Source organism: Callithrix jacchus, chromosome 14, assembly GCF_049354715.1.
Source record: "Callithrix jacchus isolate 240 chromosome 14, calJac240_pri, whole genome shotgun sequence".
NCBI classification, from domain to species: domain Eukaryota; kingdom Metazoa; phylum Chordata; class Mammalia; order Primates; family Cebidae; genus Callithrix; species Callithrix jacchus.
This window is the reverse complement of record NC_133515.1, coordinates 74,205,041-74,349,219: the sequence shown is the minus strand read 5'-3', so window position 1 is coordinate 74,349,219 and position 144,179 is coordinate 74,205,041. Positions and strand designations below refer to the sequence as shown.

The following is a 144,179-nucleotide window of genomic DNA, read 5'->3' as shown; positions in this document are numbered from 1 at the left end:
CTTTATAAATTGTGTACATTTTTATGAATTATACAAATTCTCTTTTGCATGTGGTCATTCTAGTTGATGGCCTCCCTACCTCCAGCATCCTGTTTATTTTTGTGTTTATCACATTAAAAAAAACTAAAACTACATTTTTGGCACTGGTTACATTAAAATAAATCAGAATGGATTTATTCTTGCAGTTTGTACTTTGGCTTCTGTCAAGGTCTTATCTAACAGGATTTTTGAGGTGCATATACAGTGAATAGAGTTCTCACTTTATAGGACTCTATAGACTGTAATTCCTTAAGTCTTAAAGAAAATGAATGATAAACCCAACTTTCCCATCCCAATCTTTTCCAGAATTGAACCAACACATCTTTTCTAGGTATTAGTCAGCAGGTTCTTGTTGATAAAATAGTGTATACTTTATCTTTCTGATTTCAGTTTGTATTAGAAAAAGTGGGCCATTCTGCTGTTTCAGCCAGGCACTTGGGCTAGAGATGGTTGTGTCAGGGCCTGTGTTGCCGGTTTCAAAAACATGAAGCCTCCCGACAGCCAGTTAGTAAATCAGTGGGAAATGTGGGAGATTCTGGATTACTTACATCTGAAATATGTAAAGAAAATAGAGGCTAAGTAGTTCTGCCATACAGTTTATAGAGAACAGTCTGAAATCTCTTACAATAATTTTGTGCTATAAATCTACAATATTTACTTTTGTCTTTTTGAAAGATACCCTTTAAGAAGCAATGAGTTCAAAAAGGTAAGTGCATGTACAATAAAATATAAATAATACATTTGCATTTCTCAAGAAAATTGATGTTTGTAAATTGAATACATTCTTTGTCACATTTATCATTTTTCATGGGGGTTGTGGTGATGTCATTGTAAACATGAAACAATACAAAAAGCTGCCTGGGAAGCATTTGCATCCAGTTCAAAAGCTAATAATCATTTTCAGAACACTGTAGAAAATAGTAATAATTTAACACATGGGGCTGCAGAAGGTGTATTTTCACATCATTGCATACAACTTTTTATTTATATTAAACATTGCTGTTTATAAATTTTGTTAATTTTTAATTTCGAGTTTTCTTATGCATGTGTGAAAAGTGTTACAATGTTGACTCCGTTAGTAGAACTTGGCAAGTTAAATGATGTCAGTATTTTATCAGTGTCATCTGATTCCAAATAGAAAATTAATTAATTCCAATAATAATTTAATTTTTAATCTAATTTATAAAATCGTAGTAATGCTTTGGACGTTAATTTAGTAAAAGATGGAATATTTGACAGTTATTTTAGATTAGATTAATTTTTTAAAACAAAACTTCTAAATTGTGGTGCCATTTGTTTTGAAATTAATTGATGACATTTAAGTAAAGGATTCAATGACTAGCATGTGCCAAATTTTCATCTTTTGAAGCTTTAGTGAATTATACTCATTGAAAATAAAAAAAAAGAAAATCAGGAAGATATGGAAATAAATCCCTACAAAACACAAGGAGGAATTAAACAGTCCAACACAGAGAGCAAACCCTATGTAAGATTTAATGTTATAATTATGTAATTGTGCTTGGTTATACTTTGACTTGTGGGAAAACAAATCTTTAAATGGAGCTTATAAATGTAGATAGTATTTATGTAATCTGAGAAGGGCTTTCCTTTTGTGGTACCTACATTTGAGTAAGTATTCACATGAATTAAAAATAAATGAAAATGATTTGATGAGCTTTGACATTTATTTGTCGATAATAGTATTCTGAATGGAGGTTAAAAGGTAGCACTGTGAACATATTTAGACTAAAATATTTAAATATTTTAATTAAAGACTGAATTGAGGATATTCTTTTAGTACAATTTGGTCTGAGTATTGAGCACCTATAGTGAAAGGATTTACATTAAGAACTAACGTGCTCTTTAGAGAGGAGTAAACTGAAGATGCTGACAGTCTCAAATTTGTTACTATAAAACATGAAAGAAGGTAGTACTATTTTATGAAAAATTATAAATAAAACCATATTAAAATTTATTCTTCAGAAACTATCCTCATGTTGCAGTTGATATAGAGATATAAGCAAGAAATTCATTTAAGAAGGATTGTGATTAAGTGCTATTATTAATTATTCTGTTTATATATTTTAATCATTAAAAATAGTATTTTATTATATGTTGTTTTTTAGAAGGAACTATATCTTTGAAAACAGTTATTGACTACATCATTTTAGAAGGCTTTTGATATAATGAAACTAATTTCTTGTCAAAAAGGTGCCAACAATTGACAATTTTAGTTTTTGAATATATCCTTTTACTCTCAAATTGTCCTGGTTCGAAAGACAAAATTGTAAGCAGCCTTTGGAGCCTAGCTTCCTGGGCCTAATATCCTGCTCTGTCTTTTACCACCTTTGAGAACTTAAAGTCATTTAAACTATCCATGCCTCAGTTTCCTCCTGTAAAATGAAGACGGTAACAACCTATGCCTCCTAGGGTTGTGATGATTAAATAAACAACTAAGTGTTACTTCTTATCATCATCATTATCACTGTCTTAATTTTTGCCTAGGTATCCCAATTTGTAACTTATTTAGAATTCCTAAAAACAAGCAGTGAACTCAATGTGTATGGTAAAAAGAGAGAAAGTGAGGAAAAAAGCAAGCTAAATAAAGATGAATAAACTATCAATAGAAAATAGAAAAAAATCACTTGACACTTTTACAACAACTTAGTATTTTCAAAATACTGGTGCTTTCTATTTAATAAATATAAATGGAATTGCTAATTTTCTCTCCATATGTGCCAAATAAAAATGGTTTTATAACAAAAAATCTATAACTATGATAAAAGTCCAGTGCTATAAAAAATGCAAATATTCTAAGAACTGTTTCATAGCACCACTTATTAAAAAATTAAAAATAGCAACTCACACATGGTACCTGGCAGTCTTTGCCTACAGAAGGATTGCTTGAATAATGGAGACTTTGGATAATAGTTACTATTCCTGAAAAGAGGCATATGATTATGAAAGTTATATATCTTTTTTGTACATGTAAGAGCTCAACAAAATATTGTGGGTTACTGTGTGTAGTAAAGAGGAACATTTAGCAAAATATTGTGGGTTACTGTTTGTAGTAAAGAGGAACATTTAGCAAAATTATTCTTTGTGATGCCTCAATTCAAAGTGATCATTTATTTTTTGCTTAGAGTTTTGGTTTCTCTTTCTCCTTTACTAAATAAAATGATATTTGCAGAGAATATCTAATTGCTAACTGAAATATATTAAGCCATCTATGAAAGAAATTAAACCAGTTTTCAAACGAATATCTGTTCGAGTGTTCTTTTCAAAGGTGAATCCAAGATTCACACATGTCACCAACACAATATATTTGATAAGCACAAAATATTTATAAGCACAAAAGTGCCTCTGAGTATAGCACAAAATGTATTTCCAAAGGGCTGATTTTTTAAAGATCTTCTATAATTTGTATGATTACTTACTTAAAAGGGGAGTTCATTTAAACAAAGTTTGAAAACTAAGACAAAATGTTTTATTTTGATTTCTTTGTTATAGGTATCATAACTTTCTATTCAGGACAAACAACTTCTTAGAATGACATGTATGTCTCTTTGTGATCTGGGTCCTTGTCAAACTCTTTATCTTTTCTTTCTACAGTCTGTCAAGAGAGGTTATAGGTGGCGCTGACAATGAAGAAGAGGGTCTCTAACTGAAGTTCACAGCTATAATCTGTGTTTCAGCGGGCAGGGACCTGCAGAGTAGGGAATAATTAGCCTGAGCCAACTGTCCTCTGTTCTTTCAATCACCATCATGTTTCCCATTGGCAGAGTCCAACTGAAAACTAGAAGGCAAAGAGGCTGGTTGAGACAATCCTTGAAATAGTCCAAAGTTAGCTCTGAGGCACAGAGCAGAGGGGATTAAAAAAAAAAGCATAGAGATACGGAGTAGCACAAGGAAAATAATCCCTCAGACCACCATATACCCGAATAATTTCAACCATTCTGTTGTACTTCTTGTCCTCCAGGAATGGTCTTCAGAGATTTACCCCTGTATCTGACTACTCATCTTTCAAAATTGAATTCAGTGTTCCTTAAATTTGATGTCAAAGCCAGCAGTCAAATAAGAGAGTTCCAGGTCTTGATATATTTTTCTTATTGTTCACATCCAAAATGAAAGGTTTTCATTACAGCTCCTGAAAGACAAGCAGGTGCCAAACGAAAACCCTGGAATTCGTACTTTGGGGGCTACAAAATAAGATAAACTTGTGGAATATTGTCAGTGTTCTCAACACTAAAATAAGCAACCTTTATAGGTGGTTAAAGCCCTAAATTTAAAGGGAAATTTGCAGTTATTAAGGATGAGGGGGGATTGCTGTAAACTACGTTTAAACTCCTCGAATGTTTCTGATAAAAATGTTTTAACAATCTATAGAGAAAAAGACAAATTCTCAAACACATTCTCTAGAAAGCTTGAGTGTATACACAGTTATCGGCCTGGACTGTACTGTTATTTCTGTGGGTCTCCCCTCTGCTGACAGTCCTACTGATGATGCATGTGCACTGGGCATGCTGACACAATTACTCTGTTTTTTAAGGGGAGATCCCAGCATCCAAAAATAGTGTCTATATATGTAAATAGTAAAGTAATAGTTCTGGGAACATGATAGACAATTCAGCCTCCTAAGTTTCTTTATATCCATTATTTTATTTGCTAAGAATATTATGGAAACTATGCCAATACCCTTAGAAAGAAGCTCATTAACAATGAATGAGTGTAGTCAATAGAGATATTGTTATGTAAGCAAATAGAACAAATTTTGCTAGGTATAATACCAGGCTACATTGTTTATTATATAACATATGTCTCAATTAAATTTTCATGTGATATAGTGCATGCAGATTTTCTAGGATAAACAGTGATGTTTCAGAAACTAAAGCCTTAATATAGCATACTAGTAAACCCTGAGACAGCAAATCAATAGAATACTCAAGTCAAACAAGACAGTTTCAGACAAGGACAAAGGCTTAAATGTGAATGCATTTGCATGTATGCATTTAGCTTAAATCAATGTGTGTCTAATCTCCTTGTAATTATATCCTGATATTTAGAAATCATAAATTATTTAAAAACCCTTCTATTGACATTATAATGATCTAAATTGAATTCAGGTTGGCTGGCCTTTATTATATCCTTAGTGCTGTGATATTACATGTCAACATGATGACTACAATTTATTCAGCCTACAGTAGCAAGTATCAGCGATAAACCCCTGATTACCACATTTTGAGCTCCCTGTATCTATATTTTTTGTCTGGATTTCCAAAGGCATCCCTTCAGTTTTTTTTTTTTAATGAAGATATAATGTACATAACACTCATCTTTTTAGTGATTTTTAGCATGTAAATAATATTGTGCAACCATCACCACTTTATAATTCCAGAATATTTTCATCGTCCCCCCAGCAACTATTTAATGCTGACCGACATTCTGTGTATTGGCTTATTTTGGACATTTTATATACATGGGATCCTATATTAGGTAGCCTTTTGGGTCCAACCTTCTTAGTTAGCATGATTTTGTCAGAATTCATCCATGTTGTACCACAAATCAGCACTTTATTTTTACAGTTGAGTGATATTCCATTTTATGGATATATCACATTTTGTTTATCCACTTGTCAGTTGAACATTTGGTTTATTTCCACTTTTTGGCTATTATGAATAATGTAACAGTGAACACTTGTAAAGATAGTATGCTTTCAATTCCCTTGGATATATGTCTATAGTTGAATTGCTGGGTCATATGATAACTGTATGTTTGTAATAACTTCTGTGGAACTCCCACAGGGATTTCTAAAACACTGCATCATTTTTCATTCACATCAGCAAAGTATAAGGATTCCAACTTCTCCGTTCCTTGCCAATACTAACTATAATGTCTTTTTAATATATCTACCTATTCTTCATTCTTAAATTTAAAAATCCAATTAACCCATTAGAATATCCTTTTTCATAATAAGTACTGAAACTTCTAGATAACTGTCTGTGATTAAAGCTCTTCTCTCAACTGTTTTTATTAGTTTCAACAGCAAAAATAGTATATTTTATTTATATTTGAACTATTATATTAGTTTATTAAGACATTATTCTGACTTAAGGACAATATCTGACTTAATTTTGCATCATACATAAAAACACATCAATCTGAAAGAATTATCAAATACCAAAGCCCTAGTTATTAAGTCTCGATTTGTAATTGGGTGCTTATGTCATCTTGGGACAAATTATATAAATTGTTCTTTGCCTCATTTTCGATAGCTTTAAAATCAAGAAAATGCTAAACACTTGCCATGAAATAGTGGGAATTTCATGAGTATGTTAATCTTCCACTGATTCTATAAGTTAATACAACAATAAGCCACAAACTTGGTGGCTTAAACAATACAAATGTATTATATTATTATAGATGCGTATTTTGACAAGAATCTTCACTGAGTTAAAATGAAGGTATGAGCATACTGCATTCATTTGTACAGGTTATAAGTAAAACATAATTCTTTGCTCTTTTTTGATTTTCAAGACTTCTCACATTTCTTGGCTCATTATCACTGCCTGCCCATCCTTAATTTTCAAAGCCAGTAAGGATAGATAGAGGCCTTTTTAGACTTTCCTTTCTCTGGCTTTCTGACCACACAAGGAGATTCTATACTTGAAAGAATTTGTGGTTACAGTGAGCCCACACAAATAATATAGGATAATCTTTCCATCTCAAGGTCCTTAATCTTAATTATATCTGCAAAGTCCCCTTTGCATGTATATTATTCTGTTTTCATACTGCTGATGAAGATATACCCAAAACTGGGCAATTTATAAAAGCAAGAAGTTTAATTGGACTCACAGTTTCACATAGCTGGGGAAGCCTCACAATCATGGCAGAAGGCCAGGAGGACCAAGTCACATGGATGGCAGCAGGCAAAAAAAGAGCTTGTGCAGGGAAACCCCCATTTTTTAAAAACCATCACAAATAATATAACTGTTTTTATTAGTTTCAACAACAAAAATAGTATATTATATTTACATTTATATGTGAATTATTATATTAGTTTATTAAGACATTATTCTGAGACTCATTCACTATCATGAGAACAGTGAAGGAAAGACCCACCTTCATGATTCAATCACCTGCCATGACAGGTGAGAATTGCGGGAGTTACAATCCAAGATGAGATATGGGTGGGGACACAGCCAAACCGTATCACCATGTAAGGTAACATATTCATGGGGTCTGGGGATTGGGTTGTGAACATTTTAACGGGGCCATTTTTTGCCTATCGCAATGGGATTATATATGTCTCATGACAAATATAGATCCAACACCCAGTTAATCCTGGATACATAGTAGTATTTTTATTATTTAAAATAGGTACTGAATGATAAAATGACAAATAATTCTACTTCAAAAATGCCAAAGAGATGGATAACCAAATCTGAGAAGCTATACATAAACATATAATTATTATTCCTCCAAAATAATTTCTCTCATGGAATATTAGTTCAGTCAGGTAGCCTTCTATGCGCCAGATGAATTTTTTTGGTATGAAGCCATTAAAATATGTTCATTACCAGCCACAATTGTTTCACCTTTCCTCTGGATAGGCAGCCAAGACATCTCAGTGCCATTTGGAAAGATTTCATTTTTGTAAGCTAATCATCACAATTCATACTTAAAACTGAAGAAACATCAAACAGACATAAAGGAAAATATTATTGTTGCTGCTACTATTTTAAGAAGGAGATTGTTGGTTCTTTCCTCTGTGATGAATCACATTTTTCTTTTATTAATTCACATCAATATCTGTAATTTCTGGATCTCTAACATTTGATGCATACCTATAGCTTTCTCTTGAAATGGGTATGGTAGGCAGTAGTTTTTAGGGAACAGAGATATCACTTTCAAAGTTGTAAAGTTCTGTGTTAGAGTATGAAATCATCGTAGTTTCTCTCTTGCTTGTCTGCTGCACACACACAGGTGCAAACATTAAAACTTTCTTCAAAATAGGAGCAGTGGCAGGAATTTTACTCATCGACAACCTCTGAGATGAAAAAGGATTGAGTAGAATTAATCTAGTAAATGTTATTTGTCTTAAAAATAGCAATCACTGCCACTACCACCATAATAAACAGTTTTCTGCTAATAAAGTCTCATGCACCACAGGAAAATCAAATGCCATGTAGATAGTGGAAACTGGAGCCAAAGCAAATCACTTTATTAATGACACTAGAAATGTGAATTTCTACTTTAAGATGAGCTTTTCTCTTCTGTAGCTTTTGCCCAAGGGAATTAATCATGAAATTAGAACTGGCCATGCTGTATCAATTCTTGTTTCTTTGACCAAAAATATTCAAATACAGGTTTGTTGAATGGTAAGTGCTTCTTGATTTTTTTGGGGGCAATTCTGGCCCAGGTTGAGCTGGGACTTTCAACAAATGCCACCAAATTATCAGTGAAATAACTGTATTGTCAAAAATGGCTGCAAAGGATGTTTTCCCCACTTTCTGGGTATTTTCAAAATGTTTCTAAAAGCTTTGTCAGTATTTGCCAAATTCATAATCTGATCTGGTAGAAATGTAGCCAGAGGTATTTTAAGCAAATCCTAATTAAGGACTATTTATATGTCAGTGATCAAAACACAGGAAGATAAAGTTGGCATTTAATGACGATATGACACATTTATATACTACCTTTTCTTGAGAAGATCAAAACAGATAAGCATGAAGTGTAAGTATCTGTTTAACGCTGAGACTTGGAATTGGGCACACAAGACTTTGAACTTTCTAGATGAGGCCAAGGAGTTTTGTGTATTTATTTGCCTTGCACATGTGACAGCACAGGAACAGGCTTGTTTAATGTTAGTGGGGAAAAAGTGTATAACCAGGGGTGAATTGACACAGAGAAACAGAGAGCCTCAGTTCAGGTACTGTTTGCCTCTGAAATCACAGTTGCGACATGATGTTCCGTCCTTTGTAAACAATCTCCGAAATAAATTAAGGATTTTGTTCCCTCAAGAAAAGAAAGCTATAATCCATGCGCCTCATAAATTAGCAAGGAAGTTTCTGCCAAAGGCCGAGTTTCTGAAATGTTTTAGTCAAAAGATGTAAATCAATGAACAAAGGAGAAGAAATCATATAAAACTGTGAATACCGTATTTACTGTTGGAGTCAAGCTGAAGGGACGATAAGACCTTAGAAAGCTTAAAGAGAAGACGTGTGTTCCTCTCTCCACTACTTTTTCAGTTGGTTATTGACAACCTACTTTCAACATGGAAAGTAAGTAAAATCAGAGAGAAGGAAGCAAGGAAAAAAAAAAACTCCCAATACAAGAACAAAGTAGCATTAATATTTTCCTGGATTTAGTTGTCTATTTCTCTGAAAATTATTTTTGTTTGTAAATTTTTACAACAAATTTACAATTTTTGTTTTAATATTATTTCAAATTTATAGAATGTTTGCAAAAAGCATACACAAATTCCCTGATACTCAAGTCCAAATTTATCAACTGTTAAATATTGCTCCATTTACCATATCACTCTCACTTTCTTTCTCTTAAACACATGCATGTAAACACACACACACACGTAATATAGCTATTCATATATAATTATTTGTTATTACATATGTATGAGAACGTGGTATTTTTTTCTGGACCACGCGGGAGCTAATTAAATACATCATGTCTTTACTGCCAAATATCTATACAGATCAAGCACTTGAACATCTTTCCTTGAGGACTTGATTAGTCAGCCACTTGGAGAAAAAAAATTAAACAGTAAATAGGGTCATCTTAATATTAAAATTAAAATAGAGGGTGATTTACATTCAGAAGAATTATTTTTTCTAATATATATGAAAGTAAGAATGAGTATTCTTAAACGCTATAATTTCTAAAGCACTGAACACTACCTAAACTATATTTTCAGAAGCACATACTCTTCTGGAAGCTTCATCCACTGTTGGTGGACATGTGAAGTAGTACAACCACTATGGAGAAAAATTTGGAGACTCCTCAAAAAACAAAAACGTAGCTACCATATGATCCAGCAATCCCATTCTTAGGAATATACTCCAAAGCAAGAAAATCAGTGTATCAAAGAGACATCTGCACTCCCACGTTTACTGCAGCACTGTTCACAATTGCCAAGGTTTGGAGGCAACCTAAGTGTCCATCAACAGATGAATGAATAAAGAAAATGTGGTCCGTATACACAATGGAGTACTACTTAGACATAAAGAAGAATGAGATCCTGTCATTTGCAACAATATGGATGGAACTGGAGGTCATTATATTAAGTAAAATAAGCCAGGTGCAGAAAGACAAACATCACATGTTTTCACTCCTCTGTGGGAGCTAAAATTTAAAACAATTGAACTCATGGAGATAGAGAATAGAAGGATGATTACTGGAGAATAGGAAAGGCAGTCACAGGGTGGTGAGGTAGGGGGATTGATGGTTACAAAAAATACAATAAATGAGACATAGTATTTGCTAGCATAACAGAGTGGCTATAGGAAAATATAATTGTTCATTTAAAAATAACTAAAAGAGCACAATTGGATTGTTTGAAACACAAAGGATAAATGCTTGAGATGATGGACACTGACCCTGATGTGATTATTACCCATTGCATGACAGTATAAAAATACCTCATGTAACTCGGTTACATGAAATTACCCATGACATGAGTATACTTAGGAGTTACCTGCTATGTACTGACAAAAATAAAAAATAAGAAAAAGTAAAAAGAGTATACTCTTTTGATGAATAAATAAAACATTTCCAGCTTCCTCTTACTTTCTCTCTCTCTCTCTTTATATATAATCTCCTTATTTATTTTGTTAAGATAATGAATGAAGGTTTATTATACAAGTATAAATAATAAAATAGGGCATAAAATATTGAAGAAAGTACTCTACAGCATCACACCCTAGAAATAATATTTACATGATATGGTAACCTCATATAATATAGATGTATATGTTCACACTATATATGAATCTTCTCATTATATTTAACTTAAAATGTCAATAGTATTATAACATACATGTTACTCTCTAAAATGTTTTTGTTAACATTTTATATTTTTTATGTTAAAGTATATAGAACATCTTCATCTTCTTTAAAAATTATATTTCATTCTATTGTGTGAATGAACCATAGTTTCCTTAATTTTCTATTGATGATTATTGAGGTCATTTGCAAATTGCAGCTTTTTCTTTATTATCAAGAAACTTGCAATCACTATGCTGGTATATATGTCTTTTCTCTGATTATGCTTTCAAAGCAGAAACAGTAAATATAATTGGGAGGTTGTTATTATTGATTTAAGCTTGTGCTATACAAGTAAATAATAGGCAGTATATCAGATGACAGTAGAGACAGGGCAATGCACATTACTCTTTATTCAGATTCGTACTTATAAGGATGAGATCATAAGACTCATAAGACAATAGTCTAGTGGGAGGACTAGGAATTATCTCTGTGATCATCAGTCAAGAGAATAACGGTAATGATAGTGATGGTGACTTTTATTGAAAGCTTAGGATATGCCAGTCAGTGAGTTAAATCACCTTACATAGTTCCTATAAAATCTCTATTAGGTAAATGATATTATTATGCTCATTTTGCAAATGGAAAAATTAAAGTGAATTAACTCAACTCAAGTCACATAGTGGAATCCATTTTCAGAGCAAGAACTCAGTTTTATTATGTATAATCTCATAAGCATAACAATGTAAGTAGAAAGAGCATTGATTAGAAATCTCTGCTGCCCATATCCTTACCGAGGTTGACCTCTAATTACTGAAATTACTGTGGTCACTATATTATTTATTTATTTATGTATTTATTTGAGATGGAGTTTTGCTCTTGTTGCCCAGGCTGGAGTGTAATGGCGAGATCTTGGCTCACTGCAACCTCGGCCTCTCGGGTTCAAGGGATTCTCCTGCCTCAGCCTTCTGAGTAGCTGAGATTACAGGCGCCTGACACCACGCCTGGCTAATTTGTTTGTATTTTTAGTAGAGATGGGTTTGTCCATGTTAGTCAGGCTGGTCTCAAACCCCCGACCTCAGGTGATCTGCCCGCCTCAGCCTCCCAAAGTGCTACGATTATAGGATTGAGCCACCATGCCAGGCCTGGTCACTATAATAATGAATGGCATCATGTGAAATGAAAACAACTCCAGGCTCTATGTTAGGGCTCCTCAGCCTCTTTACCTCAGCAAACATCCAATTCAAGGGGCTATTTTACAATTTACATGAGTTTACATGTATTAAAATCCTTTGTAATACATTAAATGACAAAGTGAGAAAATAGTAAGAGATGATACATGCCATGTGAAACTATGAGTTCCACCAGCCGTGTGGAACTGTGAGTCAATTAAACCTCTTTCCTTTATAAATAACCCAGTCCCAGGTATATCTTTATTAGCAGCATGAGAATAAACTCATACAAGTCTCTTACTTATATCTGAATACATGAAGCCTGAAATATAGGTAGGCAGAAGAAAAACGTATTGGATATCTGAATCATTACTCAAACTTTCTTTTACATATGCTTTAAAAATATATAAATTGTTTTTTTTTAAAAATTTGTACATATTAAGTGTATATATATGTATACACTTCTCTCTCTCTCTATATATATATATATCTGTATACAGATATATATATATGTATAAAAATATACATATATATATATATGGTACATGAGATATTTTTATACAGGCATGAAATGTGAAATAAGCATATCATGGAGAATGGGACATCAATCCTCCTCAAGTATTTGCCCTTTGAGTTACAAATAATCAATTACATTCTCTAAGTTATTTAAAAATATACAGTTAAGTCATTTACCATTTAAGGAATTTTCCAATCAACCAATAATGACTGATGCCATTTTTTTTAAAAAAGAGAAATGCATACATTATAAAATTCCACAAAACCACTTATATATTCCAGTCAAAATATTTGATTCATTGTTGATTTCTTCTTCTCTCAACTCCCACAGTTGCAGGGTCCAGTATGGTTAGTGTTTTAACTCAGAAGTTTCTCTTAAATCTGTCCCTTCTTTTCTACCTTAAGAATTCTATACTGATGACAGAGGATGAAGAGTATTCTCCCCCTCTTGGGGGGACACAGATAAACTACATAATTTGAGGTAGGAATAAGGTAAAGGGTATGGTCTCAAATTAAGATATGTGATGGATGAAGCTGGTAGAAAAAGAAGAAACATCCCGAAGCAACTTCCCAAGTCCTTCTCAGGGCCTTCAGGTGAGGAAGGGGCAAAAAGTCTAAAAGTATTAGGCATGGACTTGCGTAAACTTTGTTATGTTCTAAATTCTCAGTACTTGTTATCTATCGCTGGTAGCATTTATACAGAATCTATGAAAATACATCCAGTTCAGGGGCCCTTAGAAAAATGTATTTTAGGATATGAAACTACCTCTCTTTGTCCACATGTATAGTTATATCTCTATATTTCTAACTCTTATCTATCATTTCTCTGATTGTTTGTTGGTTTGCTTTTTTATGCTGCTGTTATAATATTAATAGTAAATATATTGCTACTTTGAGCTGCAATAATATTTTTGGAGCTGGGAAATAGGGGGCAACATCAAAAGAACTGATAAAAGCAAACTGAGTAATCACCCTAATGCTTTGGCTTAATTCCCTAATCTAAATACAGAAAGCAAGTCCTTTAAAGGACGAGAAGTAAAAACATGAGAGGAACTTTCCATGGACTCTCTTTTTATCAGCCACAATTTATCTGTTGGCTATTTATATTTCTGCTCATTGCAGCATCAAGAAGCTGCAGTTTGGGGAAATGAATCCTTTAAAATGCACTTGGGAATCGCTCAAACTTGATTTTACACACAGAAACATCAGCAAATTTTTCATGTAAGAGCAAATTAATACTACTACCAAAATAACAAAAATAACACTTTCCAACAAATGACAAAATAAATTTCCCATTTTCACTAAAACAGAGTTTTAGCTGTAACTCTCAGTTATGTCTGAAAGAGAATATTGAGAATGACTTCTTGATTTTGATTTTTGTCTCTAGTCAGAGCTGTGAACTTTTCCTATCTGCATGGATCTTCTTTGAGTTGCTATGGCAATACCTACTGTTCCCTTCTGTGTGCTTGCTAAGTTCTCTGCAAGGAGCTTAGAAGCATGTGTTTGTCAGGAGAGTGTGCATATGAGTGGTGGAAAAGAAAGATAAAGAGAAGAAAAACAGAGGTGCTGGAGGAAGAAAATCTGTGTCTCAAATACTCTCAAAATAATTTTGTTGAAATTAGTTTTCAGGAAAAAAAATTAAAATGACACAAAACCAAAACATTTAATTTGTTTTGGTTAATTTGAATTTTCCTGGAAGAAATTTTAAACAATGTATCAATGCCAATGATTATTTTAAAAATATATTTAAAGGATATACAAAAGTAATATTTATATAACCCAATTTTCTGATGGAGTCTACAGATCCTATTTATCTTCTGTGCGTGTTACTTCAACAGAAATAAAATTATGCCTTTAGAGAAATCCTGCCTAAGCATCTGCTTACTCTTTTATCCCCTTCATTACCCACAAAGGGTGCTCGTTTGATTCTCTTTTGTTCTCTTCCCACTGCTTTTAGAAACTGGCTGCAGTTGTAGCAGGGGCACACCTAAGATGAGGAGAGGCTTGAACAATCCTACAGTTGCCGCTCTGGGATACACCAGGCCATCTGTCACAGGATGATGCCTCATTCTCCTAGAAGAGGCTTGATGAGACTGTAGCTAAGAGAGTGTGGTACAGGTATGGGACATTCTAATTGCATAAGAAAACGTGTGATTTATCATGAGGCAATAAAATTCATACATAAGAATCTTTAGATTGTTTCTTCAATTTAATATCTGCTAGGTATCTATTACAGCTCAAATGAGAATAGAATGGTTATAATTCTATGTCATTCCAGTCAGCTGTCTTGTATAGAGAAAAGGAAGAGAAATTGAAAGCAGAGGAACTGTGAACAGCTCTGCTCATAGACAGCATTAAGAATGCTCATAGAGAGCATTCTATAATTAAGCTCATAGAATGCTTAATTATAGACAGCATTCTTTTTTTTTTTTTTTTTTTTTTTTGAGAGGAAGTTTTGCTCTTGTTACCCAGGCTGGAGTACAATGGCGTGATCTCGGCTCACAGCAACCTCCGCCTCCTGGGTTCAGGCAATTCTCCTGCCTCAGCCTCCTGAGTAGCTGGGATTATAGGCATGTGCCACCATGACCAGCTAATTTTTTGTATTTTTAGTAGAGATGGGGTTTTACCATGTTGACCAGGATGGTCTCGATCTGTTGACCTCGTGATCCACCCGCCTCAGCCTCCCAAAGTGCTGGGATTACAGGCTTAAGCCACCGCGCCCGGCCTATAGACAGCATTCTATTTGTGCCTCCCAAAACAGGAGGCATCTCCAGTTTTGGACATACAATTGAAAGAGTAAAAAGAGAGAGAAATAAAGGAGGAGAATGAGCTCATTAACAGACCACTAAGAAACATGAGGGAATAATTTATTTCTTGATTTTGTATTGTGCAGAAATAAAGAAATATTACTAAAAAAAAGTTTGAGTCAATTCTACCATTTAGAGTTCTGAGAATTTCACCTTTATCTCAGGAAAAAAAAAACCCTCACTAGTTAATTTGGGACCTAATAAAGAGAAACATTTTCTAAAAAATAGGCTTATATATATACTTTTAACAGAAGAGTGGTCTTTCTCTCTCTAAAAAGGCCATTTTTATGATGGAAACCTAAGAAGGAAAAAGAGATAATGAGAATAATCTGAGAAAGATGAGCTGAATGCTTAAAATGACTTTTGTTGCAAATAACTTATTTGTACATCCTCTCCTATTTTTGTTATTTCTGAAACATAACAAAATCTTATTTTCTGAAATGTGAACACCAGATTTTGAAGCTATAAATGAGAGAAAATTGTTAAAAACTCGTTTTCTTTCCTGAACAAATATCTTTCAGTATATCATAAAATCATTAAACCTTTGAAAATAAGATAAGCCTAAAAAAAATAACCATTTGCTCCTGTATTGAATGCATAATATAAACAAGTATGTTTTACTTCTCCCATGTGTAAGAAATACTTTTTCCCCAAATTGTTCAATGGCATGACAAAACTCCATATGTGTATGAATATATAAAATAGAAGCATCTACTAAACTCAAATAACCATCAGTGATTTATGAGGAAGAACTTATTGCTTAGACGTTTTAGATATGAATTTGTCTTTCCATTATTTTATTATCCAAATTTTCTAACTAATCATTTGTTAGTTTTCTGTTTTTTACTTATTTAAAAATGTAATAGGTTGTTTATGGCAGCAAAACAACAATCCTGTAACAGAATCATTCACAACTGTAATACAAAGACACTGTAATGTATTTTTGAAATATGGTTGTAGAAAATGAAATGAACTGCAAAATAAACAGAAGACAATATGTGAAAAAGCAGACAGCCTTGGAAATCTTATACAAAAGGAATCATTTATCATGTGGGTAACACAGAGAGACTATGCTTTCATTGATACCATGACAACTATATAACTAGCATACTGATTGAAGTCTCCAGATCCTGTGACTTTCTGGTGGAAAAGTCCAGAAACTCTCAAGAAGGTAGGGGCAGTAGGTACAAGGTAAAAAAAAAATTGAGAGAAGAATGGCTGGTGTGGTACGTATTTCTACTAAAATTTATGTGGCCAGGTGCAGTGGCTCATGCCTGTATAATCCCAGCACTTTAGCAGGCAGAGGCAGGCAGATCACGAGGTCAAGAGATTGAGATCATTCTGTACAACATAGTGAAACCCCGTATCTACTAAAATACAAAAATTAGCTGGGCGTAGTGGCACGCACCTGTTGTCCTGGCTACTCAGGAGGCTGAGTCAGGAGAATTTCTTGAAGCCAGGAGGCGGAGGCTGCAGTGAGCCAAGATCATGCCACTGCACTCCAGCCTGGCGCCTGGCAAAAGAGCCAGAGTCTGTCTCAAAAAAAAAAAATAATAATTCATGTACAGTCCACTCTAAATTAGACCACTCCTTAAACATGTGGATTTTTTATGATGATATAAATTCTGCATGGTTGACGCCCCTTGAACAGTCATATAGAGGTGAGAGAGTGTGTGTGTATACACACATGCTCAGTCATAAGATAATTCACTATTACAGGATGGATATGTATCTTTCTCTCTCTTTCTCTCTCTCTCCACTTGTAATAGTAAATTATCTTATGACTGAGCATGTCATCTATCACCTGTCTACCTACCTGCCTGCCTACCTACCTATATATCTCAATGAAAAGAAACCAGTATTGAATTTCCTCTTTGTTTCTTCATTGGGCTTTGTTGTTTTCCAGGCAAGACAGACGGATGTCACCATGAAAATAATGAAAAAAATCCACTGGAACTATCTTTCAGGGATGGCTACTAATGTTTAAGGTCTAGGGCATGGCTTCACTATGAAAGACCTATTATTTTACAAGTACTTGATTGAATTTGTTTCCAAGGATAGTTTCCTTGTACTGTAGAATCATATTATGAATTTAGTTTAATCAGAGACATTTCTTTGACTTCTAGGCAGATGTGGTTTGTAATAAGAAACATGTTAACTATGAATTTTCATTTATCTAAATATTGTGTGATTTGATATTTGTCCCTTGTTCCTCAAAGACTCACAAATTTAGAGGTAAATGATGTTGAGAGATGTGTCACAACTTAGCGGAGTTTGCAGTGGGCACTTGCCAGAGATAAATATAGAGGGATTAGCATTCAAAATTTAGATGGCTGGCATAATGCAAGCTATGATGAATGCATGTGTTGATTTAATGATCACATCCTTGTTCTTATCAATTTTCCTATAATCCGGTGATTAAGTTAGGCACCATATTCTGATGACCATTGGTAGAGGTTTTCTTTGACTTTTACTTTGACTTTAAAAAAAAAGTTTTATTTGAACTTTTTCAACGTTAATAGTTTTTTCCTCCTATTGTTGCCACAGACATTATGAGATCTACTCAAGGGTAGAAATATCTATTTATTACTGAATGTGCTAATGACTATTATAAAGAGGAGTTAGAAAGGAAAAAACCTTCATCATTTGAGAGTGGCTAGAATTTGACCCAGCTGCCTTCAAAGAATAGAAGATTTTCCCTTAGGATAAAACTTTATTTTTATTTAGGAAAATGCTTTTTCAAGTATGAAGAAGCTGTGCCTTAGAGCACTGTGCAGAGAAAAAAAAAGAAGAAAAAGAATAATTAAGGAACGAAATATTTTATTCAGCAGAAGGAGGAAATCATGTGCACGTTTTGGCGGGCAGGACAAAGGATTGGAGGATTCAGGAACTAGAATGAGAAAAGTTTGGTAAAAGATCTACAATGGTAATATTCAGCCTGCTTGCATATTGAAATTAACAAAAGTAACTTCAAAAAAAGAATTCTTGGTTCTACTTCCCAAAGATTCTCATTTAGTATGAGTGGTCTTGCATAACAACATTTTTATAAATCATTTCCAGTGATTCCAATTCTCACCCAGGAGAGAAACACTAGAGAGGTGACCATGTTTGTCCCAGGATGGGTTTCATGGGGAAGACGGAGAGTAACAAATTCCCAAGAGTAGAAACAGGAGCTTGAAAATATTTAAACTATTTGCTGTTCTAGGTATTTTTTCCTTCCTCTATGTTAATGTCCCTACTTTGGTGAACTGTGTTACATGTATCCATCTTGTACTGATGGGATTTTGGGGAATGGGAATGAGGGTCCAGTCCTAGTGAGAAGAGGTGCCCAAAAGAGTAGCAATTGCCAACGATGAAACAAGAATCTGCAGAGGTCAGTTATTAGCAAAAAAAAAAAAAAAAAAAAAAAAAAAATCAGAAGAATGCTGGGTGCTTGATATGCCTCAGGAATCTTGTTGGGGTTCTGGGCTTCACACTAAATGTGGCTTGGGGTCTCAGGATTTATTATTTGGAAATAATTATCTCCAATGCCTGAGGACTTGGAGTTCATCTCTTGATAGTGTCAAGATTCATGGTATATGTGGACTTCAAAATTAGTTAGGAGGGTAGATCTCATCTCAAGTGTTCTATGTACCTGTATGTATACACACACATATGTACACCCCCAAAACAAAAAGAAAAATGAAAGAGCACAAGGAAACTTTGGGAAGTGTTGGATATGTCTATTTTCTTGATTGTGGTGATGATAGTATATGTGTTTGCTTATGCCCAAACTCATTACATTTGAAATTAAGTATGTGTGTTCTTTGTATATGAGTTATGCCTCCACTAAGCTGATAATATTAACAAAGTCAGTTTGTGTTTAATAAAAATTTTATGTACCTGTTCAATGAGATTAGTAACCACCTTGAATAATCCTTATTTGAAACTTCCACCCTTTTAATAGCCATGTGATCTTGAGCAGGCTAATTCTTCTCAGTTTTCATGTGTTACGTGGGGATAACTTGTGCATTTCAGGTTAGAAATGAAATTAAAATTTAGGTCAGCAGTTTTCTTCTTAGAAATTTATCTCAAGGAAATAAGCACTTAGGTATGCAAAGATATCTGCATAAGGAAGTTACTGATGCATTGTTTATTATAGCAAAAAATGAGAAATATTAATGTTTTAAATACTCAATAATAGAAGACATGTTAAGCAAATTGTAGTTCAATAGCATAATGAAATGCTCAGTATATATGAATAACTGTGCACATTTGTATCTACTGACAAAATATTCATGTTGCTTCCCATGTTGTTAAACGAAAAAAGATTATGAAATTGTTCAATCCCTTGTGTCTGTGTGTGTGTATGCATGTACACAGAAAACTATCTGAAAGAGATATACAGAAATTAAAATCTAATCATTTGTCAGTTTTATATCATTTTTCTTTTTTTAAGTTCTTAGGTTTGTTAAGGCAGCAGAACAACAACCCAGCAACAAACTATTCAGAAATAAATTAATAAATTAGCATATTTTATGAAATGTGATGGGGAAGATGTGAGTTTCTCTCGGTAATAAAATTTTGTTGAGTTGTTTTTCTTCCACATTTATTTTATATGGCCTGTTTTTAAAAACAATGAACATGACGTCTATTATTTCTATAATTAAAAGAAACATTGAAGTATTTATATCTAGAAATTACGTGTGTGTGTGTGTGTGTGTGTGTGTGTGTGTATAACAGCAACACCAGGCAAGACATCAGACCTCTCACTATATATTTTGTTATTATTATCAGACCTAACTACTGAATAGAAAAATAATTTACCCAGCTATTAACACATAGAAGTAATGATGTTATCACAGCACATAGATTTTAAGGGTGTGCCAGCAAACTTGTAGTTATAAAATTTAAATAAATGGGTATCATTTGAATAGTATGACTCTGTATTTCTTTTTGTCTAAAAAAAATATAAAATTTTGATTTTTATTGTACTGAAAATGGCATAGTTAAGAAATATTCCCAATCATCTTTACATTTTCTGATGTACACTAGATTTTCATGAGGAATCATAATAATACAATTTTCTGATGGCATTGTAAAGGGTTGGTGTCATGGTTACACTGCGCTGAGTCATGAGATAATTCACGGTTACAACTGCTGTACATAGTGTCAGGAGCACCTGTGTAGCCTTTCTATGTTTGAGCTCCATGTGTACTCACTGAAGAAACCAGCCTTCTAAAAGAAAACAGCCTCCTTGTGCTCATACCACAGTTGCCACAAACTTTGGAAAATGCATGAGAGGGGCAGTTACGAGGAATGGTAGCTTCTTAACTGTGTGATGGCTAAGGCTGAAGAGGGTTGAATCTCGAAGAAAGTGGCTGGCTGCACTTTAATCTGGAAAACTTTTTTTCAGATGACTGGGTTTGAACTCGAGGCTCTGCAATAACAGTCTACTTTTCTCAAAACTGCATCTCTGGGCAGGAGGCCCAGTGATGATTCATCTTGCATTTATCAAAACAGTAAGAAACCAGAAAAAGCATGTAACATGGAATCTGTGTCTGAGCTCACATGCTGTTTGGGGCTTCAGATAACAGGTAAATTCTTAGACTCTATGTGGGAACATTTCTTCTGAGGTGGCTAATGCACTAATTTTTCATTTTAGGTGTTCTTACTTTGAAATAACCAATTGGAAGCTAGCTAAGGTAATTCAGAGGATGTAAATTAAGGGTCTTTAAATTTTACTGCAATTATCATCTGGAAATCTTTTCATAAAAACATATTTGAATACTGCTGATTTTTATGGCCCAGTGAAGCCTCCTGGGGTGGGGCTCAGAGATAGTCATTTTAAATAAGATATTACACAGATTCTGATATAAACTCAGGTTTCAAAATCATTGCTTAATCTCTTAGATAAGTAAATTTAAAATTGGTAGAAGAAAAACAAGATGGAAGAGGATGGGTGAACTGAGAAAGAGAGGGTGTAAAAAGGAGAAAAGGAAAACATATCGCAAAAAATGAGAATAAGAGCAACATATATAAACTATAGACAGAAGGACATATTAGGCTCTGCAACAAGTAGCTGCCAACTGTGATTTGTACTGGTCTTGAAGAAAGGAACCAGGAGAACAATGTTTTCTAATCCACAGGGGCTGCAATTTTTCTTATATTCCTCATTTGTATACTAAAACGAAATTAATTATAATAAGACACTGTTACTGAATAAATGTCTCCTGCTTGGAAAATCGGTGCTTCCACTTTGCCCCTTCCTTCATGTTCTAGCAGGAGAACTGAACACTACTGTGGAACAATGTTCTATTATACTGACATCATCTTTTAATTATATCTCCATCAAACCCAACTTTCAAGGCATTTAATGAAGTATTTCCTAAAAATGTCTGCCTTTAATCGGAACATACACAATAGAAAAGCAGAAACAGTTTCAAATCCATATGATTCAAAATACCATGTTTGTGTTGCTGGACTCCCAAGGGTGACAGCAAAAGTCATCATTTAGACTTCTATTAAACACAATCTAATTACAGTACAAAAATGTTAGGGAATAGGGAGAAAAGCTTTGGGGCAGTTTTAAGATGTGTAAGATATGAAAAGGTTAAATTTTAAAATGAGATAAAAATATATGCTCATATACTTTTCTAAATAGGACTAGGCGACTTGCATATAAGAAATGAAGCCAAATTGTCTCTATTTGCAGATGACATGATAGTATATCTAGAAGACCCCATCATCTCAGCCTAAAATCTCCTGAAACTGATAAGCAACTTCAGCAAAGTCTCAGGATACAAAATCAATGTGCAAAAAATCACAAGCATTCCTATATACCAATAACAGACTTAAAGAGAGCCAAATCAAGAAAAAACTGCCATTCACAATTGCTACAAAGAGAATAAAATACCTAGGAATACAACTAACAAGGAATGTAAAGGACCTCTTCAAGGAGAACTACAAACCACTGCTCAACGAAATAAGGGAGGACACAAACAGATGGAGAAACATTCCATGTTCATGGTTAGGAAGAATCAATATCATGAAACGGCCATACTGCCCAAAGTAATTTACAGATTCAATGCTATCCCCATCATGCTACCAATGACCTTCTTTACAGAACTGGAAAAAACCACCTTAAACTTCATATGGAACCAAAAGAGAGCCCACATAGCCAAGTCAATTGCTAAATAAAAAGAACACAGTGGAGGCATCACACTACTGGACCTCAAACTATACTACAAGGCTACAGTAATCAAAACAGCATGGTACTGGTACCAAAACAGAGATATAGACCAATGGAACAGAACAGAGGCCTCGGAGGCAATGCAACATATCTACAACCATACAATTTTTGATAAACCTGACAAAAACAAGCAATGGGGAAAGGATTCCCTGTTTAATAAATGGTGTTGAGAAAACTGGCTAGCAATGTGCAGAAAGCATAAACTGGACCCCTTCCCAACACCTTACACTAAAATTAACTCCAGATGGATTAGATTAAAGACTTAAACATAAGGCCTAACATGATAAAAACCCTAGAAGAAAATCTAGGCAAGACCATTGAGGACATAGGAGTAGGCAAGGACTTCATGACCAAAACACCAAAAGCATTGGCAACAATAGCCAAAATAGACAAATGGGACCGAATCAAACTCCACAGCTTCTGCACAGCAAAAGAAACAGTCATTAGAGTGAATCGGCAACCAACAGAATGGGAAAAAATTTTTGCAGTTTACCCATCTGACAAAGGGCTGATATCCAGAATTTACAAAGAACTCAAACAGATTTACAAAAAACACCCAAGCCCATTCAAAAATGGGCAAAGGATATGAAGAGACACTTTACCAAAGAAGACATACATGAGGCCAACAAACATAAAAAAATGCGCATCATCACGCCAGTTAGAATGGTGGTCATTAAAAAATTTGGAGACAACAGATGCTGGAGAGGATATGGAGAAATAGGAACACTTTTACACTGCTGGTGGGAGTGTAAATTAGTTCAACCATTGTGGAAGACAGTGTGGCGATTCCTAAGGACCTAGAAATAGAAATTCCATTTGACCCAGCAATCCCATTACTGGGTATATATCCAAAGGACTATAAATCGTTCTACTATAAGGACACATGCACACGAATGTTTATTGCAGCACTGTTTACAATAGCAAAGAACTGGAACCAACCCAAATGCCCACTGATGATAGACTGGACAGGAAAAATGTGGCACATATACACCATGGAATATTATGCAGCAATCAAAAACGATGAGTTCGTGTCCTTTGTAGGGACATGGATTAACCTGGAGACCATCATTCTCAGCAAACTGACACAAGAACAGAAAATGAAATACCACATGTTCTCACTCATTGCGGGTGTTGAACAATGAGAACACATGGACACAGGGAGGGGAGCACTACACACTGGGGTCTGTTGGGGGAAATAGGGGAGGAACAGTGGGAAGTGGGGCATTGGGGAGAGATAGCATGGGGAGAAATGCCAGATATAGGTTAAGGGAAGGAAGGAAGCAAATCACACTGCCACGTGTGTACTTATGCAACTATCTTGCATGTTCTTCACATGTACCCCAAAACCTAAAATTCAATTTAAAAAAATGAAAAAAAATGGTTTAAAAAGTTTTAAAAAGATGTTTTACTTGGAAAATCAAACAAAACGTATTTCTTAACTGTATCACTTATAATCAGGCTTCAGTAAAGCATAGAGTTTGTTTTCCTTAAAAAAAAAATTAAATGAAATGGACCTATTTTAACTTTCAAATGTTCCTTTCTGCTATTGGAAGTTTTTATTTCCTTTTTATCAAAACTCTTCCTTGAGGTCTAGGGCTAGCATTGCAAACAATTCTATGCTTGTTTCCTTCTCAAAAGCAAGACCCCTTCTACCCTCTGGGTCTAATGGTCTCTAGGATAAGACAATAGTTAGACTTACCTCATCTATAAAATGGGCTAATAATTTTATCTACCATGAGAGGGCTGAGTGAGTTGACATGTGTAAGGCATTTGAAACAATGTCTAGCTCACTGTAAACATTGTACAAGTGTTTCATACAACTATTATTAAGGATGAGATTCTCCTAAAGCTTTGGAAGTTCCATAAACAACGTTTCCATTCACTTTCCCATATTTCTTCCTATAACATCGATTGCCTTGTAGTAACATATTTTAAGAGTCCTAACATCATATATAGTAAAAATGAACCAGTTGCCAGTCAGGGCAAGTTCCAGAGGTCAACAATCTCTTGTTCTTAACATCCCCTTGTTTATATATGCCAAAAAATTTCAAGTCGAAATCCTCTTACATTCTTCAGAAGAGAAGATTAAACGTAGCAACAGAAAGCAAAGAGAGGAGAAAATGGCTTGAGAGGGAAAAAAAGAACATATATCTTTCCTGTAAGAAGGGATACCCTCTGCTAAGGTGGAGACTTCATGGGGTCTCAGAAAGAAAAGAGGGGTCTTTTCCTTCACATCAGCAAAATTAACCATATCAACAATGCCAAGACAGTGACAGATATTAAAACCAAACCATTTTCCTCTTTCAGAGGTTGTAGAATTTCTCTGGATTCTCTTCCATTCGCCCCTGTGTTTTTGTCTTCTTTGCTGTCCTGTATACACTCCCCCAACAGTCTTATCTTGCTATCTATAGTACCCATCGACTTCTTTCTTACTAATCTGTTGAAATATCAAATAACACATTATTTGTGTTAAAGTTCGGTCAGAATATCCATGATTGTGTGTCCCAAATACAGATTAACTGTTTCTGCATAACACCCAGTTGTTTCCAAATAATGTGTGCCTACCTTCTTTTGTTTTTCTTCAAAAAATTAACACCCTACTGTGATTGATATTTTACCTACTTCTGCCATGCTTTCCCCCCATCTGACTTCTAAAATTTATGTTAATTTTATTTTTATCATTTTAAATGTCATGTTTCTTCTCAAAAGAACATCTTCTTTACTTAATGGCATCAATTAGGAAAACGGGATGTAAGTAATACATACGCATCACAGAGACAGATACAGAGTGGAAGGAGTGAACATATAATTTTAAAGGAGTGATGGCAACTGAACTGAAAGCTCCCTACATTTCCACGAAAAGAACAAGTGATTTTTTTCATCAAGAATCAAGACAGTACTACATGTATGACTTTTATTTCAGCATCTGTATTTTTAAAGTCACGATAATTATAAGACAGAAAAACTTCCAGATATTTATGAAACAAATCAAATGTACAAATTATCTTCAAAGTATCCAATGAAAGAGGGCTTGAAACTATGTGAAGAATTGCCCAAAGCACTAGTTCCATCTTTACCACGGCATTCATGCCAGGATCCATTTACAACATATTATGTGGGGGCAGCTTCTTGAATCCCCATTTTGCCCATTATTTACTATCACCTGACAATCAATAAGTTCAGTATTCATACCCTAGACCTATTTTCACATAATTTACTTCTCATATATATATATATTATTTAATACTTCCAAATAACCAGAATCCTTTTTCTTTTTTTGAAGTTAATCAGGATTAACAGCCCTTTTCTTCTGTTGGTCAAAATAACAGAAAACATAAACGAGGTGACAAAAAATATAAATGGCTCCTACTGGAGATAATAATGAACAAAAAATCTGGAACTAACATTCAATTTTGTGCAAAAACTCATGATTGCACACTGTCCACACAGCCTGTTAAAAGGGGATTGTGCAGATAATCATCATTTCCTGGTTTACACAAATTTAACCTTGATATTTAGGCTGTCCTATTTGTGACATTTATAAACCCATGTTCTCTGATTATATATTTAATGTGGGCTTATGTACCAAACTGTTGTTGAATCCCTTGTCTTGTGTATTGCCTAGGGTTTATGATATAAAAAACTATTTGGTTAATGTTTAAAACTACTTATTCATTTATTATCCATTTAAGCAACACATATTTGAAAGTCCATGTGGTGGCTGTTCCTTAGACAGTGGGTAATTAGGAAACAAAAGAGGCAGAATCCTTTCTCTGATCAATCTTACATTCCAGTGGGAAGGAGAGTCAGCCAACAAGTGAACAAATAAATAAGAGCAGTAAGAATGTTTCTCTCACTTGATATATTCTATCACACTTCCCTTTTATCGGAGAGTAAGAATTACATGGTTTATTGTGCTATTTATTTTATGTGTACTTTTATTTTATATTTATATTTAAATTTTATGATTCAAAATTATGTAATATCATAATTATATTAATATAAAGCCTTCAAGAGGAAGAATGACATAAAAAGAGAAAGGGTAGAATATCTAAAGGTCTGAGTTTAACTCTCATCTTCAGTTTTACTTGGGAGATCTCTGTGTGAAAACTCTGGCTTCTCATACTCATGAAATTAAGTAACATCCGCCCTTTTTATTTTATTGTTTTCAGAAACAAATAGGATCATGTATACGAAGGTTAACATAAGTAATTACTTTGATCTGAATGTTTGTTCAAACCTAATTCCCAAAGTGAAGGTATTTTGAGGTGAGGTTTCTCAGGTGATCAGGTCTTGAATGGGTTTAGTGCCCTTTTTACAGAGACACAGAGAGATCCCTTTCTTTTACCATGTGAGGACACAGTGAGAAACCACAGTCCATGAATCAGAAAGCAGGTCCTTACCAGACATGAACCTGTCAGTGCCATGATTTTGAATCTCTCAGCCTGCAGATATGTGGGAAATAAATTTGTTTTTTCATAAGCCACCTAGTTTCAGTATTTTGTTATAGCAACCCAAATAAACCAAGACAGTAATCTGTAAATGTTAGACATTAAGAAATCTTTGCATAATTAAATAAAAAACTTGAACTAGATTTATTTTCCCCCTTAAAACTATGGTGGATACATGCCTGGATATATAAGAGCAGATAAATTTTATATGTCCCATTAAAGTTTCACTAAATCATTCTGAAATAAAATCTTAAATAATAGGATTAGAATAAAGAATAAAGGTTATCTAATCTATCACCCAGCACCTAAAAGCTCACCCATAACTACCATGTAATATAAACCACAGTTTTAATACCTCTCGTGATGGAGAACTTAGAACTTACTGAAATAATTTATTATGACCATTCAAAACTATATTAAAAATACTTCCCTAATTTGGAGCTAGATGTCTCTTGGTAGCTTCTGCCAAATGGACCTAACCTAAAACACTGGATCTATGTGTCCAGGTTGCACACTGTAGAAGGCGACTGAATATGAGCCACTGTTCTGACTGCAAACGTCATGTGTATGTTTATTGTGACGATTCTTTTGGCCAATAAAAGTAAAATACATTAAGAAAGAAATGGCTTTTCCAAATTTTTGTGCAAGTATGACTTGACCTAATAGTAACCCTGCTTTGTAACTTGTCATCCAGATGAAAGCCCATTCCTCCTCCCTATCCTTATTTTTCAGATATTTTATTCTGATTAGGATTGTTCCCAGAGCCTATAAATTCTCTCTTTGAGAGAAAATAATATTTTCTATCTCTGATTCATGTAACCCACATTGTTCAATATAAAAATAAATAGGTGGGGTGCAGTGGCTCACTCCCATAATCTCAGCGCTTTGGGAGGCCAAGGCAGTAAGATACCCTGAGGTCAGGAGTTTGAGAACAGCCTGGCCAACATCTCTACTAAACATACAAAAATTAGCTGGGCATGGTGGAGTGTTTAGTGGGGTGAAACTTCATCTCTACTAAACATACAAAAATTAGCTGGGTGTGGTGGAGAGTGCCTATAATCCCAGCTAATTGGGAGGCAGAAGCAGAAGAATTGCTTGAACCTGGGAGACAGAGGTTGCAGTGAGCCGAGATTGTGCCATTGCATTCCAGCCTTGGCGACAGAGTGAGATATGTCTCAAAATAAATAATAAACATAATTTTAAAAATAAATGTAATAATTGTTAAAAGCGTTTAACAACTTATACACCATTTAATACTTTTTTCCCCATTTTTTTTTTTTTTTACTGTGGAACTGCATTGGCATTGTATCATGCCACAATATTTTGAAAAATCAGTTTATCAATAAACAACATTAAAATGTAACAATTTGATTACACAATTTCAGATATTGTTCCATTGACCCACAAAGGCACTTCTTATAACACTCCATGTCATTCCCTACAATTTCATATGAACGTCCATTGTCTGTTAAAAAATCCAAAATTTCACTTTCTGAAAAATACTCTTACTGGATGTGTAAATATCAGCAACATTTAATGTAATTTAGTTCAATCAAATCTTTGAGAAAACGATTAACTATTAAAATGCAACATTTATATATGTCTAATTCTAAACAGATGGTGAATGTGGCAGAATAATTAATTTTTTATCTAAAACTTATAGCATAAAGGGACAAGAGATGGAGCCAGAATAACTAAAAGGTATAGTCATTAACAAATATTTTATTGCTCTCTGCCCATCTATCTTTAACCAATCCAACTCTGTTTTTCTATTTCCTATTAATTTCTATATTTTTTTCTTAGAACCAGACTGTACTTCTCAACTATATATATGTTTGTGAAATAAAAAGTAATCCAATTGTTACTGCAAATTTTAAAGTAGTTCCAAAGCAGCTGCATTAAAAAAGCAAGTTCGCTTTCTTGCCAGGACAATTTCCCAGGGCTAATCACTGATATTTTTTCTTTATCTCTTAAGTCAATTTTGGGCTTATTCAAGAGCCATATTTGGATACATTGACTTAAAAAAATACAAATGAATTTTGTTAATTTACTCAACAAATACCAAGAGTCTACTCTTTCTAGGCAGAATTGGTTCCCACACTCGGAAATAAGTAGATAATGAAACAGAAGAAGCAAGTATCAGACAGTTATATACTGGCATAGGAAAAATGAAACAAGAAAATGTGGCAGTGATGAAAGTGATGGGATTTTATTAGATGGGCAGTCAAGGAAGTTCTCTTTGAGAGACTGCATTTCAGATGGTTACCTGGAAGACCCAAAAGACAGGAGACAGGCACAATGGAGTAGCTAATGCACATGAGCTGAGAGAGCTGTCAGTATCTCTAGGGCCTCCTAGGTGAGAATGGAGGAGACCGGATTTTATTTTTACGTGTGATGTGAAGTCATTGGAGGGTTTTAAGGAGAAGGATTACATGATCTTATCGTCATTTAAAAAATATCACTCTGGTCACAATGTGATTTTAGATTTCAGATAAAGGTAGAAATTAATTAGGAGGTTATGCTGACACTGAATGATAGAGGAGCGAGAGTGGAAGTAAGGAGATAAGTTAGAAGGAGATTATGAGTATCTGGAGTAGAATGGCAGTTGTCAAGATAGAATTGAGCAAAATTAGGGAAAGAGCACAGGAGTGTGTTGAGGTGAGGGAAGGAGTAGAATGCTTTAAGGATAAGTTCTAGAAAATTTTGACTTGGACAAATAAATCAATGCTTGGATTGGACAACTTTATTTGTGGGGGATGACAAAGATCGGAAGAGGGGCACATTTTGGAATGTTAGATTGAAGCTATCTCGGAGTAACAGAAGCAAATATGTTTAGTTGACAGTTGGTTATCAAAAAATAAACTGGAGTTGAGGGCTATTCAGTGAGTAAGGCTAGAGGCATAACTTTGAGAGTCCCGATCATGGATGGTATTTAATGCCAAGAAAGTGACCGAGTCATAGGATATAGTTTAACATTAATGCATATTTTGCTTTCTATCTTTTGCTCTGTGGTTCTTACTTCCTCTTCCCCTTCTCCTATTTGTTATATTTTTGGAAAGTTGAGTTACTGTTGTATAAGTAAACTGAGGCTGAAATAAGTCAGTATTCTTCAGTTACAGACAGTTATTGGTGAAGCCCAGTAAATTGAGCCCAGATTTGACTCTAAATACTATGCACTGTGTACCATTCAACCACATGAATTAAATTATTAGAGTTAATTGATATTTTATTATACATCTGACTATTATACAGACCAAACATTGGAACCCATTTATACAACAGGGTACACTAAGAATTTGGACTCTCATAGTTATTATATCTTACTACTTGTTTGCTTTCATGGAGAGTTATTTGAAGTCTAAAAAGTTGTAAAAGTGCTTAGATGTGTGTTGTATGAAATTATAGTAGGTGTTCAGTAAATACTCATTTTTCTTTTGTTACAATCACACCCAACATCACTGACCAAAAAAAAAACAATTGATAATTGACTCAGGATATCAATCAACATTCCTTAATTGTACTAACAGTGTAGCCACCTACCCAGTTCCCCATGAGGGGAAATTTAAAATCATCCCAATATTTAAAAATCTTTGGTTTACTTTCTCATATCTGTACAACACAATCCAAAATCACTAAGTTGTTTCCTGAGGCTAGGGAACATGTCTGAACTTTGAAAGTTGGTAAGGTGTACTGGTCACGATAGGGATTTGAGGTTATATGCATGTGGGGTTGAATTCCACATTTGGCATTTATTTGTTATTTGACTAAAAGTATATAATTTATTTCTCTGAGTTCTTTGTAAATTACCTTTGTAAGGAGAAAATTTAAGAAAAATATCATAAGATTGACAAAAAATGAATTGTATAAAAGGAGAGAACATACATATGCATAAGATAGGGTTTCAACCAGTTTCTATTTCTTTTTTATATATAGCTGTATTGCATCTTTTGCTGTCCAAACCAGTAGCTGTTTGTTTTCCATTTCTAACACCCAATAAGCTGATAAAGAATCCTAAAAGTCTGGAAAAACATGACACAAGAAGCATTTTACTCCATAAGATGTGTCCCAAACACTATGTGATGTGCAAAAAGATTCTCAAACCCTTGGTAAAAGTGCAATGGTAAAGAGACCTTCATAGGCATACATTCAAATACTAATACATTTTACACTCACACACACCCACCCATTAACTTCAGCAACAATTCAACCGAACTGTCCAATAAGATATTTCTGAAATAAGAATATAAGAAGAAGATAGCATTAGACATACTTTTTCTAGGAAAAATTAAATTGCTTGAAGTCTTTCAAAGGACAACTCTAAGAGCCCTTATCAAGGAAAGCTATTTTACTGCTTGAAGGATCTGTTATGAGTCCAGTAAGGGAGAAAAGAAGTGTTAACACATATGGGCTTGAAAGAAAACCTGGGCAATAAAGGACATTTCAGTTTTTAATTTAATATTTAAGTGAAAGCTATGTCATATTCATAACCCTGATATGATGGAAATCAATAATTTCTCAGCTAACAAAGAACTCTGCATTTTTGTTTTACCTTTATATGTAACTCAGATTAGACATGAACTGGGCACAAAGCAACGTTTAGTTTGCAGATGTCCTAATTCTCTTAACACAAATCCCTCATGGACATCGTAGGAACCACCTCCACTGGATTATCTATCCAGGCAGCTTACACCAATTCTCTACTTGCAAACTCCCGATCCACAGTATAGCAGAAGAAAGTTGCATTAAATGCAAAGAAAATCAGCACACCAAAAATGTTCCTCATTAAGCAAAAGTCCATTTCAATAGCTCAATGACTCATTTTAAACATCCCCCAATATCATGGATACGTCTCCTGCTGGCATCCTCCATTTGTTGGTCACATGACTTTGCTACCAAACCTTCTCTTGTGTTCATACCTCATCTGAAGCCTGGATGGTTGACTGGTATGCTCAGCTGCACCGGCCTCTGCTAATGCATTTGCAGCACTTCTGTCCCAGTGCTTTCTCGGAACAGATCTACATACTCTCTCAGCCATCCTGGATGCCCAGAACTTCCTCTGAGTGCCTTTGTGTTAGTCAATTTGCATTGCTATAAAGATACCTGAGACTGAAATCTAAGTGGAAGCTGAAAAACCTCATTAGTTCTTCAATTCTGTGCACCTGCTGGCTTAACACCTTGTGGAAGCCATCAAGGCTTACAGCTGTGCCCTCTAAAGCAGCGGAGGCCTGAGAAGTGCCTTCTGTGCTTTGATCCAGGTTGAAGTTGGAGTGGCTGGGATGTGGGGAGTAGCCTGCTGAAGTGGTGCAGGGCAATGACACCCTAAGTATAGCCTCCAAAATCTTTCTTTGCCCCCAAATCTCTGGGACTGAAATGAAAGCGAATGCTTGGAAGATCTCTGAAATGCCTTCAAGACCTTTTGTTATTGTCTTGAGTATTAGCACTTGGTTCCCTTTTAATCACGTGAATTCTTCTAGCAAGTGATTACTCTGCGGACTGCTTGAATTCCTCTCCTGAAAACACTGTTTCTTTTTCCACCACATAACCAGCTGTAATTTTTCCAAACTTTTCACTTTGCTTCCCTTTTGATTATAATTTCCAACTTTCAGTCATTTCTTTGCTCCCATATCTGATATAGGCTGTTAGAAACAGACATATCATATCTTGAATGCTTTTCTGCATATAAATTTCTTGCCCCAAATATTCTAAATCATTACTTCTAGGTTCTAACTTCCACAGATCCTTATGGCATGGAAATAATGCAATAAAGTTCTTTTCTGGGACATAAAATGGGTGACCTTTGCTCCAGTTCCCAATAAATTCCTCATTTCCATCTGAGACCTCATCACCCTGGACTTCACTGCCCATATTTCCATAACAATTTTGGTCACACCATTTAACAAGTCTTTAAGAAGTTTCAAACTTTCCTTCATCTTCCTTCTTCTCTGAGCCCTCCAAATTCTTCCAAACTCTGCTTGTAACCAGTTCCAAAGCTGCTTCTTCATTTTCAGGTAACTCTTGAGTGACACAACACTCCTCGAAGCTAATTTTCTGTGTTCATCCATTTGCACTGCTATAAAAATATCAGAGACTGAGTAATTTATAAATAAAAGACGTTTATTTTACTCACAGTTTTGAAGGCTGTGCAAGTAGCATGGTGTTAGAATCTGCTTCTGGAGAGGCCTCAGGAAACTTCCAGTCACAGCAGAATGCAAACGCGGATCTTGTGTATCACACGGTGGGAGCAACCAAGAGAAAGGGGAGGAGGAGCCAGCCTCTTTTAAACAACCAGCTCTCTCGTGAAATAACAGAGTGAGAACTCACTTATCACGAAGGTGATAAGTATGGTACTAGGCCGTTCAGGAGGAAATCTTCCCCCATGAACCAAACACCTCCCACCAGGCCCTACCTCCAACCCTGGGGATTACAATTCAACATAAGATTTAGAGTGAACAAACATCCAAACCATATCCACCTTATATATTAACAGGGAAATATTTAACATTTCTTATGTCATCTGGCCAGTAACGGAATTTAGAGTTAGTGAGAAGACCCATGGGCTTAAGCAATCCTCCTGCCTTGGCTTCTCAAAGTGCTGGGATTACAGATACAAGCCACGGTGCCTGGTCTACTCATAAGCTTCCATTCTTATGTTTAACTTCTGCTACTTTTGTGGTTACTCTTGTGGTTACTTTTGCGGTAATGTCAGATATCTAAAATTCTTAGCTTATTAATTTTCAGCCTTTTAGCTTTTCTAATATAATCTGTATTGTAATGTCTCCTAAGTTTTCCTCTCTGTACAGATTTAGATGTATATCATAAATTTTGAGATGTAATACTTGATTATTTAGTTTTGAGTTATTTTGTAATTTTTATTATGAGTTCTTTGGCCACTCAGTTATTTAAAGTGTTTTGTGAATTTTTGAATGTATAGTTTTCTTTTTTACATTTTACCTATTGATATGTAAGCTAAGTTCCTTGTAAAGAACATGACACAGAGAGACAAGGCAACGTGAGAACATGTTTGTATGATACTAGTGTTTATTGTGGTATGGTGCAGAATGTAACCAATGTTTGTTCATTTGCTTGTATATGTGAAAACAATGTATATTTTTCAACTATTTGGTTCAAGGTTTTACATGTATCTATTAGATTATATTTGTTAACTATGTAGTTTAAATATTTTATATTGTTTGTTTTTCAATTTGCCTTGTCTATAATGAAGAAAAGTAATAAACTCTCTGATCATGCTGTTGTGTTTTAAATTTTAGATTGCAATTTAATGTTTTATTGCTTAGTATTTTGAAATTATTTTTATTAGGTGGTACAAAATTGCAGTTTTTGCAATTAAAAGTAGTGGCAAAACCACAGTTACTTTTGTGCCAACTTAATAATAGTTTATAAAACACATATATCTTAGGGAAAATTCAGTCTAACAATTTATCCTTTTTTTGAAGAATATGCTACATTAATTTATTAGATTAATGATACTAGGGTTTTTTAATCATCTTATTTTTTTCCTTATTTTTCCTACTATTTGACTTCTTTCTCTTTCTTAACCTATCTTGTTTTGATTGGCTGTACTTTTTTCCCATTTAACTCAAATAATCTCCTCTACTACTTCAAAAATATAACACTTTATTTTTATTTTTTCATTGTTTAGGCTAGAAATTTTACATGTATATTTTATAAAGTATGATAGCCAAAGTAAGGATTGCTAGCAATCCCAAATTGGATAATTTATTTGCTGCCTATTAATTATTAAATGTTTTCAGCATGGCTGTAACCTGTCATTTGTCTTCTGAGGTTTGTTCCAATCTTTTAACAAAGCAGAATTGTTTTCTCATCTATTGATTTCAGGTGGATAAGATCCAGCTTGTTCTGAGAGTTAGTCCTAAGCATATTCCCCTTGGCCAAAGATATGATTGAAAGTACTAGTGCCTAAGTTGATACATTAAAAAAAAAAAAAAAACAAAAAGCCTCAGTGATCGGCACCACTAAACCCAGGGCAAAACAAAAAGGTGCTAGTAATGAAACTTCTTCCAAGTAAACATTTAATTAGGTTTTAGAATTTTCACCTTAAAGATAGATTTTCTTTCTAGAAAATGAAAATTATATGTACTTAATAAATAAATATATCCTCAAAACTAAAAATTCTCCATGGAGAGAAAAATAAACCAGAAAGGATTAGTAAGGTAAAGAGGTAAAGAAGGAATGCTTGAAAGAAAAACAATCCATAAGAAAAAAGACTCTAATAGTTGTTTATCACAAACCTGTGAAACTAGACAGCAAATTTGATTGCTATTTATGTCTGCTGGAAAAATAAACAATTTATTTTCACTTATAACCTTCTGAGATCAATTAATAGGCTTTCAAAATCCTCAGTCTTACTGGGGGCACATTGTACATAATTCTTCAGTCTTATTTTTCCTGCACAAATTATGGCCCCAATTAAGTAAATCAATATTCTTCCAACTTACCTTGAATCAGTTGACTTTGCATGCCTGGAATGTCCTTTTTGCTCTCCATTCAAATTATTTCTACCTCCAGGAGCATGCTCAAGTTCCACTATTTTTATACTAATATTTCTCTACTTTGAATTATTTTAACAACTTCAGTTTGAATGACAAGAGAGCACTTGATAATAGAGTATCTTCTAAAGATTGCTACTCAACAGCAGGAAGTGCTTTTAGCAGACATGATGAATGTCCAAATTTACCTCTATAGTCTTGGGGAGATTTTCCAAAAAACTTGGCCTCAGTTTATACATCTGTCAACTGGGTACTTAGAAAATGGTCCTTATTTTGTAAATCTCCTTTAAGTATTTCTTCTTTGTTAGTGTTTATCTCCTTTTTATTATTAAATTGTAAATCTTTGATATATCATATATCCTACTTTAAAGATTTTCTCTCATTTTAGAACAAAACAAAGTGCATAAATATGAACTAATTAACTCTGGCATTACTTTGGTTAGGATAAAATTGTTTAGTCAGTTTAACATATTTATTTTGCATGAACACACACACACACACACACACACACACACGACATTGGGAAATATATATCTACTGAAATGTCAAAATTATTTGTAATTGCCAGTTTGAACACTGTATTCTTGCTGAGCAATGTGGCTGGTACTGGGGACTCTTCTGTTTAAAGCTGGGAGTATAGTTAAATATATCGCCTTCCACCAGAGCATGAACCTCTAAATTCCATTTATTAGATGCTCTCTGGGTAGATGCTGAGTGCCCTAATCAGTTTGGGTTGCTTTTACAAATACCATGGACTGGATTACTTCAACATTTATTTCTCATAGTTCTGGAGACTGGGAAGTCTGAGTTCCAGGTGTTGGCAGGTTGCGTCTGGTGAACGCTCCCTTACTGGTTTGCAGATGGTCTTCTAGTTGTAATCTCACATGGGAAAGAGTGGATATCATCTGTCATATATTTCTTCTTATAAGGGCATCAATCTCATTCATGAGAGCTCCACCTTCATGAACTAATCATCTCCCAAAAACACTACCTCCTAATACCATCACCTTGTAGGTTAGGATTTCAGCATATGAATTTTTGGGGGAAACAAACATTTAGAACATAACAACGAGAGCAGCAATTTTATGTTGAATGCTCTATTAGGCAGTTCTTGCATTGCTACAAAGAAATACCTGAAACTGAGTAATTTATAAAGAAAAGAGGTTTAATTGCCATGGTTCTGCAGGCTGTTCAGAAAGCATTGTGCCAGCATCTGCTCTTCTTCTGGTGAGGCCTCAGGAAGCTACTACTCATGGTGGAAGGTGAAGTGGGAGCAGGCACTTTACATGCCAGAAGGGGAGCAAAAGAGAAGGGGAAGAAGCTACACACTTTTAAACAACTAGATCTCCTGAGAACTCACCCACTATCTTGAGAACAGCACCCAGCCCTGAGAGATCCACCCTCAAGACCCAAACACCTCCCACCATGCCCAACCTCCAACCCTGGGGGTCATACTGTAGCATGAGTTGGAGTGGGCTAAATTTTCAAACCATATCAAATGCAAATTTGATTGTTGTAAGTCTTGATAGTAAAATTGTGCTGCAACAGCCACTAGGGAGCACCTATCCTCACTGATACATTTAATATATAACATAATGACTTCAGAATTAATTGTGTAAGTTTAGGCAAGTTGTTTAATCTATTGTGCTTAAATAATTCCCTTTCTCATAGTGTTTTTATGCAAAAAAATGAGATAATATTCATTAATTTGCTCAGCACAGGGCTGAGCAAATAATAAGAACTCAAATTATACATATACTACACATACTTAAGTTCTAGCATATACAGTATTTATAAAAATTTGAACATCTTCAAATATACATTACTCAGCAACAAAGTCATTTAAGAACACATAAACATGGGGCCAAGATCAATGTTTAAATACGCTGCCACAGTTATTTCCAAAATCTTATAAATATGTGCTGCTTAAGTCAGAGTTACAAGACCATATAAGTCCTCTGGCTTATGATCATTCAAGGCAGAGGTGACACAAAATCACATGGCGTAATGTCTGGGGGACTGAGTAGCCACTATTCCCAAGGCAGGTTCATGTGCTTAATGTTTGGACCAGAATGCTGCCCAGTACAGCTGCCTAGAAAATGTTCATTAGGGGATCCTGGACTGTGTAATGGGAATGAGGTGGTCTCATTCTACTAGAAAATGAAACAGACTTCCTGTATCACTCCACCATTTAATTGAAATATAATATTATTGTCCATGTTCTCAAATATATAAAGATCATTTCTGCAATGAATTGTGTGCAATGAAAGACACTGCATTTTTTCAAATCCCTTATGTGTTCTTAAGTCACAAAAACAGATTTTATAAATGCCCACACAACAACACAGAAGATTGGAATTCTCAGAGCAACTCTACAGTTTGGTGCTGACTACATGTCTACTTACAGATTTTTTTTTTTTTTAAGATATGGTCCCATTTTGTGACTGAGGCTAGAGTGCAGTGGTACAACCTCAGCTGCCCAGGCTCAAGCAATTCTCTCACCTCAGCCTCCCAAGTAGCTGAGACTACAGGAGCGGGCCACCACACCTGGCTAATTTTTGTATTTTTTGTAGAGGCAGGGTTTCGCCAAGTCACCCAGGCTAGTCTCAAACTCATGAGCTCAGGCGATCTGCCTGCCTCAGACTCCCAAAGTGCTGGTATTACAGGTGTGAGCCACTGTGCCTGGTCTGCATGTGTACATGCAACATGAGTTCTGAAAAATAAATTCTGAAGGTAATTTAGAAATATATAATGAATGACCATATACTACAGGGTAAATAATTACTGCTTGTTGAAGGGGCATATTTCTTGAGATTTCAACATTGTTTTTGAAAAACTAATGAAAGACATCTATATCTTCTGACAAAGGTACTAGATTATTTTCTAAGTTTTGGACCTAAGGTCTTGAGAGTTGGGTAAGAATTTGAAGAAAAGGCCTGTGATGGTGTAATTTTTTCTAAGAATTGCAAGGAAAGGCTGTGTGTGGTGGCTCATGCTTGTAATCCAGCACTTTGGGGAGGCTGAGGCAGGCAGATCATGAGGTCAGGAGCTCGAGCCCAGCCTGGCCAACATGGTGAAACCTTGTCTCTACTAAAAATACAAAATTAGCCAGGCATGGTGGCACGTGCCTATAGTCCAAGCTACGTGGGAGGCTAAGGCTGGAGAATCGCTTGAACCTGGGAGGCAGAGGTTGCAGTGAGCAAAGATCATGACACGGCATTCCAGCCTGGTGACAGAGCAAGACTCCATCTCAAAAAACAAACAAACAAACAAACAAACAAACAAACAAACAAACAAACAACAGCAACAAAAAGAATACAAGGAAATTAGATATAATGATGCTATGTCATACGCTTAAGTTGAGATTTAAACAGGGGAGGTCATATTTGAGGTAAGGTGGTTTTGATGAATAAAGGAAAAATCAAACTGAACTGTAAAGATTAAAAATTCAAAAGTCCATTGGCCACTTGGAAATAGGGCCAGGGCTTTGGGAGTGACTACACAAATGAGAGCCATAACTGGGAAATCGTATTTTTTTTCTCCATTTCTGATACAGTCCACTTAGAATGATAGTGAAGATATAGAATAGAATAGCTGTTTTCTAATCAGTGGTTTATAAAACTACCTCTTCTGTCACTCTTCAGTATAGTTTGAAGAAGAAAAAATTACATTTAAAACCCATTTCTATTTTCATGTCCAAAAAGAAAATCTACAACTTCCCTCTTACCTTCCCAAACAGATCAGCTTGTATTTTTATTAACTTCTTTTACAGTTCTGTTTTCTAGTCACAATTCACATTTTCATATTGTTATATTCTAAGATTATTAGATGGAGTGAACTAAAGTGGGGCTTTGATCTTGCCCTAAGGGTTCCGAGAGTAATTCCATTTCATCCTTTTTCTTTGTTTAGAGCTCCTCAGCCCTGCTGCTTCAGCTCCAGCTGTTTCTTATCATATCCCTGAAGTCAATTTGTTGTCAATGTCTGCGATGTAGGAGTTATTCAAATGCTTATGAAAATTTCAATCTTGCTTGTTTTTCTCACCAATTATGATGTTCATAATTCTATCTAAAGACCAATTAAAATTTGTATAAACTCTGTGTTATAATTTCAGTAACTGTCTTTGAGATGGTTTTTAAATTTTGTTAGAATTTTGCATTTTGCTTTCAGGAGTCCTTGGTATGCTGTTTAATTTCTCTCTTATCCACATATTAGACTGTCATTAGTTGCAGAAAGAGCCATGATTTTACTTTTTAAAATTTTATGGGTACATAGTAAGTATATATGTTTATGGAGTACACGAGATGTTTTGATACAGGTTTGCAATATGAAATGAGCACATTAAGGAGAATGAGTTATTCATCCCCTTAAGCATTTATCCTTTGAATTACAAACAATTCAATTACATTCTTTAAGTTATTTTAAAATTGTAGAATTTATTGTATAATTAAATTATTATTGACTATGGCCACCCTATGGTGCTATTGAATAGTAAGTCTTACTCATTCTTTCTATTTTGTACCTGCTAAACATCCCCAGCTCGTCCCGAGTCCCCAAGTATTACACTCTTATGGCTCAATAGTTACGGACTTTTCTCCACATTCTATACCATATTTTAAGACTATCAGACGAATGTAGACTAAGAGATTTCCTTCATTAGTCACCTGAATCCTTCAAGATTTCTTTATCTCTCATCTGTTCTTTTTTACAGGTATAGCCATAATTCTCTTTTTAGTCATGGTTGAAATATGCTGAAACAGTGGCTTACCATATTACATTTAAGCTCTATCATCTCCAGATCACATTACAAAACATTGATAAAGCCTTAAAACCTCAACTGTCTCTGACATTTTTCCCCAAAGGCTACATTGTGACCGTAAAAGCTACCCCAATATTGAAAGAAAAGGTAATGAAACAAAATTCTCTTCCAAGATTCCTCCCTTTCACTTTCTCCCTTCCAGTTACCAAGAGTATTTGTGTTTAATATAAATCTTGAGGTTTCCATATTATATTAATGATAATCTAGCCTATGAGGATCTCAGAGGTTTGAGCAAGACAGGGAAGTCGACTTTCATATCAGTTACCTGAGGAAAATAAGAATACCAATGAAGAACTGTAAGCATGGAAACCTATGACTTTGAAGCCAAAGACTTGTGCATGGTAGAGAATAAATAAATACTCTGCCTAGTGGAAGTAGGGGTATGGTAGGAGGAAGCCATGTATTAAACAATAGACCAGAAATGAGAAAAATACATTGCAAAACATATATTTGAGATTTATGTTACCCTGTGTGTGTTTTGCTTTGGTTATCCTTTAGCTATTAGCAAATTTTTTAAATGAGTGCTTTATCTCAACACAGTTTTTGAATTTAAAGCATCATAATGTCTAAGCTTAGACTCATATGTTTAAATGAAAGAACAAGAGTTGAAGATCTGTGAAATGGACAGTAGGAGTCACTAACTGATCCGGAGATGGTGAATCTTCAGAGAGAAATTGCTGTTGTCTAATGTAGCCTTCTGCACATGGCAATTATGCTGCTTATTAGAAGTTCTGAGGCTCATTGTTACTAAAAACAAACAAATAAACAAAACTTTAATTTGTAGAAAGACCCAAGAAAAGAAAAAATGATCAAATTAGAGATAGTGAGTTGTAGCAGAATAAAATTGTAGCAGCCATATGAAGTTCAAGTCTAATATTAGAAGACCAAGAACCTATTACCTTCAACATGCACAAAGAAAATACTCCGTATATATCCAAAGGACTATAAATCGTTCTACTATAAGGACACATGTACACGAATGTTCATTGCAGCACTGTTTACAATAGCAAAGACCTGGAATCAACCAAAATGCCCATCGATGATAGACTGGATTGGGAAAATGTGGCACATATGCACTATGGAATATTATGCAGCAATCAGAAATGATGAGTTTGTGTCATTTGTAGGGACATGGATGAATCTGGAGAACATCGTTCTCAGCAAACTGACACAAGAACAGAAAATGAAACACCGCATATTCTCACTCATAGGCGGGTGATGAAAAATGAGAACACATGGACACAGGGAGGGGAGTACTAAACACTGGGGTCTACTGGGGGGAAAAGGGGAGGGCCAGCGGGAGGGGGAGGTGGGGACGGTTAGCCTGGGGAGAAATGCCAAATGTGGGTGAAGGGGAGAAAGGAAGCAAAACACACTGCCATGTGTGTACCTATGCAACTGTCTTGCATGTTCTGCACATGTACCCCCAAACCTAAAATGCAATAAAAAATAAAAAAAAAAAAAAGAAAATACTCCATCAATGTTTGCTGACTGCTTGTGAAAGACCTCTGTTGTCCCTTTGGCTGCTCCTTGCTCTTCTATTTGTCTCATAGAGTCTCTCTTCACACAGAACCCTCTCTGGATACCAGCTTCACCTGAATGAAACAAGTGGCATTCACAGGCAATCCTCCAGTATTAAAGGTCATATATCCGGTTTCTGGTTTTACCTCCAATAGTTATGTAGTTATAGGTGGCTCGAAAAAGGTACTGTTGTGTAGCCTTGCTGGCAAGTGTCTTTCCAACGAGGAATATGATGTCTAAGTTAAAGACATTTGTAAAACACTGCCCTTGTCAGGATATTTACAGACATCTAAAATGTCAGTATATAAAATGTAAAAACAAACCATTTTTTGGTGAACTACACAAACACACACATTATTTTCTTATCTTTCACATAGTTTCATCTCTTCTCGATAGCCCTGGAACTCCATTGAGCAATTATTTTAACATTAGATTAGATAGGAATAGTTTTTGATTTTGGCTCAATTTAAAGTAATCTGAAAACATACCCTAGAACACACTTAATCCAGTAGCTGAAATCATCATAGCACTGTTACTAAAATATAGGCCCTAGGCCAGGCGCAATGGCTCACACCTATAATCCTAACACTTTGGGAGGCCAAGGCGGGTGGCCTATATATATATATATATATATATATATATATATATATATATATAGGCTCTGATGCTAGTTCCTCCTCACCTCCATTCCACTGCTTCATCAGTTTTCTTGGGCAAGTTACTTAAACATTTGTGTTTTCCTTTCTTCCAATAGTTACAAAAATGCTGGGTACATGGTAAGTGCTAGTAAATATTTGTTGATATCATATAATAGCAGTTAAATTTCACATTTTTCCTCACATATGTAACTTTATCATGGCTATGTAATAAAACTGTATGCATAAATAATTGTCAAATAAAGCCTAAAATGACCTATTCTTAAGCCTTCTCTCATCCAAAGATGTAAATTAAATTTTAACCTATTGATGTGTTATTCCACGAGAAGGGGCTATCTAGGGCTGTTTGAAAAATATACAGGTTAGCTGTGGTTGTCCTCCAGATATCTCAGTTATGTGATACCTACATTTAGAATAGTTGAAAGTGAGGTCTGGCAAGATGTCATCTATCCAGAGATATATACACTAGAATCCAAACTCCTTAAGGTAAGGGTTTTTTGTCTCTTTTTTCACTGTCCTCCAATAATGCCTATAAAATTACTTGGTTTACAATGGTACATAAATATGTATTGCATAAAGGCTATGCAATATTATTACTAATGTGTACTGAAAAGATTGTCAGTGATTTTAAATGAGAGTCACAAATGAAAATCTTACAGCCAGATGCTCTGTTTCTGAAATTTGCTTCTTAAAGGAGCAACTCTCAATGTAGTACATTCCAGGCGGAAGTGCAGTCGGGTCTCTGTAGATTAGACGATTGTTTAGTAATGTTTTTCCCAAAAGACAATATTTGCAGATGGTGTAATTGTATTATAAACTATACAAGAACCTTTAGCAATACCTGGAATTTTTAGCAAGGTCATCAGGAAAGTCAGGAAAACACCCTTAAATTCTAAGAAACAGAATAATAAAAGCAAGGCAATATGATTATTTAAGACAGGAAAGTATAGTATCAAATTAAGGGGAGAAAGGTTTTTATATCAAAAGAAGAAAAAGCTATCTAAGTGGGGGCAGCCATCACAGTGACAGAATATTTCCGTTGCCCAACTTCTGTCCTTCAGCCTTTTTCCTCTTGAAATCTGGCTCTCTGTTGTAGAAATATAAAACCGTAGAAAATTAGAACCTTAAACATTTTCCACTGTGCTGTTTCAGGCAAATAGAGGTACAAATAATCCTGGACTATGAAGTTTCATTAATATTTGTCTTATAGATTTGTAAGTACTAATATTTTCTCAGAATGTTACTTTTAATTTTCCTTTTTTGTAGATAACCTAATTCAGTCAATACATTTACCTTAATAGAAATAAAAGAGGAAGGATTAAAAAATTTTTTGCGGAAGACCCAAAAACATAAAACAAAATTAATCATGATCACAAATAATGAGAGAAATGTCCCTAACAATTACGTTTCCTATTTATAGAATTGAGAAAAACAGTATTTAGTGTTAATAAGGGATACTGACACAGAGTTATTTATAAAATCGCTGTAGGAATGCAAATTGGTAAATACCTTCTGGAAATCAGTTTGATAACAAGTAAACATCTAAAACACTACACTTCTTTTTATCCAGAAAATTTATTTACCTTTATCCATATACTAAAGAAATAATCAGGAATTATGTCAAAGTTTCTTGCACAAAGATAATCATAATAACTTTATATTGCAAATATTTGAATGTAATCTACAAGATTAAAATTAAATGTTGTATTTGTTTATTAATATTTATTGCCAGATCATATTTAGAGTAATTCTAATTCAACCATTTAAGGCAAATGAATAATTAAGTTAAACATAGCTTGTACATATAAGAAATACTGTGTATCTTGAAATTATATAAAAATTTACATGTACTTATCTTGGAAAATGCTTTTCTTGTTAAATGAAGACACTAGGAATTATAGTTCACTGTATTACTATTTAATACAAATGTAGACAAGAAAATAATTGATGATAAATAAATTATAGAATGTTGAAAGCTGTTGCCTTTGAGTGAAGAGATTAGGAATGATCATTGAGAGCACATTCCGTAGAACAACAGCATAATACACTATGTAGATTTTTAACACAATTTTTACCATGACAGACCATATTTTGAGCTGTAGAATAAATCTAAGTACATTTCTAAATGATTTAAGTGGTAAAAATATAACACACAAAACATGTTAAATAATAAAATAGAATAAAATTAGGTATCTATATTAGAAATACATCTAAACATTTATAAATACTAGAAATAAATAATATATTTATCAACAATCAATAGACTAAAGAGAAAATAAGGAAAATTAGGAAGTATTTGGGACTGAATATAAAAACTTAACATTCAAAATTTGTAGTATTCAGGTAAAGCAGTAGCAAAAATGAAATGTATAGCACGTAAAGCCTCTAATGAAAATCAAGAAAAATTTCAATTACCTGATGATCCACCTAAAGAAACTAAAGAAGCCAAATTAAATATAAAGTAAAAGAAAAATAATATAATATAATAAAGATAAGAATGGAAATTAATGACCTATAAACTGCAAAACAGTTAAGAATATCTATAAAGCCAAATTATAATTTTTACAGAAGATCAGTAAACCTGATAAACCTCTAATCAGACTAATCAGGAGGAAATCTAGAGAGAAACACAAGCTATCAATATTAAAAATGAGAAGGGACATAATTACAGATTCTACAGATATTCAATGAAAGGCCTAAATAAATGGAGACAGCATGTTCATGGATCAGAAAATTTAATTTTTGAAGCTGTGAAGCCTTCTCAAATGACTTCTAGATTTAATGCAATCCTAATCAAATCAAATTATTTTTTAATATGAATCAATATGCTGATTCTAACATTGATATGAAAATAAAAAGGATCTGTAATCCCAGCACTTTGGGATGCCGAGGCAGGTGGATCACGAGGTCAAGAGATCGAGACCATCCTGGTCAACATGGTGAAACCCCATCTCTACTAAAAATACAAAAAATTAGCTGGGCATGGTGGCGCGTGCCTGTAATCGCAGCTACTCAGGAGGCTGAGGCAGCAGAATTGCCTGAACCCAGGAAGCGGAGGTTGCAGTGAGCCGAGATCGCGCCATTGCACTCCAGCCTGGGTAACAAGAGCGAAACTTCGTCTCAAAAAAAAAAAAAAAAAAAAAAAAATACAAAGGATATAGGATAGATAAAACAATTAGATAAAGAAAAGTTTTAAAGATTTACCCTATGTATTTAAATCCTTATAATAATCAAGATGGACAAATAGATCAATTGAGGTGAAGAGAGAATCCAGAATCATAAAACATTAGTTGAGTTTTACAAAACTGCAAAGTCAATTGGTGAAGAAAGTACAATCTGACTGGAAAAAGTGAACACTTATACATATTTTGTAGTATATATAAAAATTAACTAAAATAAATCACAAATCTACCCATAAAATCTAAAATTATAAAACATATTGAATAATATATAGGAAAAATATTTGTGACCTTGAGTTGCAAAGATTTCTTAAGACACTAAAAGTATGATCCATGAAAGAAAAAAGTGATACATTAGACTTCATCAAAATTAAGAATTTCTGCTCTTCAGGAAATGAACAGACAAGCCACAGGCCAGAAGAATACAATTGTAAATTATATCTCTAATAGAGAATTTATATGAAGAATATGTATACTTTTAGATCTCAAACCACAAGAAAAGAAGCAATTTAATTTAAGAAATATGTGAGAGATTTGAATGGCTACTTCACCAAAGTAATTATAAAGCCAATGAAAGGTGCATACCATGATTAATCAGTTGCAAAATGCAAACTAAAACCACAATGAGTTACCACTACATACCAATTTGAATGTCTAAAAAAGATTGACAACAGCAAATGTGCTAATGATGTGGAATAAATGGAACCCTCTTTCATTTCTTAAGGGAGTATAAAATGGTACAACCATTTTGGAACAAATTTGACAGAATTCTATATAGTTAAACATATCCTCATTTTATTACTTGGTAGTTACTCAAAAGAAACTGAAGTATATGTCCATGAAAAATTTATCACTTGAATGTTTACAGTAACTTTAATTGTAACAGGCAAATATTCAAAACCACAAAAATATTCAACAACAAATGAATGAATAGCAAATTGTGGAATGAACATACATTCATTCCACATTAATTAATTCATACATTAATGCAATATTCAGTTCACACATTATTATAATATTCAGTAGTAAAAGAAAATGGCCATTTATATGTACGACCCTATATATAGATGAATCTTGGAATAATTATACTGACTAAACAAAGCCGGGCAAAAGAGAATACATAGTATGTTATTTCATTTGTATCAAATACTAGAAAATGCAACTTAATTTAAACTGATTCAACACAGATTACTTATTGCCTGTGGATGGAGAGTACATGGAGAGAAGGAATAAAGGGATTACAAATGGGCACGAAGAAACTTTCTTGTGTGATGGACATATTTATTATCTTGATTTGTTGTTACATTTTTATAGGTGCTTACATATGTCGACCTTATGAAATTGACACTTTAAATATAAGCAGTGTGTTGTAATTGCATTATACCTCAATACATCCATTTTTTAAGAAGCCATATTATGCTTAGAAAAGAATAGAGTGGGTTTGTTCCATCTAGACTTTTTATAATGTTACTCTAAATAAGATAGTGTGATATTTCTGTAAAGATAGACAAATACAGCAGTGGAATAAAATAGAGAGCCCAGAAAAAGACCTGAGCATATGTGGTGTGTTCATTTAGAAAAAGAGTGCTACTCCAAAGCTGGGTAAGGGAAGTATTTTTCAATAAATCATGCTGGGACATTTTATAGCCATAAAAGTAAAAAATAAAATTTGGCTCCTACATCATGTCATTCAAAAAATCTTTTATATAGATAATAAATCAAAATATAAAAGACAAAACAATAAAATATCTGGAGGGCAATACAGGAGAATATGTTTATGACCTAAATAGGTAAAATATTTATCAAACAAAACAAAAACACTAATCAATAAGTTAAGACGAATGAATTAGACTATAAGACTGTTCATCAAGAGACTCAAAAGTTCATCAAAAGGATAATAAAAAGTTGGTCAAACTCGTCAGTAACCAGGAAATAAAACCACAATGAGATACTACCACACACCCACTAGAGTGACTGAAATGTAACAGTCTGACACACAATGGGAACTCTCATATACTGCTGGGTAGGAATGCACATTGGTACCATTACTTTGGAAAAACATTTGACATTATCCAATAGAGTTGATTTTATTAGGTACATACTCTATAATTTACCAATTCAATTTCAAAGTATATATACTCAAGTTGTTGTGTGCCCAAATCAGCCGATACTGGCTTCGAGAACCAGCTGCTAAATTTTCAGATACTTTTTGACCCTACTCTTGGACTAGTAGTAGCTTGAAACTGGTCACAGTGATAGTATTTATCTTAGAATTTTGTAGAATACCATAAATGAAGGCTCTTTCTCAGCCCCTGGAGAACCAGTATTTAATATGTGTACATTAACGTGATGCTCACAGTAATATTATTTGCAATATCCTCAACCTGGAAACAACTCATGTGTTCCTCTAAGGCAGAACTGATAAACTGTAGTACATGTATAGACAAGAATATTTCATGGCCATAAAAATGATGCACTATAACTACATATAGTCATAATAATGATTATAGTAAAAGCAAGCTAGTTATATCAGGTCTTAATATGTGCCAGGCTACTTCTTGCCCTCTCTCTCTCTCTCCCTCCTCTCCTCCTCATTTCTCTATTCATTATATATACATATATTTGTGTGTGTTTATCTTTAGAAAAAAATGATGTAAGACTGTATACTAAAATGTTATTTTTGTGTGATGGCATTATGTCTTATGACTCCCTTTTTAATACCTTATTTCTTTTATACTGATAAAATATTGCTTTATAATCAGAAAAAACAAAACGATAGCCTTTGTTTTAAAAATCAAACATGGAGTTGTAGAGCATCATATTTATTGACAATAAATATTCCAGTATATGCATATAACACAATTTATATATCAGTTCTGCCTTAGGTGAACACATGAGTTGTTGCTAGGTTGAGGCTATTGCAAATAATATTACTATAAGCATAGCTTTAATGTATTTTGGTACATATATTAAATACTGGGTCTCCAGGGGCTAGAGAAGAGCTTTTATTTACATATGTATGGTCCTAATAATGGAGGTATAATTTTTTAATTGCTCAGATGATATTGATGATGCTGATGGAGTCAGTTGGACTAGGTTTGAAATCTGATGTATGTCATACAAGACGTGTGATTCTGTACAAGTAATTAACTACTGAGGTTTGTTTCCTCCAACTGTAAAACTGGAATAACGATACCACCTATGCCACAGGGTATGATGATATACATGCCTCAAATAGTGATCAGCACAGAATATGAATACACTATGTTTTATCTAGTAGGTTAATGTCTTTTCCTTCCTGCTCTTTTAAACAGTTTTTAGTCTACTAGAAGCTCCTCTAACATCTTTTTGGGGTGCTTTAATAAAGATGGAACACTTATGTAATGAATAAGATACTGTTGTCATTTAGCTAACAAGCACAAGTAATGAAACTCTTTATTAGTATTTGAGGGCCACCAAAAGTAGGGGGTTTAATTATAGTTTTCTGTATTTGAGTTAGAGAATTTTTCACAATTTTATGTATGTGTTTAATTTATTTACCTGCTTTAAGTTTTTGAATTGAGGGAGTGTTGTATTCACTGACAGTAATCTAGAATCTAAGAGAAAGAACTAAGGCAAGTTTTCTTTTCTTTTCTTTTTTGTTTTTGAGACAGAATCTTACTCCGTCACCAGGAGTCAGGCTGCAGTGCAATGGCACGACCTCGGCTCACTGCAACCTCCGCCTCCTGGGTTCAAGCAATTCTCCTGCCTCAGCCTCCCGAGTAGCTGGGACAACAGGTGCGCACCACCACGCCCAGCCAATTTTTTTGTATTTTTAGTAAAGACGGGTTTCACCATGTTGGCCAGGATAGTCTCTGTCTCTTGACCTCGTGATCCGATCCGCCCGCCTCGGCCTTCCGAAGTGCTGGGATTACAGGCCTGAGCCACCGCGCCGGACCTAAGGCAGGTTTTCTATTAGCTCAGCCATATTGGGTGATTCTCTCCTTTTTCTCTATTTTCTACAGCTTTCTATTCTGAACAGATACAGCCTGTTGAGTGAGTTTACTATGAAGGAAAAGTTACTCATCACCATGTGTCCGATTTAGGTTCTGTAAGGGTAATTTTGGACTCATTAAATGCCACATCCGCGTATTAACTGAGAGAGCGCCTTTAACTTTATTTAGTCAAGGAGTTGCTAACTAACCCTCCTTGATCTTTGTCATAGAGATCTCCCACAAGGGTGTATAAATATTATTTTGAAGGTTTCATATTTCTTTTTATATTATGTATAATACTCTACTCATCATATTAAAAATGAAAAAAATGTATTCTAACACTGTGTGTGTTTACCAATGTCTATCATAAAAATGAGAATTTTGAAATCATGTCATAGAAGCAGATTTTGTAAGATTTCTCTTCACGTGCCGGAAATATGGTTTGGTTTTTTCTTTTATTTTGATTTGTTTTCTGATCATTTTATTTTTGTTTTTATTTGTCCATAGAAGCATTTGGACTTCCGTGACTATATTTTAAAGAGCACACAATTTTAGAGAATATGATAATAATACTTTTTAAACAGCAAGTGTTAGGATATGAAGAAATTGAAGCTGTCATATACTTCTGATGTAATGTAAAATTGTTCAGCTGTTTTGGAAAACTGTTTGGTGATGCCTCAAAAGTTAAACAAAATTGCCATATGAACTTGCAATTCCATTCCTGGCCATACAAGCCAAAGATTTGAAAATACTCAAAAAGCACATGTGTGCATATATTCATAGTAACACCATTCACAGCCAAGATACAGAATCAACCTGTGTCTCTCAACAGATTAATATATGAAAAAAATGTAGTATATATACACAGTGGTATACTATCCAGACACTGAAAGGAATAAAAGCCTGAGACAACATGGGTAACCTTGGAAGACATGTTCAGTGAAATAAGCAGGGCTCATAGAGGCAAAACCTATCTTGTACTTAACAGTCTAGATATTTTTCAACATTTCATTTTAATATATTATTTCAAAGCTATTTAAGCATTATTGTTTCTATTTCATTAACCATTGTGCTTACATTATTATTTGAAGAGTCACCAGAGTATAATTTGATTGTCTCTTTCTTTTATTGTTTACCTTGTTTTAATGCAGATAATTAGTAAAGTTTAATAGTTATAAGGCGACCTTCAGTTTCTGAACTCTCTATTCAAATCCCAGCTCTGTATATTATAAACAGAGTGACTTTGTTAAATTACTTCACCTCCTTGTGCCTCAGTTACTCATAAGTCAAATAAGAGCTGTACTATAAGAGCCCTAAGAGCTGTATAAGGCTGTTGTGATAATTTTATACATGTCGTATAAGTGCAATTAGTACAAAGAACATAGACATGAAGGTAAAAAGAATAATACAATAAATGGGTTTTCAACAGGCCGAAACAGTGTATTATTAATTTTGGCATTCCATAGGTTAACATCATCTCTCTGTAACTCAATTATAACTATAACACACATTCTGTTTTTTCAAATTTTCATTTTAGTTTTGCTGCATATTATGTACCCTTATTGTTTAGTTTGCGTATTTTTGAAAGGTGTATAATAAAAAAATGCTCTAAGCAATTCTGCCTTGTTTTGGGGATCCAGTGACATGTTGTTGATATTTATCAATATTGATGTTTGTAGCACACTATTCCCACGTTTATAATCATTTTGCGTTTTTGTAATTTGGGGGTCTAGTAATTCCATAAACATTTTATACAAGTCTCCAGGCACACATGCTCAAGAGTTCTGTAGGTTATTTACTTAGAAATAGATTCTGAGTCTTGTATTTACACAATTAAAGTTCACAACATAATGCTAAATTCTTTTTCAGGATATTGTATGTCTATTCTCTCCTCAGCTATATGAAAGTCCTAGCAGCTCCGTATTCAAGCTACTATGTGGTGTTATGAGACTTTCCTTTCTTTTTTAAAAAATGATGGGCTAAAATGTCATTTTATTAAGGTTGAAATTTGTATTTCTCAGATCACCAATAGTCAGAACTTTTTTATTTCATTTTGCATTGCTCCTGAGTCTTCTGTGTAATATTCTGTACATGAAATCAGGATGTTTATATTCAGTCTTCTCTGTTCTTCTAGATTATATGATATGTTCTAATTTAATGGTATACTATCCCAAATTTCTAAAATACAAAGCAAACAAAATTTTACAAATTTTGCAAAAATATGCAAAATTTGAATACGTTGCGTTTTTTTTTTAAATTACTGAAAGACTTTTGGCTTTTAAAATTTTTTATATTTATAATTTCAAGCAGAACATATAAGCTTCAAATTACAGTGCTGAGGTATGACTGGGTTATAGGAAGTACATTATTTACAGAAAAGCTTCTTGAGTTGCTCATACCTTAATCAACTCTGAATTTCCACAGGGACTGACATATAGTAGTAGCTCAATGTAAATATTTTAAAATATATCAATTCATTCTCTTAAGGTAAAGCATGAAGAGCCGTGAAAGAATAAACAAAATGAAGTTAAAGTTAAACATTTATACATAATATCCATCAGCAGGGCAGTATTTTTCAAGTTGTGTAAACACTGAGTTTAGGGGAAAGAGCTAATATTACAAAGTACGTGATACCCTGATGAAATATCCTTGCTCAGGAATATGGATAGATTATGTAACCGTGAATAAAACACACAGCTTTTTTTCTGGCTCCCCATCATGTGCATTGTAGAATATTTCCTAAGTTGGAAGTAGACACGAACTTGACTTTAAATAGCCCTTTCTATTTTCCAGTATTTTTAAGGAACTTCCCTGAGCAGTGACTTCATGTCACTGCTTAGAATGACTAGGCAAGTAATGGGAATAGACATTTTTACTTACTTGGACAGTAAAATTATTTTATTGAAGGAATAATGTGAGGACATCACGTCGAGATTCGTATCTACAGGGCAGCCAATTCACATATCCTCAATTTTTCTTCTATGCAGCATGAATCAATGCAAAATAGTATTTGGTTATATTAAAGCTCATCCTTAAAACTCTCATATGTAAGCAGTATATTACCTATAATCTATTATTTGATGGGATAAAGTTGCTTCTGCATCACTTGGTGTGACGATAACCCAGAAAAGAAATCCCATTAATATGCCTTAGAAATTGTAGTCATAAATTACATTTTAAACATGTATTGAAACAATTTTTCCCAGTGCATTTTATTTCTAGTTTGACAATGACAATTGCATTTGGAGATTTAGCAGAAAACACTGCTTGAATTACCACTTTATACCACTGGAATTCTTTAAGATATTTGATGAATGCATTTTTATGTTCTTATTTCAGTGTCCACCAATGTACTATGGAAATAATATTAGACATTTCATAACTTTATTGAGATGTTTGGAGAATACACATGTTAATATTCTTTATTTTTTCTTTCCAACTTTTATTTTAGGCTCAGGAGGCACACATGCAGGTTTGTTACATGGGAAAATTGCATGGGGATTTAGTATACAGATGATTTTGTCACCCAGGCAATCAGCATGAATATTCTTCAAGCATCTGGGAGCTAGGTAGATGAGATGGTGTGCAATTCAAATTCATATACTAAGAATAAGACAGACAATCCTGGTAAAAGCTACGACAAACTGCAGGGGCTTTTAAACTTGCTCTCACTTCTCAGAAAATTTAACACTGGTGACAAAGAATTTCTGGGCAATTGATAAAGGGAAAACTAATCTTAATGTTTTTCTTTATGAAGGTAATAGTCAATAATAAAAAACAGGCATTAACCAAACTTTTCCACTGTGATCTAACTGCCAGAAAATAGCTTAAGCGAGGTTTTGCTTTGCTAGTTCTTTTAGAAGATGTGAATTTGCTTATAGGTCTGTGAGAAACTTTTTGAATATAAGGTCTTGCAGGAAGCTCAAAATTATTTAGTGCTGACTGTAATTGGAACTTGGAGGTGGTAACTGACAGCATGTTGACTCGTTTTGCCAAAAATAAAGCTTTTAGGTTTTCTGAGAACACATTTTAAATTACTGGTTTTTGCTTGAAGATTATCTAGCCTGCCAAAGAATCCCCTTGGTTTTTAAAAACTGAAAAATATAAGTGTGAGTTGTTGAATTTTCTTAAAAAGATTTCCAATAATCTGGAAGCTAGAAAAATTAGAAGAATAACAGTTCAAAGTAATTTAAAAAGTTGTGATAATGCTAAGATGTTAATTCTTTAGGAACATTCTGGCAAGTTCCTTTGCAAACAAATATTGCAGAGTCATCAGAATATTCAGATTTGTGCAAATATAAAAATGATGCCAACTTCTTAGTTTGGCATATTACATCCAACATTCCTTCCAATATGTCTCAGGAAACCTATCAATGTCTTACGTGAACTATGTCTTGGTTATGGTTTCCATTGCATACTCATATAGGGAAAATTAGCATTATCCTTCAGCCTATACAGCAATAAAGTTTTTGTATTTTTTTATTCTATTTTATTTGTTTTTTTTTTTTGAGACAAGGTCTCACTTTGTCACCCAGGCTGTAGTGCAGCTGCATATTTTATTTTTATTAGCAAGACCAATTATGACCCTGAAACTGATAGGAAAGTGAATCAATCATCTGTCATCAGTACTTTGATGACAAGTTAGTATATTTCCATCTTGAATTCATTTATTCAATCCATTTTAATTTTTCCTGTTAATTTTTTGGTTGGTAAGAAGTCACAGAGATCTCTTAAGCTTGAAACAAATATTCTGTATAAAGTCAAGTCCAGAACTGGAAGTTTATCACTAGAGAGCCATGATGCATTTCTGTACTTTACGTTTTTACTATAATATGAAATTTATTTTATTTCACTTTTCCACATTGGCTCTCTGTACTTTGCCAGTGCTATACGTAACTTATACGTATAAGCCCACTATCAACAATAAGTAGAAAAGTTTGACATTGTATTTTTTTAAATTTTCAAAATGTATTTTGTATAGCTATCACTAAATTTTGCATGGGCTATTTACAAAATAATTTAATATTACAATGTGTTTGTGTGTAACTATCATTCTTCTTTATCATCTGTCTGAGATACAAATAGTGAGAAAAGCTATTTCGAATAAATTAGTAGTATAATCCTAAAGATAAAGGAAATACATTGTATATGTTACTGGCCTTCAGCATTTAAATCATGCATTGATAATTTTTACTTTTAATATTAAGATAAAAATGCCATATATATGCTCAAAGAAAAACATTGTTCCTTGATGTAAATTCTTTCCTAAATTGAAGTTTGGGAATTATTGTTCCAGTGATTAAAGATTCAGACCAAACTTTGCAAAATGTGTACCTGGATTTTTCACTTCTAATTGGAATGATTTGGCATCATATTAACATTGCTACATTTGAAATTTGAGAAATCACAATGACTTAGTACTTCATTTACTCCTTCTGCTGCATGAGTATAAACTATGAATCCCTAACTAAATTGGAAAGAGAATAAACTGAAAAAACAAAATTTCATGAATGTATAAACAGCTGACCTTCTAAACAGAGGGTTAAGCATCCACAAATTCAACGAACAGTACAAAGGTAGAATATTCAGAATAAATAAATTATAAATAATACAACAATAAAAACTAACAAATTTTTAAAATACAGCGTAACAACTACTTACATAGCATTTACATTGTACTAGGTATTGTAAGTAATCTAGACATGATTTAAAGTATACAGGAAGATGTGTGTAGATTACATGCAAATACTAGAATATTTTATATAAAGAACTTGAGCATTTGCAGATATTGGTAACTGCAAGTGTCCTGGAACCAATCCCCCAAAGATAGGAGAGATGGAAGACTGTAGTCCTTTTCAGAGGAGTAGCGTGAAGTAAAATAAAACTGATATTAGTATCACTCATTCCTGCTTCCCTAACGTCCCTTTCCTTTACTAAGGAAATGTAGCTTAGTGCAATTAGTTCAGATTCAAGATTAGAGTCTTTACACACAGATGAATGATTCTAGCTGAGAATATTATTAATGCAACTTATTTATAATCTCTTTGGTTCTAACATTCTCCTAAACCTAGTTATTTGTTTTTAAGGGAATTAATTAAAATGTTTTCAATAGCACTAAAAAAAAAAAAAAAAAAAAAAAAAGGAAGGTACTAATGCAAAACAGTCAGATACCTCTTTAAAGATTCAAATAGTCATTCAATATCATGGTAATCTGAGTCTTGTTTTTATTCCTAGTGTAATTGTGTGATTTGTAGCCAAACATCATTTTTTATTAGATGTAAATCAAGAAAGAAATCACCGGAATGTATCATATTAGACTTACCTTTCTAGAAGCATTGTATAATGAATATATATATATTCTGCAATGAAATATATATATATATATGTGTAAAAATTCTATGCAAGTAGGTTTTATATACATTTGTACTGGTGAGGAGGTTAACCACACTTGTTAGCTGTTTTCTGCTTTGTCCCCTCGAGATAGCAAAAAAGGTATAAACCCTCAGCTTCTGATTATGTTTAGTTTTATACTTCTTAATTTTTGTAAAAAAAATTGAATTATATGACTATAAAAAGTACTTAAATATGAAACTAAAGTCCTGCCAGGTGTGGTGGCCCAGCTTGTAATCCCAGCACTTTCGGAGGCTGAGGCAGGAGGATCCCTTGAGGTCAGGAGTTTGAGACCATCTTGGCCGACATGGTGAAACCTCATCTCTACAAGAAAATACAAAACTTATCTGGATGTGGTCATGTAGGCCTTTAGTCCCAGATACTTGGGAGGCCAAGGCAGAAGAATTGTTTGAACACAGGTGGCAGAGGCTGCAGTGAGCTGGGATTGCACCATGACACTCCCACCTGGGCAACACAGCAAGACTGTCTCAGAATAAAAACAAAAACCTAAAGTCTTCTTTGGCTGGGCACAGAATCCTGTCTTCTCTCAAAAGAAAAGCATTGTTTGTTTGATTTTTTTTTCTTACTCTCCCATTCTTTTTTGTGGAATGAATGTTATCTTTCTGTATCTATATTTGCAGTATCTACTTTTTCCTGAAAAACATCTTTTTTTCAGATCTTTCTATATAGGAACATATAAACTGATTTCATTCTCTTTAAGTAATAAGTAGTACCTGATAGTGCAATTTTAGTGTAACACATTTAAGAATTGCTGTGTCTTAGGCAATTTTATTTCCAGTATAAATAACATTGCAACAGCTGTTCTTGTACATGGGTTATAGATAAGCATTTGCTTTGTTTTGTTACCTTGTATACTACCATATCTCTAACTTTACCTTCATCATGTACGTTGGCCCATCATTATGAGAGGATTATTTTTCCACAGCGTCACCAACACTTGATATTATTCAATTTTTACACTAACAAGAACCAAATGCATGAAAAATAGTAAGAATAACTCTAATTTTATTTCCCAATTACTAATTAAATGGCTTATTTTCCACATTTATGGCCATGAATCCTCACTGTTCTGTGAATTGCATTCCTTTCTGTTTTAACATTTCTCTTTGTATCTGACGTTCTGCAGCTTCATTACTATGTATCCAGCAAAAATTTACTTTTGTTTATTTATTTTTCTTTCTCTGTTGCCCAGTCTGAAGTGCAGTGAAGCGAGCTCAACTCACCATAGCTTCAACAACTCGAGGGCTTAAGCAATCCTCCCACTTCAGCCTCCTGAGTAGCTGGGGCTACAGGTGTGTAACACCACACTTAGCTATGTTCTTTTCTTTTTGTAGAAACAGGGTCTCACTATGTTGCCATGGCTGGTCTCCTGGGCTCAAGCAGTTCTCCTGCCTTAACCTCTCAAAGTGCGGGGATTACAGGCCTAAGGCATGGCCCCCATCCTTGGTATTTCAGATGTATTTTTAAAATCTGAACACCATTTCTTACTTTAGTCCTGAGTGTTGCTAGTTATTTTGTCTTCAAACATTTCTTCAACACATGCCTACTTTTCAATTTTTTTCCAAAATTCTATTAAAATTATAGCTTCAGTCTCTTTCAAGTTTTTTTCTTTGTTTTTCTGCAGAGTTTTAGGCAACTTCTTCAGAACTGTCTTCTAATTACTAATTCTCTCTTCAATTGAGCTTAATCTGTTCATTGAATTTAGAAGTATGTTTAAAATATATTTTGAGTTCACAATTTCTAATTGGCTTTTATTCATTTCTAATTGGTCCGACTTTATGTTTTTTTGTGTTTATACCATAACTTCACCTGCTTTTGGGTGAACATTCTTTCATTCATCTCTGATAGCACTTAAGAGATTGATTTAGAAACCTTATTTTCAGATCGTTCCATTCATATACTTTAATCTGGACTAAAATTGTGACTGACTGTGACATATTTTATGAGGATCTATTTTATTTGTATACTTCTTTTAATTTGTAGATTATGATACACAAACTAGGTGCATAGAAACTTGCATAAAAATGTACACTTTAAAGAATATTTATAAAGCAAATACCCATAAAACCACCACTAAAAAAAAATAGAACTTTAATCTCTTTTCCTTTAAATCAGAATGGAAAAGAAATTTCTTCAAAACATTTATAATTATAAAAAATGCTTTTATATCAATTTGGAATCTTTTCAAAGTCTGATGTAAAGTTTTACAAATTTTTCACATGTACTTCAGAAAAATGTATAATGTTATAAAGTTATGTGCATGTCTTTAAATTGAACCTTATCTTATTACTATGAGTCTCTTACCCCACCTTTGCCTCCCTGTTTCTTGCATGCCTTGTTCTGGTTCTTCCTCTCAGGTTCTTGCTGATTTTAATTTCAGTTTGTCAGTGCATTAGAATATACGGATGGACCTAAATAAAGGTTTAGATAAAATTACCTGTTCAACAGATCATAACCATGGATTGAAGAACAAGAGTATGTTAAGAAGAATATGAGGTCATTTATAATGTACTTGCTGGATGTTCTTCACAGATAATATCATAAGGAAATTATGTGGAATAATCACTGTTCCTTGAGTCTGATGATGGCTTAGAATTCAATCAGCTTCATTTGTTCACACCTCCAAAATCCATAGCTTGCTGGGGTAGAGTGGCTGCTGAGTGTATATAGACCTGAGGTGGAGCAGGGCATTTGTGTTGTGTTTAGCTAAGCCACAACTCCACAACCCCATAAAACTCTTATTTTACATTGTTGCACTATCCTACCAGTGATTAATATAAAAACTCCTCCAAGACCTTGAATTGTTTTTAAGGATTAATTTTCCTGACTCCTTTCTCACTATCTTAGAGATCTGTGTATTTATTTACTTTTCTAGAGATTCAATTTGAAGACTGGTCTGTATGCAGTTCCATTCCTCGAGGGTACAAAGAGGGGAATTAGATGTCTTGGCTATAGCTGTGACCCAATTGTGGTTGCTGGGCTTGATTTTTGCTTTTCCTTCTGAGAGTGCTTATAAAACCTTGCATTTGTGTTCAGTAGACCTTTGTGTTGTACTTGTATGGATAATCCTTTCAGACTTCTTGTAATTCTTTCCAATTCTGGATGGAATGCATGAAACTCTCCAGACAGAGATAACCATCTTCAGATGTTCAACTTTCCCACTTCTACCCAGCAGTTATTTCTAGGTTTTTCCCAGTTGAATGAGTGAAGTGATAGATAAACTAATGGGTTTTGGCCATGACATTGTTCTTCTGTGGTAGAGAAGAACCATTCCCTTGGCTATGCTAATAGTTCTCCACCCATCTCACAATCTGTTAGAAGTTGTGGTCATTTTTCCCCCTTTCTTTTTACTAGTTTTTTTTTCTTTTTTCAGAAGGCTCTACAAGTTCTGATTTTTTTTTTTTTCTTAATTGAGGAAGATAGTTAGCTCTAGGCAATTAGGATTGATAGGTATTTTCCCTCTTGCTTGCTTCTCACTCTGGAAAAAGCAAACGGTAAGCCATTTGACTTTGGTAAGTTGCTATGTTGATCCAAGACTGCTTCTGCACTAAATGAATTATCTGCATATTTTCTCTGAGCTTTTTTTTATATCTTGCCATTAAGCTGGTCTCCAAACTGGACACATGTTAGAGAAAATTGAAACATATGTGCATGTATCTTCACCTCCACTATGCATTTATTTTTTTCTTTCTGAGGAGATATAGGGAAAGATTAGTAAACTCTGGAATTCTGTGTTAGTGTTTTTTCCTAATAATCATGTTTCAAAGATTATAGTATGAATATATCTTATTCCTTGACCCCTGCTGTTTCATAATAATTATAGTTTTACTTTCTAAAGATATTTAGAAGTACAGACTATGATTTAGCTTTACTTGGTTATGTGGATGCATCGATGTGTTGAGTACACTCTAAAAAAATTTCCATTTGTGGCATTCAGTATAAATATCTCATAATATCCACTCTTCCAAATTGCAAAATGCATATGGTAGACAGACTTCTGAAAATGACCTTCAGTAACACTTGCTGCTGTTTAATTCCCTTCTCTGTAATCTGAGGGGACATCTCTCTCATGGTTACACTTCATGGCAAAAGGGAATGTGCAGATGGTACTATGGCTACTAATCAATTGACTCAGATTTTGTAAAATACGTAGGTTATCAGATCCAGGTCTAACTAGGTGAACTCTTTAAAAGCAGGAAATTTTCCATAGTTAATGGCAGAAGAGAAAGTCAGAGAGATTCAAGTCATAAAAAAGACTTGAGGGGCCATTACTGGTTGTAAAATGGAGGGGACACATGAGAAGGAATGTACGTGGCATCAAGGAATGAAGAATGGCTCCCAGCCCCCAGCTAGCAAAGATAAAGGGTTGTAAGACCAACAGTCAACAGAAACTGGATTCTCTCAAGACTGTGAATGAGCTTACAAATGAATTTGCTTAGAAATGAATAAGTTTAGAAAGGAGCCTCCAGATAAGAGCCCAGTGTGGTCACGGCTTTGATTTTGGCCTTGAAAAACCCTAAGTAGGGAGTCCAGCTGAGCTAACCCAGAATTCTGACCTGCAGAATTGTGAACTAATAAATGGATTTCCCCTTAAATTGCTTAATTTTTGGTAATTTGTCATGCAAAAATGAAAACTGAATACAGGGTACCTTCAAGACAGTCTTCTGGGAAACCTGAAAGGCACACATCTACACCTATGGAACTATTTTCATAGTAGAAAGATTCTAGCTATGTGCCAGATTTAGAAATCAGCTCCCTCTTCCGAGGTGACCCCAGTCATGTCTACTAATTGAGCCCTTTACTGATTCTGTGCTCCTACCTGTCTCTGACTGTCTTCTGCCATAATCTAACAACCTTAATTCCCATTAACCCTCTGATCAGATTTGTAGCTCACTAGGAACTGGCCCACATCTTTCTCCTTCCTTTTCTGGCCCTATCCATCATTCTCTCTGGATTTTTTTTTCTCTATACCATGGCTCTGATGAATAAAGAGAACTCCTAAGTTTATCCTGTTATATTTCCATAAGTTTCACTTATTTTAGAAATAGTCTCCTACAATATATACAAAATATCCATAGATATTTAAAGAAAACTGAAATGAAGTCCAGCACATATTACTTCTCTAAACAAGGTAGAACTTTAAGTTTAAAATAAAATGTCTCTAGTCATAAATACATAGTCAATTTTATTCAATGAGAAAATATTTAAAATTTTCAAATTTCCAAATTGGTATTTAGAATCCTCTATGAAAAACATATTATCATTTCCTAATAATATATTATTTCCCACATACCAAAATTGCTTTCTAGCATCCGCTAAAGGTCTTTTTCAAAAGCCTAAGCAAACTCTCCTAAGCGAGGGAACATTAGAGAACTTGTGTGCCTGCAACTACAGAAGACACTTGTAATCTATATGAAATAATTTATATATTAACCTTATTTATCCAGCACACCACCAGGCACCAAGGAGATTACCTGGGTAGTTGTGTCACAGTGAATTAAAATATTTAGTATAACTTAAATGTGTATGCTTTATTTTCCCCTTAGATTAAAAACTCAGGAGAACCAAGGTCAGTTGATTCATATTTGTTTGGACAAAAGCTCAGGGGATGTTTTATGAATATGTGTGTGCGCACGCATGCACGTGCATGTGTGTATTCGCTTACTTTTGTAGATCTTTAATTATTTGCTTATAAGTTATTCACCATAAATTGTGAAGCTGTAAAGGGCAGAAAACACATTTCTGTAATTCTTTTAATATAGTGTCATTGTTATAGGATCCTAAATTTAGACTTATGTACCTGATATGCAGTTAACACCCAATGCTGGCACACAGATGCTTGGAGAAAGAAAAGTTTCTTCAATTTTGCCAAAATGAGAAGGTAAGATCTCTCAAATCCCGTAAAACAAAAAGAAGTGGGGAATTTTTATGTGGCTAGAGAGTAAAGGAGAGGGAGTTTCAGAGAACTAAAAAGAAAAGTCTCTCAGATAACATCTTCAGCAACCAGACTTTCGGTGTCAGCAGCTGGTCACCATGTCCATTCCTTCTGCAAATCTTTTTCATGACTCTGAAGTCATCTCCTCCTCCTTAGCAAAGAAACAATACATCAGCGGTTTATATTGTGGGAACAAGGGATGTCAGCTTCTGTGCATGCAAGCAAGAAAAGTCTCATCAGAATTTTCATTATTTCAGCCACTAAAAATGTTGGAGTGCTGAAATCTCAAGGGGGCTGGTTACATTATGATGATGTAAGAGCACAGTAAGTAATGTTATGGTCATTGTTTTCATTACAGTTTTGTTGTTATAGTTTTAGAGGTGGGTCAAAAAACCCTCAATAAGTAATGAGTGGCCATTCTTAGTCTTTGGATAGCAGTCAACCTTTTACATAGACAGTAGTCTGTCTAATTAAAGTCACTGGAGATTTTCATCATTTCTAAATAAATGTGTAGGAACATTTCTAATATCTACTTGTGTCTCTTTTAGCCATATCTGATGACTATAAAATAGTTTCCTCCATTCAGGCCTAAATTATTTCTTTTTTAATAATAAGTGCATAAAGGTAAATAGGATATGGTTGTTGTCCTTGAGGAGTGCATAGTCCAGCAGACTAGACAAACAATTTAGTGTAATATTAAACAAAACGGAGCATTCATCATGGTGGTCTTTAGTCAGCACACTGTGGCTAAAATTTGAGCCACATGTGTTCTGGATAAAAGAGCTAATTTCCTACATGGTTATACATTATTCCACTGATTTTAAATTTCTTTATTGATATTGTTCCATCTAAGAACCTTTCTTTGATAAACTAGGACTTTGTATCCATTTTTAATGTGCATCAAAATTTATTTAGCAAAAATATTATATTTCTTAGGAAGACAATGACACGTAATGATAAACTCCTAACATATCACCAGTTATTCTGAAGGTGGAAGCATTTTTCAAATTAAAGGATTAAATCAAAAGACTATATCAGAGCAAAGCTCATATAAAATGACAGAGCTAATTTATGTTTGTCATAAATGTTTAGTCATGTTACTTTGATCTACCATATTGCATTACTATGTAAGTAGGATTCTTGGTGAAGTTTCATGCAACTACTCCCGATCAGGTTGATATCAAGGAAATAAATCAAATGCCTGTTTTTCTCTCTCTCTCCCCTTCTCTAACACAACCCACTTCTTTAAACATTTCTTCTTACACAACAGTTTCTACCTTCATGACCATCCTATTTGGATGACAAAAATTCTCTAATTCTGGGAAAAACTCTGCCTGCCCTGACCCCTTTATAAATTATAAGCACTTTTCCCCCTCTTTTAACATAATTATAAGTTAAGCTCTTTTCTCTTTCTCCACTACGAATCTGGGAGATTTCCAGGACTTGAGAAGTAAGTTTGCTGGGGGTGAAAAGATGTGGCTTTAAATCACAAGTCAGTCGCTATCACTGTGAGATGCAGCAGCAGGACTGCTTAAGCATCTAGATTTTGAAGTCAGTCTCATTGGGTTTCAATTCCAGTTCTGCAGTCTCACCAGTTAAATGACCTTGGGCAAGTATTATTTTCAAGCACATCATGCGCTCCATCAGTAAAATGGTATAATAAGAGTTTATACCCTCAGAGTTTTTATGAGGATTAAATAAATGAATACATGCAAATTATTTAGAATGTCTAGCAAAGAGTAAAAATGCTACATATATTTCCTAGTATCAGTAGGCTATTATTTGATCTTTAGTGAGTCACATAATTTTTGTATCTCTAAAATGGAATACAGTATTCTATCTACATTGAAAGGTAGCATTCTAATACATTTTAGTTGCCTATAAAGTCAAAATCCTGACTGATGGCATAAATGTTGTGTAAACTGTAGACTACTGGTATGTTAGCAGTGCTTCTTACACAATAAACTGAATCATTTAATATCTTTTACCAGCACATTTATCATGCTACAGAGAAATCTTTTATAAGAGTTTATTTAAAGTGAAGAGGTATATGCTAATTAGTTTTTGGACTGACTGATGTTTAAGTACTTTCATTAAAATTACATAACCTCTTCACTGTAAATGGCTCTTTAAAAGGTGTGCAATGACCTCTAGTTTGCTAAATACAATAGCATATTTCTTGTCATTGTCTAACTTAAACTGTTTCCAATACTTGACATTTCTTTCTTCTTGACTTTTTTTTTTTTTTTGCTTGGCGAAATTAGCCTCTTTTTGATATGCTTATCTGTGGGATTATAAACTGATTACAAGACAGCTAATTTTATTACTGAACCCCTCTGTCACTGAAAATGCTCTTTTCTTAATTGAAATTAGTACCACGTCTTTTCAATGAAATGGAAGAGTCAAAAAAAACACTCTCTTAAATAAATTATTTGAAATCAACTTGTCTCACAAAATACTTGTTAAGGATATTGGATTTACCACATACCTAGTTCACTTTTCCCCAGGTTGCTAGGGAAATGTGGTAAATCCAATGTTCTTTAAACATTTCTTCTTTCACAACAGTTTCTACCTTCATGATCATTCTTTTTGGATGACAAATTCAAGTTCTGCATTTCAGATGTTTCAAAAGCGCTCATATGTAAGTATAGAGATGATTATCCAGAATTGACAGATGATATGGTCAAACCTGTACAAGACTCTGGAATAATAACTTTACATTTTTGCTAAATAAAATATAGAAGTATTTTCTTTGAAGTAGGAACAAATAAACTGCAAGTATCCCTCAGGAGACCAAAACCCATCTCCCTACATGGTATTGAGTGCTGATATAACTCCTCCTCTGACCTAATCGTATAAAATAACAAGAGGACAAGAAGCCCACAGTTCTGAGGTCCTCTGATACGGGTGATTGTTCTTTACACCAAAGGAGCAGCAGCACTGGAAATCAAAATTTCGTGTGCATTTCCACAAAGAACTAGGAAGCAACAGAGTACTACATTGGCAGTTGCTTTTGTTGTCTCTTTTATGTACTTTGTATTGTTTATTTGCTAATTCAGTTGTAATTGAGTACAGAGTCAACATAACCTGATGTGGCAGACTGACATAATGCAGCTTAGTAAAATAAACTGAAAACATATTTTCTAAAACTACTAGGATAACATGTCATAAACTGTGTTAACTTTTTCCATTGCATGAAAGTTTCTCACTTTTTTTTATTATTATACTTTCAGTTCTGGGGTACATGTGCAGAATGCACAGGTTTGTTATATAGGTATACACATGCCATAGTGGTTTGCTGCATCCATCCCCGATCATCTATATTAGGTATTTCTCCTAATGTTAGCCCTCCCCAATCCCCCCAATCCCTGCTATCCTTCCCCTAGCCCCTCCACCCCTTGACAGGCTCTGGTGTGTGATATTCCCCTCTCTGTGCCCCTGTGTTCTCATTGTCAACACCCACTTATGAGTGAGAACATGCAGTGTTTGGTTTTCTGTTTTTGTGTCAGTTTCCTGAGAATGATGGTTTCCAGCATCATCCATGTCCCTGCAAAGGATATGAACTCATCCATTTTTATGGCTGCAGTGTATTCCATGGGGGATATGTGCCACATTTTCTTTATCCAGCCTATCATTGATGGGCATTTGGGTTGGTTCCATGTCTTTGTTATTGTACACAGTGCTGCAATAAACATACATGTACATGTGTGTGTTTTTATAATTGGAATGTTTTATAATCCTTCAGGTATATATATCCTTCAATGGGATTGCTGGGTCAAATGCTATTTCTAGTTCTAGATCCTTGAGGAATCACCACACTGTCTTCCACAACAGTTGAACTAATTTACACTCCACAACAGTGTCAAAGTGTTCCTATTTCTCCACATCCTCTCCAGCACCTGTTGTTTCCTGATGTTTTAATGATTGCCAATCTAACTGGTGTGAGATGGTATCTCAATGTGGTTTTGGTTTGCATTTCTCTAATGACCAGTAATGATGAGCTTTTTCCCCACGTTTGTTGGCTGCATAAATGTCTTCTTTTGAGAAGTCTATTGATATGCTTCCCCCACTTTTTTATGGGATTGTTTTTCTCTTGTAAATTTGTTTAAGTTCTTTCTAGATTCTGGTTATTAGGCCTTTGTCAGATAGGTAGGCTGCAAAAATATTTTCCCATTCTATTGGTTGCTGGTTCTATTGATAATTTCTTTTGCTGTCCAGAAGCTCTTAAGCTTAATTAGATCCAATTTGCCTATCTTGGCTTTTGTTGCCATTGCTTTCCGTGTTTTGGTCATGAAGTCTTTACTGAGGCCTCTGTCTTAAATGGTAGTGCCTAGGTTTTCTTCTAGAGATTTTATGGTGTTAGGTCTTACGTTTAAATCTTTAATCCATCTGGAGTCAATTTTTGTATAAAGTGTAAGGAAGGAATCCAGTTTCAGCTTTCTGCATATAACTAGCCAGTCTTCCAGCACCATTTATTGAATAGGGAATCCTTTCCCCATTGCTTGTCTTTGTCACGTTTGTCAAAGATCAGTTGGTTGTAGATCTGTGGTGTTACTTCTGAGGCCTCTGTTCTGTTCCATTGGTCTATATTTTGGTCCCTGTTTTGGTACCAGTACTATGCTGTTTTGATTACTGTAGCTTTATAGTATAGTTTGAAGTCAGGTAGTGTGATGCCTTCAGCTTTTTTTTGTTTTGTTTTTGTTTTTGTTTTTTTGCTTAGGATTTTCTTGGCTATGCAGGTTGTCTTTTGGTTCCATATGAAGTTTAAGGTGGCTTTTTCCAATTATGTGAAGAAAGTGAATGGTAGCTTGGTGAGAATAGCATTGAATGTATAAATTACTCTGGGCAGTATGGACATTTTCACGATATTAATTCTTCCTAACCATGAGCATGGAATGTTTTTTTATCTGTTTGTGTCCTCTTGTATTTTTCTGGAGCAGTAGTTTGTAGTTCTAAAATGATTCTATTGTAAGAGAAGAGTATATATCTTCCTCATCATCATTAACTGGGGCATTTCTTAAATTGAAATTCTATTTTTCTGTAATATGATTTCAAACCCTTGACTCCCCAATGCCATCTCAAATTGAACAAAGCAGAATGAACAGAAAATTTGAGTGCCTAATGTTGAGCTTTATGGTGAAGCTTAGTGAATAACTTTACCATATATAGAAAGACTACAGACTAACACTTTCAAATTTGCCTCAATCAGTCATGTTTATAAACCATTAGGGTATAATGCAAATTCAAGAAGCAGTGTGGAAGGCTCTATGGGCAATAACTTCATTTGTCATGTATTATATAGTTGGTCCACAAATACAGAGCTCTGTGCCAACATCTGTTTTTTCTTTTCACAAATGTTATAAACAATTGGCAATACAGCAATAGCACTCTTTATTTTTACACTATCATAGTTGCTGAAAATAAGAGAAAGTCTGATTTGTCAATGTCAACAGAAGATGGAAAGAGGATAGCTGTTTTAAGCATCTATTGTGAGGATTTTAAGAGAGAGAGATGGAGCTCATAGAAGGAAATCGTGAGAAGTCATATTTCAGCTCAGTGTAGAATGTACCTTTTGTGAAATCAGGAGCTTGCTCTAGCTGGGCATGGTTTAAGCATGAGCTTGTTCATCATCTCCATGGTTTATAAAGATATTTCTGTAGTGTGTTTGTGATAGCCTAACAGACTCCATCTTAGATGTAAGCCTGACAAACTCCTTCTTAGCCTCTCCCTCCCCGCCATTTCTCCTGTGGGTGCACAGATGGGTCACGCTGTACCCAGTACCTTGTAACCATTGTAACCACAGCCTGCTTGGCAAGACCCCTGGCTATTGTGAATACCCCCCACACTTGATAACCAACAATCCTGGGAACCTCCTGCCTCCTGGTTACCACCTTCCTTACCTAACTTGCTTGTTCCGCTTCTGTAAAATTCCATTTCAGCTAGGCTCCCCCTCCCCTCTCTGCTAGAATAGGTATAAAAGAAATTATACCCCCTTCATCGGGGCCAAGAGAATTTTGAGTGTTAGCCATCTCTCGGTCGCTGGCAATAAAGGACTGCTGATTCAATCTCAGAGTGTGACGCTTTCCTTACAACTCTCTCGGTTACAACATGTTAAGGATTGGAATATAAAATCTTCCAAAAAACTTTCAACTCTAGCATTTGACGAATTTATGCCTGTAATTTAATTTAACGGATAATTTAAATTGAGAACCAGTGTTGTATATCTGGCATCTTTAAATACTCAACTTCTAAACGAACCAGATATGGGAAAGGAGCTAAAAGAGTCTAATTTATCCCAAAAATGTCAAATATTCTTTTATTAATTCTAGTGTTTGACACTACATTGTTAATATTTGATGGATCAATGAGATAGAAAATTAACAGGGACATCTATGATTAGAATACAGACCTGGAACAAGTAAACTCAGTGAATATTTATATAATTCTTCACCCCAGGTCCACAGAACATACATTTTTCTCAGTAAACATTACACCTATTTTGAAACTGACCACATAATTGGAAGTAAATCCCTCTTCAACATTTGCATAGCATTTCACAGACTTAAATGAAATATTGATTGTTTGTTATTTTCTTCCGTTATTTCTTCCTGTCTCTGCTATTAAGCACAATTATCGGCATAAAAGAGGTTTTAATACCTATTTTTAGATTGCATTCCAGCCTGGGCAATAGAGCAAGACTCCTGTTCTCTCTCCCCCTTTCTCCTTCTCAAAAATGAGCCATCAAACCACAAAAAGAAAAAAAATTCTAGTGTTTGTGTACATTGGTTTGTAGTCATACTAGTAAGTCATAGGTTTTCTGTTCTAAAATCTGTGTGTGTGGATATGTACATGTTTTAAGAAAATAATTGTGCTTTTTTTCTTTTCTGTGGGTTATTACAGTTATTTTATTTTCTTTACTCATTTACTTTTGCTAGAATATCTAAAGCAATATTTAATAATGCATATAAGCAGACATTATGCTCTTTTAATTCTGAATTTTAAATGCAAGCATTGCAGTGTTTATCATTTAAACATAGTATGTACTATATTTTAGTAAGTAGTTTTATGGTTTTAATTGTTTAAGCATTACTGACAGATTTAGGCAAATTCTTTCTACCAAATATTTGTATTATCATATTTTCCCTTTTATTTTAAATGATGTATTGAATAAATTGTATGAATCAAGTTTTTTTTCCAAGATAGTGTCTTGCTCTGTTACCCACGCTGGAGTGCAGTGACATGATCATGGCTCACTGCAGGCTTGACCTCCTGGTATTAAGCAATCCTCCCACCTCAGCCTCCCAAGTAGCTGGGACCACAGGTGCACGCTGCTTCACTCAACTAATTTTTAAAGCATTTTGCTGTAGAAATGGGTCTCACTATGTTACCCAGACTGGTCTCAAACTCCTGAGCTTAAGCTTTCCTCCTACCTTGGTTTCTCAAAGTGCTGGGCATGAGCCACCACACCCACCAAATCAATTTCTTGTTTTACTCACTCACCTTTCTGGAATTAAGTCTCCCTAACCATACTGTAGTGATCTATGGATACTTAGCAGAATTTTATTTACATTTAAAAAAATAATCTGTGCTTCTATATTTGATTGTAGGAGTCCTTGCCAGCATATAATCCCTGTCAGAACTGTAGGCTGTGCCAGCTCACACTCATAATCCCATCACTTTGGTAGGCTGAGGCGGGCAAATTGTGAGGTCAGGAGTTTGAGACGAGCCTGACCAATATGGTGAAAACTGGTTTCTACTAAAAATACAAAACTTAGCTGGGCATGGTGGTGGGTGTCTGTATTCCCAGCTACTCAGAAGGCTGAGGCAGGAGAATTGCTGGAACCTCGGAGGCAGAGGTTGCAGAGAGCTGAGATTGTGCCACTCCACTGCAGCCTGGGTGACAGAGCAAGACTGTGTCTCAGAAAAAAAGAAAAAAAACTGTAGGCTGAGTTTGTATCTTTGATGTGTTTAAGGAATAAAATCCTGCCTTGTTCCTTGTTCTGTGCTCTTAAAAGTCACTCTGGTTTTCTGCTAAAATTTCGTTCCAAATCCAACATTCTTTTAAATCTACTATAATACAAACTCTCCCTTTTTCTTGAGTTTTGCACCCTCCCACGTCTTTTGACAAATCACTTTATCTTCCTATGGCTGACTGATCACTAGGTTTCTCTTAGGTAGATCTACTTTATTTCAGTCAGGCCAAACCTGCCATAAGGCCCAACTATGTGGCCAGCATCTATACCACGATGACACTTTCTGGAAGAAACTTATATTCCTTTTTTTTTTGTAAATGCTTATTTCTTTTTCATTCTTAGCTATCAATCTCCTCAATTTACTGTGGTATTTAAGCAAGATGAAATTAACTGGAAATTTTTATTTTACTCTCCAAAAGGTCTCTCTCTGAGCTATTTTTTTTTCCAGGCAGATGTTAATCTTACTATCTCTGTATGCTATCAGTCCATGATTTTGACAAATGAAGTGAAAAAAAAAAACCCACGAGCAAAACAGACTTTCTTATTATAATATCAGATCTCATTATGAGGCCAAAAAAATACAGGAAAACTGAATTAAAAAAATTGTCTTTAGATTTTAAACATGGACCTATTACCTTGAAGATAAGTGATTTTGATGGAAATCTATTTTTCCCTACATCTATTTAAAAAAAAAATCCTATGGATTCTGTAATTACTTTTTGAAGAAAGAAGGTAGTTTCAGATGTTACTTTTTGAAATGAATTCTGCTCCTTATATTTTGTATGTAATATTTTAATTTGAAAAATTCTTCAAAATGTGAAAACTTTGGCCCATTTCATGCATATTTTCTGACTCAGAAAATCTGCCCTGTAACAATAATAAGCTGCATTGATAAAAGGACTTACAGCAGGTTTAAAAAACACTGACATATGGTTAAGCTAACCTGGTTTTATTTGAGCTGAGGTCTCCTAAGGTAATACAATACATGTCTGGTCATGATTCAAAGAGAATTAAGGTTTATTTCTAATTTTGGTTCAGGTCATGATGCAGAAGATAAGTAGAGGAAGGTAGACAGATGAGCCATGCACTGGGAGAACATAATAAAATCTTTTAAACCTCTGATTCTGGTGGCATAATTTTATATCTTTCTACTTATCTTATTTGCTGTGATTTTCAAAAGTATCTGCTGTTGGGTTGAAGTTATTCAGCCCCTTCCCACTTCTCCAATTATCAGTAGCAATTGCCTTTACAAATACAATTTGCACCATTCAGTAACCTATATAACCAGTTAAATACAGGATGACATATTTATATGAGATATGCCCTAATAATATGATTACATCTATGCCTTAAGATTATAGATTATTTTTATTTTCTTATTTGCAAATTTTCATATTTACAAATTTAAACAAATTATCATGTATCATTTTTGTTATCAGAAAGGTATGGTGTTTCAAAACACTTTTTTTTTGAAACAGAGTCTCACTCTGTTGCAAGGCTGGAGTACAATGGTTCAAACTTGGCTCACTGCAACCTCCGCCTCCCAGGTTCAAGTGGTTCTCCTACCTCAGTTTCCCGAGTAGCTGGTACTACAGGCACGTGCCACAATGTGTGGCTAATATTTTTGTATTTTTTTTTTTTAGTACAGATGGGGTTTCATTGTATTAACCAGGATGGTCTCCATCTCCTGACCTCATGATTCACCTGCCTCAGCCTCCCAAAGTGCTGGGATTACAGGTGTGAGCCACCACACCTGGTCTTAAAACACATGCTTTAAGAAAGATAGAACTTAATTTGTTTCCAAATACTCATATTTTCAAATGGTATCCAAGGAAATATATGAGAAAATAATATGCAATTAATAAATCAAAAGCAGTTTATTTGGCTTATAAATTATTATGGAACCAGCTTCAATAAAGTAATCAGGTATAGATTTATACAAATTATTTTTTTCTTACCTGTGCAACAATAATCTAATATTTTATAGATAAATTTGAATAAATGTGTTTCAAGAGCAAATGACTGTCACAGAATAATCATAAAACAGAATGTTTATAGCGGAACCAATCTTATCTGCATTTGTTGAAAGAAATATTATTGACTGGAAAACAACATTCCAATACATTTTTATAGCATTTGCTATTTGTACGTAAACTGTGTTTGCCAGGTCATCATCTCAAATGTTCTCCCAGCACTGCCTTTTAATCCTATCACATTTCCCAGGCACCTCACAAGCCCAAACTCCAGGATTATAATCCAATAAGAAGAGAAGATACTATATATTCCCTTCCCATCTCTCCTTAAAATGCTAACACTTCCTTCCTCTCTTCATTCTTGTATGAGAACTCATTTCATTGAGCAGACAGAGGCATGAGAAGATAATTTCCTATTCTTCCCACTACCAAAGGGTCTGCACTGTTATTCTCTATTTTCCTCCTCCAATAATTGACATAACTTTCCTTGCTTCTTTCTACTTACCTCTTTTTCTACTGAATCCCACCAATTTTTGGATACATAAACATTTTTCCTGTAATTATCTACATCGTTTACATAGAATCATCATTTTTCCCTCTTTGCAGGACTCCAGCAGAGAACAAAGGCCTGCTCACCTAATGCACATTGGGGAGCATCTGAAGATCACTTAACTCCCTGAGTCGATGCAGGATTTTATAGAAAATTGATAAGAGAGGGAAATATGTGCTTGAACTCACATAGCACTTTTCATCTTAAACTGCTGACTTGCTACTGGGATAGTTGATGTTTTTTAGTTTTTCATTCCGCTTACTTGGGATTGTTGGCACATTGACATCCAGATAAATGTCAGAACAGTTTTTATCAAAAGCTGTTTTGATATGCCCATGGTTTGTGGATTAGACAAGGTCCAAGGAAGAGTTAGCCACAAAAGGAGGAAAGGGAAAAAAAACAAATAAAATATGAGGCAAGGGTTACAGCAAGGGAAATTGGGAATCTCTATCATTTCTATTTTAATCTTCTTATAATCTTCATTCCAGGAATTCATTTTCACACTCTTTGTTGTTTTTCGTGTCTCATCTCCCATTTTCTCTTACATTAATCAAGAATTATTCCTCCACACTTCAGTGAAAACCCTCTTGCCAATGTCTTCAATGACAGTCATCTTGTCAAATCTGATATTAAACACCCAGTTCTTATCTTACCCCAAATTTCAACATCATTTGGTGGTATACAATCTCTGCCTTTTTAAGAAATTAAAATTTATCTGGCAGATGATTTTAGTTGAAATTATATACATAGTACACCAAAATAAATTTTTGAGTTACCAATGACCTCATCATTGCTAAATCCAATGGTAAATTCTTAGTCCCTGTCTCATGAAATATACTTACATTTGATAACCTGACCCAGTGGAAACAGTCTTCATCTGTCTTCTGCAAGATCTCACTTGCAGATGATTTTTCCAACCATCCACTGGACTAACGTGCTATTTGATCTCATCTCTTTTAGCACCTCCTCTTTTCTTTTTAACTTTTATATATTGTGGATCCTCTAGACTCAAATTTTCTCCTTCTTCCTTTGTCTGCTTTCCCTCACTTGCTAGACAAACTTACCTGGTACTGTGGTTTTAAATCAAAATCTATGTACTGATCACTCACATCTATACCCCTAGGCCCAAATTCAATTTGAGATCCAGACTCAATACTTCCTCTTCCTTTACTCAATATTTTCACTTCTTCAGAAGGTAGGGGCTCTGACTGTCTGCTTCATAGCTCTGTTCTCAACATCTGAAATGGTGCCTGATACATGGTATGCATTCCATAAATTTTGTTTAATAAATGATAGAATGAATCTTCTGTTAATTCTCCAGCAATCTATTATTCATTCATAATGATTTAATTGTGGAGTATTCTCTTACCTCTAGGATAGTAATTTTCAACTGTTTCCTTCTAAGAAGGCTTCTACATTCTTCTGCAAACATGGGTCAAAATGAATTGATCTTTCCTTTGCTATTCTGCAACGTCCACATTAGAATTACTAGATTGTAAAACTCTGTACTAATCACTGCTGTGTGTATGTGTGTGTGTGTCCTTTTAGAATGTGAATTATTTGAGAACTGGAGCCATGTTTCTTATTCCTTTTTGTTCCTGTCATCTTATGTGATGCTTGAAATATTGCAGATGCAGTAACATCATTGTTAACTCGATAAATACCGTTTTCTTCATTTGCATCATCAAAACTTAAATCTGTTTTAAAACTTCTTAAAGTTGCTTTTTTCCTGATTTATCAATATACTGATTTAGTTATCTCTCCAGATTCCACAGCCAATTATTTTTATTTATTTTATAAGATGTTTACTCTATTCTACTATTGGACAGAAGAGCCCTATTACAGCCATTTATATCACTTACTAAAAGAAGAACAATTTCTTTGTCTTTAGTTTAATCTTAATTTAAAGGCCTCTAATAGAGAAATAATCACAACAATCAAAATACAATATAAAACAAGTTGGAGAATTTTAGATATTTTTGTAAATACAAATTAACTTATTTTAAAGTTTCATGCCATATTATCTTATAGCAAGTGTTATCTCTCTCTGGAAATAGAAAAAAGATACATATAAAATAATATATAGCTTGAGTGGGAGATGGCTTAAATATTAGGACCAATAAGACATAACATACTATATAAAAATGTATTTAAAATGTATAAATCTATGGGAAAATGCTCTTAACCAAAACTAAAGAAAAAAATAAATGTGTAAAATTATTTTCCATATCACTTCAGTTTTATATGTTTACACATAAATACCTATATAAGTATATTCACACATGCTTATGATAGAAGAGTGAGAGAAAAATTGGAAAAAAAACTATATCAAAATAAGATAGATTCTCTCTGAGAGGTAATTTTTATTTTTTATTTTTTTGGTCTTTTTGTATTTTTAGATTTTGTCTAGTAATCGTGTACATTTTTACATAAAAATATGTTTCCAAAAGCAATTGTAACATGATCTAGAGTAGGCAAGTGTGGCCTAATTAAACTATGAAGCTTCTGCGTAGCAAAAGAAGCTATCAGAGTAAAGAGACAATCTACAGAATGAAAGAAATTATTTGCAAACTATGCATCTGATAAAGGACTAATACCTATAATCTATAAGGACTTAAACAACAAACAAACCTGTTAAAAATGGACAAAGAACATGAACAGACACTTCCCAAATGATGACACACGTGGCGAACAAGCACATAAAAATGCTCTCCATCATTAGAGAAATGCAAATCAGAACTACAATGGGATACCATCACAAGGGCTATTATGTAAAAGGCAGAAAATAACAGATGTGGGAGATTATGGAGAAAATAGAATGCTTATACAAGGCTGGCAGGAATGTATGTTAGTTTAGCCACTGTGGGAAGTGGTTTGGAGTTTTCTCAAAGCACTTAAAACAGACCATCATTCAATCCAGCAATCCCATTAGTGGGTATATACCAAAAAGAATACAAATTGTCCTACCAAAAAACACATGCATGTGTATGTTTATCATAGCACTATTCACAATAGTGAAGGCATGAAATCAGTCAAGATGCCTATCAGCAGTGGACTGGATAAAGAAAATATGGTACATACACAGTATTTAATACTATGCAGCCATAAGAAAGAATGAAATCATGTCCTTTACAGAAACATGGATGGAGCTGGAGGTCATTATCCTAACCAAATTAACATTATAACAGAAAACCAAATACCGTATGTTGTCACTTCCAAATGGGAGCTAAACATCATGTACATGTGTACACAAAGAGAGGGACAATAGATACGAGGACTCACTTAAGGGTGCAGGTTGGGAGGAGGGTGCTATGCTCTCTACCTGAGTGTCAGAATCATTTGTACACCAAATCTCAGCAACATACAATTTACCCCCCAGAAACTTGCACATATACCTCCAAACCTAAAATAAAAAGCTGAAAAGAATATATATAAATCTAAAACAAAAGGAGCACTCGAGAGTTTGCAAACTAAAACCAAATGTTAAAATTAGTTGTTTTAGGTAGACTGCAGTAGGCTCATGCCTGTAATTCCAACACTTTGAGAGGCAGAGGCTGAAGGATCACTTGAGCTCAAAATTGGAGACTGAGACCAGCCTGGGCAACACAGCAAGACCCTGTCTCTACAAAAATTAAGATTAAAAAATAGCCATGCATAATTGTGCATGCCTGTATTCCCAGCTACTCGGGAGGTTGAGGTGGAAAGATTGCTTGAGCCTGGGAAGTTGAGGCTGCAGTGATTCGTGACTGTGCCACTGCACTCCATCCTGGGCAACAGAGTGAGACTGTGTCTCAAAAAACAATTGTTGCTCTAATTTAATATTAAATTTTGCATTTTCATTCATGAATTGTTTGACTCCTCACAAAAGCAGTATAACGAACAGAATATAGTAATTGAAGGAATATTGAATTGAAAATCCACTAAATCAGAGAATCCTGATTTGGATCCTTACTTTTTCTTTCTTTCTTTTTTATTGTATTTGGGCTCTGGGGTACATGTGCACGTCCTGCATTCTGCAGGATTTTTGCATAGATACATACATGCCATGGTGGCTGCTTGCTGTCTCCATACCCCACAACCCACTGTCCCCCCCCTCACCTCCCCCCGACCTAGCCCTGTGAGTGTTGTTCCCCTCTCTGTGCCCAAGTGTTCTCAATTATGTAACATGTAGAAGGGGCTTCATCTTTCTGGTTATTAGTTTCTTCATCTCAAAACTGAAAGGGATGTAGCAGATGGCCTAAAAATCTTGTTCTCATGAACATAAAAGTTCATTACGTAAAGGCTAATATGAGAACTATTGTACCATGCCGTTTGACGTCCATGAAGAGGAGACTAATTTCATTATATCTGAATGCTGTTCGAAATAATCATCTCAAAGTCTCTGAAATTTAGAAAATATCTAATTCTGCAAGCTGTAGTGTTATAAACATGGCAGAGCTCAACATCAGTCTTCTGTCTTTTGTAGGGGATTTCTCATTTCACAGCTCATCGTGAGAACCAGTTCTTATTGGTATATTTTTCCTATATCTATATATGCTTCAATTATTGTTCTGAACCTTTTTAGGTACAAGCTATAATTTAAATATGTGTGGGAGGACATAAAATTTTGGAAACTGTAAATGTAATTTCAGATGCTACTCTTAAAAGAAGAAATAAAAGAATATAAAAACGCTTCTATAAGATGGGCTTCTTTGGAGAAGTCATACATTTGCCAAATTGTATATTAATAAATTAAGACAGGATTCAATTGATGAGTGCACGTTTTAAGAGGCAGCTGGAGGAATTGTAAGGATGCCTAAGGAAGATTTATGCTCCTTGTCAGCTGACACCCTTGGGCAAATACAGTGTGTGGGAGAGATGTACAGTAATGAATGTGTGTGTAAGGCCAACTCTGTAAAAAGCCATTTTATTATGGGCTAAATCCAGCTATTTTTACTAAAATTGCTACTTTGACTCTTTCTTCTGAGATTGCCTGCCTGATTTGCTCCCTCTCTGGGGACTGATCTTCTGTGAGAAGCAGGGAGGGTGAGCTCCTTGAGAAAGTGAAGAAACAGAAAACAACAGAAGATAGATTCAGTGCCTGAAGTAAGAGGATGCTCAGCACTTCTGGTAGAGCAGTGAAGGAGGTTGTTGCCAACCACTGCCTCCAGAAACGCATCAGCCAAACCCAGGGTGCAGCTTTAATAATAGCCTTAATAATAATAGTATTTATAAAATATGTCTCTGTAAATAACATAAAGCATTTCCCACTCACAATCTTACCGTGCCTGGGTAGGCCCAGCTACTCTACCCCATTGCTGTACAGTGCAGAGAACAGAGAAGCAGGAAACAGGTGGAGCTTTAAAACCTATTCATGACAAACTTACTTCCTTTTAGCTTGCCATTTTTCTTCCCTTCATGTTCAAAAATAAACTAAAAACTCCACAGTTTTTTTCTCAAATTTGGTACTAATTTTACAACTTTGAAAGTAAGTTTTAGTAGTTTCTCAGCCATTTTCTCCTTTGCCATGTAACTAATTTTCCTGGGTATAATTATCCACCTGCCTTTTAAATGAACTTAGATTACAACTGTGCTCTATGGGCCCTTATTTTTAAAAATCACTCAGATTTTTAACTTCAGTTTTTAACTCTGAAGATTCTCATATATACTTTATCCATCCACTACTTTTCAAGCATGAGATTGAGAATCAAAGAAATCAATCTTTAAAAATTTCTTAATTATAAGCAGTACCAATAATACAGGTATAAACCTGACCTCTGAGTTTTTTTTCAGTATGCACACAAACTTAAAAAATTATCATATACAATTGGTTTATATCCATCCTCTAATACTTACTAACATGCTGTAATATTTCTTTGAAATTCAGCGTAAATCTGCTTATTTTCTCTGACTGAAGTGTTCTTTTCCTTGCTTCTCTGCTCCCCTTGGCAGTGTGGAATTCAAAACTACCCAAGATAGGAAATCAGTTCAGTGACTCCCAGTTTTTCCAAAGATGCAGCAAGGCAATGAAGAATGTTGACTAATAGATGATGAGTACAAGACGATTAACATTTTAAAAATATGTAGCATGTGGATACATTTTAACGCAGGAGATTCTATCAATGGGTGATTTGGAAAAGAAATCATAACAAGTGTGGAATCCTTCCTAACAGTTCAATTTGTTTTGACCTTTCATTTCTTCACAAGGAGATGAAATTTTGGAGAACAAATGTACTAAATAAGAATAAAGATTTGCCGACTCATAAATAGCTCATACCTGTTACCTATTTCAAGTCATGTTTAATATTACTACCTACAAATATGCTGTAAGCTGACATAAAATGCAAATATTATGTCTAAATAAAGGAAACACCACTTTGGAACTTGAAAAGTTGTTGAAGACCTCATCGAATGACCTAATGTTGTGGAAATTTAAATGTGTTGCACAGAAAGTTACTCTTGTGGTAGAAATTTCAGCCTTACCACATGCCAAGTGCCTCTACGCCATCAATGTTCTGTCGTTCATGTGACCACAGGAATGTTGATGTGAAAATATATCGTTAAATAATGTATGATGAACTCTGCCATTCTGAGGAATTTTATAACACACTCTATTTGTTTCTGAACTTTTTCCTGGATGCTTTACAGAACTCATTGCTAGGGCCAAAGTTGTCTTTCTAATTAGACAGAACTTGACCCATGTTAAAAATCATCTAAATATGTGCATGCTTTTAAAAACTCTAATACCCATTTTCTTGAATCAATCTGGATGGAAAAGAAAAGTGAACAAAATTGTTCCAATATGTTATAAACACTCTCAACTTCATGTGGAAATTCTTATTTAAAAACCCGGTAGCCATATTGTTAGCTGAAAATAAAGAGGAAGCAGATGTATCACAATTACTTCATCTTGGTTATTACATTAGAAAATATAAATAACATTTTTTAAACTTAATATTCAAATTATGATTCTTTAATTGAGATTAGAAAAATGTATTTTCAGAGTTTAGAAAGAAGTGATTGCATTTTTGAAAATAATATAATATGCAACATTCAAGGTGATTCTCTAAACAAAAGTGCAATACTTTCTCAACCTTCATCACATTCATACCTCTTTGTCAATAACAACAGGGTGATTCACAGCAGGCCTTAAAAGAGTAACTCTATTACCACTTCTTTTTTATCTGTCTTTTTTCTCTTTTCTGGGATTTCTGACACACAGAAAGACAGAATTTCCATTAATAATATTTTCTCTACATTTCTCTCAGTCTCTTTCTCTGTATACATATGTGTGTGTGTGCATATGCATATATAATGCAGTTACTATATGCAGAGATATTTATAATTGTTTACATTATACTATATCTTACATATATTACATACATTTTTCTTTTTAGTTTTTATTGTACTTTAGGTTCTGGGGTACATGTGCAGATCACACAGGATTGTTGCATAGGTACATATATGGCAAGGTGGTTTGCTGCCTTCATCCTACCATCACCTATATCTGGTATTTATCCTCTCGTTATCCATCCCCACCCTCCCCACCCCCTGCTGTCCCTCCCCTAGTCCCCCCACAACTGACCACAGTGTCTGATGCTCCCCCACTGTGTCCACATGTTCTAATTGTTCAACACCTGCCTATGAGTGATAATATGCCATGTTTGGTTTTCTGTTCTTGTGTCAGTTTGTTGAGAATGATGGTTTCCAGCTTCATCCATGTCCCTATGAAGGACACGAATTCATCATTTTTTATGGCTGAGTAGTATGCCATGGTATATATGTGTCACATTTTCTTTATCCAGTCCGTCATTGATGGGCATTTGGGTTGGTTCCAGTTCTTTGCTATTACAAAGAGTGCCATGATGAGCATACGTGTTCATGTGTCTTTGTAATAGAACAATTTATAATTCTTTGGGTATATACCCAGTAATGGGATTGCTGGGTCAAATGGTATTTCTATTTCTAGGTCCTTGAGGAATTGCCACACTGTCTTTCACAATGGTTGAACTAAGTTGCACTATCACCAACAGCGTAAAAGTGTTCCTGTTTCTCCACATCCTCTCCAGGATCTGTCTCCAGATTCTAACTGGTGTGAGATGGTATCTCAGTGTGGTTTTGATTTGCATTTCTCTAATGACCAGTGATAATGAGCATTTTTTCATGTTTGTTGGCCTTATCGATATCTTCTTTTGTAAAGTGTCTGTTCATATTCTTCATCCACTTTTGAATGGGTTTGTTTTTTTCTTGTAAATCTGTTTTAGTTCTCTGTAGATTCTGTGTATTAGCCCTTTGTCAGATGGGTAGATTGCAAAAATTTTTCCCCACTCTGTTGATTGCCGATTCACTCTAATGATTGTTTCTTTTGCTGAACAGAAGCTCTGGAGTTTAGTTAGATCCCATTTGTCTATTTTGGTTTTTGTAGACATTGCTTTTGGTGTTTTAGCCATGAAGTCCTTGCCCATGACTATGTCCTGAATGGTTTTTCCTAGGTTTTCTTCTAGGGTTTTTATGGTGTTAGGTGTTATGTTTAAGTCCTTAATCCATCTGGAGTTAATTTTAGTGTAAGGTGTCAGGAAGGGGTCCAGTTTCTGTTTTCTGCACATTGCTAGCCAGTTTCCCAACACCATTTATTAAACAAGGAATCCTTTCCCCATTGCTTGTTTTTGTTGGGTTTGTCAAAGATCAAATGATTGTAGATGTGGGGTGTTGCTTCTGAGGCCTCTGTTCTGTTCCATTGGTTCATATCTCTGTTTCGGTACCAGTACCATGCTGTTTTGATTACTGTGGCCTTGTAGTATAGTGTGAAGTCCAGCAGCATGATGCCTCCAGCTTTGTTCTTTTTGCTTAGGATTGTTTTGGCTATGTGGGCTCTCTTTTGGTTCCATATGAAGTTTGAAGTTTTTTTTTTCCAGTTCTGTGAAGAAGGTCTTTGGTAGCTTGATGGGGATGTGTTGAATCTATAAATTACTTTGGGCAGTATGGCCATTTTCACTATGTTGATTCTTCCCAACCATGAGCATGGAATGTTTTTCCATCTGTTTGTGTCCTCTCATTTCATTGAGCAGTGGTTTGTAGTTCTCCTTGAACAGGTCCTTTACAACCTTTGTGAATTGTATTCCTAGGTATTTTATTCTCTTTGTTGTAATTGTGAATGGGAATTTGCTCTTGATTTGGCTGTTTGTCTGCAATTGGTGTATAGAAATGCTTGTGATTTCTGCACATTGATTTTGTATACTGAGACTTTGCTGAAGTTGCTTATCAGTTTCAGGAGATTATGGGCTGAGACGATGGGGTCTTCTAAACATACAAACATGCCACCTGCAAACAGAGGCAATTTGGCTTCCTCTTTTTCTAATTGAATACGCTTCATTTCTTTTTCTTGCCTGATTCCTCTGGCTAGAACTTCCAATACTATATCGAATAGGAGCAGTGAGAGAGGGAGTCCTTGTCTTGCATCAGATTTCAAAGGGAATGCTTCCAGTTTTTGCCCATTCAGTATGATATTGGCTGTGGGTTTGTTGTAAATAGCTTTTATTATTTTGTGATATGTACCATCGATGCTTAGTTTATTGAGGGTTTTTAGCATAAAGGGCTGTTGAATTTTGTTGACGGCCTTCTCTGCATGTATTGACATAATCATGTGGTTTTTGTCTTTGGTTCTGTTGATGGATTACATTTACAGACTTGCATATGTTGAACCGGCCTTGCATCCTTGGATGAAGCCTACTTGATAATAGTGAATAAGATTTTTGATTTGCTGTTGCATTCTGTGTGCCAGTCTTTTATTGAAGATTTTTGCGTTGATGGTCATTGCCAATATTGGCCTGAAGTTTTCTTTTTTAGTCATGTCTATGCCCAACTTTGGTATCAGGATGATGTTGGTATCATAAAATAAGTTGGGGAGAATTCCCTTTTCTTGTATTATTTGGACTAGTTTCAGAAGGAATGGTACCAGCTCCTTTTTGTACATCTGGTAGAATTTGGCTGTAAACCTGTCTGGACCTGGGCTTTTTTTAGTTGGTAGGCTATTAATTGCTGCCTCAACTTCAGCCCTTGTTATTGGTCTATTTAGGGATTCTACGTTTTCCTGGTTTAGTCTTAAGAAAGTGTAAGTGTCCAGGAATTTATCCATTTCCTCCAGATTTACTGGTTTGTGTGCATAGAGTTGTTTGTAGTGATCTCTGATGGTAGTTTGTATTTCTGTGGGATCGGTGGTGATGTCCCCTTTATTGTTTTTTATTGCATCTATTTGATTCTTCTCTCTTTTCTTTTTTATTAGTCTGGCTAGTGGTTTATTTTGTTGATATTTTCAAAACACCAGCTCCTGGCTGGATATATTGATTTTTAGAAGGGTTTTTTTGTGTCTCTATCTCCTTCAGTTCTGCTCTGATCTTAGTTATTTCTTGTCTTCTGCCAGCTTTTAAGTCTTTTTGATCTTGCTCCTCTAACTCTTTCAATTTTGATGATAGGGTGTTGATGTTAGACTGTTCCTTGCTCCTCATGTGGGCATTTATTGCTATGAATTTCCCTCTAAACACTGCTTTAAATGTATCCCAGAGATTCCAGTATGTTGTGTCTTCGTTCTCCTTGGTTTTGAAGAACATCTTTATTTAAGCCTTCATTTCACTGTTTAACCAGTCTACATTCAGGAACCAGTTGTTCATTTTCCATGAAGTTGTGCGGTTTTGAGTTAGTTTCTTAATCCTGAGTTCTAATTTGATTGCACTGTGGTCTGAGAGACTGTTTGTTATGATTTCTGTTCTTTTGCATTTGCTGAGGAGTGATTTACTTGCACTTATGTGGTCAATTTTAGATTAAGTGCGATGTGGTGCTGAGAATAATGTATGTTCTGTGGATTTGGGGTTAAGAGTTCTGTAAATGTCTATCAGGTTTGCTTGGTCCAGATCTGCTTTCAAGTCCTGGATTTCCTTCTTGATTTTGTCTCATTGATCTGTCTAATATTGACAGTGGAGTGTGAAAGTCTCCCACTTATTGTGCAGGAGTCTAAGTCTCTGTAGGTGGTTAAGGACTTGCTATATGTAACTAGGTACTCCTATATTGAGTGCATGCATATTTAGAATAGTTAGCTCTTCTTGTTGTATTGATCCTTTTACCATTATGTAACACCCTTCTTTGTCTCTTTTGATTTTTGTTGGTTTAAAGTCCGTTTTATCTGAGACTAGGATTGCCACCCCTGCTTTTCTTTTGCTCTCCATTTGCTTGGTAAATCTTCTTCCATCCCTTTATTTTGAGTTTTTGTGTGTCTTTGCACATGAGATGGGTCTCCTGAATACAATACACCAATGGTTCTTGGCTTTTTATCCAATTTGCCAGTCTGTGTCTTTTGATTGGGGCATTTAGTCTGTTTACATTTAATGTAAACATTTAATGTAAGGCTGGGAGGCCTTCTCCCTCTCCAGCTTGCCGTAGGCCTTGCAGTGGTGCCGCGCCTCCTGCTCCAGCGCCTGCTCGGCCGTGGTCTCCTGATCCTTCACCAGCTCCTCCAGCTCGTGCACCTTGTGCACCAGCTGCATGTTCTCCTGCTTCAGCTTGCTCTTCATATCCCCGTTTGTCAGGCTGTCATTCTCCAGCTCTGTCACTTTTTTTTCCAGGAAGCTCACCTTCTCTGTGACGTCATTGTTGCAGAACAATGTTTTTCTTACAGCAAATGAGTCATCTTTTTAGAATTAAGTTGCTATGGCAGTTTTAAAAGAGTTTGACTGATTCTATTCACACATACAATTCTCATGGTTTAATAATTGTTGGTTTTCCGATTAAGCATGTAAAATTTTAAAGTTGAATGATATATCTTATAAAGAAGGAAGCTTTTAACTAAGACTAAACTGTTATAAAACTCAGTGGCATAATCTATGCTGTTTGTTTATTAAATATGTTTTGCTAGGCTGTGTTTCATTCCTGGACTGAAATCACCCTCAAATATTTATTTATGAAAATAATCCTAGGGAATACTTTAGGAGAAATCCAAGCAAACACTAGAAGTAGATCAGCAAATCATTGATATATGTAATCATTTTATTTCATAATATGACTGGAGAACATTGACTGTTCCTTCAGTTGATTACTAAATTTTTTGAACTTTGACTTTCTCAACTGTGAAAGTAAATTTGCTAGTACCAATAAATACTAAGAAATAAGAAATATAAAGATGTTTATCTCTCTCAATAATACTCTTAATAAACATTTATTGAATACTGTATTGAGATGAAAAATATCAATTTAATCTTGCTTTAAAAAATTTTTCCCATAGTACTTTAGTAATAATATAAAAAGAAGAAGGTATAAAATTTTTTGTACTAGATGGCAACCAATTTCTTGACATTTGAATTTCTGCCCTCTTGCCAAGTTCCTCACTTCGGACTGAATTTTAACAACTGTAGAAGTTGAGTAAAAATATTACAGAAAATAATGGAAGAGCTAAGCTGATTAATTGTGAATTAAACTGCATAATTGTGCACTGAATAATATATTCAGTTATCATATTTCAAATATACATTTTATAATAAATTTGAATTTTATGCATAATATCCACTTTGAGTAGAATATTCTCACCTAGAAATTTTCTAACTTCTGATTAAAGATGGCAGGTTGAACACAAATATTTATTCTCTCAAGAACCCCTTCCCAAACATCAGGGGAAGAATTGTTGCAAAGTGAATAAATAATCAAAGAAAAAGAGAATGTGAAAGGATACAAGAGTCACAAAATTTTAGAGCCCAGAAGTTCAAGGCTGCAGTGAGCTATGATTGTGCCACTGCACTCCAGCCTAGGTAACAGAGCTAAACATCCACTCAAAAAAAAAAAAAGAAAAGAAAAAGAAAGAAATAAAAGAAAAAAAGTAGGTGGCCAAATGTTCTTGAGTCAATAGACTTGAGAAATACAATCTCTTATGCAGCAGAGGAGAAAGCTAAGAAGCAATCTATTACATATCATTATATGACACACAAAAAAGTTGATAGCACTTGTCACTTTGGAAATGACAATACAACTGGTACTAAAAAAGGAGAATTGATCAAGTGATTTTTGAAGAATATATTACAACAAAGCTAAGAATAAATGTCTAGATTATCTTTGACACTTGGTATGAAGCTCATAGCACCAGAAACCCCAAGTTTAGCTTCTGGAGAATATGAAGAGAACTGCTCCTGGGAACAACATACAGCTAAGGGTAGAGACACACGCTGAACACCGCGGAATCAACTGAACATCTACACACTGAAAATGAGGCCCCTCTTACCCCTTCCCCAGCTGTTATGGTTGAATCGTTTTCCGCAAAAATTAATACACTGAAGCCCTACATGTCAGTACCCCAGAATGTGATTGTGTTTGAAGGTAGGGCTATCAATGAGGTAATTAGGTTAAAAATGAAGCCATCAGTGTGGACCTTAATTCAGCCCAACTTGAGTCCTTATAAGAAGTGGATATTAGGACACAAAGAACACCAGGGATGTATGTGCATGGAGGAAAGACAAGGCGAGAATACAAAAAAAAAAAAAAGAAAAAAAAGAAAGTGGCTATACAGAAGTCAAGGAATGCAGCTTCAGAAAAGCCAAATCTGCCACACCATGATCTTGGACTTCTACCCTCCAGATCTGTGAAAACATATTTCTTTTCTTTAAGCCACCTTGCATGTGATATTTTGTTATGGGAGTCCCAGCAAGCTAATATACCAGTGAACTTCAATAACGCTGACAACTTCTGGGTGAAATGATTAGAAGAAACTTAGATGGGGACAATGTTTATTGCTATAACCACTTAATTACAATTTTTAAAAATCATGGAGGAAGTTATTCAATTGCCATAACTTGAGTCACATATTGCAGTACTTTTAGAAATGGCAGATATGTAGCAAATATATTACATTCAATAGAGATGGAAAGTGTAATTTTAATTAAAGTTTCCTTATTAATACATCAGTAATGATATTACTATTTTCTAAACTTTTTAGAAATACACAAAAAATATTTTGCAAAATTTGTATATTGTAGCCATGTAAGCATTGTATTACTTTATTTGGGTGTGTCTTTTAGAAATAGAGATTTAAAATATACTAGAACTTTAAGAACTTCATGTATCTGATGATCTGTCAGATATCACAGTATGTAACTGGCAAACATTATTAAGAGAGGTATTTATAGTACACATTTTAAGTCAGAGCACCATAACTCATCTAAACAAAAATAGAACTAATAGATTATCAAGTCTAAATGTTTCAATTTAAAGAAGAAAGCTGAGATCAAAGAGGCATGCAGGCAATAAGTGACAGAACAAGTAGAATTCAGGCCTTTGGAATATAAATTAAGAACACTGATCTAATCATAAGGAAAAAGTACTCAGTATGTTGTAAAAACATCATCTTTTGGCTTTTCTCCATATTGAGTCTAATGTAGATTTCTCATGATATATTTTTAAGGATTTATGGCTTTGTCACATATTGTTAAAAATGTTAAAAATAAGAACACATGAAAAGGTCAATTTTGAATAGTAATTCTCTGCACCTTTGTGTGTACATTTTTCACCTTCTTATGGTATTTGTTGTTCTTCCAGAAACTTATATATGTACATACTCTGATATAGTTTGGATAATGTCCTCTCTAAATCTCATGTTGAGATGTCATCTTCATGTTGGAGGTGGGTGGTGATGAGAGGTGTTTGTGTCATGGTGGTGGATCCTTCCGGGCTTGGTGCCATACTCACTATAGTGAGTGAGTTCTCATTAAATCTGAAGATCTGGCGGGTTACAAGTGTGTGACACCTTTCTACCTGCTCCCTGCATTGTTCCTGTTTTCCTTCTGCTCTTGCTTTGCAATCCGCCATGATTAAAAACTTCCTGAGGCTTCTGAAGCAGATGCCAGCACTATGCTTCCTATAGCACTATGCTTCCTATACAGCCTACAGAACCATGATCCAATTAATCTTCTTTTTAATAAGTTACCTAGTCTTACATATTTCTTGATAGCAACAAAAGAATGGCGTAATACATGCCCCATGGGACAAAGTTTGCATATTGCTCCATCCTTTCCTTTTTTTTAACTGAGTGCCATCCTCACTAAAAATAGGGTAATCTGTGTGTATGTTATTATATATGCTATAGTATATATTTATTCAGAATAAATGTCTTATGTTATTCATGGGATTCTCTCAGTACTTTTAGCACAGTAGTCTTCACAAATTATTTATTTGATAAATTACACAAAATAGAGAGTAGACTGATGAGTTACTTGCAGTCGCCTTATTAACCAGATTAACGAAAGTGGAATTCAAGGCAACTGAGCGGAGTAGTCGTAACTGTTAATCAAGGTAGTAGGATTCAAAATACCTTCACAGGGCCAGGAGAATGTCAATTTTCATTGTCTGACAGGAGTGAATGCATGAGCAATGCCTCTCCAGCAGGACCATGGAGAGCTCTATGGTTTGCAGTCCATTTGCTCCAGGCTGCAAGCAGTTGGGTTGACTTCACCCTTCTGGAGTTTGACTCTGGAGGCTTAAAGGTATTCCAGCAAAATAACCAGGTAACTGGGACTCTTGAAAAAGATAACCCTGGACTCTTTTTTTAAGCTTCAGGGGATGCTCCAAAAGTCATTTATGTTTGAAGAATTTATGTGTAAAATCTGTTAAAGGCAATCAGGATACAAGTAAAACAATTTAAACCTTAAGATTCTCTCTCTCTCTCTCTCTCTCTCCCTCTCTCCCTCCCTCCCCCCCGTGTGTGTGTGTGTATGTGTGTGTTACCTAAACAGAACAATAAAAAGCACATACACCAAACAGCAACTTATACATATAAAGATAAAAAACTGAGTAGTATCACATCCATTAAAAAATTAAATCATGTCTTTTGCAGCAACATGGATGCAGCTGAAGGCCATTATCCTAAATGAGTTAATGCAGCAACAGAAACACAAATACCACAAACTCTCGCTTAGGAGTAGGAGCTAAACTTTGGGAACTCAGGGAAATGATGGTGGCAACAATAGAAACTGGGACTACTAGAGAGGGGAGACAGGAAGAGGCAAAAGGGTTGACAAACTATCAGATACTATGCTCAGTACTTGGGTGACAGAATCATTTGTATCCCAAACCTCGGCATCACCCAATATACCCAGGTAACAAATCTCCACATCTACCCCCTCAACCTAAAGTAAAATAGAAAAAAATGAGTAGTATCAAATATATTTTAGCCCTTATTTCTTGAAATTTTTAGCATGTCCCTTTTTTAACTTAAAAGAAATGATTTGATTTAAATTATTTTAATTGTTGGAAAAAATTTGTAGTATGAAACCTTTGCATGTGGGCCAGATCCTTGACCCTCCACCCCTACTTTATATGTAGCTATGCCTTCCCTTTATTCTTTCAGAAGCAGATAATTTGAATTAGAAAAAGCCCTGTACAACCTTTTAAAAATATATCATCTCCACTTGTACCATAAATAACTCTTGCTTCTCCCTTTCCATTATGGGAGATTTATCATGCCAGAAAACATAAGGAACTTGAAGGATGTGGATATCAATCTTTATTACACACATGACCTTTCTTCTGGGGTGCTCAATAAATGACTTGTGCTGACTTTAAACTCACAGAATATTTTCTGAGGATCTGCTCTAATAATCTTTGGAAAAACACAGCAATCTTTCAGAAGGGGGTGACAATCATATTTATTGAATGCTTATTGTGTGCCTGACACTGTGCAAGAAATGCCCACTTTTTTACATCTTTGTGAGAATTGAACTTTTTTTAGAAGTGAGACAAAACCCACTGGGGAATTTTAAGAAAGAAATAATGTGATAAGAGGTTGTTGGTACACTGCTTAATGATATGAGACCCTGAGTTACTTGCCTGAGTTTGAAATACCAACTGTTCAATTTTGACAATTACTTGACCTTTTCATGGTTCAGACATAATGTATATGAAATCAGAATTTTTGATGGTGTTGTTCTGAGGAGTAAGTAAAAAAAAAAAAAGTTAAAGAATTGGCCAGGTGCAGTGGCTTATGACGGTAATCCCAGTGCTTTGGGCGGCCTAGATGGGCAGATTACCTGAGGTCAAGAGTTCAAGACCAGCCTGGCAAACATGGTGAAATACTAACTCTACTAAAAATACAAAGATTAGCTGGGTGTGGTGGCATACTCCTGTAATCCCAGGTACTAGAGAAGCTGAGGCAGGAGAATTATTTGAGTCCAGGAGATGGAGATTGCAGTGAGCCAAGACCTTTCTACTGCACTCCAGCCTGGCCAACAGAGCAAGCCTCTGTCTCAACAAAAAACAAAAAGAAAAAGAATTGCAACATTATTTCTAATGAAACAAGCTCTCCAATAGTATTTACTATAAAAATATAATCTAAATTTTAATGCTTAATTTTGACTGCTGTGTAGAGCATGAATTATATGTGAAAGTTTGATACAAACAGATCAATTTTAAAAAGAAATCTGCTGTAGTAGCTCAATCCCAGATGACAATAGCTTGGAAGCATAGTGAAGAGAGAAATATTGAAATGAATTAAAATGTATTTTGAGTTACAGTCCACAGGACTTGCTTATAAATTATACAGGGGTTAAGAGAAAAAAAGAGGGAGATAAAGGTTGGATACTATATTTTTGGCTGCAGAAATTGAATGGATGATGATGTCATTCTTCAAAATAGGAAGGACAAGGGATGAAATAGATTTTGGGGAGAAACAAAACTTTATTTTGGACATAATAAAGGTGAAATGCTCATTAGGTCTCAAAGTGAAGATAATGCCACATACAGAGATTTGACCATGGAAAGACAGGTGCACTAATCAAACCACTGGGTGTGGTCAGGTTGCAGAAAAAAATGTCAGTAGTTACTTTTTAAAATTTCTGTCTCTGTATGTACACGTTTTCAGTAGGATAAGAAGAATGCTTTCTTAATCTCATAATCAAACTTAATAGTATAACAGTCTTTTGAAACAATGCGCCTTTAAGAAAAGTATAGTATGAAGGATTTATATCAGCTACTATTGAGTTTCCTGATTTAGGTCACTATTTTGTGAATGTTTGGAACAAATAAATCATATGAAAGGTATTAATGCATATAAAGAAAATACATTATCAACTTTATTACCACTAAAAGAATTATCATCTTATTCTTTGGTTTTCAGGAGTGTAATAAGAGCAAAGGAAAAACAGGTGACTTCCATTCTTAAAGGGCAACACTAATAATTCTGATACTATATTTTCTTTCCACACAGAGGCTTACATGCATTTTTCCTAAAACAAATAGGATTTTAAAAATAAAGTATAAAGATTATTATTGCACTAATACTAATATCTCAGTCACTATACTAAGCATGTTTATAACTTATAATCTGAATTATCACTATTAATTAACTAAGCATTTCTGTTTTCCTTATTTTATCGGCAAGAGAACTGTGACTCAAAGACCTTAATGAAATTGTCTAAGACAGTCACATTAGAGATTCAAACTAAGAATTCTTGGTCTCTAAATCTTGAGGTCTCCCTTAGTAATTCTAACAGTTTATATTTATCTTAGAACTTGCTTCAGAAGGTCAGATGTGTTATTCCTTGCTTTTAATTCAGAATCAGTTCTTTCAAGAAGTTTCTCAGTTTGACATATGTGATTTTATTACGTTGGTCCAATATGACTGAATGCATCTAACAATTCCTAATTTATTCAACAAATAAATAGGTACTTCATATATATCTTTTGATATATTTGAAACATGTATGTGTATATGTATATATGTGTGTATATGTATATGTGTGTGTATACACACATATATATGAATTACCTATTTGTGGATGCACTATTCCAGATTCAATGAATAAAGCAGTGAAAAACACAATGTCCTCCTGCTGCCATATTGGGGAAGACAAAAACAGATTAAAAATAAACATTTAATATAATATCAAACAAAGATAAGAGTTATGGAGAAAAGTATCAAGATAACTTGTGGAGAGGAAGAGGGATGCTCTTTGTGGTTAGCGGTGAAGAAGACTTCTGTAACTGGTTGCATAAGAACCAGAATGAACTGTGGTAGTAAGTTTAGGGATATTTAAATGGAGCAGAGATTCTGAAGCTTGAGTATATCTCAGAATCGTCTGGAAGGCTTTTTAAATCACAGATTTCTGGTTTCTTATGCAGTAGCTGCAGCAGTGGACCCTGAGAATTTGCTTTCCTAACAAGTTCCCAGGTGGTGCTCATGCTGCTGGCTCAGGGACCATGGCTTGAGAGCCACTGATCTAAGGAATGGCCCATTCAGGGAGAATGACCAGATAATCATATGCAAGGAGAATGTTTAATGTTTTTGAGAAATAGTAAAGAAATGAGAATAACTATCTTGGTGATAAGCTGATTCATTCAGGGAATTGTAAACACTAGTGAGCTTTACATTTTTAGGATAAAATGAGGTTTTGAAATGAGAAATGACATGTTAAAAACATTACTCTGACTTTTGTGTGCAGAATAGTCAGCAATGAAGCAGTACAAGAAACAGAAAAATCTGTTAGGTAGGTATTTTACCCCAGACAAGAGAAGATGATGCCTTATTCTAGTGGTGAAGTGGTGGAGGTGCTGGAAAGTGGTTCTATTTTGATATCCTTTGAAAGTACATCTGATAGGATCTGCTGAAAAACTACATGTGGAAGTTGAAAGGATTGAGAATGACGCCAACTTGGGGGATTTGAGGCATCAGTGAATGGTATTATAATTTAAAACTTACAGAAAGTCAAAAAGAGCTCTGGTTATATATATTTATAAAAAAGCAACTCAATTTAAAATCAGACTTTGTCATTTACAAGAACAGCCCTATAAGAAGTCAGAGGGCAAGGTGTATAGTCAGTGGCTGGAAACCATTGAACCCTAGTTCTTAACATCAACATTATCACCTTCCTCTTACAACTGATTTGCTCAGCACGGGAAGATAAATCTTATTCTTACAAGAATATGTAAGGACATTAATTTACACTCCCACCAACCAGTGTAAAAGTGTTCTGATTTCTACACATCCCATTCAGCATCTATTGTCTCCCGATTTTTTTAATGATTGCCATTCTAACTGGCGTGAGGCGGTATCTCAATGTGGTTTTGATTTGCATTTATCTAATGACCAGTGATGATGAGCTTTTTTTTCATATGTTTCTTGGCTGCATAAATGTCTTCTTTTGAAAAGTGTATATTCTTCACCCACTTTTTGATGGGTTGTTTGTTTTTTTCTTGTAAATTTAAGTTCTCCATAGATTCTGGATATTAGCCTTTTGACTGATGGGTAGATCACAAACATGTTTTCCATTCTGTTGGTTGCCAGTTCACTCTACTGACAGTTTCCTTTGCTGTGCAGAAGCTCTTAAGTTTAATTAGATCCCATTGGTCTATTCCATTGCTTTTGGTGTTTTAGTCCTGAAGTCCTTGTCCATGCCTATGTCCTGAATGGTATTGCCTAGGGTTTCTTCTAGAGTTTTTATAGTGTTAGGCCTCATGTTTAAATCTTTAATCCATGTAGAGTCAATTTTTGTATAAGGTGTAAGGAAGGAATCCAGTTTCAGCTTTCTGCATATAACTAGCCAGTTTTCCCAATACCATTTATTAAATAGGGAATCCTTTCCTCATTGCTTCTTTTTGTCAGGTTTGTTAAAGATCAGATGGTTGTAGTTGTGTCGCATTTTTTTTTCTGAGGCCTCTGTTCTGTTCCATTGGTCTATATCTCTGTTTTGATACCAGTACCATGCTGTTTTAATTACAGTAGGCTTGTAATATAGTTTGAAGTCAGGTAGTGTGATACCTCCAGCTTGTTTTTTGTTTTTTTTTTTTTTTTTTTTTTTGTTTTTTTTTTTTTTTTTGCTTATGAGGCTCTTTTTGGTTCTGTATAAAGTTTAAGGCAGTTTTTTTCAATTCTGTGAAAAAAGTCATTGGTAGCTTGATGGGGATAGCACTGAACCTATAAATTACTTTGGGCAGAATGGCAATTTTTATTATATTAATTTTTCCTAACCATAAGTATGGAATGTTTTTCCATTAGTGTCCTCTCTTATGTCCTTGAGCAGTAATTTGTAGTTCTCCTTGAAGAAGTCCTTCACATCCCTCGTTAGTTGTATTCCTAGGAGTTTAATTCTGCTTGTAACAATTGTGAATGGGAGTTCACTCATGATTTGTGTAAGACAGTGTGGTGATTCCTCAAGGATCTAGAAATAGAAATACCATTTGACCCAGCAATCCCGTTACTGGGTGCTTTGGTAGGCAAAACACTTTAACTTAAATTGGCATATTTTTAAACTACTTGTAAATATACCTGGAGAGAATTGTAATATAAATTAACACAAAGAGCCTCACGTCTTTCTGCCAACATTGGCTTAGTAAAAATGAGTATACAATGAAGAAAACAAGTTAATATTGATTGATTAAAGATCATTCTATTATAAAGACACATGCACATGTATGGTTTATTGCAGCACCGTTCAAAGATTTTGAACCAACCCCAATGCTCATCATGATAGACTGGATAAAGAAAAGGTGGTACATATACACCATGGAATACTATGAAGCCATAAAAAAGGATGATTTCATGTCCTTTGCAGGGACATGGTTAAAAGTAGATCATTTTCAGCCAACTGACACAAGGACAGAAAAGCAAACATGGCATGTTCTCACTCATAAGTGGGTGTTGAACAATGAGAACACATGGACACAGGGAGGGGAACATTATACACTGGGGCCTGGGAGGTGGAGGGCTAAGGGAGGAATAGCAGGGGTGATGGGACTGGAAAGGGATAGCATTAGGATAAATACCTAATGTAGATGACAGGGCAATGGATGAAGCAAATCACCACCATGGCACATGTCTACCTATGTAACAAAGCTGCACAATCTGCACATGTACCCCAGAATTTAAAGTATAATAAATAAATATAAAAAAAGAAACAACATATCAAAATAAAATTACACAAGGTAGGTAAAAAAGAAAAGAACATGTAAGGACAGTGAGATATCTAAATTCTCAGCATAGAAGGAAAAGGTGGACATTATAAATTAGCATTTTTTAAAGTCTTTGAAAAGGGTGTTGAGATGTCTCTGATAGAGGGTGAAATATGTTTGAAAACAAAGGAATGACAGCATTTATAAAGAAAAAGCAGGAAAGTGTCATATTGGAGATCTTTGAAAATGTTATAATGTTTGTTTGAAGGAGGAAAAAATCGCTTGGATTTTGAATGTCTAGATTGCAGGACTTAAAGTTCTGTTGAATATTGAAGGGGCTGATTTTATTCTTAAAATCTGATATGCATAAAGATTTTAAAAAATAACTCTAAATATTATCCTTATAAGGTTTTTTATATATGTAATTTTCAAATTTCTATTTATTTCAATATATAATGTTTTCTTTGTAGAAGGCCGTGACACAGTAATAAATGTGGGTGTGCATATCTATGTTTCAGCAGGGTAACAGGTAATACGGTGGAATGCTGAGTTTCCATGTGTTCTTGCAATGCTGCTCACATTGAAGTTAATGAGGGGAGATTCCACACTTCTAAGCTTGTACATTTAACAGTTGGGGCCAGCATCATTCCCATGAACTGCAGGTTTAATACCAGGAGGAACCAAGAGAGATGATGCAGGACCACCTCTATACATGCTTATCTTGACCTGAATCCAAACCAGCCCAGGTCTGTTCTAGCTCATCCTTTCTGATATCTATCTTTTAATAAAATATTTACAAAACATATAACTGAAGATTATATAACTAATTATTCATGTTATGTTTTGGTGCATTCATTACTTTGTTTTTTAGCCTTTATTTTTTAAAATATTTCTGAATGTATTTTACAAGATCTAACCCATTTTTTCTTTAATGATTAGACAATTGTTCTAACAAATTAATTCTTTTGATTTTTATATTAAATAACTTGATTTAACTCTAAATCTATATTTATTATTGCAATCATTGGGGACTTTATGTTCTGTCCTGCTGCTCTGCCTATTATATATTATATTTGTATCATAATATATAAATTATTATAGTATTAATATATGTTAGGAGAAAAATTAACATTTTGAAAACTTTGAAGATCTTGAAATAATACCTACTGAACTCTTCTGATAAAGAGTATAGAGGTTCTTAATGGCTCTTGTTTTTAAATATTAGCTTGCTTTCTTGGTTGTATACTCATTTTTACTAAGCCAAAGTTGGCAGAAAGATCTGAGGTTCTTTGTGTTAATTTATATTACAATACTCTCCAGGTATATTTACAAGTAGTTTTAAAATACGCTAATTTAGCTTAAACTGTTTTGCCTACCAAAATACAAAGAAGATATTATTACTTGTGATTTATTGAATTATGTCCCATAATCAGCATAATAAAAATGTATTATTTTTCAGTGATGACTTCCGCATTGCAAATTTTGATGTAGCTTCTCTTTCATTTCATATAAACCTAGATGTAGAAACCCCTACAACAAAAACTTGAGGATTAAGTTATTGCAAATAGAATTTTAATAATTTGATGAGTTACTTTAATGACACAGCACTTAAAAAAGGTCTAGAATCTGCTGACTGGAAATTCAAACAAGTTCAGCCTTACTATGGAAAGAACAATAAACAGATTTCTAATTGTTCTACAGATAAGTATTTAGTGATACTTTTTGGTCTTTATCTTATGTGCAGTAGAATAAGATATACAACGGTTTACATTGTTCCTTTTGGACAATTTCCTTGATGTCTCAGCCTAATTTTAGGCTTCCCAAAACTGAGGATAAGTATACCCAACCCATACATTTGTTAGTGGATATTAAATGAGAAAACATGAGTGAAAGCAGGGGACCATAATGGATGTTCATCACTTACAAATTAGATTCCTCCACACACCCTCCCAAGCTCCCCAGTAACAGACATAGACGTAATTGTCATAACGTTTACAATTCCCTCTAAGATAACTCATCTTACTAGGTAGCCTTACAGAATGTGAATGTGTCTTTCCGAGGTGTAGAGTTGTGTCTCCAAAGTGTTGTGAAGTAAGTAAAATTTGTCTCAATTTCCTGTGCATTTCACAATTCTTTGCCCTCACAAGAATTCAACCTCTTCCTCCTTCTCAGGCACACACTAGGATCCTTCCCCACCCCTACCCTAACCAGGTGGATGCATTACTGCACAATGGTGAGAACAGGAATTAGTGATATCTCCGCATTCTGACATTAGAATAAGGAGGAATATATCATGTAAGTCCATCTTCAACTGATGCCTGTTATTCCCAATGCAATGTTTTCTCATTATTGGAAAAATAATGAGTCCATAGTAGAGGGTGTGAGTTGGAGATCTGATTATGTTTCACTAATTTAATAGAAAAATAGCTAGACAGAAAATATTATTATTTTAAAAGATTTGACAGGAACATGAATGGAAAAAAACTGATCATGACACCTTAACTGATAATCACAACTAATAAAATAGGCAATCACTTCCTTAATTTGTCTGTATTTGTCACTAAATTATAACCACTTTGGGGGAAGGGTTTGTGTCTGTTTGACTCATAAATTTACTTCCCTAAATGGGATATATAGGCAGAAGAAATACAGTTGTGGAAGGAATAACATGTTTAAATACACATTAGGGGTAAATATGTATAACCAGTAAAATGATGTGAAAAATAAAAATAATGTGAGATAATTTTGCTCTTTTTGCAAAATTTAAACTGTTGTATTTTTTAGTATTTTTAAAGACAATAAAATATGAGATGAGATTTAAAATCTACTGCAGCTCTAAAGTACAATCTAGATGGAGATAATTTGGAGAGCAGAGGCCTCTTTCTGTTATCTCTAAAGACCCGTTGTTGGTAATTACTCCAAGAACCTGCCTTTATAGAAAAATGTGGCTCCTTGCACCAGTGTCCTAGTCGTCCTTCATGTAACATGGTGCAAGCTCTATCCTGCAACCAAGAGGATATACTTTCCCCTAAGCTTTCTCCCTGATGAACTTAACAATTCTAATTTGTTTTCTTACATCAACATCTTCAAAACCTGAGCTTTGCTCTTTCTTACCATTAAGCTTGTGCTGATGCAATCTGCTTGATGTTTTATGTGGCAATAAAATGAGCACATTAAGATGGCCATTAATCTATTTTAAAAGTTGAGGAGTGCCAGGGAGAACACTTATTTCTGTCTCATTTGGTATGTTGTTTAAGCCCAGGAATTTCTTGAATGTTTCTACAGTAACATATTACCAAGAAAGGAAAAAAGCATTCGTGTAAACCGCACCTCACCTCATGAATTACAGGCCTTGTAAAAATGATTGATTCTTTGAAATTAGACTCGAGTTCACAAAGAGTTTATCATTCTCACTTTAGAAATCTGCTTAACAAATAAACAATATCTAAAAATAAGAAAATTGAATTTTATTAAGAAAATGTTTGTGAATTTGTAAAACCGTTTCTTAAAAATAGTATAGTAAAATAGTTTATCTTTTCTACAGGTGCCTGAGTCAAAAGACCATGTTTCTTTTTTTTTTTTTTTTCTAAATAATTCATACTAGTGTGTTATAAATAAAGAGTATTTTTAAAAATTTTATAATCAGATAACCATTTCTTTTAAATAAATACTATTTTTATAAAAGTAAGATCATCTGAAAATAACATTCATTAAAATGATTAATTTAAAATTCATTTTAAATTAAATTATGTCTCATTTACAAGAAAAATAAAAGATATATTGGGCCTTATAAAATAATGACATATTATCTTAAATGTTACAATTACAGAGCTATAAAGTGAAATAATTCTGGAAAAATTTACGTAAATAAAATGTGAATATTTTTTACTTAATGGATGACTATTAAATAGACTGAGGTGTGAAAGTTTTAAAAAGAGCTTGGTTTTATGACTACTATATGCCTACATTGACAAGTATATCATGTGTTTTACTCTATCTTATATTAAGTGTGCACAGTCTTCTCTGTAGGGAAAATGTTTATGGTGTATTAAGTAATTCCCCCTCTATTTCTTTAAATTTGGAAAATTCTGGCCGGGCATGGTGGCTCAAGCCTGTAATCCCAGTACTTTGGGAGGCCGAGGCGGGTGGATCACGAGGTCAAGAGATCGAGACCATCCTGGTCAACATGGTGAAACCCCTTCTCTACTAAAAATACAAAAAATTAGCTGGGCATGGTGGCGCGTGCCTGTAATCCCAGCTACTCAGGAGGCTGAGGCAGGAGAATTGCCTGAACCCAGAAGGCGGAGGTTGCAGTGAGCCGAGATGGCGCCATTGCCCTCCAGGCTGGGTAACAAGAGGGAAACTCCGTCTCAAAAAAAAAAATAAATAAATAAATTTGGAATATTCTGATGTAAGAGAAATGTAGCACACCTAAATAGGTTAGTGTGGAAAATATGTAATTATAGTCAGAATAAAAGTCACTCTGGTCTCCTACTTTTAATTTAGAGAAAGCATATTGGTGAAGAAATTCAGTTACTGGTGATTTATGAAAATATTTAAAAGCTAGTAAGCACAGATTATGACATGTTCATGTTTCTTGACTGTATATAGAATTATAAAAATGAGTTGAAAGAATAAAATTAAAAATAAATATTATTCCGTTCATTTTTTTATAAATGGGTCACTGTAAAGTAAGCAAATTTCATTAAAGGTCTTAAATCTTTGTTGCTTAGAAAAACTACATGAAACAAAAAATAGTAAAGCCTCTATTTTTAACCATACATTTTCCTTATAAAAATATCCACACAAAATTATTCAATCAGTGTAATGTTGATGCTGTGAAGTATTATTATTCCATAATAATCAGAGGGAGAACTAGAGAGATGCCATAATTTTTTAACTGGACTTTATTTTTAATGAGAACTTTTGTTAGTACTTTTAATCAGAAAGTGAACTCTGTTTTTTATTTCCCTTGAATTTTTATCACATTGATTGGGTGGGTGGGGGCCTTTACTTCTTCACAGTAAACTTTATATTTAAGGGTTTTGTTGTTTTGAAAGTGACTTTTTAACTTATAGTGGCTTATCCATTTTAAGATCAATTTTAAGATATGTCTTGACATAAGAATGAGAGTATGTCCTTTTGTGTTATTCTTTTGATCTCTATGAACAATTCAAACATTCTTTTGAAGTAACTAAAATAATAAGGTAGGCAGTAAGAGAGTCTAGGTAAAGGTAGAAAAATAGGGGGAAAAAAAACAAAGAAAGTAAAAACAAGAATCTCAAGATGACATGGAAATAATTCATTCAAAAGAAAATTAAAGGCTGCTGGGTCAGAATCCCCATCACCTGGACCACATCTGTAACTGAAGTTTTCTGTTGACCCTCCAGGCTGAAAGGCAGCATTTGAGTGGTTTTTATTTTTATTTATTTATTTATTTATTTATTTATTTTATTTTATTTTTTTGAGACAGAGTTTCACTCTTGTTACCCAGGCTGGAGTGCAATGGCGCGATCTTGGCTCATTGCAACCTCCACCTCCTGGGTTCAGGCAATTCTGCCTCAGCTTCCCGAGTAGCTTGGACTACAAGCATGCGCCACCATGCCCAGCTAATTTCTTGTATTTTTAGTAGAGATGGGGTTTCACCATGTTGACCAGGATGGTTTCGATCTCTTGACCTTGTGATCCACCAGCCTTGGCCTCCCAAAGTGCTGGGATTACAGGCGTGAGCCACCGCGCCCGGCCTTCATTTTTATTTTTATTTTTTTCTGTGTGTCGTTCTGCTCTCAGGAAAGGTTGGTGTTGTCTCGGCAACTTTCACAATTATGTTGCCAGCAGGACCCTCCCAGACTCTGAGAGATAAATTGTGAGCCCCTTCATTCCCCAGAAACAACAGTAATTGTGAAATGTGTTCCACAACACACATGCAGAAGTTCCTAAGGGAAGTCAGCACAGCAATTTTAGTAAAATATAGTTGAAATTTGATATGTATCAGAGATGAGCACAAGAGAATAGTTACCAAATAATGTACTGAGAGTTGGAGATGATTCCCCACAGATGACTCGTTGTATCTAGAATAGTTCTAGAAGCCCTCATTTGAAATAGCAGGCTTTGTTTGTTAAATAAAGAAATCTTCATTACATTGTCTTTTGAAAGGTAGATAGGAGAAAACTAAAATTCTACCATGGCAATTTTAAGTATTTTCTTCTAAAAGGTTTGATTTTATGGCCAAAAGATAGCTGTGAAATAGACAGCGCTATGTTTATTGAGGGTAAATCTCCAGCCTGGAGATGCCTTATAAGGTTTGCGGGCAAGCAAGTCAAAGTAGGAGTGTGTACAAGAATTACTGATTTTCAGATAGTACATGTGTGTGTGAGAGAAAGAGAGTGAGAGAATGAGAGAGAGAGAGGACAGAGAGAGAGAAGCAGAGACACTGCATGGGCAAAGGCTGGAGAAATAAAAGTAACCTAAGTGCTTATTTGCACATGTTTTATAAAGAGAAGAGGAAAAACAAGAAGAAATTAGATAAAAGTTAGTGTTTGCACCTCAATACAAAGAAGAATTCAGGACATAAAAGAATGGAAATAACTCTTCCTGCCATATCTAAAATTGCAGCTAAAAAGAGATACCGTTAGTCTTACAGCACATGGTAAGCTTCAAGACATTCAGGACTGACCTAGTTCCCAAAGAAGCATAACGGAGAAAATGTCCACAGAAAATACATGTAGCCTCATTTCTTTGAGGTCTTAAGAAATCTCTGAGAAAGGATTTCTGAAGACCCTAGGCTAATCATAATGACTTACCAAATGTGGCTGATTATCATAAGTGTCAGACTATTGCCAGCTCAAGTTGCCAGTCTGAAGTATTCTAACACTTGACGTTTAATACCTAGTCAGACTATATTATTCAGATTAATCACATTGACAAAACTGATGTTGAAGATTGCAATTTGAGGGATTCCTTATTTTATTACTTAAAGTTTTTTTATTTCGTGGTCCTGGTTTTATTCTACATTCAAGGAACATGTCAACCCTGGAGTTAATTTTACTTTCTTTGGCCTCTATTGTACTTTGAATGTGAGACATATTCATCCTCATGATCTATAATGATTCTTGGTCTGGAAATGAGTTACTATAATCAAATAGCACCCATGAAGAAATCAGGCAAACTATTTCAGAAATAAAGTTAAACTTAGAAAGTTCTCCTTATTAACTTAGTTCCTGAATTATACTTTCTTCTATGGTAATAAGTCAGGGAGGTTAGGAGTGGTGAGCCAAGCAAGACAAAAGAAAAGAGGGATAATAAATACCCTCTAATATTTCAAGCCACGGAGAAGAACATTTTTAATATATAATATATACAACTCAATGGTAATTTAAAGTATTATACAACAGTATATTTATTTTAATTATTGTATGCAATTGGCAAAATTGGACGCTCTTTAATTTTACAGCATAAGAAACTTGCATTTGAAAGACTGTCTTATATTAAAGTATATTCTGTTAGAAAGTAATAAAAAACACATAAGTGAAACATTGGAGTTAAACAGTTAACAAACACATGGACTTAGTGATGAAGGGAACTATAGTTCATGGACTGTGTTTACTGCAAATATCCTTATATGTATTATTAGAGTTTCTACAAGTTGAGATTAAAAAAAAACAGAATTAAGAAGTAGCTGGACTAAGAACATACAGGAAATGCACATATACTTATTGACTTAAGTTACTTCAAACCTTCCCATGTAGTGAGTTCAAGTCACTCTTCCAGGTTTCTCTGACACTGTATAATACATTTTATAATAACATTTACATAGGAGTTTAACTTACAAAAATGTGGTATATTTTGGTGAGTTATTCTGATGGTTTCAGATACAAATACAAATTAATAATTTAATACATGTTAGAGAAGTTTTTTTAAAGAGTGTTCTATTTCTGCCCTTTCTGTGCAAATAGCATGTAGTTTCCACTTTTAATTGTAAACTTAATTGTCTACTTTAGAAATCTGTCAAGTTCCCTGAAAGCAGGAACTGTATCTTAGATTGTATCTTTGGCACCAAATGCAAACCTGAATTCCAAGTACAGGAACTATATATTTTCATTCAAATATGTCCTACATTTTAGTTCTCTGTGTTTCTAGGAATAAACACTGACTTTTCAGCATTAATTAATACTGGATTTTAAATATCCCAAAAAAAGAGGCAGAAAGAGATAAATTAGCAAGTTTGACTTACCAGACCTCTCTTTCATGGAAAATGCTTAATTTCTTCTGTAATTCTCAATGAGATTCTCACATAAAGAGAAGTTCTGTAGTAAGGAAGTATAAGACAGTAAGAAAATAAGGAAAATATTTTCACTGCCTCTTCTCAGAAATCAGCACAAATCCTCCTTTCCCTCTATTCATAATTACTTACTCTCTCCAGTTTCAGAGATGTAGATAAAAGGCACTTTATTAATATGTAAAGGTATATGAATCATTAATTTATAAGAAGTGGTCCAAGTCATTCTGTGTGTATTTAAAGGGAAACTTGAACAAGTACATGATCTAGTAGGTATATATATATATATTCTTCATATAAACACATAGACACATTCATTATATATAACCTCTAACACATGTACACTTTAGTTATACTACTTACCAAGAAATAATTTAAAAGAATTTGTATATGTATTATAAGCGTATTAGATGAGATACCCTTTTCAGTGAAGAAATGTTACTAAACAGTGGATTAATATTATTTTCATACTATTTTTGTCAAAAATGACTGTCTCTGATGTATTATTAATTGATTTTTTATTTGAATAAATAAATGTATACATATATACATATTACTCAAACTATCATCATCTTTCATAGAGAGGAAATTCCAAAGTTTATTTTCTTGCTGTGAATTTAATTCACCTAAGTAAAATTTCTAAGATTTCATTTCAACTAAGAAGAGATTGTAACACATTTCCATTCTCCCCTATCCACCTAAAGGAAAGACAATGTGGTGGCCCACGCCTGTAATCCCAGCACTTTGGGAGGCCGAGGTGGGTGGATCACGAGGTCAAGAGATCGAGACCATCCTGGTCAACATGGTGAAACCCTGTCTCTACTAAAAATACAAAAAATCAGCTGGGCATGGTAGTGCCTGCCTGTAATCCCAGCTACTCAGGAGGCTGAGGCAGGAGAATTGCCTGAACCCAGGAGGCAGAGGTTGCGGTGAGCCAAGATTGCGCCATTGCACTCCAACCTGGGTAACAAGACAACTCTGTCTCAAAAAAAAAAAAAAAAAGACAATGTGTAGGCTGCTCAACAGTTGAAATAAATCATTGGTATAGCACAGTGAGATCTATAGTATCAAAGTTCACAGGTTTCTCTTCTAGAGACAAGATGAGTCAAGTAACCAATATGGGTTATCTACTCATTCATGGCACTAATAAGCTAATCATATTATTTTCTCCTTATGGTTGTGGGAAATGACATAATATATTACCTTATGTAGAATCATAGTTGCTCTTCCAGTATGAACACAAGATATCTACATTGCTTTAAAAAATATATTACCACATTTTGTTTGCTAACATTTTATTGAACCTTTTTTTGTACCCATACTCACAGGTGAAATCTTATACCTATAGAATTTATTTTCCATGCTGTTCTTGTCTAATTCAAACATACGTTAGCATTACAAAACAAGGTAATATTTGGCATTCTGTTCTCTGCAAACATTATTCAGAATGGAACAATAGGGACAAATAAAGAAATAGCTAGATTTAGAAGTGCATATTTGAAATAAAAGAAATTTACAGAGTTAATGACTTAAGCCCTCACCACAAGAATATTTTTAAAGACTAACACTTTAATTCCAAAGATATCCCAAGAAAGAAATTACCAAGAAATAAGAATATAAACATAATTCAATAAACTAAAACTCTAAGAAACAATAGTTAAGTGTAACAAAATTAAACACATGTTATTTGAAAAGCCTCAGTATATTGATACATCTTTAAGAGCACTGATACTATAATAAAAAAGGAATGGGACATAGCAGTCTTAGAAATGAACAGTAAAACATAATTTTATCTACAATAAAAACTTAAGTAATAAGAAAGTTTTCAGGAAGTTCTGTAAAAATAAATCTGAAAATTGATTGAAATACAGAACTTCCTTGACAAAAGTATAGCCTTAAACTCATTCAGAATATTTTGAAAGCACAGATAGTCCTCCATTATTAAAGACATGGGATCTTCTAGAAGAAAATCTACGCAAAACCATTCAGGAAATAGGCATAAGCAAGGACTTCATGACCAAAATACCAAAAGCATTGGCAACAAAAGCCAAAATAGATAAATGGGACCTAATTAAACTCCAGAGTTTCTGCATAGCAAGAGAAACAATTATTAGAGTGAACTGGCAACCAACAGAATGGGAAAATTTTTTTGCAATCTACCTATCCAACACAGGGCTAATATCCAGAATCTACAAAGAACTAAAACAGATTTGCAAGAAAAAAACAAACAGGTCCACTCAAAAGTGGGTAAAGGATATGAACAGACACTTTACAAAAGAAGACATACATGAGAGCAACAAACATATAGAAAAATGCTCACATCAGGTTATTAGAGAAATGCAAATCAAAATTACATTGAGATACCATCTCATGCCAGTTAGAAGGGGAATCATTAAAAAATCTGGAGACATCAGATGCTGGAGAGGATGTGGAGAAATAGGAAAACTTTTACACTGTTGGTGGGAGTGTAAACTAGTTCAACCATTGTGGAAGACAGTGTGGCAATTCCTCAAGGACCTAGAAATAGAAATTCCATTTGACCCAGCAATCCCATTACTGGGTATATATCCAAAGGATTATAATTCATTCTATTATAAGGACTCCTTCCCAGGAGAAGCCCGCAGGTCCCAACTGTGCCGGTTCTCACTCCAGGGGCCCCTGGCACACTCCTCTCATCACCTGCCGTAGCTGGGCTCTATTATCCCCATTTGACAGAAGAGCACACCAAGGCCCAGAGGCTACTGCTGCCTGGTGGCCAGCCTTCTCCTTGCCAGTTAACCCTGCTTTGTTCAGTTCTGCTGCCCAGCCATTGCTCCAGTCTGCCCCCTCGGCCCTGCCTGGAATACCCTCACTCTCTCATGCCCCAGGCAGACCCTGCTCCCTCCTCTGCCATCTCTTCCATGGAGACGCCAGAGCTTAAGCACATGGCCAGAAGTTGTTCTCTGGCGATGCCTCCAGGTGGGTGCTGTTTGGCCAGCCCAGAGTTTTAAAAATAACATTGGATTTCAAATAAAAATTCTGTTTCATGCACAAGAATGTTCATTGCAGCACTGTTTACAATAGCAAAGATTTGGAACCAACCCAAATGCCCATCAATGATAGACTGGACTGGGAAAATGTGGCACATATACACCAGGAAATACTATGCAGCCATAAAAAATGATCAGTTTGTGTCCTTTGTAGGGACATGGATGAACCTGAAAACCATCATTCTCAGCAAACTGACACAAGAACAGAAAGCCAAACACCGCATGTTCTCACTCATTGGCAAGTGTTGAACAATGAGAACATGTGGACACAGGGAGGGAAGCATCACACGCTGGGGTCTGTAGGAGGGAACTAGAGGAGGGACAGCGGGGGGTGGGGAGTAGGGGATGGATAACATGGGGAGAAATGCCAGATATAGGTGATGGGAAAGAAGGCAGCAAACCACATTGCCATGTATGTACCTATGCAACAATCTTGCATGTTCTTCATATGTACCCCAAAACCTAAAACACAATATATATATTAAAAAAAAATACATGGGATCACACTTACATGCCTGCACACACAAATACAGAGACAAACACACATACACAATCTTTACAGTTGTTAAAGGTTTATACTGTTTACTTTTCTTTCTGCTAATGCTGACATATATTTTCATTGCATATTTTAAGTTTTGTATTATGCACTGATTAGTCTTCACTGCACGTTTTCTATGCAAACTAGGTGGAGAGTTTCTTCTTCCGACCAATACTGCATTTGCTTTGTCAGCTGCATCAAAGACAAATCCTAAAGCAATTCTTGTTAGGGTTTATACAACCTATTGTGTGAATGGTGTACAGTTAACCTAGAAAACTAGGTGAGAGCAGCTGTCTGTGCAAACATTTTTAGAAAGGACCTCTGTATTTTAAGTTACAGAGTCAAATTATAATAGGCAATAAATATATTAAATGTGCCAATGGGTTGTTATTTTTTCTAGTTCACCTTTTTACCAAATATGTAACCTTTCTATGACCTTTTTATTGTTGGCTTATTCAAACGCTATGAGTTCACTCTTTAAATCAGCAGGGTGCTGGATGAAGCTAGCTCACACTGGTTCGTGTCACTGATTGTCCACATCTCTCCCTAATTCCTAGTTCATCACATTACTTTGGTAGCCTGAAATCAGTAATAATGATGTTATCATCACCCCAGAAATTAGCAGATCCTAGATACCAGTACTTTCCTCCTCCCCCAGATACGTTATTAAACCAGCAAACCACATCTTTGAAACAATGTGAAGGGAGATGCAAACTTTCAAACTTCCCGGGAGATATTTTTTCTTACACAGCCTCCAAGATGAAGCAAGTTGCTTTGTTATCACTCCGTGAATGTGAGTGGATTACTCTTGTCCGCACTTTCATTTAAGTTGCAGCCTTTGATTGTCCAGGCTTCATGAAGAAGTTATCACCCCTTGCCTCTCATCAACACAAATCCTCATTTCTTTCCTTGCATAATTATTAAATACTATTCCTCTTGGACATTCCTCTCTAATAACAAGTTACCCTCAGAACAACCAAGTCATCCACTTCAGCTAATGGCTCTGTTTTCCAATTTCCTCTTTGATTTTGACCTCTGGGGATTTCTTTTCAAAATTAACTATGTAATTTTAAGTTAATATTAATATGCTGCTACTAGCATTTTTCAGGAATTTGATAACATGAAGGTTTTTATTTTATGTAGTCCATAAAATTGCCATAAATAGTATCTTTTATCCATCCTGAAATTGTAAAAGCTTTGACAATTTTTTAAAATGTATAGAAAATAAAAAGCAATATAATAAATGAAACTCTACTGTCATTTTTATTTTAAAGTTAGAAACTCCCATATTTCATTATGGGTTTGGTACCCAAAGGCTGTTACAAATTTATTTGACCATGAAAATGACTATTCTATGCAAATTTGAAATGCATTTATCAGGCTTATTGCTTTTTTATTTATTAAATTTCACCAGCTAAACTTTGGAAAATTTCCTTTCATTTTGCATATGAAACTTTGACAGATCAATCATGAGAGTCATAATATTTTACAATTATTTTTAGTGTTCATGGTATTATAAGCAAGTTTTCGCTTCTGGATTTGTAATACTTCACAAAAAGGTTGTACCACAGTTTATTTCACTCTTCCAATATTGTCATTTATTTAAGTTGCATTCAACTTTTTAAAACCACACACAAAAAAGCAAACTTATGCATATAAACTCCATGTTTGGATCATTTCTTAGAATATTTTCCTAGAAATGATTTTCATATTGATTTATAAATATGATACTGGGAGTCTCTCTGGCTTTTTGAAAGTATAAAATTACAAATAGAAAGAAAATCATGTCTTTATCTCTCAAAGTTACTAGGGAGTACTCTTTTATTCTTATTTATATATTTATTTTAATCTTATGCTTTTTAACTTTATTTTTTATTTTTTTATTATTGTACAAGACAATCCTAGGCAAAATGAACAAAGCTGGAGGCATCACACAACCTGACTTCAAACTATAATACAAAGCTACAGTAACCAAGAAAGCATGGTACTGCTGCCAAAACTGACATATAGACCAATGGAGCATAACAGAGGCCTCAGAAATAATGGCACACATCTCAACCATCTGTTCTTTGACATACCTGACAAAAACAAGCAATGGGAAAAGAATTCCCTATTTGGTAAATATGTTGGGAAAACTCACTAGCCATATGCAGAAAGCTGAAACTAGAACCCTTCCTTACACCTTACACAAAAATTAATTCAAGATGGATTCAAGATTTAAATGTAAGACTTAAAACCATAAACACCCTAGAAGAAAACCTAGGCAACACCATTCAGGATATAGGCAAGTACTTCATGACTTAAACACCAAAAGCAATGGCAACAAAAGCCATAATTGACAAATGGGATCTAATTAAACTAAAGAGCTTCTGCACAGCAAAAGAAACTATCATTGGAGTGAACAGGCAACCTACAGAATTGGAGAATATTTTTGCAATCTATCCATCTGACAAAGGGCTGATATCAAGTATCTACAAGGAATGTAAACAAATTTACAAGAAAAGACAAACTACCCCATTAAAAAGTGGGTGAAAGATATGAACAGACATTTTTCAGAAGACATTTATGTGGCCAAAAAACATGACAAAAGGTTTTTTTATTTTTAAAAGAGAAAAGCCTATTGAGTCTTCTGTTGTCAAAGAATACATAAGATAAACTCTTTTATTTTCTTTTTTTAATTTAGTTTTATTTATTTTTATTTTTTATCTTTTATTTATATATTTATTTATTTTTAAGCCTACAGCACTGGGTATTCTCAGTCTGTCTCCCATCCAAATACTAACCAGGCCCAACCCTGCTTAGCTTCAGAGATCAGACAAGATCAGGCATATTCAGGGTGTTATGGCTGTAGATAACTCTCTTTTATTTTCAAATCCAACTCTAGTTTATGCTGTCTTGGTAACAATAAACTACCATTTGCAGAAAGCATTTCCCCTCACCTCTAGAAAAACAGGGCAAAGGCAAATTGAAGTAATTGAAGCTGAGAACACAAAAAGAGAGCTTCCTAGGGGAAGGTAACTGTCTGAAAAAGAATTGAGTAGCCACTTCCTAAAGAGAAGAATGGAAGAACAGATCATTTTCAGCCTAGATGTGAATAAGGGAGATTTTCCAGCCTTTTAATTTTTTAAAGTTGATGTGCTACCAGGTGTGAGAGGCATGTTGTAGAAAACAAAATACTTTCACTGAACTATGAGTTTGGAAAAATGTCATTTAAGTCTATTTTAATGGTGTGGTTTTATAAATACAGAAAGTGCAGGCACCCAATGATTCCATCATTATTATCAAAATGCAGGGTACAACTTGTTTGATCAGCTGGTCACAATAGCCCATAATGTCCATCTCTGTTCCACACAGTACTTTCCAACAGGAACAGAAAGTGACTATAGACTAGAATCAGTTCTCCCAAGCACTCTCCCTCAGTCTAGCTAATTCCTTCATTCTTAGCTAGCCCACCTCAGATTTTGGGTTTCCAAGTTCAGAGGTGACACTGGTCTTTCTGGTCTGATGACTATACTTTTGATGAACAAGACTGCCATATTTCTGTCATTTGACAAATATAGAGATGCCAGTTAACTCCTCTCCAAAAATTTAAGCTGTGGTGGGGCCACTAAAAGGGTTAGTTACCCAAATGTGAACTAACTTTTCTTCTGTGATTAACACGTGTTATGGCTTCAGGCATTAGAGTATGTGTGTTCAAACCAATATCAAAACTTTGTAGAAACACTCCATCCTACCTTGAGATTCAGCCTTTTCTATATATCAATATTCCTGTTAAATGTTCAGATTATTTAATCTGATATAGGATGGATTGGTTATTTATAGAGATTATATGCATGATACTAAATCATCAAATGACAACTTCCTATTCTTATTGTTATGGAAACATTTCAGTTAACTAAATCATTTATTAATGAGTGAGTACTCTGAACACATTATATTAGGTATTACAAAAAGATGAACAACACAAAGTCTTCAGAGACACAGAATTCATGCACAATTAGTCTATCAATTATCTGTTACTGCATGACAAGTTACCCTAACTCTCAGTGGCTTAAAATGATATTGTGTTCATAATTTAGTAATAGATCATTTAGACTACACTCAGTTGAGCAATTCTTCTAATTGAAGCTGGCTCCATAAGCATCAGTGGTCAGGTGCAACTTGGTCAAATGGCTCTGCTCCTGGGGGCGGGCTGGATATCATCTAGAGCTATAAGGACCACTTAACTACGTCTCTCATCTTGTAAGAGTATTCTGGGTTATTTACATTGTACTTCAACAGCATGTCAGGAGAGAAAAAGGAAAAGCAAGGTCCTCTTGAAGTCTGAACTCAGAAATGACCCACATTCTTTAGACCAAAGCAAGTCTGAAGGTCAGTGCAGATTCAGGTTATGGAGAAAGAGGTTCCACTCATCAGTAAGAGGATCTGTGAAGTTACATGGCCAAGAAGGGAAAAAAGAATGATTATCGCCATTTTTGTGAAGAATCTATTATAGTTAAATTTTGGACTTTGTTGCAAGCCCTGAAGATGTGCTATATCTCCTTGTTGCATATCTCTGAGACATGTGGAAAAGCCTTGTTCAGCCTGGTAAATTGGGTAAACAATTATCTTTAGAAATTTACCGAGAGAAAGTTGATGAAACAGCTTATATCTTGAGACTAATATAAACAATTAGCTAGACAAACTTGAATTCACTTTTCTGAAAGAAATGTGTGACAACATGATTATGGTTAAAAATGAGGATCAGCTGATTTTCCATCTGCCAAGAAAACATTCCATAAGAATGTATTCAATTTCAATATTAGCTAGTTGACTACTGCTATTCAAATTCCCATTTGACTAACTCACACAATGAACTTTATTTTTAAAAAATTGTTGATTAATGGTTATTACTGATATGCTATTAAATTAGCTGCATCTTGAATTAAGGGTTTGTGATTGGTCAACAAAGGAAGGAAGGAAATTGTCTTCAGTTTCTATAATTTAGGAGTGAAAAGCCTGCAAAATGTATGAAACAGAAAAAAAATACACATTTTTGAAGAATAAAACAATTCTCATTCAGCTTTCTAAGGATAAAATTGAATTAGAAGAATTTCTGGATTTTGCTGTTAATATCTAACAGCAATTACATAAGCTTATTTGGAATATTTTATTTGGAAGGAGATAAGACTATTTACAGATAAATTGCTTAAATACACTTGCAAATGCAGTTTTGTGTAAGTTCAAACCACATTATTTTCTTTCTTAGGACAGCTGAAGCAAGCATGAAACTAGCAGCACAGATTGCTAATTGTTAAATAAATAGAATTCTTAGATAATATGAAAAATACCAAGGAATATATGTGCTCACACAGTGGGCCCAATTAAAACCCTATAGTTTGATTTCCCAGGGGGATAAATAAAACACACTGTTCCATTAAATCTTATATATTTTTTGCCCTCATCTTTTTCTAGACATTAGAGAGATGATTACTTTTTTAACTATATTAAAGGTAGTTTCCTAAAATAGGCTGATATAAATTTTTATGTCTGGTTGAAAGGGCACCACTTACAGAGTCTGCATCTCACAGTGGTGCCAGTTTCATATTGGTGCTGACGGTCTTTGGCTAAGAGCAGTTACAGATGTTGGCATCAAACACTGAGCTTACCTACTCCGGAGATGCTATTTTTCTTTAGAGGATCCTCATGTGTCTGTGAAATGCAGGCCTGAGCCTTCTATGTTTAGATTGCATTTGTTAGTCATTTTCATTTTGTAGCTATTAACCTAACAAATTAATATTTAAGCATATAAGCTTTAAAAATTACTTGAAAAGCTTATGTTGATGAATTACTATATAGTCTATGCTTCTTTCCATCTCTTCTCTTCTTGCTCCTTTGAATACTTTGGTAATCTGAAGCCAAGCAGTATGTCTGAGTATATTTGCTCACTATCTGAGCACAATCCTTACCAATCCTGAAAATTGAATGATTCTCTAAGACCATGAGAAATTTAGGAATGTTGAATTGAGTTTTATGTTGAGATTTGGTATTTTCGCCCCTCACACAATATCATCACCCTCAATTTTCAGAAGTTTTAACTTCTTGGCTAAAGAAGTAGTAGCTTGCAGAACTACTTTCTATTCAGCCATCTTTATTATTTCTTTATATGAAAATATTCCTTTGTCATGGGTGATTGGATCAGCAGAATGGGATAACTGGTACAGACAGACTAAACTAAGTAAAAATCAATTCATTCCAATTACAAGGTGCCAATCAGCCTTAGACCGCCCTTGAGTTAACATGAGTAAAATACTGACCAAGGATATTAAAATGGAATGAGGGCTATCAAAAGGCAAGAATCATCTTTCTTTGCATTCTGTGATTATCTGGCTTGAACATTTAAAATTAAGAACTCAAGTACTTAATGAAATCACTGAATTCCAAAAAAGGTTTTGTAAACCACATACTTTTCAAATCATTCTTATTTTTAAAATTTAGTTGGGTTTTAAAACAACAAAGGAAAATATTTGGATCTCAGAATGTGATAAAATTATACAAACAAAATGCAGAAAGTATATTTAACAAGAAATAATAATGTTTTGATAATATATTGACTATAATTCTCAAAAAGATGCCCATATTCACAAGAATGCCTGTGTTAATAATTATGACTTTTAAAAATGCAACAAGACTAAAATACTGAAAGCAAACCATTATATAAGATAGGGAACTCTGACTGTTTTATATATTTTGTTCCCAAAGTAGAGAGAGTAATCTTTAAGTCCTTAGGGATTTGAGGAAATTTGTTACCAATCTCAAGGGAATCTTTTCTTTTGTATAATTTTGTAGGGTATAGGTGTAACTTTGTAACATGGATATATTGCATAGTGGTTAAGGTAGTGGTGAGGTCAGAGCTTTTCTTGTATCCATCACCAGAATAGCATACATTGTCGCCATTATTACTTATCTTCCGCCACCTCTTACCCCCCTTTGGAGTCTCCAGTGTTCATAATTTCACACTTTATGTCCCTGTGCACATGTTATTTTGTTCAAAGACGTGAGAACAGGCAGTATTTGTCTTTCTGTGTTTGAGCTGTTTCACTTAAAATGATGACCTCTAATTCCATCCATGATGCTGCAAAAGACATGATTTCATTGCTATAAAATGTTGGATAGTATTCCATTGAGTATATATACTACACTTTCTTTATCCAATCATGGTTGATAGACACTAAGTTTGATTCTGTATATTTGTTATGGTGTATAATGCTGCAGTAAACACTTTAGATTACATATCTATCTAAATAATGAACATAGTGAAAAGAGAGTTTAGGAGTCAATAAGACAATTATCTTCACCTATGGCCTTAGACAACAAATCTTCCTGAACTTTAATTTCTCTATGTTTAAAATGGAAAGAATGGTACCTACCTCATGGGAATACTGTGAGGATTGGAAAAGATACTATAAGTAAAATACCCTGAATAGAAGCTGGGGCATAATTAGTATTAACTGTTATTTTCTCCATGCTTGTGTGCATTTATGTGTGCCATACAAAGAGGTCCTGGGAGTGCTATAGTCTTCCAAGTGCCCATATTGTGCCTTTGGTAATTTGAGAACATATACTTTAAAAAATAATATGTATTTTCATCTTTCTTTCATAGATAAATATTTATTGAGAGTCTAACTAGAATTAATATACTGAGTCCAATACTGAGGCATCTACAGAGATGAATCAGACTAGGAATCTACCTTGACAGAACTCAGAGTACAGTTAGAGGCATGTGTACAAATATACCTGCCATGCCAAGTGTGAGAAGATCAGCTTAACTAGTCACCAGTAGACTGGCATGGATACTCAAGAGCAGAGAAAGGGTACTTGCCATTTGGAATGGGGTTTGAGGGTGTCTGTGTGTATGGATGAAGGCATTTGAGGGTGACACTGAAGTAAAGCTAAAATGTGAGACTACATCACTGGAGAAAGGGAAATTCCAGACAGTGGGCACCGCATGAGTAAAAACAAAATGATGTTTGCTGTGCAGAGACTTAGAAGAATGCTTCATTGGCCCAGGTATTAGGATGCAAGTCAAAGATTAAAAGGTTAAAAAGGAGGCTAGAATAAAATGATAGAAAACCCAGAGTATGTGGTAAGGGGTGTTGACTTTTTCTTTTGATTGACTAAATATAGTACCTCTTTTTGCTTTAATTAATTTCTCTTTAAATGTTCAAAATGACTCAGAGTAACTCAAGCACTTTCCAGGGCCATCTTACTAACGGCATGACAGATTACTGACTTAGGGCGATGTTTTCTTTTCAATGCCTCTAGTACTGTCTTTCCTTTTCCCTTTGTTTTAGCTCACAGGCGTAGTCTGTGTGTACAGAACCAAAGGTAGAGATAAATATTGACTAGCTGTCTTGGTGTCTGAGTGAGTCAGGCCAGTTTGTCTCCTCTCTGAATATCTCATAAATACCATGTCAATGGAACTCATTGGCCCAGTGAGAGGTAGAAGAACAGAGAATCTAAAAGGGGTCCAGGAACATGCCGTTCTCAGCACAGCAAAAGGTGGAGAAATGTGTGTTTGGAGAAATCAAAATAAAATGCATTTGGTATAGTTCACGTCAGTGCTTTTGTTTCCCTTCCCAGAAGTGAATGATGTGCTATTTTGCCAGTTTCAGATGCCTCCAATCTGACTTTTGGTTAAAGCAAAAAGACATATGACACACACACACACACACACACACACACACACACACACACACACACATTTTACCAGAAAGAATAATGTCATATAAAAAACACTTAGCTGTTTCACGTGTGCATAGAAAGCTTAATAAATGTCATTCTTTGCACATGAAAATTCAGAAGGTCACAGAGGACAGATTGGGAATAGTGAAGGAATATAAAAATCACCCTCTGCTATAGGTGATCTCAACCTGGCTGCTTATGGAAATCACCTGGGAGGACTTCAGAACTGCTAAGCTGAGGCCTCACATCCAGATTGGGTTAGTGAATTTTAACCCATATATGATTATAAAGTCCAGCCAGAGTTAAAAGCCATTGAACACTCAAAGCCTCTAGTTTACTTACTGAGAAATCTGAGAGAGTCATGAAGAGATGTGCTCACATTGCTGATTTAAAAAGTAAACGGCCGGGCACGGTGGCTCACGCCTATAATCCCAGTACTTTGGGAGGCTGAGGCAGGTGGATCATGAGGTCAAGAGTTCGAGACCATCCTGGTCAAAAGGTGAAACCCCGTCTCTTCTAAAAATACAAAAATTAGGTGGGCATGGTGGTGTGCACCTGTAGTCCCAGCTACTTGGGAGGCTGAGGCAGGAGAATTGCTTGAACCCAGAAGGCGGAGGTTGCGGTGAGCCGAGATTGTGACATTGCACTCCAGTCTGGGTAAAAACAGCAAAACTCCATCTCAAATTAAAAAAAAAAAAGTAAAACAAGGCCTAGCACAGTGGCTCAAGCCTGCAATCCCAGCACTTTGGGAGGCTGAGGTGGGCAGATCATATAAAGTCAAGAATTCGAGACCAGCCTGGTCAACATGGTGAAACCGCATTTCAACAAAGAAAAAAAATAAAAAAGCAAAATTAGCCAGGCATGATGGCATATGCCTGCAATCCCAGCTACTAATTTGATTTGGGAGGCTGAGACAGGAGAATCCTGGGAGGCAGGGATTGCAGAGAGCTGAGATCATGCCATTGCACTCCAGCCTTGGTGACAAGAGCAAAACTCTGTCTCATAAAAAATAAAACAAAGAAAGAAAATGAAGAGAATAAAAAACAAAACAAAAATATCTGGGCCTAGAACACAGTTCTCCAGAATCCTGGTGTTCTTTCTCCAGAGTTTGTTGTTTTCTCATACATCAGGGAAATAGGGATTTCTAAAATCTACTTATTTCTAACATTAAGTTCTTAATTGAGACAGTCAGTCAACAACTTTTGATGTGTCATTTACTGTTCAACAAAAGGCAATGTAGCAGAACACAAAACCCTTGCACTTAGTGAGTTAGTACTTGGTAATACAAAGTAGAAAGACACTTGCAGTCAACATAAATAAGAAAATGAGAAAATAAATCACGTAACATGGGTGTGTTTCCATGTACCAGGGTAATGAATTTGGGTAGCTCTAGTGCTAGGCACCATGTTAGATGTTTGATGCTTGCTTGCTAGCCATTGAGGACACAGACATTCAAAATAATTCCTTGACACCAAATAGTTGCACTTGAAAATGGAATGAACATTGCCAGGAAATAAAGATGAAAAGCAATTTCAAGCCAAAGGATCAGTTTGTACAATGGAATAAATTTATGAGAGAAAATGGTACCTTCAGAGGATTACAAATCAGTTCAATAGCACTAGAACAAATAATGGGAAGAGACTATAAAAAATAAACTTCAATCAAATAACAAATGACAATGTATGCCGTAAACTGCTTTTCTCCTATGCGAGTGTTTCTCAAACTATTCCGTGTTATAAATTATACCTAGAGATTTTAAGAAAACAAGATCCCACATCTATCCCCAGTATTTCTACTCTAGTGTTTCAGATAATATTCTGCAGCACTTTGAAAAATACTGCTCTAGGTGATGGCAAAGTATTGAAGAAATGTAATGCAGGCACAGCATGATTGGATTCTCATGTTGTAAAGATTAATGCTGGAAGAAGTACAGAAGATATATTCAGAGCTTCTGAAATAAGCATTACACATAGAAAGGAACAAGCAGTATTAGCCTTTCTAAAAATACACCAAAAAGTAAAGAGCATCAACATAATGAAGAATTCACATCAACTAATGGGCAAAACAGCCAGCTAATATCAAATGGCAGTAATCCTAAATTTAAATTGTCTAAATCCCCCAATCAAAAGATACAGCCAAAACCCATCAGTATGTTGCATCCAGACCCATCTCACATGCAAGGATACACAAAGACTCAAAACAAAGGGATGGAGAAAGATTTGCCAACCAAATGAAGAGCAAAAATAAATAAATAAATGAAAAGCAGAGGTTGCAATTCTCGCCTCAGATGAAATGGATTTTAAAGCAACAAAGATCAAAAGAGGACATAATGGTGGAAGGATCAATACAACAAGAAGGGCTGACGATCCTGGATATGTAGGCACCCAATACAGGATACATAAGACTTGTAGAGAGACTTGGACTCCCACACAGTAGTAGTGGGAGATTTCAACACCAATATTAGATAGATCAACGAGACAGAAAATTAATAAGGATATCCAGGACTGGAACTCACATCCGGAGCAAGTAAACTTAATAAACATTTATAGAACTCTCCACTTTAAACACACAAGATATGCACTCTTATCAGTACCACATCACACCTACTCACAGGTTTAAATAAAATACTAGTTGGCCATTATTAAGCACAACTGATGGTATAAGGGAGTTTTTCAATACCCATTTTTAGATTGCATTCTAGCCTGGGCAATTAAGCAACACTCCCTTTCTCTCTCCCTCTTCCTCTTTCTGTTTTTTCCTCTTCTTCATTCCTTTTTTTTCTTTCATTCTCTCTTTTTAAAAAAAAAAAAAAAAAGATGTATTCAGGACAGAATGATAAATTCCATAGGGAAATTACGGCACTACTGTAAGAGGGAGATAATGAGGGCCTTACTAGAGCAGCATTGGAAATGATTAGAAATAGGAAATAAGTATTTAAAATATTTAAACACTATAATTAACAGATGACAGGACTTAAAAACAGAATTTATGTAAGTAACAAAGAGGGTGGAGTATACAATTGCTTGCAGGCATCTGATTTGGGAAATTGGATGGAAGGTACTATCAGAAAAAAGGTGAGTTCAGACTTGGGCATGCCCATTTCTAAATGATGATCAACTTCACCTCAGCTGTTAGTTGTACCCATCAATCTGCATCTCAGGAAGAAGGATGTCCAAAGACATCGATTTGAAAATCATCAACATACATATGGCACGTGGATTTCATTAAGAAGATGAAGAAGAAATTATGAGAAGGGAATTAAAACTGAGAGAGGAGAGTATTTCAAGAAATAAGTGTGCAATTGTTATAAGTGACCAAAGTTGATGACCAATTATTTTGAAGTTAACAATTTAAAAGTCATTGGTAACTGGGCATGGTGGCTCACATCTGTAATCATCTCAGCACTTTGGGAGGCTGAGGCAGGAGGATATCTTGAGTCTGGGAGTTTGAGACCAGCCTGGACAACACAGGGAAAATCCATCTTAAAAAAAAATAATTATCCCAGCATGGTGGCACACACCTGTAGTACTACTTACTTTGTAGACTAAGAGGGGAGGGTGACTTGAGCCCAGGAGTTCAAGGCTGCAATGAGCTATGAACATACCATTGCACTCCAGCATGGGTGACAGAGCAAGACCTTGCTTCTATTAAACCCCCATAACACAAGTTTGTATATGTAAAAAATCTACACTTGTATCCCTGAACTTAAAAGTTTAAAAAAAAACTAACCAAATGATGGTTACATATAATACACATAATAAAGGAAACTTATTTAAACCTGAAAAATAAAGAGAACGTTAAAAATATTTTTTTAAGTCATAGGTGAATTTAGTGAGAGTGAAGGGGGTAACCTAAATTTTGTGAATTGGCACTGATAGAAAAGATTAGAGGCAGTGTCAACAAATATGATGAGTCAATAGGTAGGAATGTGGGCTTCTGTCTCCTCTCTCACACATACACACACACCCTTTTTGTTGCTTATTATAAAAATTCTTTCTTCATTGTATATGTGTGACTAACTGAAATGTGAAGAATGCAAGTAGTATGAAGAAAAGAAATATAAAATAATGAAGATTATAATGCAATAGAATAGTAAATATTAGTGTAAAAAATTAGGAGACTCACCAAACTGGTTCAACGTCCTTTAAAAGAAAAAAGTCACTAATGTGAAGGCTTATTTTCAAGGTGAATCTCTCTAGTTTCTTTTCCTAAGCAGATAAAGACAAAAAAAAAAATCCTTATTGATTTCAGACATACAAACAGATACCTTCCACAGTCTTTTGTAGAACTATCAGACACTTTTAAAGAAGGAAAAATAATTTGGAATTAACTATTTTAAATATCTCAGGAAGAACAAACATAAATATTCAGAATGTCTTTAGAACATTAATGTCTATGCCTCCATAAACTTTAGTGTGATATTTTCACATCTTAATGCTGGTTCACTGTGATATACTTCAGCAAGCCTTACTTTTATATATGAATCATTCCAATTTCTGAGTGAAGATAGGGATAAATTTAGCTTATGTATTTTCTAACTTATGCTCATATTTTAATAATAGATTATATCCTAAAAGGACTTATGAAACTGTTATTCAATAGAAGTGTAATTTTAATTTAAAAAATTTTAGTAGACATATTAAAAAAGCAAAAGCACATTAAAACCAAAGCAAAACTAATTTTAATAATATGTTTTATCACAATGTGTCCAAAATATTATTTCAATGTTAAATACATATAAAAATTATTACTGAGATATTTTACATTATCTTTTCCTGAAAATCTTTAAAATCTGATGTGTATTTTGCACTCACAACACACATCAATTTAGATTATCCACATTTTACGTGCTCATTCAGTACTTTTGGCTAATTGCTGCCATATTGGGTTTTGCAAAGTTAGACTATTTACTGTACAGACTGTGTTTTTTTATGTATCACCCTAACAATCTGAAAATTACACAATTTTCAACCAAGGTATACTTTCCTTCCTGTTATTTTACTGCAAAATACTTTAGTGTGAATAGCTGATGTGAGGAGATTTGTCTTAAATAAAACATTAATATTTACAAAACAATGATTTAATACTTACAATGTGCCATTCTCTTGTTAAATGTTGAGAAATGGGGATAAATAATGTAGCTATGCCTACAAAAAAAATAGCAACCATTCTAGCAGAGAATAAAATCTTATGCATAATATTTGTTTCGTGTGGGGAACATTTAAGATGGCATTTAGTAAGTCATTGCTTCCAAAAAGACAAATGAGCAGTCTAGGCCCAAGTGCTCTGGATATTCAGCAAAGAAGAGGCACAGATTTGGCAAGACTTAGAATAATGTTTGTGAAAGCTACAGACCTTGAATGAAAACTTAAAGGATGAGTGAGATATGGTTTGACAGAACATTTTAACAAAACTAATACAATCATGAAAATGAGGGTAAATATGACATGGAATAGAAACAGGAAAACAATCAAATGCCTGGAGTGGTAGGTTAAGAAAGAAAAGTATGATATAAAAATGGTAGGGCTTGGACAAAGTAGGCATTTTCCTTGCCTTGAATGGAAACATATTGTGGTACGGTTCATGAAAGACTATTTAGAAAATTATAATGTGGAAATTTTCATGCACTGGTTGCCTGGAATAAACCCTTGATGGAAAAATCTCGTGCCAAAGGCAATATACTTTAAAATAAATAAAAACCTTTCAGGACTGTGGAGGCAGCAGGAGGCAATTCCATATTTGTTCCATGTCCTTTGGTTTTATCTTATTGTATGAAGATAACCTAGAGATATTAGAATAATTTTTCATAGTGTCAACTCTCTAGAGGGCAAACTGTCACTTCACACCAAAACTTGAAAAATTGTTTTTTTATTAAACATTTCCACTTCTAAAATTTTACAGTAAGAAAATAATCAGAATGCGCCACATTGAAAAATGCACAGAGATATTGACTGCATTTACAATAATAAAAAATTGTTAACAATATTTAACTTTTAGTTATTAAATGTATTTTGTTCCACTAATACTGTGTGCTAATATGAAAATAAACATAATATCTTTAAAGATTGTTGGATTATATGGGTATTTACTCATGATTTAATTCTTAACTTTTATTGAAATACAGGCACATAAAATTATACATGAGGCAACTGAATTTTTGCAATATTAAAACACTCATGTAATCAATATGCAAACCAATAAATAAATATCAGCTCACCAGACTCTCCTTTTACTCATACTTCTAATAAAATAGATTAGGTTTTTCTTCTTTTTAAAGATTTTCTAAGTGCAATCATACAGAATGTGCTCTTTTGTGTCTGATATTTTGCTCAATATTATGTTTGGCAGACTTAATCCAAGTTGTGTAATGTAATTTACTTTCTCATGATCATCGCTGTGTAGTATTCCAGTATATGAACATGTAGAACTTCATTTATTCATTCTACTGTTAAAGAACTTTCAGGACATTTTAAGTTTAAGCTATTATAAATAATGCTATAAGAAATTTATATTTCATCTATTTTATGGGTGTTTTTATGAGCTATATGCATGTGTTCTGTTCCTCTGGTTATTGGACTTATGAATAGAAGTGAAATTGCTAAGTCATAGGATAAGAAGAGGTGCAACTTTTGTAGCAATTGACAAAAGTTTTACAAAGAACTTGTACCAATGTTATTCCCACCAGCAGTGCCTGAGGGTCCTGGTTGTTCCATATCCTTAATATACATTTAATATTTGCTGAAACTTTTATTTAAGTGATTGTGGTGGGTAGGAACTAGCATTGTATTTGGTTTAATTTTGAATTTCCCCTAATGGCTAATGAAGTTGATCACCTTTTTAATAATTCTGTTAGTCACTATAAAATCAATCGTGAAATTTCTGTTCAAGTCCTTTGCGCATTTTTCTACTGAAGTGTCTGCTTATTTTTTTTTTTTACTTATTATATATTCGGAATATCGGTGTTTTATTGGATATATGCATTACCATTATTTTTCTTCGTGGGTTTGTCTTTTCACTTTAATGATATTCTTTTGCATCAATTGCAGAGGTTTGGATTACTGAAAATACAAGACTCCTGCAGGTGCTCATTTAAGGCTTCAATAAAGGAAAAGTTATGGTAGGGTAGAGAAAGAAAGCACAAGCAAACACTGGAGTCCCAACAAAGTTCCAGATGCAGCTCCTCAGGACCCTTTCTGAGTTAGATAGGATATACTTTGTCTTCAGATTATAAACCCCTGATATGTTGAGGAAATATGTGATGTGTGAAGTGCCAAGTTCTATCCTCAGAGCTATAAATAACACATTGATCAAAACAAAGTCCTTACCTTCATGGAGCTTATTTATATTCCAGATGGTAAAAAAGAAACAAATATATTTAAAAATACACAAACTATCAGATAGTGATACGTACAACTGACCAAAAAAAATGTAAGCCACGAGGGGTCCAAAGTGGCTCCCGCCGGAGGTCATGGCGCTCGCGAAGGTGAGGTCATCAGTTCAAGGCTAACCTCATAAGCTCAAACTGATTGGCAAAAAAAAAAAAAAAAAATGTAAGCCACGGGCCAGGTGCGGTGGCTCAGGCCTGTAATCCCAGCACTTTGGGAGGCCGAGGCGGGTGGATCACGAGGTCAAGAGATCAAGACCATTCTGGTCAACATGGTGAAACCCATCTCTACTAAAAATACAAAAAATTAGCTGGGCATGGTGGTGCGTGCCTGTAATCCCAGCTACTCAGGAGGCTGAGGCAGGAGAATTACCTGAACCTAGGAGGCGGAGGTTGCGGTGAGCCGAGATTGCGCCATTGCACTCCAGCCTGGGTAACAAGAGCGAAACTCCATCTCAAAAAAGAAAAAGAAAAAAAAAAAAAAAAGTAAGCCACTGTGAATAGGGCGTATTTGCTGTGGTGGGATGAGGTGTAAGAAGTAAAAGGAAATTCTTTGATAACATGATGTTTGAATAGAGACCTTAAGAAAATGACAGGACAGGCAATACAGCTATATGTAGGAAGACGTCTCCAGGCAGAATAAATAGAATATTCATGTAAAAGCATGCATGGATTTTTCAAGAATGTGGTGAGTATAGAATGAGCTGGGGTAGGGTGAGGTTGGGGAGAGTCATAAGAGATAAGCAAGCTGGAGGGACAGCAAAGATCTACCTGATAGTAGTCATGGTAACAGCTAATTGAATGGAAAAATCATTGTAGTGTAGTAAACAGAGGAGTGACATGATCAGACGTATGTTTTGAAAGTACTCTGGCTGCTGTTTTGAGAATAGATTTGGGAAGGGCAATGGTGGGAACCAATAATTAGCCTAAGATGTTTCAGTGGTATTTCTGGAGAGAGATAATGGTCTTGGAGATCTGGTAATAGTGATACAGATATGTTTTAAAGATAGGTCATTTATGGCTTAATGATGTATTGGAATCACTTCAGAGAACAGTCAGTAATGACTCCTAAGTTGTGCTGTGTGTCACTGTTACCGAAAGCATGGAGTGACCATTTCCTGAGATGGGAAAGATTGTGGGATGAAAATCTTTTAGTAGAAATCAGCTAGTTGGTGGAAATTAGGAGAGCAATTAGGGGTATGTTAAATTTGAGACGCCCTTTAGTCATCCAATTGAAGATGTGAATAGAAAGTTGGAAACACGAGTTTTAAGTTTAGGGCTAAGATTTAATCTAAAGTTATAAATTTGGAAATCATTCTTTACTATGTGGAATTTAAAGGTAAAAGACTATGTAAGAACAAGCACAGAGTGAGGAGAGGCAAGAGAGAGCAGGCTCTGGTCTGAATCTTGGGGCATTCTAGTTTAAAAATTGACTAGATAAGAAGAAACCTGCAATACTGAGAAAATGGGGAGGGAAGAAGAGGAGGAGAGAGATAAAAAGACACAGGGTCAGCTGGGTGCAGTGGCTCACACCTGTAATCCCAGCACTTTGAGAGGCCGAGGCGGGATGATTATGAAATCAGGAGTTCGAGACCAGCCTGGCCAATATGGTGAAACCACCAACTCTACTAAAAATACAAAAATTTGCTGGCATGGCGCGTGTCTGTAATCTCAGCTACTCGGGAGGCTGAGGCAGAAGAATCACTTGAACGCAGGAGGCAGAGGTTGCAGTGAGCCCAGATCGCGCCACTACACTCCAGCCTGGCGACGGAGTGAGAATACGTCTTAAAAAAAAAAAAAAAATAGAGAGGCAGAAGCAGGAGAATCACTTGAACCCAAGAGGCAGAGGTTGTAGTGAGCGAGATAATGCCGCTGCACTCCAGCCTGGAAACCAGGGCGAAACTCTGTCTCAAAATAAGGAAAGAAAGAAAGAAAGAAAGAAAAGAAAGAAAGAAAGAAAGAAAGAAAGAAAGAAAGAAAGAAAGAAAGAAAGAAAGAAAGAAAGAAAGAAAGAGAAAGAGAGAGAGAGAGAGAGAGAAAGAAAGAGAGAGAAAGAAAAAGAAAGAAAGAAAGAAAGAAGAAAGAAAGAAAGAAAGAAAGAAAGGAAAAAGAGACAGTGTCTATGTGTTACAGAAGCAGAGACAGATAAAGCTAATCAAGGAAGGTATCTCAAGAAAGATGACATGACCAATTGCATGAAATGCTTTTGATTGAGTAAAAGCTGGGAACTGACCATCGGCTTTTGGAATGTGAGCAATTGGAAACATGAACTCCTTCAAATGTGAGGGCAAAACATTGATTGGGATGAGTGCAAGAGAAATGGAGAAGAGGCACTGAAGACTTTATAGAAATGTTGCTTTTGATTTGTTTTGCTGTAAAGAGGAGCAGAACTATAGGACAGTGACTGGAATGGATGTGAATCCCATGGATGATCCATTAGAGGGTACACAACGTTGTAGGAGAGAGAGACATATGGGATCAATGAGGCAAACTAGATATATCAGTAAGCTGAGTCTCAACTCCGCTTTTTTATAAGCAGATAGACTTGTCTGGTCGAGTGAATTTGTTGTCACATTTAATATTGCACACCAAGGTCTGAAAACTCTTTCAAATATGTGCCTCTGATTGCATGTCATGTGGCTCAGAAATGCATTGCTGGCTCAGGACAAAACCATGAAGGCAACCACAGTTAAAAAAGAAGGAAAGAAAGGAAAGGAGAGAGAGGAGAGAGACTAGAGAGAGAGACAGAAAGAGAGAGAGAGAGAGAGAGAGAGAGAGAGAGAGAGAGAGAGAGAGAGAGAGAGAGAGAAGAAAGAAAGGAAGGGAATGGGAAAGAAAAACAAAAACTCTGGGTGTATGTGTGCTTCCCAGCAATTTGAGTTAGAAAATAAAGTATTAATTCATGTAGATAAAACAATATTAAATCTGTTTTTAAACTTTGTTGGACTATAGAATTTAAGTGTTCATTAAATACTTCTTTTTCAATACCATACAGATCCTTTTGGAAATGACATCTGCCTTTGACTGAGATTTCTATGTCTATACCAGAGCCATGTTGTAAAATTTTCTGGTAAAAATATTTTAAACTTCAGTTGACATAAGAGTCAGAAAAGCTAAAGTAATTAAGAGGTGAATAATTTTTGTTATATTCTCAAAAATAGAATTCTCACTAAGGGTTCTCTAATTGACACAAGTGATCTTTTCGGCTTTAAATGCCTCGAGAAAAATAGGTGAAGAAAATTCTGAGAACTAGGAGGTTTAATTGAAGTGTAAAAAGTTCTTCCACTTTCTGAGAGCTAAGCTATGAGGATGTAAAGGCATAAGAATGACACAGTGGACTTCGGGGATTCTGGGGAAAGGATGGGAGCAGGGTGAGGGATGAAGAATACACATTAGGTATAATGTACAATGCTCAGGTGATGTGTGCACCAAAATCTCAGAAATCACCACTAAAGAACTTATTCACATAAGCAAACACCACCTGTTCCCCCAAAACCTATTGAAAGAAGAAAAAAAAGTCCTGCCAATGTAGTTTACTATGTAAGCTATACGTTCGTAAATTTAAGAGTTGGCCTGGATTACCTTTACAATAACCAAAATTCATGAAATTTTCTAGGTATAATTGATATAATATTAATAGTTACATTAATTTAGTTCAAATTGGGACTGCATTTTTCTTAAAATTTTCTCTCTTGTCCAGAAGACATTTTTAAAAATGATTCTGAAGTCACCATGTTTTTATCTTTTTCTCATTGAAATACAGTTTCTCTGGCTTGTATCCATTTTGGCGCCTTCCAGAATTCTGCTGGATGTACATGACTTTTCTTACTTGTCATGTCTTCTAATTTTTTAGTACTAATTAACTTAGTAGTAAATTCTTAGTAGTTAATATTTCCTCCTTTTTGTTTCTTTTATATATATATTACATTTTATCACAGAGTTTTATTTTTAGTGTTGCAACACTTAATACTTTGAATAAATCATTTTATTTAAAGGATAATATCATGAAGTGTGTGAATGGCTCTGATTTCTCAGATTTTTAGTATCTCTGGCAGAAATGTAGTCACAGAGGGTGATAGCCACTGTACACTTGGTGAATGATTAATTCTGATTGTAAGCACAGTAACAAAAGGGAAGTAAGTGAATACATTCATTTATAAGTGTATCAAGACAGTAACTAAAAAGTGATTCTCTTATCTCTAGTCACCAACAGTTTCTGCCTGATTAAAGTAGGTCTCCATGTCCTATATTACTTATTTTTAGCATTTCTCATGGTTGTTATTTGTATACTTTCAAAAATGCAACATTATGCAAACTTCCCTGGGATTATGGCATTAAATCAAATCAAAGAGTTGAATATACCTTGTTTACAGGACAATTCCAATGACTACAATTTTAGGGTCCTATCTATAAGACTAAAAACCTTCATTTATTTTTCCTTTGCATTTATCTATCCATGGAAACACACATTTTCCAAAATGTAATGGAAATGTAATCTGTTCCAGGCACTGTTCTAAGTCTTGGAGGTATAGCCAGTAACAGAATAGACACATGTCTATGGTTGCATGAACCATATGTTCTAGGGAGAGGGTTGTAGAATAAAAATGGTCAAGTAAGTTAAAATACAATATGTCATGTGTGATAAGTAGTATGGGAGCAGAGAGGAAAAAAAAAGTGTCATACAGGGCACAGGTGGGTATTATCTCCAATGTATTTAGAAACGAATGAGAAATAGACTATAGGAATGAACAATAACCGGAGATTAGTCCTGATAGACTCCAAATGGACGTAGAGACCAGGCTGTAAGTGCTGTGGGAAAGGAAAGGGCAACTATTTTGCCAGGAACTTGCAGAGTTTCAAGGGTGGCTGTTTCTTTCTGTGCAGAGATACAGAGGCCAGGAAGAGGTTATACTCAGAGCATAAAGGGTTTCCCAGACCCCTCTTGATTCCTGTGAGGGAAAACTACAGGGAAGAACAATACATTTTCTAGTATCCAGACTCTTTTCACTTCATTTCTATAAGCCATCTTTTCTCCTCACTATTGTCTTTTCTATGTGTACATAAGAGTTTATCCCTGCCTTAAATTCTTCTGAAATCATAGAGCTCTCGGGATAGATGAGCTTTGGATTTCTAGGTGAAATGTATACAATCTCATCAAAAATCCCCAGATTAAAACCTCGAAAGAGGAAATTTATCTGTTACTGGAGAAAGAAGAGTCTAAAGAATAAATCAAATAGAGAAAGCATTTAGAAAACCATCAATATCATTTATACAAAGGTGTGCTGCAGTTTTGAAAGAGACAATGTTAGTTAATATATGTACAAAATATTTCCTGCTTCTCGCTTTCCCATCTCATAAACACATGTTCTGGTTTTCAATTGCTGCATAGAAAAGCACCGTGGAAGTTCATTGAGTAAACCAAAAATTTCATAAGATTTTCTACCACTCGCCCTCTGCGTTTTCACCCCGGAGCTGCAATCCTGAGCTGCTCCTAAAGGGCCATCACCGCTCCTATTCAGTATAGTTCTGGAAGTTCGAGACAGAGCAATCAGGCAAGAAAAAGAAATAAAGGGTATTCAAACAGGAAAGGAGGAAGCCAAATTGTCTCTATTTGCAGACGACATGATAGTATACCTAGAAGACCCCATTGTCTCAGCCCAAAAACTCCTGAAACTGATAAGCAACTTCAGCAAAGTCTCAGGATATAAAATCAATGTGCAAAAATCACAAGCATTCCTATACACCAATAACAGACTGAAAGAGAGCCAAATCAAGAATGAACTGCCATTCACAATTGCTACAAAAAGAATAAAATACCTAGGAATACAACTTACAAGGAACGTAAGGGACCTCTTCAAGGAAAACTACAAACCACTGCTCAACAAAATAAGAGAGGACACAAACAGATGGAGAAACATTCCATGTTCATGGTTAGGAAGAATCAATATCGTGAAAATGGCCATACAACCCAAAGTAATTTACAGACTCAACGCTGTCCCCATCAAGATACCATTGACTTTCTTTACAGAACTGGAAAAAACCACCTTGAACTTCACATGGAACCAAAAGAGAGCCTGCATAGCCAAGTTAATTCTAAGCAAAAAGAACACAGCAGGAGGCATCACACTACCGAACTTCAAACTATACTACAAGGCTACAGTAATCAAAACAGCATGGTACTGGTACCAAAACAGACATATAGACCAATGGAACAGAACAGAGGCATCGGAGGCAACACAACATATCTACAATCATACAGTCTTTGATAAACCTGACAAAAATAAGCATTGGGGAAAGGATTCCCTGTTTAATAAATGGTGTTGGGAAAACCGGCTAGCTATGTGCAGAAAGCAGAAACTGGACCCCTTCCTGACACCTTACACTAAAATTAACTCCAGATGGATTAAAGACTTAAACATAAGACCTAACACCATTAAAACCCTAGAAGAAAATCTAAGCAAAACCATTCAGGACATAGGAGTAGGCAAGGACTTCATGACCAAAACACCGAAAGCATTGGCAACAAAAGCCAAAACAGACAAATGGGACCTAATCAAACTCCACAGCTTCTGCACGGCAAAAGTACCAGTCATCAGAGTGAATCGGCAACCAACAGAATGGGAATGGGAGAAAATTTTTGCAATTTACCCATCTGACAAAAGGCTGATATCCAGAATTTACAAAAACTAAAACAGATTTACAAGAAAAAAACGAAAGAGCCCATTCAAAAGTGGGCAAAGGATATGAACAGACACTTTACCAAAGAAGATATACATGAGGCCAACAAACATATGAAAAAATGCTCATCATCACTGGTCATTAGAGAAATGCAAATCAAAACTACATTGAGATACCATCTCATGCCAATTAGAATGGCGATCATCAAAAAATCTGGAGACAACAGATGCTGGAGAGGATGTGGAGAAATAGGAACACTTTTACACTGTTGGTGGGAGTGTAAATTAGTTCAACCACTGTGGAAGACAGTGTGGCAATTCCTCAAGGACCTAGAAAGAGAAATTCCATTTGACCCAGCAATACCATTACTGGGTATATATCCAAAGGATTATAAATCGTTTTACTATAAGGACCCATGCACACGAATGTTCATTGCAGCACTGTTTATAATAGCAAAGACCTGAAACCAACCCAAATGCCCATTGATGATAGACTGGACAGGGAAAATGTGGCACATATACACCATGGAATATTATGCAGCCATCAAAAACGATGAGTTTGTATCCTTTGTAGGGACATGGATGAACCTGGAGAACATCATTCTCAGCAAACTGAAACAAGAACAGAAAGTGAAATACCGCATGTCCTCACTCATAGACGGGTGTTGCACAATGAGAACACATGGACACAGGGAGGGGAGCACTACACACCGGGGTCTGTTGGCTGGAATAGGGGAGGGACAGCAGGGGGTGGGGAGTTGGGGAGAGATAGCATGGGAAGAAATGCCAGATATATACGTGAAGGGGAGGAAGGTAGTGAATCACACTGCCACGTGAGTACCTATGCAACTATCTTGCAAGTTCTTCACATGTACCCCAAAACCTAAAATGCTATTTAAAAAAAAGATTTTCTACCACATGGGTCAAACCTGAGGCAGTACAGTGGGGATGGCTCACGTTGACTCTGTGATGACTGGTGCCTTCTAATTTGTGGTGGTTTCAATGTCCGAATACAGCTATGATGACTAGAGCCACATCTCTGAGGCCTTGGATCAGACTGCTGGAGGTGCTGATTAGTTTTCCATGTTATATCTGCTGGTCAGGTAACCGTCTCCATGCATCTTCCCCATGTGTCTTCCTTGGACTTTCTCGTATCATGGCAGTACTGGGGTAGTCAGAAATCTTACATAGCAACTGCTCTGATGTGAGCATTCCAAGAGCAGGAAGTGGAGGTTGCCAGTTTCTCAAAGTGAAGTTTGGAAATTAGTGCAGATCGTTTTCTTTTATTCTCTTGGTAAAACTAGTTACTAAGCCTCCTGAAATTCAAGGAGTGAGACTATAGAACCAATCTGTCAAGTAGAGGATTGACAAGGAAATGTATAGCCACAGCAGGACTGCAATTTTTGACCCCCTGGTAGTTAGGTAGGTCTTTGTCAGTCGTTTTAGTCAGAGCTGTTTGCAGAAAGGCCTGTACCCCTTCCAGCCTAGGGCATTTATTCCCTATTCAAGAACCTTTGAATATTTCTTTCCCTTAGACACAGAGCCTGATAATATTTGAGATATTAAACTGAGTTCCATCCCAAATGAAGAAACAGGGAGCATAGGCCCCAGCCAACACAAAACGGATGTGTGGCATGAGTGAAATATAAACCTTATTAATTAAGGATATTAAGATTTTGAAATTGTTTTTAAGTTTCATAATAACCTAGTACATCTGATTGAAACAGAGGCTTTGCATCTGTTTTCTTGCTTATTTTCCCTATCGAGAGATATGCTAACTGTATTATCAAGTGAGAAGCTTCGATCATTTTTATATCTGAGAACAGATTTATTCAAAGAGAATTATCACTGCTTTCTAAACATACCACATATGGCAAAATAACAAAAATGTGATTCAAATACTTATTCCACCTTCTCTTTCTTGACTAAACAGATAAAAATTGTTTCAGGCAGTATTTAGTTTTCACTGAGTAGTCAAAGCATCGCAAGCAAAATTTGCCTTCATGAAATTTTCCTTGTTCTTTTAGCATCGCCTTATTCCCATCGATGACTCATAATTCATTTTTCTTCTCATTTTCCTCATTTATTTCATCTGCTTAAGTTTATTTATGCAGGAATCGGTTTCCAATATTATATGTTTCAGGTTAGCTTCATGTACTTTATAGGAACTACAAATGACAGGGATATTAATTCAAGTTTACATTTAAAGGCCATTTGACCAAATATGAAGAAAAAGTTACTCTTTATGCTTTAGGTATTTTATTTCAGAGGGAAAAAGTGACCAATGACATTTCTTCCCATATTTTTGCAGCTGAGCTTTTTGGAGAGGATTGATTAAAATTGTTTGTTCTTCTCTCTGGGTAGAAGGAGCACCCACTAGATAGCAACATTCATTGGGTTCGCCTTTTTAAAATGTCCTAATTTGTAATCCTTAAAGCAGAGGTGACAAACTAACAAGCAAGCCAAGACTTTGAATCCCAAATAAGGCAGAATATGTCCCCAAAAAACGTTCCACATTCATGTGACAAGCAGGAGAATGCTGAGGATGTGTTATATCAGGTCAGTCAAGCATGGTAAAAACAGAAACCTTATATAAGATTAACAGAATGCAAAAATTGGAGTTTTCAAAGTCTATTTGCACTCAAATCATGAATTCTTTCCATAGTACGTCTAAGTGATAATCATATAGGATTTATAGAGTTCTCAGCGATAGGGACTTTAGGAGACCTGAAGCAGTTCATTTCATCTATGCACAGCTCTAGATATTAGAAAGCACATTATTTGATTGACATGAACTTTGCCTCACTGACAACTTGTACCCAGGCATGCTGTTTCTGCCCCTTAAAGTAATATAAAACTGTAGCTCTCTCATGCTTCTTTCTGACATCTGAAATGACCGGTGCTTTGTCTATATGGCCCTAACATGTTTTCACTATGAACTATAACACTTCTACAGAAAAATGTACTGAGTGATTCTAATGTGGGCATATATGTAAACACCACACAAATCAATAAATAAAATGCTGTCAGAAGCCAAGAGTTACACATATGTTTTTTCTAACCCTATTTAGTCCCTCTCCTCTAGAGGTAATTATAATTCTGATGAAGGTATGTAAGAATTTCCTTATTTTTTAAATAGAAATGGATTTGTATTTCCTTATATTTATTTTCCCAAATATGTATGCATTCCTAAAAGATTCATTAGTTTTACCTGTTTTTTGAACTTCATTTTAATCGGATTTCTCCATTTGTATTATTTCATGTCTTGCTTTTTTCACTCTAGTTGTGAGACTGAGCATGTTGTCTTATAGTACCATAGTACATTGTTTAGATGCTGCTGTATGAATATACTATCAGTTATTTTTCTCTTCCCTAAAGCTAGTGAACATGCTTGAACATGTCTTCTGAACATTTAAATATATTTGTTTCTGAAGCATACATACCCAATAGTGCAATTTCTCTAAGATAGGATATATGCATCCTGAACTGTATTAGTTAATATCAAAACATTATCCAAAGTAATTATTACAAACTAAAATCCCACTAGCAGCACATAAAAGTTCCTTTTGCTCCACATTCTCTCAAAACTTTATACTATTGGGTGTAACTTATTTGCATTTTAATTTATGTATATATGTATGTATGTATTTTCTACTGCAACAACATTCATTTATTTTTACTGGATTATGCTTTTTTTATATTTACTTTAGGTTCTAGAATACATGTGCAGAACGTGCAGGTTTGTTACATAGGTATACATGTGCCATGGTGGTTTGCTGCACCCATCAATTGGTCATCTACATTAGTTATTTCTCCTAATGCTATCCCTCCTCTAGTATCCCTCCCCAAATAGACCTTAGTGTGTGATGTTCTCCTCCCCATGCCCATATGTTCTCATTCTTCAACTTCCAGTTATGAGTGAGAACATGCATGTTTGGTTTTCGTGCCTGTGTTAGTTTGCTGAGAATAATGGTTTCCAGCTTCATCCATGTTGCTAAGGACATTAACTAATTCTTTTTATGGCTGCATAGAATTCCACGTTGTATATGTGACACATTTTCATCATCCAGTCTAAAATTGATGGGTATTTAGATGGGTTCCAAGTCTTTGCTATTGTGAGTAGTACTGTAATTAACATATGTGTGCATTTGTCTTTGTAATAGAATGACTTATAATCCTTTGGGTACATACCTAGTTACGGGATTTCTGGGTCAAATCGTATTTCTAGTTCTAGATCCTTGAGGAATATCCATACTGTCTTCCACAATGGTTGAACTAATTTACATTCTCACCAACAGTGTATAAGTGTTCCTGCTTCTCCACATCCTCTCCAGCATCGGTTGTTGCCTGACTTTTTAACGATTGCCATTCTAACTGGCCTGAGATGGCATCTCATTGTGGTTTTGATTTGCATTTCTCTAATGACCAGGGATGATGAGCTTATTTTTCATGTTTATTGGCTGCATAAATGTCTTCTTTTGAAAAGTGTCTGTTCATATCCTTCATCCACTTTTTAATGTGTGTGTGTGTGTTTTTTTTTTAAATTTGCTTAAGTTCCATGTAGATTCTGGATATTATCCCTTTGTTAGATGGAATGATTACAAAAACTTTGTGACATTCTGGAAGTTGCCTGTTCACTCCGATGATAGTTTCTTCTGCTGTGCAGAAGCTCTTTAGTTTAATTAGATCCCATTTGTCAATTTTGGCTTTCGTTGCCATTGCTTTTGGTGTTTTAGTCATGTCTTTGCCCATACCTATGGCATGGATGGTATTGCCTAGGTTCTTCTAGGGTTCTTATGGTTTTAGGTCTTACATTTAAGTCTTGAATCCATCTTGAGTTAATTTTTGTATAAGATGTAAGGAAGGGGTCCAGTTTCAGTTTTCTTCATATGGCTAGCCAGTTTTCCCAACACCAAATATTAAATAGGGAATCCATGCCCTATTGCTTGTTTTTGTCAGGTTTGTCAAAGATCAGATGGTTGGAGATGTGTGGTGTTATTTCTGAGGTCTCTGTTCTCTTCCATTGGTCTATATATCTGTTTTGATACCAGTACCATGCTGTTTTGGTTACAGCAGCCTTGTAGTATAGTTTGAAGTCAGGTAGCATGATGCCTCTAGCTTTGTTCTTTTACCCTAGGATTGTCTGGGCAATACAGACTCCTTTTTGGTTCCATATGAAATTTAAAGTATTTTTTTTCTAATTCTTTGAAGAAAGTCAATGGTAGCTTGATGGGGATAGCATTGAAACTATAAATTACTATGGGCAATATGGCCATTTTCATGATATTGGCTCTTCCTATCCATGAGCATGGAATGTTTTTCCATTTGTTTGTGTCCTCTCTTATTTCCTGGAACAGTGGTTTGTAGTTCTCCTTGAAAAGGTCCTTCGTATCCCTTGTAAGTTGTATTCCTAGGTATTTTATTCTCTTTGTAGCAATTGTGAATGGGGGCTTGCTCATGATTTGGCTCTCTGTTTGTCTTTTATTGATATATGGGAATGTTTGTAATTTTTGCATATTAATTTTGTATTCCTGAGACTTTGCTGAAGTTGCTTCTCAGCTTAAGGAGTTTTGGGGCTGAAATATGGGGTTTTCTAAATATACAATCATGTCATCTGCAAACAGAGATAACTTGACTTCCTCTCTTTCTGTCTGAATACCCTTTATTTCCTTCTTTTGCCTGATTGCCCTGGCCAGAACTTCCAATACTGTGTTGAATAGAAGTGGTGAGAGAGGGCATCCTTGTCTTGTGCCAGTTTTCAAAGGCAATACCTCCAGCTTTTGCCCATTCAGTATGATATTGGCTGTGGGTTTGTCATAAATAGCTCTTATTATTTTGAGATATGTTCCATCAATACTGCGTTTACTGAAGTTTTTTTTTTTTTGCATGAACAGGTGTTGAATTTTATCGAAGGTCTTTTCTGTAGCTATTGAGATAATCATGTGGTTTTTGTTATTGGTTCTGTTTATGTGATGGATTATGTTTATTGATTTGCATATGTTGAACCAGCCTTGCATTCCTGGGATGAAGCAAGCCTTTTTAATGTGCTTAGTGGATTCAGTTTGCCAGTATTTTACTGAAAATTTTCACATTGATGTTTATCACTTATATTGACATGAGTTTTTTTTTTATTGTACTTTGGGCTGTGGGTACATGTGCACTTCCTGCATCCTGCAGGATTGTTGCATAAGTACATATATGCCACATTCTCCCCTCCCCCATTGTCGCCTACATCTGGCATTTCTCCTGGTGTTATCCCTCCCCATCTGCCCCACCCCTCACTATGCCTCCTCTCCCCTCCCCTCCACCTCCCCACTTTGCCCAGTGAGTGTTGTTCCCTTCCCTGTGCCCGTGTTCTCATTGTTCATCACCTGCCTATGAGTGCAAACATGCAGCATTTGGGTTTCTATTCTTGTGTCAGTTTCCTGAGAATGACTGGATTTATCCATGTCTCTGCAAAGGACATGAACTTGTCATTTTTATGGCTGCATAGTATTCCATAGTGTATATGTGCCACATTTTCTTTGTTCAGTCTATCATTCATGGGCATTTGGTTTGATTCCAAGTGTTTGCTATAGTAGACAGGACCACAACAATATACATGTGCATGTGTCTTTATAATAGAATAATTTATAATCCTTTGGGTATATACCCAGTAATGGAATTGCTGGGTCAAATGGAATTTCTATTTCTAGATCCTTGAGGAACCACCACACTGTGTTCCACAATGGTTGAACTAATTTACACTCCCACCAACAGTGTAAAATTGTTTCTATTTCTCCACATCCTCTCCAGCATCTATTGTCTCCATATTTTTTAATGATTGCCATTCTAACTGGCATGAGATGGTATCTCAGTGTGGTTTTGATTTTCATTTCTCTAATGACCAATGATCATGAGCATTTTTTCATATGTTTGTTAGCTGTATAATAAATGGTGTAGGGAAAGCTGGCTGGCCACATGCAGGAAGTTGAAACTAGACCCCTTCCTTACATCTTATACAAAAATCAACTCCTGATGAATTAAAGATTTAAACATAAGAACTAACACCATAAAAACCCTGGAAGAAAGCCTAAGGCAAAATCATTCAGGACATAGGCACAGGCAAGGACTTCATGATTAAAACACCAAAAGCAATGTCAACAAAAGTCAAAATAGACACATGGGATCTAATTAAACTTAAAAGTTTCTGCACAGTAAAAGAAATAATCATTAGAGTGAACTGGCAACCAACAGAATGGGAAAACATTTTTGCAATCTACCCATCTGACAAAGGGTTAATATCCAGAATCTGCAAAGAACTAAAGCAGATTTACAAGAAAAAAACAAACAAACCCATTCAAAAGTGGGTGAATAGACACTTTTCAAATGAAATTTCCATTGAGTGTCTGCCAGGTTTTGGTATCAGGATGATGCTGGACTCATAAAATGAGTAACAGAGGAGCCCCTCTTTTTCCATTGTTTGGAAATGTTTCAGAAGGAATGGTACTAGCTCCTATTTTTACCTGTGGTAGAATTCAGCTGCGAATCTCTCTGGTCCCGGCCTTTTTTAGTTGGTAGGCTATTTATTACTGCCTCAATTTCAGAACTTGTTACTGGTCTGTTCAGGGATTTTATTTGGAACTTGTTATTGGTTTATTCAGGGGTTTAATCTTGGGAGGGTGTATGTGTTGAGGAATTTATCCATTTCTTCTAGATTTTCTGGTTTATTTGCATACAGGTGTTTATAGTATTCTTTGATGGCAGTTTGTATTTCTTTGGTATCAGTGGTAATCTCCCCTTTTTTCATTTCTTTTTGTGTCGATTTAATGTTTCTCTCTTTTCTACTTTATTAGTCTGGCTCACAGTTTATCTGTTTTGTTAATCTTTTCAAAAAACCAACTCCTGGATTCATTGATTTTTAGAACAGTTTTTTTTTGTGTGTCTCTATTGCCTTCAGTTCTGCTCTGATCTTAGTTCTTTCTTGTCTTCTGCTGGCTTTTGAATTTGTTTGCTCTTGCTTCTCTAGGTCTTTTAATTGTGATTTTAGGGTGCCAATTTTAGATCTTTCCCGCTTTCTCCTATGGGCATTTAGTGCTATAAAGTTCCCTCTAAACACTGTGTTATCTGTGCCCCAGAGATTCTGGTACCTTGTGTCTTTGTTCTCATTGGTTTCAAATAACCTATTTATTTGTGCCTTTTGTTATTTACCCCGTGGTCTTTCAGGAGCAAGTTGTTCAGTTTCCATGTAGTTGTGTGGTTTTGAGTGAGTTTATTGATTCTGAGTTCTAATATGATTGTACTGTCGTCTGAGAGACTATTATGATTTCCATTCTTTTCCATTTGCTGAGGAGTGTTTTACTTCGAATTATGTGGTCAATTTTAGAATAAGTGCTATGTGACACTGAGAAGAATGTAAACTCTTTTGATTTGGGGTGGAGAGTTCTGTACATTTCTATTAGGTCTTCATGGTCCACAGCTGAGTTCAAGTCCTGAATATCCTGGTTAATTTTCTATCTCATTGATCTAATATTGACTGTGGGATGTTAAAATTTCCCAATATTATTGTGTGGGAGTCTAAGTTTCTTTGTAGGTCTCTAATAACTTGCTTTATATATCCAGCTGCTGCTGTATTGGGTTCATACATATTTAGGATAGTCAGGTCTTCTTGTATTGATATCTTTACCATTATGTAATGTCCTTCTTTGTCTCTTTTGATCTTGGTTGGTTTAAAGTCTGTTTTATCAGATACTAGAACTGCAACCCCTTCTTTTTTATTGCTTTCCATTTGTTTGGTAAATCTTCCTCCATCCCTTTGTTTTGAGTCTATGTGTGTCTTTGCACATGAGTCTCCTGAATACAGCACATCAATGGGTTTTGACACTTTATCCAATTTGCCAGGCTGTGCCTTTTAAGTGGGGTATTTAGCTTGTTTACACTAAAGGTTTATATTATTATGTGTGAATCTGATTATTATCATGCTAGCTGGTTATTTTGCTCATTAGTTGATACAGTTTCTTCACAGTGTCAATGGTCTTTACATTTTGGTTTGTTTTTGCAGTGGCTGGTACCAGTTTTGTTTTGTTTTTTCCCATATCTAGTGCTTCCCTCAGGAGCTCTTGTAAGGCAGGACTGGTGGTGACAAAATCCCTCAGCATTTGCTTGTCTGTAAAAGATTTTATCTTTCCTTCACTTACGAAGCTTAGTTTGGCTGGATATGAAATTCTGGGTTGAAAACTGTTTTCTTTAAGAATGTTGACTATTGGCTCTCACTCTCTTCTGGCTTGTAGGGTTTCTGCAAAGTAATACACTGTTAGTCTGATGGGCTTCCCTTTGTGGATAACCCAACCCTTCTCTCTGGCTGCCCTTAACATTTTTTCCTTCATTTCCACCTTGGTGAATCTGCAATTATGTGTCTTGTGGTTGCTCTTTTCAAGTTGTATCTTTGTAGCATTCTCTGTATTTCCTGAATATGAAAGTTGTCCTGTCTTGCTAGGTTGGGGAAGTTCTCCTGTATAATATCCTGAAGTGTGTTTTCCAACTTGGTTTCATTCTCCCCATCACTTTCAGGTACACCAATCAAACATAGGTTTTGTCTTTTCACATGGTTCGATATTTCTTGGAAGCTTTGTTCATTCCTTTTCATTATTTTTGTGTCTAATCATGTCTTCACACTTTGTTTCATTAAACTGATCTTCAATCTCTAATATCCTTTCTACCACTTGATCAATTCAGCTACTGAAACTTGTGTATGTGTTACAAAGTTCTCATGCTGTGTTTTTGAGCTCCATCAGGTCATTAAAGTTCTTTTCTAAAGTGATTATTTTAGTTAACAATTCCTCTAAACTTTTATCAGTGTTCTTAGCTTCCTTGCATTTGGTTAGAACATGCTCCTTTAGCTTGGAGGAGTTTATTATCACCCACCTTCTGAAGCCTATTTCTGTGACTTCATCAAGCTCATTCTTCATCCAGTTTTGTTCCCTTGCTGGCAAGGAGTCTGATCCTTTGGAGGAGAAGAGGCATTCTGGTTTTGGAATTTTCAGCCTTTTTGTGCTGGTTTTTCCTTATATTCATGGATTTATCTACCTTTGGTCTTTGCTATTGGTGACTTTTGGATGGAGTTTTTGTGTGGCCTTCCTTTTTGTTGTTTTTGATGCTATTGTTTTCTGTTTGTTAGTTTTCCATCTAACAGTCAGGACCCTCTTCTGGAGGTCTGCTGGAGTTTTCTGGGAGTCCACTCTAGACCCTGTTTGCCTGAGTATCATGAGCGAAGGCTGCAGAACAGCAAAGATTGCTGCCTGCTCCTTCCTCTGGAAGCTTTGTCCCCAAGGGGAATCCACCAGATGCCAGTCATAGCTCTCCTGTATGAGGTGTCTCTCGACCCCTGCTGGGAGGTATCTCCCAGTCAGGAGGCATGGGGGTCAGGAACCCACTTGAGGAGGCAGTCTGTCCCTTAGCAGAGCTCAAGTGCTGTGCTGGAAGATCCACTGCTCTCTTCAGAGCTGGCTGAATGTTTAAGTCTGCTGAAGCTGTGCCCACAGGTGCCCCTTCCCCGCTAGGTGCTCTGTCCCAGGAAGATGAGAATTTTATCTATAAGCCCCTGACTGGGATTTCTGCCTTTCTTTCAGAGATTCCCTGCCCAGAGAGGAGGAATCTAGAGAGGCAGTCTGGCTACAGTGGCTTTATGGCACTGTGGTGGGCTCTGCCCAGCCTAAACTTCCCAGTGGCTTTGTTTACATTGTGAGGGGAAAACCATCTACTTAAGGCTCAGTAATGGCAGTTGTCCCTCCTCCCACCAAGCTTGAGTGTCCCAGCTTGACTTCAGACTGCTGTGCTAGCAGCAAGAATTTCAACACAGTGGATCTTAGCTTGCTGGGCTCCGTGGGGGTGGGATCTGCTGAGGAAGACCACTTGGCTCCTTGGCTTCTGCCCCCTTTCCAGGGGAGTGAATGGTTCTGTCTTGCTGGCATTCCAGGTGCCACTGGGGTAATGAAAAAAAACTCCTAAAGCTAGCTCTGCACAAACAGCCCCCCAATTTTGTGGTTGAAACCCAGGGACCTTGTGGTGTAGGCACCAGAGGGAATCTCCTCATCTGTGGGTTGTGAAGACCATGAGAAAAGTGTAGTAACTGGGCTGGATAGCACCATCCCTCAAGGCAGGGTCCCTCATGGCTTCCCTTGGCTAGGGGAGGGAGATCCCCAACCTCTTGGGCTTCCTGGGTAATGTGCCACCCCACCATGCTTCCATTCATCCTCCATGGGCTGCACCCAATCAGTCCCAAGGAAATAAACTGGGTTATCTCAGTCAGGAATGCAGTAATCACCCACCTTCTACATTGGTCTCCCTGGGAGCTGCAGACCAGAGCTGCTTCTATTTGGCCATCTTGCCTGGGAGCTCTAGATGTAAAATTTCTACCCAATATGATGAGTATAATTTTAATTTTCATGTCTCTAGTAATTATTGAAGTTTAGCATTTTCACTTTGATTTGCTATTTTAATTATCTTTTTTGTTATATTCTCCTTTTATATAAAATATTTTTGAGTGAGGGCAACTTTCATTTCTGTATATAATCTACTCTTCAATTCTTTAGTGTTCACTTTTAAATAAAGAATTTTTAAATTGCTTCATCTATATGTATTTTAGATTGGCACCTTCTTTGTAATAATATAGTACTGACAATAAAATTTAACAATCTTTAGGTGATCTGACAAAGCAGAATAAATCATAGTTCTAGTTCCCTTACTGCGAAGTCTGAATTTCTGTTATTAAACTTACATTGGCATTAGTGATCTTAGCTGCTTTGTTAGCATGTTATAATTTATCCCACATTATTGAAAGCCAGTGTTCTGTTGAGCTTGGTGGCATTCTTATAGAGCAATTTGAACAGGTAGGTTGATTTCTCCAGCTCACCAAGGTCAATTAGTGGCTGTTATAAACTATCTACACATTGAGTACAATTGCTTTTCGCCTTTATTGGAGAAATATATTTGAAATTTGAGTATTTCTTCTCCTTGGTCAAAAGAAGAGTTAGGTAGAAGTGACAATTTTTTGACATGTAGAATTTGAGCAAATGTTAATTGGAAGGCAATTGAGTCTCAATATGAAATTTTAATGAGACAATGTTTCATATGCCAAAAAGCTAAGTATTTTACATAAAAATAATTCTACTAAGTACATAATGTTTTGATTTTCACCACATAATGTGACAATAACATTGAGCAAATATGTTTCATGGGATGTAATTATAAACAACTTAATTTTAAATTCCCATTCTTGCTTAAGTTTATCCTATATGGTTAATATCCTCCACCTCATGATAAAATTCAATAGAGTCTCATGAGTTTTGTTATTTTCAAGCATTAACAGCAATTTATGTAATTAATATATCCATGAGTATAATAAACTTTAACCGTCTTGATTCCTATTTCTTTTACATTACAACCTGATCCTACCATCGATTAGAAAGAAATGCAGGTGGCAGGTTTTCTCTTTCCCAGTTTATAATTTAGCTCTTCTCCTGCATCTTCCCAACAGTGATTTCTGGCCTTTCCAGAGTGAGTAAGAGAGAGAAAATGCGAGAAGAAAATGGGTAGGAAAAGTTCTCAAGTATGAATCACTGTAATTACTTATTACAATCATTTATTATAATTAATAATTATCACAAACGATTGTAAAGCTCTGAGTTTTGAGAATATTTAAAGCTGGAGCTGTCTTCTGCAATCATTTCCTGTGTTCTTACAAGAGTTCACTACTGCAGTTCCCTCAGTGCAGATGGTGCATTCTCCATTGGCTAGCTGCTTAGGGGTATACTTTCCCATCTTTCTGTTGAGTTCCAGTTGACTCCTTTGGATAAATTTCCTTTAAGAAGTTTCCAGATGGATTTTTCTTTTGTGCATAGAGTCCATCTCCGAAATATTCACCTTCAGCTCACTATCAGGACTACTGGTATCTGACTGGGACCTCCCTCTGGAGGTCTCAACCAGCCTCTTAACTTTTAAACTTCCAAAGCATAAATTAGACCACTTTAAATATGTACAACAAACAATCCATGTATTTTACGGAATGATTCTTCCCTAGTCTTGAGGTGATGAGCAGACATTCTTCCTTCCACTTTGGAATAAAACTCAGAGCACCCCAACAACTCTGTCTGAAATTCTTCATTCAGCATTAACATCCTCACCCTTTTATACTCTTAACATGGGTGAAGGAGGATTCTACTTTGGAGTGTGGTTTATAATGTTTTAGAGTTTGAACAAAACTAAGATTAAATAAGTTTATTTAAACAATAAGAAACAAAAGCACATTGTGGGCTTCAATCTTTACTCCAGCTAATATTTACTGCATGTCTACTATCTAAGGCACTCTTTTAGTAGCTGAGATTCGACTTTGCAAATAAAACAAAAAATGTGTGTCATCATACAACTGTGTTTGGAAAGAGAAATAACAAGATGAACAAGTAATGCATGTTAGATGATAATAAATGCTAAGAAAATGTTAGTGAGAAACATTTAATAATGGGTATAGTCAATAATGGTGCTGCAGTATCAGATAGAGGGACCAGAGAATACCTCATGAGAGGCTAATGTTTAAACAAGAACTTGCAGAAGATGAAACAAGCCATGCAGTTGTTCATGTAAAGAGGAATTTCAGGAAAAGTGATCAGATAGGGCAACTGCTCTGCATGGAAGTGGAAACACTTTTGACTTTCATTAAGGAAGAAGGAAGACAAGTCTGGTTGAAAGGGAATGATCCAAAGGCAAAGTAGAAGGAAGTGAGTTCAGAGCAGAAAGTGGGGGAGAAGGCTAGATTGTTTAGAGATGTAGGTCATTGAGAAAATACTGGCTTTTGCCCAAGTGCAACTTGGGACCGCTGGAGTTTTCAGAGTGGAAGAAGATCATCTGGATTGTATTTCAACAGGACTATTTTGCGTCTATGTGAAGAGTAGACTGTAGGATGGGGAGGGACGATAGGAGAAGCCAGAGGCTATTTTTGAGGCTACTGCAATTATCCAAGCAAGAGGTGATGGCATCTTGAGAAGAGCTGAGCATCGTGGAGGTAGTAAGAGGTACTCAGGATTCAGGTGTATTTTGAAGAAAAGCTTACAGGAATTGCTGATGAATTAGATGACGGTGTGAAAAGCAGAGATAAGTCAAGATGAATACAGGTTTTACAGGTTTTAGGCTGAGAAATTGGGAGAAAAACCTTGTCATGACTGAGATAAAGAAGACTGACAGAGATGCACGTTTAGTTCTGGACATATTAAATTTGAGATATTATTAGCACTTATCATCTTGATCAGAACTATCAAGAAAGCACTTGGTTACAAAATCTGAGGTTTAGGGGAGACATTCAGGCTTGAGATATAAATTATACTACTGTTAAATTGAGAGTGCCTAAATGCTATTTCTAATATCATTCTTAAAATTATATTTTCAGATTAAAAAAATTTAAAAGTATGTATACATGTGTACACACAATTATTAGTTCTTTTATTAAAGTTATGTACATTCATAAATATACATAAGTAGGGGCTGAGCAGTATTTGACATCTGCTGGATTATTTTAATACTGTCTGAATAAAAAAATCCTGAGAATAGGAGTGTAAAACATTCCATTTATTCTGGATTTTATTTTGGCCATCAGTGTTTCTTCATTATTTTCTATATAGCAATCACTACTATAGTATATGTAAGTCATGGCTATGATGGTTAATATTGAGTGTCAACTTGATTGGATTGAAGGATACAAAGTATTGATCCTGGATATATCTGTGAGGGTGTTGTGAAAGGAGATTAACATCTGAGTCAGTGGACTGAGAGAGGCAGACCCACCCTCAGTCTGGGTGGGCACCATCCCCTGGGCTGCCAGCTCTGCTAGAAAAAGCAGGCAGAAGAAGGTGAATGAGCAGATCTGCTGAGTCTTCTGGCCTTTCTCCTATATTGGATGCTTCT

General features: G+C 35.1%; 1 long non-coding RNA gene and 1 pseudogene across 1 annotated transcript; both read right to left on the bottom strand.

Annotated features, from left to right (window-relative positions):
• Positions 1 to 37,610: 37,610 nt before the first annotated feature.
• On the bottom strand, positions 37,611 to 119,442 carry LOC118147350 (uncharacterized). The gene is made up of 3 exons (XR_004733652.3): positions 119,313 to 119,442; positions 102,852 to 102,924; positions 37,611 to 41,305 (listed from the first exon to the last, which is right to left on the bottom strand). It is a non-coding gene; the product is annotated as an uncharacterized LOC118147350 (long non-coding RNA).
• Positions 109,198 to 109,316, bottom strand: LOC118147517 (5S ribosomal RNA; annotated as a pseudogene).
• Positions 119,443 to 144,179: the final 24,737 nt, after the last annotated feature.